The sequence below is a fragment of the Pleuronectes platessa genome, chromosome 9 (assembly GCF_947347685.1).
Source record: "Pleuronectes platessa chromosome 9, fPlePla1.1, whole genome shotgun sequence".
Taxonomy (NCBI): Eukaryota; Metazoa; Chordata; class Actinopteri; order Pleuronectiformes; family Pleuronectidae; genus Pleuronectes; species Pleuronectes platessa.
In genome coordinates, this window is record NC_070634.1 from 18507371 (window position 1) to 18651549 (window position 144179).

At 45.0% G+C, this 144179-nt stretch overlaps 1 protein-coding gene across 6 annotated transcripts; it reads left to right on the forward strand.

Moving 5' to 3' along the window:
• Positions 1-31163: 31163 nt before the first annotated feature.
• On the forward strand, positions 31164-92865 carry LOC128447942 (ephrin type-B receptor 3). Of its 6 annotated transcripts, none has more exons than XM_053430399.1 (16): positions 31164-31952; positions 61376-61440; positions 66017-66689; positions 70603-70758; positions 71802-72137; positions 74387-74511; positions 75127-75289; positions 75740-75848; positions 77408-77460; positions 77869-78087; positions 79955-80202; positions 80719-80934; positions 82109-82258; positions 82917-83116; positions 86174-86329; positions 88338-92865. In XM_053430399.1, the coding sequence occupies exons 1-16, from the start codon at positions 31889-31891 to the stop codon at positions 88444-88446; spliced, it is 3042 nt and encodes a 1013-aa protein (XP_053286374.1). In that variant the 5' UTR covers positions 31164-31888; the 3' UTR covers positions 88447-92865. The 6 variants fall into 6 exon arrangements, with proteins under 6 accessions (XP_053286374.1, XP_053286376.1, XP_053286375.1 ...); XM_053430401.1 differs by having other exon boundaries at positions 77869-78003; XM_053430400.1 differs by having other exon boundaries at positions 77881-78087.
• Positions 92866-144179: the final 51314 nt, after the last annotated feature.

Here is a 144179-nt window from a genome sequence, read left to right on the forward strand (position 1 = left end):
ATCCATGAAATTATAGCTCGTTCCACACACACACACACACACATTAGAGGCCCCTGTTATGAAAACCATTTACCAAATCTACGATTCAGGGAAACAACAAATGATCCTGTTATGAAAGAGGAAACACATGCTCATAGGAAGTGAACAATTTGGTGTTGCAGTGCATGAACATAGAACTCATAGAAAAAATATTTTACAATCAATACGAGTCAGTGATGAAACACATAACAGTGGGATATCAAGTTTCAGAATGATTTTGATTGGTGTGTGTATTTCGGCTGCGGAGCTTTGACTTGGCCGTCTCTCAGAGTGGAAATGGAACGATCCCAGAAAGAAGTGCATCCGTCCGGGAAGAAACAGAAACAGATCTTTAGTTTTTTTCTGTTTTCGAGGCTAACAGAGGAGAAGGCACGTCAGATCCTGGATCTGATTTTAGAGGTGGAAGTATTCTGCTTTTGAAAGGTGCTTTAAAGTGACTGTTACACGTGAAAGCTTGGTTCAAAGATTTTGGAAAGATTCCTCCTGGCGTCTCTTCTCCAGCTCAGCTCCTTTTGTGGGAAGGAATAAGTGGCGTTGCCGTGGCAACCATGGGAAAATGAAGATTCTGATTCATGCCTCTCTGAAATCTTACAAAATCGGACTGTGATGTTTATCCTGGAACTATTTATCCTCAAAATGATTGCATTTACTTATTTCCTATTGTTCGGAGAGTGGCTTCGGTCGTTAGCAGTGAAGTACTGAAACCTCCTGATTTCCAAAACAAGCAACAGTCTCAATACTTCTCTTTCCCCCGTGTGACAGATTTCTGCTGATCCACTAACTGATCCTTTATATTCTGCTCCTGAGGTCCCACAAACCTCTCCACTCGTTCCCTACGCTTCTGTCCATCCGGTCCCCCCCCCCCCCTCCCCCCAGACACTCAGCATAGGGGTTGTGCTTGACTGAAGCATTATAATAGCTCAAGGAAATGGCCCTTCTTGAGAAACTTTCAGGGAGCTGTCAAAGGGAGAAGATTAATGCCTGGCCGGGCTCTCCAGGGGAATGGGGACCCCCCCAACCCCCCCCCCCCATTTCTCTCTTCCTCACCCATTTTATTCACCCACACCCCACCCCCCCCCCCCCCCCCTCCCCGCTCATCATCCTAACACGGGCCAACAATGGCGTGTCCCACGCAAACGACAGCCTCGGTAACAGAATCACGCAAAGTGCCAGACACACATTCATTTAACTTAGTCTCACTTTACTGAGACATTGTTGATATTTGCCCCCCCCCCCATGGGACGGCAAAGTGCTTCGAGGACAATGCAGAGCCGATGTTCTCATTATCCCCTCCGAGGTGCCGTCTCAGGTCGGCATGATGAAACACGCAAACATTCAAATTACTGTCATTTTATAATCACCTCCACTTTAATCGTTTTAAAAGGAAGGGAATTTATCTTGAGGCCATGTGCCCGGCTCTTTCAGCAGGGGAACATAAATCTGCTGCTCACACCCACTCCCCCCCCCACCCCTACTCTGAGTTTTAGAAATAACAAAGTCAAAAGCACAGAAACGTGCAATGACAAAGTAGCATTAATCAACGCTCACATTTGCCCACCATTGGCTCCTTCTCTGCCTTTTATCAAGACTTCGCTTCCTGGTGTTGACACTCCTGACACGGAGGCCTGTTCTGTCTCCAGGACCTTCTTCCTCTCTCTCCCTCTCACTGTCTCTTCCTCCCTCTCCTCTGCCTCTTTCTCCCTCCATCCCTCACACTGGCTGTCTCCCATCATTTTCTCTACATCCCACAGTCGATGCACTTGACACCGAGGTCTGCTCTGCCTCTCTTTCCGTCTGTCTCCAGTCCCCCTCTCTGTCTCTCGTCATCTTTTCCGACCTTATGAAAGTGAAGAGCTTGACATGTGGGTCCAGTCTGTTTGTCATGTGTCCTGTTTAGATATTGGTCGGCTCCACACGAGGGGATAATCAGGACGATTCAGCCCCTTCCTGACAATCTTCAATAATCAAGGAGAGCACTCTTACCGGGAAGCGTCGCTAACTGGATGTTGTAAACTTGTGTTTCGAACTGAAACTGCCAAAAGCATAAATACAAGTTTTGCCAGGTGGACAAACTTGACAAACCTTCATTAGTGTCTGTGTGTTCCCAAGTCTCTGGAACCGGCTCTTAGGAATCGTTTGTCCTTTGTCTCAACTGGATTGTTTAATGTATGTGCATACTCATGATTCAAATATTACAAATCTGTTGCATCTGTCATCATGTTTGTGGTCTCCCAGAATTCTAAAATCAAGATTAAGATGAAAACCCTCATAATCAAGATTAAGACCGAGTTGGACCTTTTGCAAGACCTATGTCCTTTCCCCCCCCCCCCCCCCCCCCCCCCCCGACTGTGACTTCCTTCCCAGTCCCCTGTGTACTTCTTCACCACAAAATGAATCAGTGGCATATTTGCTAGTATACGCACAACTGCGTGTCATATTGAAAGAAAATATACAAGACGCGGCTCCGCTTTCAAACTGTGCCCTGAGAGATCAATCCTGATTCTCCCTCAGGTCCATGCGGTTGACACGAGACGAGCGACACAGATATACATTTCATGCTTGTAAACCCGGGCCCTGTGTCCTGCTGGACAGCTGCTGAGAAGATGGGAGGACGATGAACTGCTTGAACATTCCTCACACTCTGTCTCTGTTTGCCCCCCCTCCGCCCTCCCTCCCCTTCACCCTCGTATTCCTCAGTTTGCAGAGAAGCAGGGGAAGTCTCAGTGGGGCGCCCCTCGCTCTCTCAGTTCTGCTGTAGAATCAGCCGTCCTCCTCGGGGACTGCTTATTTGAACTTTCCGAAACAGAATTTGTAACGATACAGAGCAAAGAAGAGAAGATGCGGAGGCCCACAACAGAGCGGCGCACATCAGACCAAAGCGAGGAGGGGCCCGATCAAACACGCCCCTTATGGAGGAATGATGAACCCCCTCGGTGTGTGAAGCCTCCAATCTCATCCACAGACGCGGCTGCCGCATGCGAGACGCCTTGTGTCTCACACGCTTTCCAAGTTTGTGACCTCAGTCTATCATTTGCATCCACGCGGCGTAAACAAGCATGTTATTTATGAGGTGTTCCCCGGGCCACCCACCCATCCCCTCCACTGACGACGCGGAGAGAGAATTAAACCCCCGGGGCGATCCGTGATTTTCTGCAGCGTACACTTTGAACAAAGAAAGCAGCCTGAAACCCCTCCCAGCAGAACTCTATGAGCCAAGATATTTCTTTTTTTAACCCAATTCCAATTCACTGTTGTACATTTGTGTTGGCTGGGCTGCAGTGGCCGTGCGATAGAGATGACAGGGCTAATTACATAGCTCAGAAAACGTACACAGAGAAACGAAAACACTCTTGTTTTTTCTGAACGTACAGGGCCCGGCGTAGACAGCTGGTGGCACTGACCCCAAAGTCACACCGTATTTATTCTGCTGAAACAAACCAGCAGCGCGGTGCTGGTTCTGTGCCACTCGGGGCTCATCTGCGTTTGCGGAATCCTGCTGTTTTTTAAGTTGTGCCAAGTCAAACCAATAAGTCGAAACTAACCGTAATTCGAAAGAATGCACCGTCCTTTTCGATTGGACACAGGTGAAACCAGGCCAGTTCAGCTCTTAGGAGAAAAACCTCCATGTGTAGTGGTCTTAAGTTCTGCCCTGAACCTAATCTGGGTGTAAACTGAACTCGCCCCGAGGGAAAATACTATGAAGACCCTTTAACATCAGCTCTATCATGGATTATGGGGAATAAGAAAGGATTTACTATAAGTGCTCTGTGAAATCCGTTTATGCTGTATCTAGTAACGGCACTGATATGCAACCGTTTGTACAGAGAGCACGTAGAGACGTATCAGTGTAAGTCCGTGTGTGTGGGAGTGGGGAGCTGTCAATGGAAAAACGAACAACCCTCATAATTCACTTTCATTTCAATTTCATTCAATAAATGTCAGGTTCAGTTGTTGAAACATTACATGCTCTGGAGTTTTCAGGGGGTTCACTCCTCAAGGCAGAGAAATTGGCAGAGCTCGAGTTTGTGTCTATAGATTTAAAGCAATTCACAAAACAATTACTGTAGGCTCAATGCGTGTGCATAAACAGTAATATGGACATCTTGTTCACAGTTATAACTGTGTGCTCCATCACTGCAGCCAAAATCGAATTATGTCAGACACCAACTGTAATGTCTATCTTTATTTTGGCCACAGACACATATTGGCATGTTTGACCGCTCATGCTACAAAACCACCAAAAAAAACAACAACAGAGGAACAAGTTCATGTATAATTGTGTGACTGGGGAGTTAAGCTCATGATTTCATGATTAAATGAAGGTGTTTTTTTCAAGTATTTCACAACAGGGTGAGCGACAAGGCTCCGATAATCTTGTCCTTGTTTTCCTTTTTAAATGGTTCATATAAACCAGCGCGACCAGCCAACTGGTTGTCAAAGCAAACAAATCTGTGCTCAAAACAATATTGTAGAACAAGTGAGAACGCTACAATATCGAAAACTCATACTTGTTAGTCAAGAGCATCTGGCAAAGTAGAAAAGGGAAAGAAACACAATAGGAACTGGAGTCAACATCAGGACCACACATGTACGAGAGACGAAATGAGATGTTATGTGAAAGCACATTAGTTGTTTGGAAAACATTGAAAAAGATGTGAGTTAAAGTTCTGACCCTGTTCTTCATCTTGCATGGAGTCCAATTAAACCTAAATAAACCAAACAGAAATGCATTTAAAAAGTCAAATCAGACTTTGCTCTAGAGACAGATTTGAAGGTTTTATATTTGCTCAACGGCTCAGTGGCCATGGCTGCCTTTTCAGACATGCCTATGACTGACAGCCATAAAGACTCTGACATGCTCTTAAACCCTTTTCTGGTGGGTCTTTCCGTATCAGGAGTGATTAAGTATGCTTTCCTTTACCCATCAGCTCAGAGCGTTGAAGGTGTGTAAAGTGTTATTGGCAGTAGCCCTGCCTGACCTTCCCGGCACAGCTGCCTCCCCTTTAACTAACAAGGTCGCGAGGGGTCACGGCTTAGCCCACCATGTGACCAGGAGGGGGTCACAGGGGAGAGGTCGTGAGATCAAGTCCACTTCCAGAAAGGCCAGGGTTTAGGGGCACCGCAGTGAATTCAGTCACAAGGGTACGGTGCTAATGGTCAACCTGTTGTTTGGCTCCACAGACAATGGGGGCCAGTTTGTGCTTTACTGTTTCCTTTAAAAATAGTAAAATAATGCTTTGTATTTGAAATAAAATCGAATAAAATAAAATCGAATAAAATAAAACCTCTCTCTAACTCTCTCTCTCTCTGCCAAAAAGAGTGCCGTCACAGTTCATTATGGAAACGTTCAGACGTCGTGGATGTGTGTGTCCTGCTGAATAAAGCATAAGTACGGAAATGCAAGTCTCCCTTTTTTTCCTCACATCAAAGACAATCACATGCGCGCACGCACGAATCACACGAGGACACGCGATTGTGTCAACCTGCATACATGAATTTCCTTTCCATTTTCTCCTTTGATCAACTTCTCAATCTCCTGTTTTTGTATATCATCCTTCCCCCATTTCATATCGTCACACACAAAGACACGCACGTGCAAAAATCTGCATGCACACTCTCGCCGGCGCACACCTCTGCAGTCGCACACACACACACACACACAGCTTCACCGCCTCTCCCTTCGGTCCTTGCCTTCCTCTCTTCCCTCACAGGGTTTGATTTCCTGATGTCTCCTATTAAAATAATCATATCTCTTCCTGCTCCGTGCTCCAGCCCTCGCAGACACTCTAGCCGACGTTCAGGAGCACATGAGATGAGCTGATGAATTTGAAAAGTGCAGGTCTGATGAATTCTGATGAGATTCATGCGTTACTTTGATTGAACCTGCTCACTTCTCTCTACGCGCTGAAAGAACTCCACAGACTTTCCCGTGGCTCTTTGGCAGCGGCATATATTTGGTCTTACCTATATTTCACCCGCTTTTTCGAAATGAATTATCCTTCCACTTTGCACAAAGCGTCATCCCGGAATACATTGTGCAGTCCCCTCAGAGGATCACTGCTCATGTTGCTGTGTCTGCGTAGCAAAGTCTAACTGCTCATCACTATCTGCAGACAAAACGTCAATATATGCCAAATTAAGACTGCATTTAAATTGATTAATATAAGAATCAACTGTAAACTGTGTATAAACTGTCTCTTTCTCCACTGGATCCATACTTGCTCTGTCCCATCACTTCTGGGGTCAACTGGACATTTCAAGATATTAGCTTGTTACAGACGGATAAGGTAAATTGTTTGATGGAGACAGAAGGAACACTCGTTAATGGGAATGTTATGCAACTCAAGACTTTGTGAGCCTCTTAGTTCTACAGTTTATCCTTGCATATGAGATGAGTATGGTATGGAATGAGACAGTTTAAGATCAAACTGAATTATTGAGAACTTAATCTACTTGGTATGGAGTTGGAAGAAGCTGTTTTTTCTTTTTGTTGATATAAGCTCCAAAACATATCTTAATGTGACCCAGACTTATTGAGCCGTCCGGCAGCAGGGCAGAGATACACAAGTTATTGAGCAGGTCTAACTAATGAGAGAATCCTGAAGTCGGGCGGGAGTTTATCAATATGTGTACATGATTCTACTCTACCTCTTGCCCCAAGGCTTCAAGCTGCTGGAAGATGTCACTATATGATACACAAGCCAATGAGCTATTGATTCCTGCATTAGCTGAAACAATGTACAATAAGAGGATGTAAAGTTTTCAGACATGAACTCCAGAAAACGCCGGGAAAAATGCCTTTCACATATTAGCAATGCAGCAGGACACACATTCACTTCAACATTCGTATTAAGGATGGTGTCTTGGTAGAGCATTTAGGAGGCAGGACATGAAATCACCCAAAGCATCTCCAATCTTATCGTTTTTTCCGAGAAAAAATAGACATTTGTCATCTTTCTGCCTTTTTAAAAATGTTGCATCCGTTGCTGTGAATTTCCCTTTTAATTTTCTGGCTGTAGTCTTAAATGGGTTTACTCATTTTCTCGACATTTTAAGGGAGGGACGACAGGAAAAGTTCAAGAAGAATCAGAGCAGAAACTGACACGTACGTTCTCACAGAGCCCTTCTGGAAAAAAATTGGGAAAAGTCTGTAGATGAGTGCATGTCTGAAAGCAGCTTAAGTGAAAGGGTAGCGTATCAGAGCATTTAAAGAGAGAGGGGTAGGTAGGAGTGTGGTGGATTCTGTCTCAAAATGATAGCTTGATGTTCATGTTGTAGCTTCAAGACCAGTTTGACCTCTGTTGACCCCATGGATGTGATAATCACCGATTGTCCTTTAACCACCACTAGGGTGTACACATTCAAAAAAACCTGATAAATGTCCTGTATCGTTCGGGGGGGGGAGGGGGGGGGGGGTGAGAGTAGCATCACTGCATTAAGATAAAATGATGATATCCACTTGCTTCCCCTCAGGTGCAGCTCAGGCTCTATCTTACAAGTCGGACTTCTTATTGAAGCTGCAAAACTTTAGCAGAGGTTAACATTTATCCTGCTTTAGATAAAAAGGAGAACTCTCACTTATGGAATCCCGGGGGGTAGGAGGTGATGGACTGATAATAATGAGGTTAGTTTATGAAAAATGCATTGAGGTTAAGTACAGTGGGATCAGATACAAGGGCTGCAACTGCCACCTTTTACTGAACACACACACAGACACACACACGCACACACACACACACACATGCACACTCTTCTGTCACCTCCTGGCTTCCAGCAGTCTATAATGCTTTACTTTGTTCCCCCTGTCCACCCACCCAGACATCCACTCACTAATCTCCTTGCCTCATTGACGGCAACCAGTCGGTGTGACTTCTCACAGATAACAGTAGCCCTCAGATCACTCACCCCTCCCCGCTGTCCTTCCCCTTCCCGTCCTGCTGATTTCATCACTTCCCTACTGTCCAGCCATTGGACACTCAGGAGTGGAGTCACAAAGGAGGGCTGTGTGCTCCATCTGTGTCGGGATTAAACTGTTAACTAGGGTGTGACAAGCTGGGGAGGCCAATGCCTTTGAAATGCAAAGTGAACATAAATGGGAGGTAATAACTATGATGTGTTTTCTCCCTCTCCTCCATGTGCATGTTGGTATGAATTTTGTCAAGGATTAAATTAATTGTTTGCCATGTATCGACTCAATTCTGCAGAGTGTTTGTTCTTGGTCTCGATCGCCCGGAGGTCTGCTGCGACTTTGAAGTGGTTTGGTTCCCCAAAAAATGTTCAGCAGTATTTCTTTAAACCCTGAGAAATAATAAAATGTCCATGGCCAGAGAACGAAATTACTGGGCTGTTGCAATCCCATTCATCATATTAAAGGAATGTATTCATCCCCCCCAAAAAAAGAGAATGAATAAAAGAACACATGGGGATGGAGTTGAATAGTCCTCCACTTGTCCTTGGGCCGATCTTTCTCTTTAATAACATGTGAACCAGGTCACTTTTGACAGCGTGGTTGAAGGAAGGATGGCAGCGGCTGCGTGAGGAAAAGTCTCACCTCTTGTCACTTGCAAAGACTTTAACCATGTACAGATCACATATGGTGCGTCTGGTCTCGTGGAGACAAATAGGGACAAATGGTCAGGGGTTAGTGGTTGTATAATACCAGACAGCTTTGTGCTGTGAACCAGACTGCTGTAATAGAGAGTTGGCCCTAAAGCCTGAGGTGACAGATGAGGCAGGAAGTGTGGGCCACTTGGCCACCAGAGCATCCTGTGCGACTTACTTTCAAAGGGACGCTGGCCAAGCTGTTTTTGGATAGCCGGGGCTCCACAGCCGACTGCGTGCAGGTGTCCATTAGACGGCCATTACATCCAAAGCGGCCAAATTTCAGGGAGTTAATCTGTAAGCCATCACAAGGCCCCGTGCTGAAACAAGACCTGACTCTGAAAAACGCAATTATGAGGTGCACACACATAAACATGAATAATGAATGACTGCATGCTGAATAAATGCATTTCCAACCCTGGCATGTTGGCTAAAATCGGCCAGTTTTATTTGCTGAAATTCCAAATTTATGTTAATGTCCATCCCTTAGTATACAGCACTGCGAGCAAAGTGGTTTGCATTTCAATGATAAATCCATACTGAGCCTCCACTCAGACATTTAAATCCAAAGTTGGAATTTCAATTGGAGAATTCTCATTTCAGGTTCCATTCATCTCCCCCACCCTGCCAGCATCTGACTCTCCATCTGATTGACACCCAGTCTTATTGTCTGTGGTCTATTTATCGGGATGGATGTGCATTTTACTGACAACCACATAATGGGAGCGAAAGCTGTATATTTTCAACATGTCGTGGCGTGGCATTAAAAAAGACTTCAATGCCAGTGGAAAGCCGGGATCATATGGGTTACTGGGACGTGGACCAAGCCCACATGACAGGACAAAGAAGCTGCTGCAGATGAGAGGGAGTGAGTGGAGTCGGGAGCGAGGCCAAAAGATGGTTACAATAAAAGCACATGAGTGGGAGATCAAACCCAGAGATAACATATTTCTTGTGATGTCTTCAACTTGTGTTTAAAGGGAATATGGAAGAGAACCCATCGTGTATGTCATGAGGCTTTTTTCTAAAATGGCTCCATCAACATGTTGTGAGTTTTGGCTCTGTGATACACACAGTGTAATGAGCCAGGTCCAGCCCTCCACTAACAGGTCATTGCCAACTTCTCTTTCCTTGACTCCTGAGAGCACTTCTTTACATAATGAAATGAAGCCTCCTTTTAATCCTCTGCCAGCAAGTCACTTTTCACATTTACATCAGCGCATCCACAATGGAAATTGTAATTTAATCATGCAGTACATTATTTATTTGCATTTTTCTGGGGCAACATGTTGTGGAGTCGCTGAGGAGACGAGGAGGGAGGGAGAACGAGAGACCGAAAGACGGAGTGAGGCAAATATAAACGAGTTCACGTGGAGGAATGAGGATCAAGATGGAATTGCTCGCTTGCATGTCTGGCGCACGGTTCTGGCACGGGATGGCTCTCCGCTTGTTGGTGCGGGGAGCCACTGGAAACTCCACATAGTGGCTTCGTCAAAAGATAGATGACGTTTTAATCCAATTACGCATTAAACCACATTCTCGTCAGACCTCTCTCTGACCTGGAATATCTTTCAAACATGTAACATCCATTTAATTGTTTGAAAGAGTGTAACAGTTTAGCATGAGCTCTTCCCCCCCCCCCCTTCCTTGCTGTGACTCACTTTATGGAAAGCCGTTTTCAGGTGAACTTTTCCCTCTCACAGTTGAAGAAAGGCAGGAGGAGATTTCCTGGCACGGATGCGTTCAGGAACATTTCTGGAACATTCAGCCATGGTACTGTCTTGTGTAGAGAAAACAGGAAGCAGGGCATTTTGTAATCCACTTCAGAAAGTACCTGTTTTTGTTTACAGTACAACAAGATACAAAATACATTTATTAATCCCACACACATGCACAGACACACAATTTGTCCTCTGCTTTGGACCCATCTGGTGAACACAGCAGGACACTCAGAGCAGTGGGCGGCCATGCACGGCGCCCGGGGAGCAGATGTCGGGGGAGTAAGGTGCCTTGCTCAGGGGCACTTAGACAGTGGGGTAGGGAGAGTCCTCTTGGACTTTTGAACAGATCCAAGTGTTGTCCATCCAGGTATGTTTTTTTTTACACTCCGTGGAGTCGAACCTGAGACCTTCCAGTCTGATGTCTGTCATTATCTGCCACTAGTCCACCGCCTGTCCAATCGTCCAGTGTCATCTTCTCTGTGTATGGCACCACTTTTTCATCCTGAGATATTTGCGCTCTCCCAGTTTTTTCGTCCATCAGGTGTAAGAAACGTCTTCAACATATCCACTAACCCTAACCAGGTGGCTGGCAAGAAAATAAATCTAGAAGAAGTCCAGAGCGACTGACTCGGACATTTGTGTTCACACACACAGCGCCTCTGGAAAACCTCAGGAAAGTGTCCAGACTTCATGTCTGTAAGCAGCTTTACTGTGAGTTACCTACTACTTATATGACTATGTAGGAGCGCTGCATTCAACACAACCTCCAGGATCTTGGCTCCCAATGTGAAAACTGTAACTACTAAGGTATCTGTAAGGTTACACGTGTCATCTAATGTATACTTACTCTCTATCAAAGACAGGGAAAATGTGCACCTCCCTTACATTACACATCAACAGTCTGCAGGGTTGCCCAATCTCCTGCAATATATTTTCAGGTTTCGGGGGGGGGGGGGGGGGGGGGGATTATGACATGACTGACACATTGTATCCTGCCATGAATCTTGCTGAAACAATGCTGCATATGAGATAAATCACAGCTGGCGAGGAGCAAGAATATCCTGACTGAACTCGTCTGCAGCAAACCACACTGTAAAACTCTGTGACATCTTTATGTTCTCAGAGGCTTGGTCCTGCTGTTCTAGCCGCTCTGGATGAGTTTCAGATCAGTTATGTTCTGATGTCAGGTCAACAACGGTTCATGTTTTACACCAACCTTAAAAAATAACGCAAAAAGACCAACAGAAACATCCAACCTCCGCTCTTCTTACAGTCAAACTAATTCCACCAGTCAAAGCTTTCTTCAGGGCAGGGAGGGGAACCCCTCCTGGTGATTCACAAACACAGCCCTCTCCTTTCTCATTCATTATCTGCCCATTTGGAAGGACCCTCATCCATCAAAGGACCCCGTAATTAGGCCTGTGGATTCAATTTGTCATCCACCCCCTTCATTTTTCGTGCCACTGAGGTGGAGAACAAAATATGTTTAATTCTGACAACTATCGAATAATTGTAGCTAATTTGTCGCTGGCCACAAGAAGAGATGAGGTCGCGTAGCTCCGTTTTCAGCTGTCAGATTTGGTAGAGCAGATATCTCTCTGGAGGAGGGGGGGGGGGTGTAGTGGTTTTATCAAACAGGTGCTTCACGGAAGAGTTGACCTGGCCTTTAAACAAGAAGTGACATGCCACTTTAACACATGAGAGTTGGCAGCAGCTTGATGAATATTGATTCTTGCTAAAAAGCAGAGTGAGGATGATCAAAGTGGCCGTTTGCAGTTAAAAGGCTGTTTTGAGTTTTTCTCACGGCTGTGGTGAATGTTCGTCATGGTTGATAATTCCTTATTTATGAATGATTTCAGGATAAAAGGTGCTGCTGCTCCTCTATTCTGAGATGCATTCACCAATTGAACTGAATATGTTTTGCATTTGTGCCTATTAGCTGTATATTATATATGTGTGAAGGGAAAATAGTAGTGTTTACAGTTGCACCAAAAAAGTGCTGCATTGAAAAGTGTAATAATACTGTGGTTTAACAGCAAATTCAAATATTTTGACATATTTTTTCAGTATCAACGTATTACGACTACAATCCTTGATAAAATATGCTCACTACGTTTAAAGAGTGATCCGATCGAAATGTGTTTTTCTGCAGCAGTTCAGTTGTTTAGAAACAGAAGACAAGGGAGACAGAGGTGCTGTTGTCTGGAATCTCTCCTCAGTCCAACGACCTCCACCTCAGGTGAACCTGCACCATTACATTCCCCTCACGTCAGAATGCTAACACAAGTGCTAATAACAAGTAGCAGATGTCCAGCTTTATGTAAGAACAGATATTTCACACCTTGTGAACAGTAAACAAAGGAAAAACAACAGCAGTATAAACAAGACTGAGTTTCAAGGAGTTAAACGTCTCATGGGTGCACCATGTGTTATTTTTGCATGTCAGAGGCACAGTGTTTTTTTAGATAACCATTAAAAGGTAGATATGGATCATATAGACAAACTGTTGGACATTATTTTACCTCCGTAGCCGTCAATCCCTTACAAACTGTCACCGGCTTTTGCACCAGGCACAAATTCAGTCAAGGCAAGGACAGTTGGGTGGAGTTGGGGGGCGGGGGGGTGCAAACAGAAAATGTAATTTGTTTTTCTCACTTGAGGGATGGCAGCTCAACTGCCACTCCCACACCCTGCACACTCCTCCCTGCGAGCACCTTTCAATTTGCCAGATTAGCACCCCCATTGTACCTCTGGCATGTTCCAGGGACGCTCACTGGCACAGCACAGCACAGCACGGCACAGCAACCCCCTCCAGAGCAGCCGGCGCTACCCCCGCTCTCCAAACATCCTTTGGTCCAACCACTCCCTTACTCTCCAATCGTATTAAGCTAATTAACCCCCCCCCCCCCTCCTCACCAGTTTTGTTCAATCTCATTTAGTTGTTTCTGCCCCCCCACCGACCCCGTCTCTAATCACGTTTCAGGTGAGCCTAATGCGGCTCTATACCAGAGCCCTTGCTCTCGGGCATCATGAAAGAAGTGTGTCTTCATGTGTGTTCGTTCAAACAGTTTCTACTGAAAAGGCAAAAATAAATTAATAAAGTAAAAGCCTCAATCAGACCAAAAAAACAAAAAATAAAACTGTTTCCATGGCAATATGGTATTAGTCAAGCTTCAAGTAGAATACCATAGGACTGTTTCAGGTTCGACTCTTCTCTCAAGCTAGGGAGCCAGCAGAAGATACTACTGACAGAATGCCCTCTGATCTATTTTTCCTTTTTCATATTTTGAACCTTTAACCTACTTCCTGCTGGCTGAGGTTTGAAGGCTTTTTTGAGAAAAGTCCTGCTCTGTGTGAAAGATTGTATTCGTGTCCCAAACAAGGCACTGGCCTGTGGAATGAAGCAACAAAGGCTATTTTAAAACCTGAAGAAGAAGCAAGCAAACAGTATTATGTTACTCTCTCTTTATTAAATTATAGAATGTTTACATTGCAAATTGTCTGAGTTCATATATTGTTGTTTTAAATATGAAACTTTAGTTTAAGAGCTTATTTTATACCGTTTTAGAATTGTGCTTGAATGGCACTCAGTAGAAAACACAACACTGCCAAGCCCCAGCAATCTTAAATTCAACCAAGCTGCACCAAACTGCACACACTCATAGAAATCAGTTTCCTACATCTGTGTTATTTGTTTTTTATCAAGATCTAGGAAATTATTTCCTGGAAAACTGGTGAAAATTACACATAACACCATATCTTGCAGTGTTCTAGAAAATGAAAGAAGCTTCCTGGATTTGCTCCTTTGTCCAGATCAGTGCCAAACTGTATTTTGTCCAGTGTCACATCCTTCCACCAAGTTCAGTGGAAAGCTGTTTAGTAGTTTCTGCATAATCCTGCCGAAAAACAAGCACAACAATCAAACAAAGAAGGGCGGAAACATAAACTTCTCGGAGGAGGTCAGAATTCAGTACACAGCAGTGTTTGTGCCTCAGAACCCGAGTGTGTTAACATGGAAAACATGGTGGAATGTGGTGTCTGTTTATACAAACCAGATTATTTCTATACTTTGTATATTGGTATTGGAAACTTTGCAGTAATTCCATCACACACTGCAAATACGCTCACCTTGACTCGTCTATCGATCCGACCCCATACCGTGGACTGCCGGATGAAATATATAAAATATAAAGGTGAAGTCTACCTTCAATAAGCTGACACTTACACACACAGGGAGGAGAGAGCAACACTCCTCTTCCCCGCAGCACACGTCTCACTGCAGAAGAGGATGTGACCTTTCCCCCTCAGGAAGGAACACTTATGTGCGATGAGAGACATTTTGTCACAGTCTCAGTCAAACGTGTCCAGGTCGCCCTCGTTTAGAACAACAACCTTGAAGGCAGGATTATTTAGGTGCGGCGTGTTTTGCGTTACACTGTCAAGCAGCTTCCAGTTAATGTCGAGGAGGCTGTTTGCGGTTTGTAGGTGTATAGTTTATATTTCCTCCAGACTTGGTGGAGAGATGGTGAAAAGAAAAACCTTGAATTCCCATTTGTGATGTTAAGGTGATGATCTTTTGTACAAGCAAAAAATATCCCTGCTCTAAATGTTTGCCCTTCTTTCTCATATCTTAGCGGTTATCATTACACTTCATGTTGTCCTTGGATTTCACTCTCACCATTTTGTTTTGCCTTTCTTCACCAAGATCAGTCACCACTTCACCTACACCCTCTTATCCAGCATCGGAAACATGTGTGTGTGTGTGTGTGTGTGTGTGTGTTTGTGTGTGCATGTGTGTGCATTGTCATACGGCTGGGGTCTTGTATGTACCCTAACCAGCCCCTTCCCCTATTGCACACCTTGCTGCCCACAGGGAGGGGTTTCTCTCTTTGCTATTCATTTTCGGTGAGTTCTACTTATTCCTTGAATACAGATGGCTGAACATTGTGAATCTCTGGTGTAAAAGTATCCACAAAAACTTTCTCAACCGAATGAACAAAATGAATGTTTAACATCCCCACCTCTCCTTTTGGAGATGACAACTCTGTTGTTACATTTGAGATATTTTTAGAATCCCTCACACCCTGGTGAAGAGGGAAGGCAAAACAAAGTGGTTAACATCTTCGTGTTAGTGGTTTGCTGTGAAAACCCAGAGTAGATAAATTGCAGCTTCAGCGTGGATTGGAAAGTCAGTGTCAAAAATGAAGCCTGTTTCACGAGTGGTCGATAATCGAGCTCTCCAAATGTTCTCCAGGACATTAGTGACTTGCCCGCCGTCGTAATGCTCACAGCTGAGGACTGTGACAGTCAATTTCCTCTCCTTCACCGTCCCACAGCTTCTAAGTTTGTTGGTTTTTGACACCTTGACTCTCAACAAATTCCTCCCCCAGCTAAACCAATAGAGCACCTTAAAAGCAAGAGCCACACCTTAGCTAAAAAATCCCTGATCAACCACTGATCCTTGATTTTAAAGTTTGGATCCTGCCTTTTCTTTTGACAGCACACATACCAGAACCCCCCCGAAGGATTAACGTAATGCTCGGAGAGACAGAGGGAGAGACGAGGAGGGGACGGAAGGAAGGATGAGCCCCCGTTAATGGGCGCTCCGGTGGCAGCTGACAGAAGCCACATTTTCAATAGGGTGTGAAATTCCTGCTCGGATGGGACCTCCGTCTGGGAAATGGCTGTAGGGACAAAGGGTGAGGGGAAATACGTCAGCCTGTCTGCCCGCACTGGTCCCATGAGCCTTCCCATCATGCCCAGGGAGAAAGGAGAGTTTATCCGTGGTTGCCGATGCTCAACCGATCTCCCCATTGACCTCAGCAGGGAAGCGGCCGCAAAGGCAAACAAAAAACAAGGTGAAGAGGTCCTGGGGTAGTGCTGTGGGGCCTGAGCTGTTGCAGAAATAGCTATCGTGAGGCAACACCACCAGTTGGGAGCAAAGGGCAACAAATGAAGATAATGTTTCCCATAAACGGAGCGAGAGAGCGCCAAGAATTCCAGCAGGCTATCACTGTGATTTCCACATTGATGTAATGTGAGGAAAGACCCACTTTGATGAAAAGAGGACGCGTATAAAAGATTCAGCTGTCAACCGAAATGCACAGCTGTCACCACAGTACGGCTTTAAAGCAGCCTGAATACTTAGACACAAAGAAATGACAACGTACGCCTTTTCACGAGAGCGCCCCAACAAGCCTGCTGGAAGCCATCGGTTTGTGAAACGGGAAAGAATTCGATTTGAACAAAAGGTAACAACCGTCACTCTGAGAAGTTCCGTGTGCCAAATTGAGTTTGGAAACTTCCGTTAGGTGGAGAAGTGGCCCAGTTCTATCCCATTAGCAAGGACCTCGACCTTTATTGGACTCGGGTCACGCCCCCGCTCTACATCGCCTCACCTCGAACTCTGCGACACATTTTCTCCAATAACAGCCCATTAATTAGTTGAGTGCGTCACACTGTTCAGAGGTGGGACACTTCTTTGCCTGGAGCTGGCCACCCCGTCTCAGGCGGATAGACACATGCAAATCTGTTTGTTTCATCAAGTGTGAATTCAATTTGCGAGGGCTTCTTTTTCAATCTAGAGCACCTTTGCCCCCAGCGCAGAGGAGGAGACCACCGAGCTCCCCGCGTCGCCCAAGTTTTGATGAAAACAGAGAAAGGGAAGGGCAAAGAGAGAAGGAGAGGAAGACAAATGAAAGGTAGGTGATGAAAGGCAAAGGTGGGATGCTGTGAGGGAGGGAGAGGGGAAGGTGCCACCCCCCCCACATCAGCACCCAGTCTGAACATCCGAGCAGACGAGCAGAAAATGCCGAAGACAAAATGACAAACAATGACAGATGTAAATAAACCCTACAAGGTACTACCGGATGGAGAAGCGATAAAGAAAGAAATTGAAAAATAAAGAGACGTTATCAGCACTCCTGTGCCAGTGCTCGCTGTTTGTAGTCTGTTTTGTCGGAGTGTTTCTCCTGCTTGTCTGTAGAATGGGTTCTGTTTCCCCTGCGGATGCAGCCAGTCGAGAAAACAGGGATGTGCTACAAAGGCAGAACTGTTGTGCAGGAGTGGGTAAAGGAGGGTATCACAGTCCCTGGTGCAAACCTTCCTGAAAGCATGAGAGGAGAAGTGTGCCTGATTTGTTCACATACATCCAGAGCCACATAAAAGAATGCAAACACACAGAGACTTTAAAACACACTTTGATGTCTCCTCACACGACAAACACTTGTCCCACAAAAAGAAAAGGACTCTCAAACACACCCACACAGGCCCAAATTCTGTTCCCATTTATCCAGTTGAGGAAACAAACAAATATTGTCACCGCATCTGCACGCACACACAAATAAAACACACAACTACGATTCTTACTCGTCTTCCAAACTGCAGATTCGGGTGATTAAGCAGCATGGAATGTGTTTAGGTGCTCAAGAAGAGACACTGTACTCGCTACACACGATCCGTCACTCAGGTCTGAGTGGGTGTCCGCCCATGTTGTGTCAGTGGATGCCGATGACAGACAAGCAGTCTTGGGCCCGACAGTGTCAGAGTCGAGGCATGCACTGGCATGACATCGTCTGTTATCACACGAATATGAATCAGCCCCAAAAGCAACAGACCACAAATCACACAAACAGTTTCCATTTTAGGAAGAAGCTATGGGGGATGAGCAAAAGGCTCCCCGGGCCAAACGGAGAGGTTGTCTGTTTATCTGTTTTATGTGGCGGGCTGCAGCTTGGTCACAAGTATGGTAATGTTTTGTGAGTCACTGTGGGAGTACAAAGTGATCTCTGTTTACTTGATCTCTTCAGCCGCGCTACAGCCATTAGCGTTCTTATTCGGTTAGTTTTGCCAAGAACAACACATTATCAGACACGTTATTTATTTCAAAGTCAACACTTGCAAGGAGCAGTCGTCATAAACAACTGAACGTGCAACGTGGAGGATCACATACCTCGTGACGATGACAGCAGATGCAAAGGTCACCCAAAAATAAAAAAGCAACTGCACACATTATATCTACTTCTATCTGCTGCCTTTGCTTTCTCATACATAGAAAGAAGATAAAAGATGAGGGAGACAAAAGGCTTGTTAGCCGTATATGAACCGCAGGGGTTTAAACAGGAAATATGCAGTGTCATCAAAAATGACAAAGGAAGCTGTCAACTGTCAGAAAAACCGACATAAAATCAGATTAAGGCTTAAAAATAAGAACTTTTTGTGTTGTCACAAGATCACAGCTGAAGCGCTGGGGAGATCGAGCCTTCACAGTTGAATCCCCCAAAGTCTGGAACAAGTTGCCTCTGCATGTTGACTGGCCCGTATGAAAACACATGTTTGTTCCCTGGCTCTTGGTCTGGGAGTTGTTTATTTTCTGTTGTTCAAAATGTAAATGTAATTTTTTCAAATATTTGATTGTCTTTTAAATCGATCCTTGTGTTTTGAATCGACTTGTTCTCTGCTCTGTCGATTTTATAGCACTTTGGTCATCTGTTTTCCTTTTTGTTGTGCGTCAGAAAGAAAGAAAGAAATTAGCATTAGTTTAACAAGAACTGAGAACAAAATACTGTTGGCAAACAAATGATTTGTCCTTCTGCATTTTTTTATTATTCTACTCGGTTTTCTGTGTTGCATTATATCATAAATTTTACATATAAATTCATTTATGTTTGCCAATTCCTCTTTCCATTTTAGTCGACTGCAGCTCTGGTTTTTCTTGTTACACCCCTAAGTTCAAAAATATGTTTTAAGGCTCTGTGTGGTCTCACCCACTTTAGCCTTGTGAGTGTTCCGATGCCTCATCCTCCAGTGAGCAGGTATCTGCTTTGTAGTTCAGGCTACTTTTGTTCCATTTAGCCAAAGAAACATTTCCTTAATTGGATGAAAAATGTCTCTTATTCATTCTCCGTGCTACAGGAAACTTATTTTTTTTTAAACTGCGGAGATGAAACAGAGTGGAACCGTACAGGGTTTTCTATTTTTATTCTTTTCACAGAGGATATTCTGTGTGATGACCCCAATTTTTCCCTGGGATTAACAGTGCGAAGGTCTGGGGTCTGGCTTTGCTCCGCGGAGCTAACTGTTCTGATGACAGGTCGCAGCAGCCCACAGGGACGAGGACAGACAGTCTTGACAAACACCACACCGCTGTGCTGCAGCACCTCAGAGGGTCACAGTAATCCTACCGTATACCATTACACTGCATATAGACTAAACACAAGGCCAGGTGAGAGAATGACGGAGTGCGGTGTGTGTGTGTGTGTGTGTGTGTGTGTGTGTGTGTGTGTGTGTGTTTCAGTTCACCGTGTGTGTTCACCTAAACATGCATTTCTTTTTTTAAGCAGTTGTGTCAGCGTGTGTACGTGTGCGTGTGTGGGCCTGCAGGCCTGTCTCACCCCGTGTCTCCCCTCCCACTCTACATCCACGGTGAACAACACCGAGTGTGTGCATGCAACCAGGCTCGTGTGCATGTCCACATAATGCAGAACAGCCTTTACCTCCCGCACCCCGACTTGAGAGGAGAAAAAAAAAAAGTCACAGCCAGGAGGCCACTTTGAAATACCAGGTGCTCATTTGGCAAATCCAGGCAACTGGGGTGTTTACATTTCAGCAACTGAGAGGGGAAAAAGACCAGATGCCCCCTTGAGCGGCTCAGCAGCGTCCATACAGGGATCACTCACATCGCCATGGGTGACAGACCTGTGTGTGTGTCTGTGTGTGTGTGTGTGTGGTGTGAGGGGTAGAGGCATATATAGAGCGAGCACTGGGCAAAGTCACTAAACACCAAGTGATGACTTGCAGCAGGGAGACGACAAATAATGCGACAATGCTGAAAATTAGCCAGAAGTTTGTTTGTTTGAGCACAAACGATGCTCTGTCCCCTCACACCACACACACACACACACACAAACACCACACCCCCCACACACACACACCACACACTTGCTCTCTTATTTGTCTGTCCCTCTTATTAACCCGCTCTCCTTCTCCCTCAGGCTTGTGAATGGCTCTATTGTCCTCCCCCCATTGTTGATGCACAATGGTTTACAAACAGAACTTCCTTATCAGTTAAGAAATTAATAGGCCATGATTGAGAGTGCGGTTTGGTGAATGGGAAGCAATGCATCTCTTCAAACATGCATGTGTGCACACGTATATACATGCGACCGCAGTGCACCTCGTCCCAGCCGGGCGCTGCAGGCTCTGTTGTGTTGTTTCATGTTGTCTCGTATCAATTTACCGGCAGTAAACTCCGTCTGCCTTGATAAAAACGCTGCCTGTCCGTTTTCCCGGCAGCACCTGCTCATAACAAATCACTGAGAAACTCTTTCCGACCGGTTCGCTCCTTGGCAAAGTGTTTTCGTGTTGTCTGTTTGTATCAGCGGCCTGCCGGAGACTGGTGGTTATGGGTTGGTGTGTGGGTAGGAGCTGGCAGTGTGACTGTTTCCTTGTGTGTGGGTATCTGTGTCATAAAGATGGGTGGGGCGGCTCGAGAGGGAAAAAGCACATGCACATTCATAACTCGTCTCAGTGTATGTGTGCATGTGTGTGTGCAAGTTCGGTCAAAAAAAATGTCATGAGGAACCGCTCCCATTTAATTACAACACCAACATTATTATCTCTTTCTTTTGTGCTTTTGTTGCGTTGCCTTGTAAAAGTCCCTGAATGTTTGTGATATCAGCTCGAAACATTCTCTAAAGCTCCTTAAATGCTTTCTCAGAGAGTCACACGATCACAGTGTGTGCTTGTTTGAGGTCAGCGTCAACCCGTGTGTCATGTAAATGTCACTGGGGAATGAAAAGTGGTTGAACTGGCGTGTCGCTGTCTGTCAAACGCTCGCCGGGTACAGCCGTGTGTTTGTGTGCGCGCGGCTACACAACTGCATGCATTCATCCCGCCTGCCACGAGCATACTGTGCAGGCTTGTTTTTTTTGCACGGGCTGGCGTTCTTGAATTACATATCCGCTTTACCAAATTTCCTCCTCTGCCAGGGATCTTGCCTTTCCCCCTCGGTCTGCCAGTCGGTTGTCACGGCACGCATGAGTAGAGAAAGTGATATTCTCCAAACGTTGTATTTACACGCACACGACCAGCTGCAGCCTCCATTCAGCTTTGAGTTTTGAGTTTGTGTTGCATTCAGACGCTATAGGATAGGGAGTCATATTTTCAGAAACAAAAAAAACTCTAAAAACTAAAAACTCTGCTGTCAGTGTCTGATTATTGGTTGTAACGATTGCTTCCTGCAAACCAGCCAAACAACCCACCTGTATCTATAGCAGCAGAACTTGTTATGACTCAGTAGGTAGGTGTGATATTATGAGTTGCAGCCAAGCATCACTTGTTTCACTTGTTGCCCATAATATCGATGATGTAATCGTGCGTAAGTGCGTAGACAAGTCAGAGCCCCGAGGCCAAAGAACTATAAAAAAAAGGTTGCCCTGCTCTCTGCGCCTCAAGACTAATGGAGGACGAGACGAGTGTGAAACTGCAGGGTGACTGCGTGTGTGTGTGTGTGTGTGGGGGGGGGGGGGGGGGGTGGTGTGTGTGTCATCCGTGGCTAGACTTTAGCTGGTTCGCAAACTCATCTCAGCAATATTTTACTCAAGAGCAGAAAAGGGTTGTTAATGAGTAAAGGCCGTCACATGAACCGGAAACTTCTGCATTTTTATGAGAGAAAGGATCTTAACTGCTGTTTCCTGCTGCTTGAAGATAGTTTTTGTGTTGCAGTCAAAGTTAGATGTCTTGTAAGATAGATCCCCACAACCTATATGAATTAGTTTAGCAGTGGTTCCTGGTCATATGTGAGTTCCTCCTCTTTGGTAGCTACTGGTTTGAGATTTCTTCCTTGACCTCAGCACAGTGGGGATTAATGGAAGCTTATTTGTGTGGCTAAGAGAATAAAAAGATTACACTTTAATCGTTTTAAAACAACATCTCTTTTCCCACAAACAGCATCGCGGTCACTCTGGAGGATTCACAAAATACGTCTCTGGTGTTCCCAGGGACTAATTCTCTGACAGAAACTAGACCTCGTGAAAATCTGTGGATTATATTCAGTACATAAAAGGACAGAGAAGCTGCTGAATGTAAATTTTCACTGCTGTAAAACAACAAAGGGGAATCTCACCCATCTGCAATGGAAATCTAACAATGTGGACACATAGAGATGCAATATCACTGCTCAGGTAAAGATTTCATTTTCTTCCAACCCATACGTTGATGGATTAAACCCCATGTATCTCTGTGTGAGTATCGTGACCGTTACCAATGAGAGTTGCTAATGACACGACAGTTGTATCTGGGTAAATAATGCGAGTACTTAATGTTTGTGGCAGGCCTGGCAGGATCCTGCTGTGTGTTGTTGCGTAGCGTGCTTACCAGTGCTCAGGGAGTATCATCTGGTACCGAGGAAGAAGCTAATGGGGATAAACACACGCACGCACACACAAATACTCACACATGATGCCATGCCGGGGTAATAACTACTTTGGTTACATTACGCATAGACAGAGGTAATAAGGATTTAGCACGCACACACAAACACACACACACACACACACACACACACACACAGACCACCTCACTCCCACCCATACTGAGGTAATAAGGTCTTGGCTCACGTATAAACTCACACACACACACACACACGCTGAATGAGCTGCACCATCCTGCCAGGTGCCTGTGCTCTCTCACATGCCCAGCACCCAGCGAGCCAAGCCAACGACCAGTTAACCAATCGACCAGCTGACTCCCTTCACCTCCACCAGCACCTCGGCAGAACAATTTGCCCCCATTCAGATGCTTTGATTCCGCTTTCCCATTTTTTTTTTCTTCTTCAGCACAGCCCCTTTAACCCATACAAGATGAGTCATTAGAAATATTAGCGCCATTAGCCCCGGGGTTTGGCTGACACTTCTTTCTTGGGTGCCCAGATCTTGAGGTGGAGGTGGTGGTGGTGGTGGTGAAGCGCGCTCTGCTTCCTGTTACCCAACGTTTTTGGGTCACGGTGTGTCATGCACCAGCGGCGTGAACGTAGGGAGAGAGTGAGCGAGCGAGCGGATGAAAGCCATGTTGATGGTAGCATGGGCCAAACTGAAACCATGTGCTCCTGTGGCTAGGAACTTTGTCACGACTAACTACATCTGGGAGAGCTGCAGTACAGCCGGACACTGAGGGGGGGGGAAGAAAATCCCCTTTTCACCTGGCTGACAGTAACTAGACCGAGCTGATTTGTCGTGAGTCGATGCTTCAAAACAGGAGGAACCAAAGTTATTAACCTTCGCTTTGCTCAATGGCCCCAAGTAGGTCGCCTGAATGAGATATGAGCGGAGCAGTAACAAGACCATTACAGATTTTGATGTGCTTTCAAATAGCAGAACGTTCCCCCCGGGCCTGTTTAGTAAGTTAATTTCCTGTCTTGTTTTCGTGGCATGTTGATCGGGAGCTACAGTAGAAAACATCTGCCACCATTTGCCACTGTTGCGAGCCCTCGGGGTCACAGGCTGCACGGAAGATTGCATTCTGCAGCTGGACATGCTGAAAGGTCAGGGGTCAGCGCAGAGGTTCTGGGTATGGAGGAAGAACGGGGCCCATGAGGGAGACACAGTGTTGACATTGTGTTTGGCCACTTTGAACAATGTTATCTCAGACAGTGTGAGGCTCTGGGCCAATCAATCATTCTGTTATTGGGCCAGCTCCGGTGATTATTCATCCTGGACCTTTGATAGCGGCTGGCGTCAAACGGATCCTGCGTGAGCCTCCTCACTCCCTCACTGTCTGGACTTTGTCCTTGGGAATTTGTCACGGCTTTATTTTCTTCAAAACAGTTAGGTATAGTCGATTGAGCGTTCGTCTGCCAGTCCGACGTGAAGGTAATCCGTGGGCCTCGATGGAAGCATTCGGAATATTTATAATTGCAAAGGAATCCTGTTGGCACGACAGATATTTCAGCCACAGATATTTCCGGCTCAGCCATGGAGGTAAATAGACAGCATATAAATGTGTAACATACCTTAAGAGCAGAAGGGGGAGCAGGTCACACATTTGGAAGGCCATGCATTTGCAAAGACAATAGTAGTAACAACCTCGAGCATTTATCCATTGTGCTAATGGAAAAGGTCTGATACTCTGAACTCTGCCACTGAGGCCAAGTCTGATACTAGAAAGAACAGAAAGAAGCAAGTTGTTTGTGTGGAGATTTAATAATGACTTTTAGGACAATAGACATTTTAGAATAGTTGTATATTTTACAGCATTTTCTACTTGTTTTACTATAAAGAACTTTGACTTTGGCCTTTATAGAGACAAGTTTTCAAAAACACAACAAACAAGATACCTAAAACCAACAACATAGAATGACACTCGTCGGAGCACATTCCTCTACCAAGGCTCAACAGTCCACTTAGATTTAATGAAGTTGCATCGAATTGCAGTTCTCTAGATATTTCTGATCTTTTTTCATCAAGATCTGTGATCTATTCTCTGGAAAATCAGCAGAACTGTCCAAAACCACACTTCACAATGTTAGAGCAAGTCAAAAATAAAATCCTGGATCTGCCCCCTGATACACTGGGTTCTTCTCTGATCCATCATGCATCCTTCCACCAAGTGGATTCACTTCAGTACAAACAAATGGATAGAGGGGGGGGGGTTACTTAATTTCTTTGTCGGAGGTAAAAAGGTTTTGTGTAGCAACGTCCGTTTAAAAGTTTTTGAATTCATCACAATTCAAAACACATCAAGAGACACCAATGGGTAACTGGACCCTCCAATTTAACGTCGCATAGAAATATTAATAAGCAGGAAAAGCAATTACAGTTAAGGTTAGGCCGCTGAAGCCCTGCTTGGGTTTATAATGAGGCTTTAGATGTGGCTGAAAAGCTCCATTTGCCACTGAGAGCCTCGTGTCAAGTCAGGAGCTGAACCTCAGTCGCCAGATTCGTGATCACTGATCCACCACCTCCGTCTTGATACTTTTATTTCCCACCACATGTCACATTCCTGCGTGTTTCTATCCCCTGCTCTCTCCACGTAATCCTGTCACAGCGGTGACACGTTTCTCTCCCTCTCTCTTTTTTTTCTTCTTGTCCTCTCAGCATGTAATTTGCATGCTCAGGCTGTTTGTCAGCGATGCGTGTGTGTGCCTGTATATGACGCCACGGTCCTCATACGTGTGTATGACTGCATCTAAGTATGACTGCCTGTCTGCTTCAATACCTGCCTGTCTGTCCGTCAGGCGGCACAAAGACAGTGGGGTCGAGGTGAGGGGGGGAGGGGGAGCTGAGTCATCAATCTGCAGTGAGCTGAGACAGTGAAGTATCTCTTTTCTCAGTTAGGTAGAGAATGTGCTGAGAGGTGAGAGAGAGTCACCAGAGACAGACAGTAGCTGGTTGTGGGGAGACATCGGTGTCGCTGGTGGTAAGGGAAGTGCAGAGTGGGGGGGTGTTGGCAAGGAGGTGATGATTTACAGCAGCAGGACTGGGGCTGGAGGCGACACAGTGGATGTGGTGTTGTGTGTGTGTGTGTGTGTGTGTGTGTGTGTGTGTGTGTGTGTGTGTGTGTGTGCGCGTGGGTGCAGAGGAGTGTGGATGATGGTGGTCTTGGGGGGGTTCAGTCGGGGCCGCATGTGTGATCCTGTGTTAAGTGCTCGGCCAGTGGTGAAGGCCTGGAGGATTAGACCCCCACGCACTCCCCACCCCCGAAACCCCCGTGAACAGCTCCCCACTCTCCAACTCACACAGTCGCACAAACACACACAGACACACACCTCCTTTCTGCCTGGATTCCAGCTTTGAGCCCCTGTGAGATTCTCCAGAGCCACCCACCAGCAGCTCCTCCTCCTCCACCAGTACTACCAGTGCTCTTTGCCTGTTCACTCACACGTACACACATGTCAAAAGACACTCGAACATTACCAATGGCTCGCCGTTCCCTTAATATTGCCAGAGTAAAGCGATCCTCTCACACTCACATCACATTAGACCAGACCAGACACAAGAGCTACAGTGTGTGTGTGTGTGTGTGTGTGTGTGTATGTGTGTGTAAACTCGAACAGATATCTTTGTGAGGTCCATTTTTAAGGCCTCGATCTTATGGAGGAAGGACATTTTAACCAGTCCTCACTTTTGGACCCCCTTCATCTAAGGGGTTAAGACTTGCTTTTAGAGTTTAGGGTTAGTGTGTTTGTGTTTTAAGCATGCATAAATGAAATGTGTGTGTCTGGGTCTGGCCAGGGAGAAATGGTCAGAGCAGAGAAGTCTGCTGTGTGTCAGTAAAGGTCTTGAGTCCATATATGTATGTGTGTGTTTTTGTGTGTGTGTCTGTGTGCATGCTCTGTATTAAGAGAGAAAGTAGAGACACTGATATCCTGGCACGGGATGAGTGGCAGGAAGGATGGATGAGGTTAGCTTGGGTCTAGCGAGGGCGCAGTAGGTGTAAGCTTGAGAAATTTCCATATGGCAGTAAAATGTCTGCCACTTTACTTATTGAGTTTCTTAATTCGAGCCAGGTGCTTCTCCAGAGCACTTACTGGACCGGTGCTCTGTGTCTGTGTACAGTGTGTGTTTATATGTATTTGTTTCATTTGGATCTAATTGCGGACTTCAAAGTGGATCGGACGCCGCTCCGGGACAAAATCTGTGCCCTGAATCTGGTTTTCGGAGAAGTTGAAATGTCCTCTTGTCCTCATTGAGATTATATTATAGGGTAATGGTTAGGGACAAGCATTTTTTGGTTGTGGGTAATGGCTCAGCCTGCAGGAAGAAGTAAAAGAAAAATCTATCTAGCGTCTCCAGGAATAGACTATCTGTGTGTGTTTTCAGCAGTAATCTCGACCCGTTAAAGTCATTATATAACAACGGAGCTGTATGTACAGTTTTACTGCTGCCATTCATAGACGGGGGAAACTCTCAACCTTCTCGTATGACACACACTATAAAATGTAGAAAAATAAACCTGCTCCATGAGTTTTGTAAAAACTTAACCGTGGCTATAAAGTACAGTACCGGTGATTTATTGATGTGGATGTTCCAGCCATTGGAAAAAAGTACCCCCACCTAGTGTGTTGGTTTATATCAAGCCCATATTTATGGTTTGACACACTTTTATTTTTTTACATTGGCATACAGCGAGAGGTTGAGGAATTCTCCGAGAAGCACTCCTGGTAATCCTCTTTTCTCTTTGATCCTGTGGGGGGGGGGGGGGGGGGAAACTTCAAAAGTTGTAACCTACTCCCAACCAAAATCGGTAAAAAGAAACAAATGGAAAACTCAAATCTTAAATATTATCATTATGTTTTCTTTTCTTAGCAAAGTTTTTCTTTGGTCTTTCTACCCCATTTCCTTTTAAAAGCAGTCGGGGGGATGTGGAGGTAATAGAGGTGTTAGATGTAGACCCAGTGGTCGCCCTGTAATGGCGGCACAACCTGGGGCTTTGGTGGTTTTGGCAACAAATGAGGCCGCCTCAGATCTTTTAACCCACGTCACTTATTAACTCATTTTCCTTTAAATAAACTGTGTGGACGTGACATAAACAGAAATTCATATGTGAGACTTTGTGTAATTCAGATCCAAAAATATACAATATATATAACTTGAGTAAATCTGAGGCAACCTTTACCACATCAGAATTATTTGATTAGAACAAAATCCTTTTTCTTTTCCATTGTTGAAAGCAAAAAGTTTTTGTATAAAACTAGCCTTTATTTTCTCCATTCAATTCAGTTTCATTTGTATAGCACCAAATCATAATATAGATTATCTCAAGCACTTTACAGAGAAGGTCAAGACCCTACAAATTATAGAGAAACCCAACAATTTCCACAATGAGCAAACACTTTGGCAACTGTGGAGAGTCACCATCAAAAAGAAAAGAAAAGCTGTTAAGTATACGTAATGAATGACTCTGTGGACATGATATTTTTAGGCTTTCTAAAAGCCGTTGTCCCGCGTGCTGAGCTGCTTTTTATATGACTGAAAAAACAGCACTAATGAAAGGAGCAAATTCTTCCACCGCTGTTTTTCACAAGGCTACCTCACATCTATTGAACCAACTTCTAATAGTTTGTAGAGGGTATAGGCATCCATTACATTTGGGAGTGGATCTGGATAAATGGATGGATGCAGGATTTTCTTTTCATTTTCTGTAACATGATTCAAAAAGTTCAATGCTAATAACATATTCACGTTAACCTGTAGCACAAAGCTTGCAAACGTTGAGTTGAAAGTTTCCGTTAAAGACACTTAGAGACGTTTTACAGGTGTTGGGTCATTTCATGCACTGAGGTCAAAACATTAAAAGCAGAATTAGACATCAATCACATTTCCAAGCATACAGTTTGTATTTTACTTAAATTACAATGTTTTAAACATTATGAATTAAATATATATATGAGGTTTGGATCCCGTTAGGGTCATCTTGGAGCTTCAATGCAAAAAGATGTTATTGTAATGCCGATATTGCCAATAATTATCAAACACCAACATTTCAGCATGATGAGAGTAAACATTTCAGCCCTTTCCCAAACTTAAATAACTTTATTTTAAATTGACAAATGTAATTCAGGACAGATGGAAAAGTTTCAGAAAAATTGTGCAACTTCTTTGATCGGCAGTGCTGACTGTGGAAAGTGACATACATTTGCCAAAGGCACAATATAAACTAAATTAGTTTTTATTACCTGTCAAATCTGTGACAGTGGCAACACAGCCTGACTCACAACACACACACAGACACACACCCGACAGAACACATGGTTGCATGTGTCTGCTTGCACCTCGAAGGAAATGGCCTCCAATCCCCTTTCAACTTTACACACTATAGCAGAGCAGTCATTTGGCTTCACTTTGACATTTCACAGGTCGGATTCCTCCAGATACCTACAACATGTCTACCTGCACAACAGGCGACAGATTCCATTGTTGCAACGTCAGTGCTGAGCTTTACTTGCACAATGAAGTTGGAGACATGGTTTGGCAATGCACATCCTGCAGATTCCTTACATTAGCTGTATGTGAAGAGGAGTGCTCAGCTCTCCACTGCTCTCTTATCGCCACACACAGCAGCACATCAATATTCAACATGATTAATAATACACACTTCTGCTATTGAGATGCATAGTATTAATGCTGACTGGGCTTAGTTCCCCCTTATATATATTGGAGAACTGCATTTGTCATCTCTGGCTGTTATTTCTGACTTCATTAAATTCATCAACTAAATATTTCTCGGCAATAGAGCAAATCTCTTGCAGATATTCTCTATACGTAAGCTTTTGCCAATAACCTGCGAGTTGAGTCACTGCTCGCTGGTGTCCGCGGTCCTTTTAAATCCTCCACAAACAACAGGGGTTTTATTTGAGAGAGCATATGGCCACTTCCCTTCATTTATACACCTATCATGACCCCTAAAACTGAGATATGTGCTCCAAGCGGTTGTATTTGTTTCCTGTAAATAAAAAGAAATAACATATTAAAGGTTTCCCCTTTGGACTGAAACACATTATTCTTGGCACATCCTTTAACTTTGTTTACTGCTGTTTTGAGTATCGGCTGAAGCATTTACACTGATACAATAAAACGACTTTAAAGCCAAAGAGACGAGTGGGGGACGAGAGCTGTAAAAGCCAGGTCAGATGCAACTTCAGCGAAGAAGAAGAAGAAGAAGAAGAGGAAGAAGAGGAGGAAGAAAAAGAAGTACTGCTGGTTAAACAAAAACACACACACGTCTGCATTTGCTCAACCAGTTAAATTTAATGTCTGACTGCATTATTATTATTATTATTATTATTATTATTATTATTGTTGTTGTTATTGTCATTGTTACTGTTGTTGATATTATTATTATTATTATTATTATTATTGTTATTATTATTTAATTATATGCTCCAGCAAACTTAAAGAAAGTTTCTTGACTCTCTATTTTTTTATTGGACAATCTTAACTCGGAATTGGTTGAAAACTTTAGTATTTCTTCAAACTAATTATTCAAAGCGTAACGCACTATCTTGGTTAATATATTTTGTTCTACAGCGACGTTTAGAATATAGAATGTGATGTGGTCGTTTTCATACTCTCAGAGAATCTCAAAATGGACGAGGTGACTCTTTTAGATTCGGGGGGAGGGGGTGGGGGGAGATATTCACGAGTGTTCACCTAAGCCTCTCTGAGATGTTTTAGAGCTTTGCAGTCATGTAAGTATCGAAACAATTATTTTAATCAAAGGAAGAAGAAGAAAAAAAACTCAGCAGAAACTTCACTTCTCCTTCCCATCAAAAACCTAGCGACCCGCAGGGGGCGCTGTGTGTCCATGCCTGTGCAGAGGCTGGGCGTCCCAGGAAAGACAAGGCAGACAGACACGCTGCACAACCCACTGAAATAGAATAAATATACATTTTTAATAAATGAACAATTTTATGCGGGTGGCAGATTTTGGAAATTGTGCTCCTTATCAAAGGCGTATGAAAGTATTTAAATTATATATATATTATTTTGTTCTATTTTTGTCACAGGCAAGTTTCTACAGGAGAAGTCTGGTGCTGCTGTCACTGTGCGTAACTGTGCGTAAAACAAAGACCGCTCGTGGCAGAAGTAAACGTGTTGTTCTAAACAAACTGTGATTTGGTGATTTGGATTTTTTGATAATGAATGTGAGACTGAATGATTGTCAAGGTAGACCATTTTTTGTATTTATTTCTGTGCAGCTGCTTCAAACGTAACCCCTCCCCCTGGTGTCCCATGCTCCAGCCCCCCCCCCCCCCCTCTCTCTCCCTGTCTCTCTCTCGCCTTATTCCTCCACAGCCGTGTGCGCTTCATTCCAGTGCACAAGCCGAGCGAAGCAGACGGTCCCTCGCGCAGCAGCCACGGCTTCTCAACACATTTCGCTCAGGGAATAAAATATCCACTCCGACCGACGCGGCTGTGTCTCCCTCCAGGAACTATTCACCTCGGACCGTGGACGCATGTGAGAGCGCACAGCTTGCCGGAGCTGGGACGGTACACCATGGTTCTGACACAAGTGCGGCTGCTCCTCTGACCGCAGAAAGAAACGAAAAAAAAACAAAAAACTCTTTGGATCTCATCGAGAAGGCTGTAATTTCTTTTTTTCCCATTCCTCGTTGACTCCCATCGCAAAATATTGCAGGGAATATTCTCCTGGATGGTGAGCACCCCGCACTGGACTACCTGCTTTCAGCCGATTCGCTCCATGCGAGGGGAAGGGACTGGAGGACTTGCGCCCGCCGCCTTCCCTCTGGTTTACTAACGCACGTTTGGAGACCAGTGACAGGGGCGGAGAGCCTGTTGGATCCACGCGTTTCCCACCGAGGCGGTCATCTTTCCTCTCTGAACTCTCCCCTCAACGTGTGTGTTGGTGCATGGGGGTAACTCTGGTGCTGGAGGCTTGACGCAGCTGGGACAGGGACTGGACTGGGTTGCGTGGAACGTCGGATCCCCCAGGATTGTATTCCCCCTGCTGCCCCCTCACTCACTCTCTCTCTGCCGAGGGTCTATTTACATGTCCGACCTGACTGCTTTATGACAATGGATTACTTTCTGCTTTTATGCAGCCTCTTGCTGCCCATGGTGTCCGCCGTAGAAGGTAAGATTGTTTCCTATTCGCATGGTGTGTTGTTGCTTCGCAGGATGAGCGTGTTATTCCTCCATAGTCGAGCCCGTGCCCGTGCCGCTCAGAGGCTGGGCACCGCAGCGGGGTGAGGCTCCCTTACACCCGAATTATCTGTTGTCTGTCATCCCCGAATTTAAACAAAACATTTCGTTTTCAAAGTGGCCATCTGGCTGGATTTTTAGGGCTCGTTAGTGGCTTTACGCAGCCAGGCGCATTGGCCGGCGCAGGTTTCAATACAGTATTGTTGTGCGCGTCAACGAGAGCTCATCCATTTCAATTGGGGTTGTGTATTCCCTTTTCTCTAGCGTCAGCTTTTGTCGGCTGCTGGTGCTTTCTCCGTCACTTTAAGGAAATTAGCTTTACACTGTATCCCATCGGGGAGTCGTGCACCCCTGTCCTCCCCTCTCCCTCCCTCAGACACTTCCCCCCCCAGGTCGGCAGCTTGCATTTTTGTGCTGTGTGAGTGTGTGGCCTTTTGACATGTGCACTGTCAGTTCGAATCCAAAGCAAACTCTTGAAAAAAAAATTCTATAACAGTCTATTTGATCTTTGTTTCATTCTGACAAACCACCCAATTATTTTTACACAATGTGCACAACACTCGCTTTGGAAATGCAGAATAAGATTTAGTGATTTTAATCAAATTGAACTCTCATTCATTTATCTCTGCGGGAATTTCGATTGGACTTTCGTTCGTGTTTATTTTACCTCGAAGTGGCATCGACTGTTTATTTGCAGTTAGATATCATGGCAGTCGCTTTCAATAACTGAGCCATCTGTTTTGGCTGAGTGTTGACGTTGGCCGTGCGTAAAATCGATGGGAAATTCTAGCCCTCTTCTCCCCAGCGGAAGAGAGGCTAGTGTCCCATGTGATATTTTCTTCCCTGTACATTAACCAGAGACTCCCTCTGTTCGAGTCTTTTTTGGGGGGGGGGGGGGGTGGGAATCGGAATAAGGAGCAGTGGGAAACAGGCTGAAACGGGGGCGAAAGCTTTAACTATGAATGCTGGAGCCCAGGCGAGGCTCCCGTTTGGCTTGTGGTGCCAGTCGGAAAGTAGGACAGTGGGCCACTGGCTCAGTGGACGCTTTTCTCTCCCAGCGTTTCTTCTCGACCCGTGCGTAAAGACTTTATTTTTTAGAATTTTTTTAAGAACTGCAACAGAAAAATAGGACCAGCTATTTTTTTTTAGAACTCAGCTTTTTCTTTCACGGTTCTCTACTTGATTTGAAGCGAAGCAGAAACACAGTGGTGTATAGTCTGCGTGCAGGTACAGGCTGGAGCGACTAAAGTAAAAAGTTTGCACTGCATGGAAATGTTACGTCGCTCTTTTGAATTATTAAACGTCCATTATGAAACAAGTGAAGGATTTAAAGCGAAGTTTTCAGTGGGTCGACCCTGAGTTGAGAAAACATCCGTGGGCCTGTTACAGTCGCTGCTGAGAAAACAACGTGCTGCTTCGTTATTGTATCTTCCTGAAATCACCATTCAGAGCAATTTACTTTCCACACCACCGCTTTCTCGTTCGGGACCAGCGGCAGAGAACACACTGGGAACTGAGGGGCACTGGGAATCTAGTGCGAAGCTTATCTGATAACGGCCGTTGTTTTATTTGTACTGCTTGATAACAGAGAGGAGAAGCGGCTCAGGGTTTTATCCAGAAGTCACTTTACTCGCTCAAACATCTCAGAACTAACGAACTACTGTTGGTGATGAATTACGCACGGACTTGATGATATGCAGATCTCTGCACACAATCGTTTGGAAATGGTAGTTTCGGGATATATTGCCCCCCCCCCCCCCTTGGACCCCTCTCCGTGACCCCCGCAGGTCGCCCGGCTTGAAAACACATGGTTTGAGTGTGTTTGGGATTCTTGTGTTAAAGTCAGGGGCTCCACAGGTAAAATAAAGAGAGAGAGGAGGAGGAGGAGAGAGGAATAACTTTTCTTGACAATAGCAGTGGCTCTGCCGCGCACCGGCTCGAAGTTGATGTATTTCGTTAGAACAATCTAGTCCCTGCATAAGTGATTCCATAAATTGTACCCGACTGACCTGGCAGGGGGTTTACCTAAGCTTTTAATACAGCCCGGTGATTTATGGCCGCCGCTGCGCAGACTTCTTTTCTGGGATCTCCGGGTTTTTATGGCGGCCTGGTTCTGGGGAGGTTTCCCCCGGCCTGAGCGCGCTTCTCTCCGGGTCCCAGGGTCACACAGCCCGGGGAGAAGACTTCTGTCCGTGATCCATGTTTGCTTAACTTTTTTCTCTTTCTTCTTTTTGTCGTTTTTCCACATCATTCGAGAAGTAGAATAGAAGTTAAATCACACGTCTTCGAACTTTTGAAATTTGTTTTTAATTATTTAATTATGAACTTAGCACACCGTGGGGGTCACCCGTGTTTAAGTGCTGCAGTGGTTATAAACATAAATGCATCATGTCGATCTATTCACTTACTTTAACTTATTTAAATAATTAATTAATTAATTCGTGTTATTTTCATCTTGGGTGTTCCAATGTGTTTTTATGTGGGCACTGAATTCGGATCGTGAAGTTTAAAGTTATTCTCCTCTGTTTAATTCGATCATGAAATTCATTTAGCTGTTTTTGAATTGGTTGCGCTGGTGTCGGGGTCAGGGGGGGCGGGGGGGGGGGGGTGTCTGTGGCCTCGGTGGGCTCAGGAGAGGCCTTGGCTCTTGAACTTCCAGCCGAGGAGACAGATTGCGTCGATGACAGTCTTGTGTAGCGCGCAGGCGGGTTGGTTACTCTCCGGTGTAAATTACTTGTGATGGAGAAAGGAAGCACAGGAGAGAGAAAAGAAAAGAAAAGAAAAAACTCTGAGCACCATAATGCTATTCAGGCCAGGGCACCGAGCTGTGGACCCACGTCGATGCCGTTTGTCTGGGTGTATCGTCTTAATGCATCCCTGTTGTGCAGTAAAGGATTTAAACTTAAAGAATTTACAATGCCTATTGTTTCTTGTGTATAAGCCTCGGAGCCTGTTTAAGCAGCAGGGAAAACTTTGTCCGTGTCGGTGCCACGTTTTGTTTAGTGGGAAAGTTTTGTGCGTAATAACGACCCCGTTCTAAAAAACTCCCCTGGTCTCTTCCGCATGAATACATCTCACCTGGAATACATTTTAAACTAAACCAAGAGGAAAACATGTCATACTTGCAGCTCGGGATTCCGCTCCCACTCTCCGTGTTTTCTCTTTTTGTTTATGTCGTTGTACTCGGTGCTAAGATGACGCACCATCAGGCCCTTTGAAGCGCACACAGTGGGTTAGTGGGTTTTTCTGTTGGTGAGATCACACCTCCACGGGAGCTTTCCTGTGCCTGTTTGCAGTTGGCACAGTCCTCATCAGACTCACTCCATTTATTCTGGCCCCTGCTCCTCTTCTGCGAGCAGTGGAGGTACCCTCGCCGTCGTCATCATTATTTTATTATTAACAGTGTATAGGGCATTGCGAGGCAGCAGCAGCGCATTCGAATGTGGCGGAGGAAGGAGGTCGGTATATTATTATTTCCAGGCTGTGTTATCGCAAAGACAAACCTCCCTTTGCCAACAAAAATAAATAATGTTATGATGATGAGTAAAATTCATAAAAATCTTTCCCATCTTTCCCTGCTGGTGAAGAGGGGGCTTTCCACCAGACGGCAAATATGCGTAAAGATAATTCCCACTAATATAAAACAGGCCCGAGTTAAAATGTAGGTGAGGTTATTTGCCGAGGTTTTAAGAGGAATCCTTCTGAAAGCTCAACTCTTACAACTAAATCCAAAGAACTGTCCCGCATGTAGCGTCTTGACTTCCCCTTAAATTACAAGCACAAACCCAAATGTGGACCCGCATCCAAGCATTTCAAGGCCGTATCTCGCTAAATCAGAATAATCATTCATAATAAACGGGGGCCATTTTGTCCGGCGCATGCACTGGCTGCACTCAGGCCTTTACGCACCAGGCTTTATTTAATAGGAGCGCAGCAGCAGCAGCAGCGTGTGTGTCTGTGTGTGTGTGTGTGGCCCGCGATGTTAAACTTTACTTTACAGGATCATTTCTGTGTCACATTCAAACGCAAATCACCGAACAAATGTGTTTAGGATCCCATTGAAGTGACAAAGGAAAAACTATTAGTGTCTCTACGGTGGAGATGGCACGGGGGCATTTAAGCTGCTGAAGAGGCGTGGGAGTGAATTTGCAAAATAAAAGAAGCTATTCTACTAAAGACCTCATACCGATTAAATCTATCTATCTATCTATCTATCTATCTATCTATCTATCTATCTATCTATCTATCTATCTATCTATCTATCTATCTATCTATGATAATTATACAGTTGTTATTATTTTACTCCTACGTTATTATTCATTATAGGACATCCGATGATGCCGGGCTTGATGTGATAAGACTCAGTCGCATAAGCAGTGTTCAAAGTGTTAATTGATGCGGTCTTCCCATCGATCGGGTGAATCAGCGCTGCTCAGCCTTCTGAAACCGCAGAATCAGGTCTGATGCGGGAGACGAGCCGAGCTGTCTCCTTGCTCGCAGCAATTACCAATTCATAAGGATGTTCATCAATGCGTCCTGAATCAATTTGCTGGCTGAGGGATGACTTTGCTGACGCGCACGTGGGTTACAAAGGGTTTTCTCTCCTGCCAACACGAAGATGATAATATTAATAATAATAATACCAATACGAATAATCATAATATCTCTAAAATTTAGAATTTAGACTTTCTGATAACAAGACCCAGTTAAAGTAATTTATCGTATGTGCAGGGAATGAACAGATTAATAAATACATTAAGAAATAAATAAATAGATACATTTTTGATAAGCTAAACATCAAGGCGTAAGTGTATATTATTAACATTCATCTACCTATCTATTTATCTATCAAATGTAATGTTCAACACAAAATTGTATATTTAGAAAAAAATATATAGAATTATATATAAAAATATGATTAATATTATAATTATTCAACATATTTTGAGTCTCACAAGGGCTTTTACAGTTTGTACAGTAAGTTATTTCTGCCTTCACAACACGCCTCTTTGAAACTGCACTTTTTCATTTTTAGTGTCGTTAAATTTGTTATTTCTGACTTGAGAGGAACAAACTGGCACAGACGCACAGTTTGATCTCAACTTTCATTCTGCCGTACTTAAAAAAAAAAGCATAAACCAACAAAAGACACCACAGCAGCACGAGGGACAGCCGCGGCTCCAGTCCCTCACCAGTATCCTGGTATCTTGACCTCGACGGGGATCCCAGCCAATCGGTAGGTCATAAGCTAGGCAGCAGCCATGTTGAACAGATGTACAGTGACTTAGGTTTGGATTGGCGTAAGGCGCTCAGGAGGAAGGGGGGAGTGGATGACGACATGTTGGGAGTTGGGGTTGGACGGTATGGGGGGGGGGAGTGGTGCGCTGGTGGTGGTGGTGGTTGGGATCTGAGGGGCCGATTTGGAGCAGAGACCCAGAGAGCAGCAGAGCAGACAGACTCTGCAGATGCCGTGGGCCTGCGGGAGTGCTCATGTGCACCAGCCGATGGGTCATAGCTTAAATGGCGGCGTGGAAAGATTCACCGAGCTGGAATTCACGTGCAGGCAGGCAACAGCCGTGTCAGGCCGGCCGAGGTCTCCTCGCACCAGGAAGCTGGGGCGACCAATGAAAATAAGGCTGCGGGAAAGGAAACATGGACGTCGTCCCTTCAGCTTTGAATCCTCTGAACTCTACTGTGGAGTTTCTTTCGAACGTGAGAAAGTATGACACCAGGGAGGATGTCACGTCAAGTCTGTTTCACTGTATTTGTTTAGGGCTTTGCAACATAATGGCGCCGCAGCTTGACTTTCAGTGCTTGCAAAACAGGATCGACGGGAGCAGAATAAAAAACCGGCGGCAAAGGTACACTACTCGGAAAAATGAGAGTGAGCGTATTGTTGTTGCAGTGCTTCAGGTGGCTTGGTGGGTTGTTGGTGTAGGTTTACAGTGACCTCCACACGGAGTGAAATCATCTCAAAACTCCTGTTTTTCAGCTCCTATGACAAGTTGCTGCAGATATTGATGACAATTTGTTCACAACAGGAACGACAATAAGCAGCGAGGGCTATTACTCGGTAAAAGAAAGTCTGTCTGTGTATATAACATAACCACAATTTGAGTAAAGTGATCCTCTGGGTAAAGAAATGTGTTTAAAGTGAATTTATGCAATGATTGATTTAATCCAAATGATATCTGAGCACATCTTGGGCTGTACTTTACCCTTGCTTTTACGAACTTAATCTATAATTTATCTTCGTGTTGATTTATAATAAGCACCCACTTTCTCTCTGTATTGTTGCAATTGCTATAAATCCATATATTCACGGTCATTAAACAAGCCGTATGGTGGGTGGGGGGGGGGGTGGGGGGGGGGTGCTTCACAGTGCGACCCTTTTAGGGATTTTCTCTGGACGGGTTCCAGACGTGTATACGTGAGTATGCGGCCCGCTCGTACGGCTGTCTCGTGTGTGCAGTCCATCCCGGTGTCCAACAGAGGGGCCTTGTGGGGATGGCAGGTCTTTGACACCCACTGTCGAGAGCGAGCAGGAGAGGGCGAGTGTGTCTGGGGCCTGCCCACCGCACAGACACACTGCTGCTGTCTGCAGTCAGCCGAGCAGAACAAGGGAGGGGGCAAGAGAGAGGCGCAGACAGACATAGGGAGAGATGGAGATAGAGAGCGAGAGTGAAGGAGAGATTTTTTGAGCGAGATGGAAGGGACATCAAAGGGGTAAGATTGACGTATGTGTGCGTTTGTGGTTTAAGGGGCCGGGGTGTGTGTGAGTGTATGTTGCTGCCGGTACGTCATGTCAAAGTATGCGCCCTCCTCTAACTACGGTAGATAGATTTATAATAGTTATATGTACTGGCAGCAGTGAGAGGTGGCGAATCCTATCTACTTTTTAAGTCCTATCATTAATAAAATATATAATCTTAAACTATAACAGTATTTTTGAATCGTGAATCACCTCAGATTTCTCTCACAGTTCCATCCCCTGCTTCCTGTCAAGTCCCATTCCCATTTTTGTCAAGGGGAAGCCCAACATATGAAAGTTTTATAGCATTTGTGTGTATGAAGGGATGATGGCTGTTCCATGCTGCTGGAGAAGTCTTCCCCCCCTCCGGTCCCTCCCAAATTATATTAATGGCTTTCAAAATACCGATGAAATGTTCAACATGATAGGAGCGGCCCATCGGAGCTGGCGGTTTTATAGCCCCTGTCTGCAGCAGGATTTCCATAAAGCTCAGCTCAAAACGTCCATGTGTCCAAATGGCCCAGATTATAAGTGAGTTAGGACCTGGTGTTCTCTCTCCCCACACTCTTCTGACCCTCATCCAGAGGTCACAGGGGGATCTGGATGATTTTGAGGGGGGTGGTGGTGGGGGGGCGGCGCCCACGCTCAAAGTACACTCATGCCTCTCAACAATAGCTGTCGTAACACAATCAAGCTCCAGGGGGTTAGGCTTTTCCAGTGGCGAATAAAAATACTCGGAGAGAGGATGTGTATATTTAGAGAGACCGACTGTGCAGCTTCTTGCGGCTCGTTGACAAACATTAAACCCTCGCACCAACACACCAGGTTAAAAGCACAGTTGGAGACTGGGTCAGCGGTGTGCGCTTGACTTCTTTTTGCCGGCCGCGGCCAGTCTGCATATCAGGGCAGTTGCATGATTTGCATGCAGGACCCGGAGCACCATATGAGATATGACTGGGAGCCTGCGCGGTCATGTGACGGCCGTTATGCTGCTCGTCTCTTGGCAAGCTCAGAACTGGCAGGCGCGGGGAGGTTTGGGGGGCGGAGTCTGAGGAGAGGAGGAGGGTCGACTTCCTCGTAGCAGCAGCCTGATCCACCTCAGGGCCTCCTCCACCATTTTCTTTTACGAGCCACAGACTCTTGTAACAAATTTTGCCGATGGAGCAGAAGGAGATCTTTGATATCTGACTTTTAAAATAGGGGCAGTTACATCTGTCTGGAGAGCGAGTGCCGCTGTAAAACGGTGTGCCTGGAGGGGGGGGAGGCCACATCACCTGGTTTCAGCCGCTGCCAGTCTTGTTAAATGGAAGAAGGAAAGAGACATGGGGGGAACGGGGAGGGTAATTTCTTCATATTAAGACGGGGTGGTGGAAGGTGGGACTTTTCCGCGGCAGAGGACCTTGCTCCGGGCCTCGTTCCCGTCAACAGCAGGAAAACAAGCTTGCAAATTTTCAAACAGCCGTCCTGAGCCGTGTGTGTGATGATGGGAACGGCTTCAAGGGAAATGCTGAAGTCGGGGAACGATGTGATGGGCTCAGATGTCCACTGTAATTAACCGTAACGCATGTGTGAGGACAAGAGTGTTTGAAAGGTGTATATTCTACTTGGTGAGGGGGTCTGTGTGCGAGTGTTCCTTTTTACACGGCTATGCAGCAAGCCGCTGTTACACCTTCTTCTGCCCCACTTCCCCTCCGTGGTGTCAAAACCTCTCGCCACCTGCACTTCATCTCCACTTCAAAAGGCCCCGCAGGCAGGAAGAGCGCTCCCCGCTTCCATTAAAGATTTCTTTCCCTTTTTCTCTTTTTGTCTTTTTGAACAGCGGGCAGGCTCAACCAGACCTCCGCTCTCTTATCAACTGTGCGCCAAATTCACTCTTAAACACATTCTCGTCTCCCCGCAGCTCACACAGGCGGAGTCTAGCACACTTCAGTGGCAGCGGCGCCGATCACACGTGACCTTTTGGCAAGTTATTTACATAATCCCCATGGTTCCGCGCGGCAGTCTCCCGGAGGCGCTGCCAGCTGTGAGGAGCATTTATTTAACCCCGGCTCAAGTTAAAAATCTAGTCTCGGTGACACAGTGACTTTAATGCGTAAGTGGGTGCAATATTTAGAGGACAATGAAAGCAAGGTCAAAAAGCTTATAGTGGGTATTATTAAGGGAAGTATTTCACGGGGGCATTTTTAGCAGATGTGGAGGTGTTGGTTTTGGTCTTTTGGTGCTCAGATGGTCCTAACACCTGTCCATTTGCTAGGGCTGTAAACGGCATAGCCATAAAGTGTGTGTCTGTGAGTGTGAGTGTGAGTGTGTGTTTGTGTGTTCTCAGCAGCAGTCCAACCAAACACATGGAGGCCACACTGTGAGTTTACTATCAGCTGCAGTCACTTCACAGAGCTGTTGTTTCACCAGTGGAAAATAGACTTTTTTCTTTCTTCCTTTTTAACAGAACGATGCAACCAGCTGCAAGTTTACTTCATTGCAAACTGAACCGAAGATACAAAGAAAAATTCATATTTGTCATATGATTCCGTGTCCATATTTCCGTATGTGTGGGCCCGTGTGACATTCTGGCTGTTAGCCGTGATTCTAATAGGGATTTGACAATGGGTGCTGTGAAAGACTAATTGCAGCGAGTCCGATGAAAGCACCGGACAATATAAGCTGACCCCCCCACCCCCCCCACCCCCCTCTGTGCCAAGTCAGGCCATAAACAGCTTCCCTTTCCCCTCTCACACCCTATGGAAATCCCTTCTGACCCCTCAACTCTCTCACACACACATACACGCACACACTTAACACACATGAAGGGTGACAGTTTCTTAATCGCACAGACGTACGCGCACACACACACGCACACATTACCTACGCCCAATGCACTTGCACAGGATCCCCCCACACACACCCCTTGAAATCCTCAACCACGCACCCTCCAGCTTTTTAGCGTCGGAGCCCACACCCACCTCCCCCAGCTCCTCTGCTAATGAATCAATCAGCTGGTTCCATTCATTTGGTTGCTGTCAGAGCCCATCGATCAGCCCCTTTCTCCCCCGTCCCAGCAGAGCAGCGGGGGGGCTCAGAGATCGAGAGGAGGAGAAGGGGCTTGAAACATCCCGACAGTTCAAAGACTCCAAATTTCTCATCCGCTTCACTTCCCTGGAAATGTGGCATTTGGATTGGTGTGTAGCGGTGTGAATGTATTCATGCGAAAAGAACAAGAGAGAAGGAATTTAGAAAAAAATCTGAAAGCCAAGATGTCTTCTAGGGTTTATATATATACGTGGTGTCTGACCTTCCTTTTACCTCTGGGAGAGTGTTAGCTCTGTGGATTCCGACATCACAGGAAGTCTAGAGAAGACAGGTGCCGGGTTTCAGGCAGGTGTGAGCTCATTCAATTCAAGGGGATGCCCCGTCTTTACTTACAGGCATAAACTGCCCAATGTACTCCTGTATTTGAGTCTCTGGCTTGACTTGGTGAGCGGAACGTATCGAGGATCCAACGCTCTCCATGCTCCGCTCCCCCGCCTATCGAGTCAAAGTCAGGAAGGTTATCAGGATTCCAAAGTTGGAGCTCTCTCACTAACTCTGTGTGTGTGTTTGTGTGTGTGTCTGTGTGTCTGTGTGTGTGCGTAGAGGCAATTTATTTCCAAAGGTGTTGAGAGAGGCAAATATGCAGGCCAGAGGTTGCAGGGAGCCAAGGTCAATTGTTGAGGTTAGGGGTGGAGGAGGACAGGAAGGAGGCCCGGGGAAGATTGTGAGATCCATCTGAGCAGAGAAAGTCTAATCTCCTGACTTGGACGTTTGCCACGGATCTCAGTCCAAGTCTCCACTTTCACACCAGGCAGCATCCTTCCTGACACAGGGTTTTTTTGCCTGGGAAGGGAGCTTCACCTTTCCACCAGTACCTCTCACTATCTCTCACCTACAGTCTCTACAGTATCTTGCTCACACACAGCCTCTTGCTAGACCAAGACCAAGAGTCTAGGCTTTGATGCAGTCTGATAGGAAGCTGCAGGAGTTATTTTAATGAACCTGACAAGCCAGCCAGTGCCAATCAATGGAAACGTTGAGCAAATGATTTCGAGATCTAATCTCGGATAGTGTCAGAACAGGTGAATCAGTGGCAGATGGAATGGGATAATTATGGTTGAACAAAAGGCAGAGGGAGTGAGCCAGAAAACACAAATCCCAAATAAGCTGGAGTGAGAGCTTTCCAACAGGGGAGAGTCGTGCATTCATCTGCTCAAGGCTAAATATGTGAGAAATTCAAAACCCGGTTAAGCTAAGTTAAAGCATGGTGTCATTTTTCTAAACAAATCTTCCACTGATTTATGAGACCTTTTATATTCGGTTACCATTTTATCAGAGCAAGTCTGAGGCTGTGTATCTGCGGTGGTGCTTTCACAAGGGTTGATCAGGTAGCACCAACTTCAAGGTCCCCCGCTTGCATTGTGCCAGCCAGACAGTTTGGCGCTGTGGCCTGCCAGAGAGGAAGAACCAGAGCGTTCAAGGTTTTGCAACCCAAAAAAAAGAAGGTGGGCATTAAGCAAGATCCTGTGCAGACAAAGCTTTCTTTTATATTCTGTTTACCTTCCCTCTTTCTTCACCTCCCTGCCACTCTCTTCAGCCTTGTCCTTTTCCCAGCGTTGCTCTTACCCATGATCTCTCCGCCTCCTCTCTGTTAACTGTCACTCTCGCCCTTTGTTCTTTCATCTCAGTCTTTTTTGTCCGTCGTTCTGCCCCCTGCCCATGCCCAGTCCCCTCTTCTCTGTTTGCAGCTTATCACAGATACAGTAGGTCCTAATTGAAGTATTATTTTCCTTTCGTTCTTATCTCGCGTCCTTGTGATATCAGAATCCCAACAGCGTGAATAAGCAGCAGGGAGACAGATGCTATTTACTGCTCGGAGAGACCCTTTGTTGTCACCTACTAATTGATAAGGTCTTGACTGTCAAGATGGCTTCCCCTGTTGTGCGGGAAGAGAGGAAAGTCTTCGGTTAAAAGGCGAATGCATGTCATCTCCGCTCGTTCCTCTGACCCAGATTGATTTCTGTGCCTTGCAACACCAAATGGTATTTTCTGTTCCTGTATGTACAGAAGAGAGAAGAGAAAATATACAGGATGATACATAGACAGCTCAGTGACAGGTCTGACATACTTTCATCATGTCATTGTCACCCTCTGCTTTTTTTTCACCAAACATGTTCCTTGGCTGTCAGCTTGTACAATAAGAAAAGATTAGAGCAAAGGGAACGGCTACATAAAAGACAAACTTGCTAGGTTGTAATGCAATATGTTGGTTTAGCTGCGAGGCCGAGGGTGTCTAACACTGAGTCGTGTGAGGTGTCTGGGTTTTTAAATACCTCTGCCGAATGGCTTAGTGTGAAAACAATCGGCCCAGACATGAAAGTGTGAGCGGAGAGCACCCAGAGGGGTCAGATAACCCATGGCCAGATGGGGACGGTCCGAGTAGGGGAGAGAGATTGTTAAGGGGGGGGTGGGGTTGTGATGTTTATGCCACTAGTGTCAGGAAAGGGATACAAAGGCATTACTCCCTGTGCCACTCTTGGCCTCTGTAAATCCCCAGGGGTGCAGGAACTAAAAGCGTGGTGATGATTAGAGATTCAATTTGGCTTGCCATCAATCAATGCCACCAAGACAGACAGGATTGCTGCCGATAGCCCGTCCTCACAACCAGATTGGGTCGGTGCCTCTTGGGATTCACACCCTTTTTTCACGCTTTGTTAATTAAGCGACCAAGCTGCCCATGCACTTACTTATTTATGAATCTTGGCTTCGACCGGTGCCGAGGACCACTTCTTAGTCCCCTAATTAGTGCCCCACTAATGGCGCTGCCTCCAGACAATCCATACAATCTCGGTCCACGCCGCTGACCCCCCCCTATTCTCTCTGTGCGCACACAGAAGCATAACAGCCATATGACCTTGACATTACACAGTCCAGGTTGTCTGGTGTTGTGTTTCTGTGGTACTGCATAAAGTGCCCCCCACATGGGATAATAAGGCAACACTTTACAAAATCAATTTCCATCTCCGTCTGTCTAAGTAATTCTTCACCTGTTCATTAACCTGGTAGGAATAGAGCTGACTGGATGTGTTGAGCCTCTGCAGCCATTAGACAAGTAAGAGGGGGGGGGGGTTCAAGTAAGTGGAATATTAACAGTTACCCAGAGCAACGCACGTGTTATATGAAAAATGGGTTTTGTTGTGAGCATGGAAATAAAGCAAATACATTCTGCTGACATTATAACACCTTTTTGAATAACATTCGCCAGGAGCATGACATAATTCCTATAACCCCAATCTTATAATTACTGTAACTACCAATAAGTCCTGCCCAAAAGCCTCTTTCCCTTCATTTCAATGAAGTCACTGTTCAGGGTCAGTAAGCCCATCCGCGGTGGCCTTGTGTGGCGCGGTTTGAATCCCATAAACACTGGTCCCGAGTCAGATTTACTGGCCAGCATCTCTGGGGATTCATTTGTATTCTACCTACTTTGGCAGTTTCAGGGTCAGGGCCGATGACTAATCAGGTCAGAGCTGATCCACACCCTGCGGTTGGAGCATAACCCACCCCACCTAGCTCCCTGCATGGACCACCGAGAGGACGGGCTTGTGCATTAGATTGTGTGTGTGTGTGTGAGAGTGTGTGTGTGAGTGTGTGTCAAAGCTAGATGGAACATATATACGAGCTGGATGGAAACATACTCATATTTTTTGGTGCATCCCATTTCCCCATGTTCCAGCATGGAGAGAAAAACAACCTTGCACCTAGTTGTTGTTTATTCCTCTCAGATTGTCTCCCCATAGGCCACAGCTGAACTGGGCCCAGCTCAACAATTCTGCTAATGTGTGAGCTTAGGCAAAAACACATGGTTATTTTTTAACTAGGTGAGTTTGCAGGTAGGTAGGCAGGGAGAACTTCTGGGTGAGCCTCTCCGGGCCAAACCTGGTGCAAGACAATTTTCCTATAATTTGTGTTTACTTGAATTCACTCATTTCCATACGTATTTGCACAGTTTGAAAAGGAAGAGACCGTTATTAAAAATAACTAATATGCTCTCCTCCTCCTGGGTCAGAATAGCTTCACCTCCACACACACACACACACACACACACACAAAATAGCACCTTGTCTAATTGAGGACAAAAGTTTTGTCCCCAGATTAACAGGTTTTTAGTCTTTTAAGAAACACACAGGAGGGCACAGGGAGACACAAAAGTGCATAAACACAGATGCACATTAATTTAAATACAGGGTATAACGTATGTGCATGTGTGCAAACAAGCACTGTGTGTCAGCACATAAATCAATGAGTGCCTGGCAGCCTTGTGGCTACAGCTACTGTATGTGTGTGTGTGTGTGTGTGTGTGTGTGTGTGTGTGTGTGTGTGTGTGTGAGTGTGAGTGTGTGTATGTGTAGGTAGAGGTGGTATGGAGTAATTGGTGACACAGTGCTCCCTCTGAACTGCCAGCTTTAGTTACACATCAATGTAGGGTGAATAATACATTAGCCAGGATAGCCCATATTCTTCTTACGTAGCCCGGGAGAAAGACAGAGGAATGAAGAAGTTGATTGAAAATTAAACCTATCGACACCAAAATGTAATCTAATAGAGAAAAAAAACTAGAAGAGAAAAGAGATGAGACAAGATGTAAAGATCATAAAGATACAACCCACTGCTCCGTGTTCCCTTTCCTCCCAAACCTCATCCTCCCTCACCTCCTGGTTCCCTCCTCCCTTGTCCTGATGTACGGCCAGCGTCTCTCCTTCAGATTTATGCTGCTGTTTAGAAGCTTTAAGGACAACAGGACACCTTCAGATGAAAAGAGGAATTGAGGCATAAACTCTGGGCCAGTCATCTGGCTCGTGTTTAGCGGACTTGCCAGAGTGTGCGAGGGTCCTTGAGCATGGATCGGTGATGCATTTGGTTCTGTAATCATGTGGAAATTATTTAGACATCCATCTTACTAGGACAACGTCAGGACGAGTTTCTGTTTAGGTTTGTGTGTCGGAGAGATAGAGAGTGAATTTTGCTTGTGTCTATGTTAGCCTGTGTGTGTGTGTATCTTGCATTTTGGCACTCGCGTCCTTGCAGGTCTTTCTGTTTTCTGTGCGTGCATATGTGCGAGTGTGTCCATGTGTTACTAACCACTGTAAGATTTATTCCGTCTGTCTCTGGTGCTGCTGTCAGAGCCCTCTGTGTGTCATGCCAATGCGCAGAGGTCTTTATGTAATTGACGTGGGCCTCTGAAAGCCCCCCGCCATATGGACACCAGCAGCACATGGATGCCTGTCTGTCCATCCATCATTTTCTTTTAATTGCCCAGAGCCAGGATCCTGAGCTGCGACTATCTATCGAGTGGCTTCTCCATAGGTTAAATACATTAATATGTAATCAGGTTTGGGACCTTGCCAATCCCTGACCAAGAGATTGACCGGATATTACCGGGCTGGGTTGAAAACAGGTGGAGTGTGGATACTGCACGCTTTCCCTGTTCTGTCCTTTTCATCTCTATTTGATTTCCATCCTCTTTTTTTTATATTCTATATGGGAGATAGCCCATCTGTATGTATCACCACATACTGTATACAGGAGGTATATAGAAATACCAAATTTCTCATAAAAAAAGAGATGCTGCTGCGTCCTTCTTCCAACAATGTTAATAAAAACCAAAGCACAACCCTTCATTGTACCAATATGTTATGTTGAAGTCATTACACCAGTTTTGTTTTGTTATTGAGTTTTTTATTGTTTGCAATATAAACGTAGTTATTATTTTGCATCATAAAGTTTATCGCCGGGTTTCGTGTACAGTTCCACAGCCAGGAACCTGTGTGGCAAAGTGTATTTCTGGGATTAGACTAATCTGCGCTGCATTGATTTAGTTTATTCTGCTAATAATACTAATAAAACCTTAAGGGAAACATTGTAATAAGAAAGTGATGTAGTCTTCTCGCGCAGATCCTCCAACCCGGGCGATCCAGAATCTGAAGCTTGTTCCTCTGCACTGCTACACTTACAAGAGTCCACCGTGTCCGAAATGTAATTTGCAGTTCATGGCGAATATGTAAATGTAACATACGTGTAAGGTCAAGCAGATATTAGCATCGACATGGCCACTGTGTTAAGCTTTTTATGGATGTGCCCGACATTCTCTCTCTCTCTCTCTCTGTGCCCGTCTCCTGGCTGCTGCATTACCGGTGCTTTTAGCTGCTAAAGAGGTGAAGTCCATTTGCACGGGGGGGAGGTCTAACAAGTCAAGTTATTACACCAGCCAAGTGCGAGATTAATTAACTCGCTGGCGATTAAGAATGCAGCTCCGACAAAAAATCGCGATGCATGCAAAGTGAAAGGAGGCAGAGAGGCACTGACAGTGTGGGAGAGAGAGCTACCACTCCAAAACAGATCAATGCTATTAATCTCACACAGCTAATGGTGAGTGTGTGACTCCGAAAAACGAAATATCTGTAGAGAAAAATAACGATCTCTCCCCTGCACCTCTTATTCCAAATTAATGATTCCAAATAACAAATCATGCATCTATCTGCCACCACCAGCTTCAGAAATTGAATGAAAAGCCGGGTCCCCCAAAACTAAATGCATAAAGCATTTTCCTTAATCAATCCGCAACTGTTTGTCATTAGGGGGTGTTCACGGTGCAAAGAATGGAGGGGGAAAAAAAGGCAGACAGAAATCTGGTCCATCTGTCAAGGTTTTGCAAGGTGGGAATTTGAACCACTTCAAAGCGTCAAAGCTGGTTAGGTAGTTAACGTCTGCAAACACACCTAGAGAGACGGATGGGAGTGGCGGCCATATGTGCGAAGGAGAGTCTCCGTCACAAAGGTGGAGACAAAGAGGATCAAAAAAAAAAAAAGGAAAGGAAGGAAGGATTTGTGAGGGAACAGAGAGACAGAACCAGATCACCTGCCCGGCTGGTAGTGTTTTATATGAACAGCATCTGGTATGAGAGCCATTGTTCCTGTTCCTGTTTGTCTCATGCAGCATTAGGATTTTTGATTGTTTTACACAAAGCACCACTCCCCAACATCTCTGTGTGTGAGGGGACAGAGAAAGAGATATCGGTGCTTTTATGTGATCTTTGTGTGTATGGATTTGTGTTAGCCTGAGAAAGGGTGTGTGTGTGTGTGTGTGAGAGATCCTCTGAGTCTCAGACCTGCTGAGCCCTGACCTGGCGGGCTGCATTCCTAACTTAAACTGCTGTAACCTTCCCTTTGTTCTCAGTGTCTTTGACCTGAATGGGTAATGACTGGGCCGAGCAGGTAAACTGTAACGAGCCCTCTGTCTGCTTAACGAGCGGCTGTGAGGAGAACCAGTCGGCCCACAGGGTCCACCAGTCACCTGGTTCTCCTTAACCTTCCTCTGGAAAACACAGGGCAGACGGGTGCAGGTGCAATGATGTGCATGTGTGGCAGGGATGGGGGGGGGGGGGGGTTATAGTATAATTACTCATCTTCTAAAATTCCCCATATGCCTTTTTTTTCCCATTCTCACAGGTAAGCAAGGGCATACCTGAGAAATTAATATGACTGGCGGTGATAATTGACTTGCTAATTACCCTGCAACATCTTCATAAATCAGCGGTTTGCTCAATGAGCCAAAAGACGTCTTTTGGTAGCTGCCGCCCACACTAATGGCAGATTCTCCTATTCTGGCTCGGTTATTTTGTTTACTCTGTCTGTGAGAGTTTCCAAGGAGATGCAGAAAAAAAACAAGCAAACCTCAAAGCCTTTTTGCTCTCTACCAATGCGGTGTTCTTTAAACTGTTTTAAAGTAATTGGAAGCCACTGGCATGCAGAAAATGTGGACCGCATCGGGGCTTTGCCCCTCACTGCAGACACGCAGGCAGCTGTTCCGGGTGTAACAGGAAGTAAACGTCTTTAATTAGATTCAACACGATCATTACATGCTGCGCTGGAAGTGCATTGTAAGGTGATCTGATATGTTGGCAGATGACTGTATTAGGAGAGACTGTATAAAGAGAAACATAGGTAGAGGGGGCTGTAGAGCGAGAGAGCGAGGGAGCATGTGTTCCTGTGAGAGACTCTGTGGCTATTGAATGGCAAAGCTGGGTGCTAAGCACTTTTCTTGTGGTGTGCAGCCATTCAAAAAGCCACGGCTTTTATTCAGTGCCCAGTTCCAGCTCTTTCTAGGCTACACCCACAGTGAACAAACAGGACTGTGTGTGCGTACGAGTGTGTCTGTGTGTGTCAGTCTTAATAATAGCTCTCATTCTGTGTTTGTATGTGTGTGTTGATGTTATTATTGTTTAAATAGTCTATTATGCACAATGTGTGTGCATTAGCATTATGTAAGTGTACAGTAGGGGTCTGTGTTCCCATGTGATTGAGCCCTGTTTGTTGAGTCAGCCATTGCTGACACAAGAAATTGTCTGAAACCTGCTATTAGAGCTGTGAAGTAACTGCACACACAGAATGTGGCTGCACAGGCTGCACAATAGCCCACCTCCTTTTGTGTGTGCGTGTGTGTGTGTGTGTGTGTATGTTTGTGTGTGTGTGTGTGTGTATGTTAGTGTGTGTGTGTGTGTGTGTGTGTGTGTGTGTGTGTGTGTGTGTGTGTGTGTGTGTGTGTGTGTGTGTGTATTTATGCATGTTTATGTTATTGTGCTTCTGAGACACTCGGGTAATCTCAAGCTTCCCCCATCACAAATACACCCTCATTCTCACAGGTGAGTGTGTCCCTGCACACACAAGCATAACTCAACCACCAGCAATGACATGTTTCCATTGAAATGCACATGTGCAGCAGCTCCTCAAGGATAGTTGCTGGCTGCTATCACATTTTCATATACATTATCTGGGCTGGGAAACTGTGCTGCTATCTTCTCCACGGTCTGATGCAAGAGCTATTGAGCTGGTATGAATGGGAGTACTGGTTGGCACAGGGGTTACGGAGGGGAGGAGAGGGGAGGAGGAAAAGAACGGAGACAGTAGAGGAACAGAGAAAAGGATAGCAGTGAAGAAGACGATGGCTCCCTGGCCTGCAGTAAGGCGATGAGCAGAAACAGTTCCCATCAGGCTGCATTTCAAACACAGACACTTCAGGCAAACACACACACACACGGGACGTCCACACACAGACACACACTCGGTCTCTGAAGGCCGCTGCGTGTCAGCATGCCAAAAACACAGCGGCAGTGAAAGAAGTGAGGAGGCAGTGGGGAATACAAGAGAGCGTGTACCAGCTCTCCATCCTCTCCCTCCTTTTCTCTCCTCTGTGTTCTCTCCTCCCTCTTGCTCCCCCCCTTTTTGTTACCTTGCTGGCCCCCTCTGCCTTTCATTCCCGTCTCTTTCTCTGCTTTGTCCGCTCCCTCTCTCTTTGTCTCTACATTGAATATCTCTTCTTTTATTTTTGCACTCCCATCTCTTTCCACCCCTCTCCCGGCTCTCCGCTGTTTTTCCTTGACTCTTTCTCCTCCCCCCGTTTTCTCTCTCTTTCTCTTTCCACTCCTGCCGAAATCTGTGGAGACTCATAAGCGATGTTGGTATAAACGACTGAGCGCTGAACGACTGCCACACCCAAAGCTGGGAATCCTGCTCCCTCACTCTTTCTCTCCTCCGCTCTCCCTTGCTTATCTCGACAAATAAAACCCATATTCAATAGCTGTTTCCTTTGTGCCGTGGCTGTATCAGGCAGTTGGCACATATCATGTTATTGTCTGGACGCCGCTTGTCACTCATTCATTGCGTTTTCGCATCTCGCGCGCATGTTCCATTTTAAGAGGTTTAGAGGTTCATCTTTCCTCTCAAGGACAGTTTAACAGTCTGTTAATTGACACACGCTGACCTTGGAGATCAATCCCGTGACGTTCTGAATTTGTGTGGACTCCGAGGCCGCTCTCCTGAGAAGTCTTTTTCTTCCACAGAAGGACACACAGAATGTGACGGGGGAGTGGGTTGAAGTAGGTAAAATAAAAGGAGCTGCCAAAAACCCATTGGCAGACTTGATGGGCTGAATGTGATGTGGATGGAGTTAGTTAGGCCTGACTTGTCACAATGTTAGCCTGCACCATTAATACCCAGATAGATAGATAGATACCTCTGTGTGTATTTGCATGGATTTCTACCCCTCCCGATCATTTAAGTGGTGCTGTTGAATAAGAATGAGGATTATTACCAGATTAATTGAATCACAATCCATCTCTCCATCTTCTCATTTGACCTTTGAGGTACTTCATATTCATTGGCGTCAGCGGCCACCTCACACGATTCCTTTCGGGCGTGTGAGCGACGGAGCGCCGCTTGTTCATTAGCCACATCCACCGAGGAGTCGGCCGAGGAGTCTCCAGGTTTGACCGGACAAAGCAACAAATCAAAGAATATCGACACGGCTTTATCTCATTAGGCAAATTACTCCGCTGCCCCCCTTTCATGTCCCTCACTTTGTAGATGAACATATAATGAGGCAATTGTTGAACATCAGTCGCGAGCTTTAAATAAATGCCAAAGTACATGTGATAGGAGATGGAAAGAGGGTGAGAGAGAGAGAGAGAGAGAGAGAGAGAGAGAGAGAGAGACGTCTATCTGTTTTAGAAAGATGTGAGGATTGATTCATCGTGTTGGCAGAACTTCCACCGGACTCTGGTTGCATTGAAATGGAGCTAAAACGAAAAACCGCCTGCTAAATAGTCTGTCAGGAGAAATATCCTTATATAGGCTAGTGGACTCCGCTGTCTGCAGAACAGTGCACCCTGCATTTCTTCACTTCTTTCTACTGACGTGCCCTTGGGCAAGACTTTGAAACCCTGCATGCAAAAGAAATGCTGTGGTGAAAATGTGCCGGTATAAAAGACAGGGAGCGCAGTTTTGACAGTATATGTTATAAACCAGTGTCGTTGAAAGCTAGCTAATGGCGGAGCTGTGTGTTGCCTGCTTGTTATTTTGATACGTGTCAAAGAAATCTCTTTATGGAAATTTGAAATGTGCAGCAGCGTGTGCTCATGTGTGTTTGGTGTCTCAGGTGCCTATTTGTTTGCCATTATCTGCGTGCCAGCCCAGTAAATCAATCACGGCCTGCCGAGGTTGCAGTTACACTGTATCGTGCTTTAAATATGAATCATACTCCAGGTACTGCTGTCCCCCAGGGAGCGTGAGGTGAACAGGAAGGAAATAAACAGCTGCAGTCACACACACGCACGCTCACAAGCAGACAGCCAAATTACGGTGTCTCGCTTCCTTTCTCCCTCTGACTAATACAAAAGTACACACACGCACAAATACCTGCAAAACACGACTAGGAGATCTGTATTTCCATATGCAGATCCTCGGGGGGGGCAAGGCAAACCTGCTCCTTCCTCGCTTGTTTGCATTTTTCAGTCGCAGTTGGCTGAGTCATTCGCCTGGAAATCAGACGATGGCACCTCGGCGTCTCCCGCACCAGGCGCACGCCGCACAAGTCAGCCCCACGCTTGGATTCAGCTATCTAATTCATGACTGCAGCGGTATACTCAAACAGTGTTTACTGTCAGTGTTTGATGTTGAATTTCACCAGAGGAGAAAAAGAAATAATCCAAACCCAGACTGAATTATGAAATGTTGTACAACATAGAGAGAGAAAGAGAGAGAAAGAGAGAGAGGGGTGTGGAACATTTCCAAGAAGGCCCTGCGAGTGAAAAGGTGCTTCATTTATGGTAAAGTTTGAGGCAAGAGTTTCCATGTTAGGTGATGTAAACACTCTGTGTCCCTGCAGAAACCTGGTCCCGTGCCCACTTCCTGGAGGTGGTTAAACACAGACAGACCTGATGGCCTTAACATAATCATTTGCAAATGAGGAACATGACCTATCCGAAGTCATGTGCACGCGATGAACGTGACACCGATCCTTCTAGAATAATTCCCACAGTAAAAACAATCCTTGTTAGATTATTACTCAGATCTTATTTATTCGAGGCCCATTTTCACCTCATTAAAAAAAATCTCAAATTTGAGGTGGAGGCTTTCGTTGACAATCCACTCATTCATTGTAAAAGTTATATTTCCCTTGCAGATGATGTCAGCGTAAAATTTGCTGTCCCACACGTAGTTTCCAGCGAGAGGTGAGCTAAAGAACCGGCAACCATAATTAGATCTGTGTGCCGTAAATCAGCATGGGCTGGGATGACTCCTGGAGAGGAATGGTTCAGTCATCACGTCATCACTGGGAGGCAGGAGTGAAAAACAAGAAGATGGTCAGGTTTTCTTAGACAAAAGCCCAGAACTCTGTTATTAAGTCACGGAACTCGGCATCAGCAGTCTTGTGGGAGCTGCACACACACACAGGAAGATAAGTACATATGAAAGGGGCAGGGAGCGACATAATGATAAATGTGGAATGACATGCACAGTGAACAAAAGCTTGAGCATTCTCTTCTAAGAGCAAAATGTCACGTCTAGCTTGAACAAGTCGGGAGATCAGGTGGTAAGTTACAAGATTGCAGGTTCAAAGCCACCGCATCAGCTGGCGGCGAGCTAAAAACCGAATGTCTCTGCCAATCTGCTGTGTTTTTCTTGCGTCGCTATTTCCATTGACATGTGAATAATGGCAAAAGATTTGCTGATTGGACGGAGGTACAATTACAGGGGGGCGAGGAGAGCACTCCTGATGAAATGCACACAGCCACACTATCGAGGATTCCCATTGAAGCTTTCCAGAATTGGATTTTAGAGACGACCTAAAGTGCTTGTGTCAGAGCGCAAGTAGCCGATAAAACAAGCGCTAATGGCTCACCCCAGCTGTGAATGTGTGTGTGTGTGTGTGTGTGTTTGTGCGTTATAGTGTTACTACTGTTGATGAAGGGGCTGCGACTTATTCAGTAGCGACCGAGCACAGAGCCATTAATGGGACAATGCACACGGCTGTGAATGCCCTGTCTGTGGGCAGTGTGAGGGGTTGGGGGGTTAACAATGAAGTTGAGGCAAAAGAAGGAAGAGATTGTGCACATTCACACACACACACACACACACACACACAGATACTCATACACAGACATACTACACACAAACAAGGAGTGAAGGATTTGTGTATATAAAGAAGGACAACATGTCTTTACTTCCTCACGCTGTGCAAAAATTAAGCTAAAAGATCCTGCATAAGGATCCGTAGTTGTAGTGTCCATCTTTTCACATTTCCTTCGAAAGGGCTCACATTAGGTTTTCATCTGCAGTCAAGTGCATGGAAAACAATAATCAAACCTCAATTTGTAAGAGGCCAATGTTCGAACAACTAATCCTGTGAGACAATGTGTTCAAAGCCACAGGGACAATGCAATGAGGCAAACAGTAGCTTCAGTTTCATCCACTTACAATCACTCATACATCAGATGACTCAAACACATGTACCATCACTCAAACTTATCAACCGACACACGCACCAGCTTCTAAAGAGCACACACACACACACGCACACTAGCATGCACGCACACACACGCACACACACACACACACATTCTGACGCACAAGTATTCACACACACAATCATAGAGGCACACCTGGTTTAGTAGACGGCTGCCCTTAGGGCTACCTGTTCGTCAGATCCTCTGTTCTTTGTAATTATGAGAGTTAGTGAGAGAAGGGGAGAGGGAGGGGGGCAGAGAGAGAGAGAGAGAGAGAGACAGAGACAGAGACAGAGAGAGATGAGAGAAAAGAGGGAGGGGGGGGGGTAAAAGACAAAGAGGTCCTTTCCCTCGGCAGAACAGGAACTAGACTAGACTTCACGAGCCCTTGAAAAAAGCCACTATCCTCTTTGGCTTGGTTGCCGCAGACACGCACGTTCACACGGACACACACACACATACACACACACACACACATAAGTCAGCCACAACATTAAAACTGATTGCTGGTTTTAAAGTGGTGGTGGGTCTTTGTTTCAGTCAAGTCATGAAGTCATGGAAAACAATTGAATCTACAAAAATAAACAAATAAATATATCACATTCTTTCTCACAGAAAACAATTCTTTAAATTGAAGCCACAGATATACGTTCAAACCAGTAACTTCCTTCCCGGCTGGGATCAAAGCTCTTCTTTCCCCACATTTCGGCGGCTTTGCTTCGACGCTCGGCTCCGCAACCTCAAAAGCCTCCGACAGAAAAGAAACCGTGCTGTGTTTGCTTTTGTTTATTTATCTCAAAGACCCGGCATCGTCGAGGTAAGAGCTGCTCGTCAGAAGTTGCCTCGACAGACACGACGGGCCACGCAGACAGGAAGAGAGGAAAAGGAGAAGAAGAAGAAAAAAAAGTGGCACGCTCTTACAACCCAAATAGTACTCGGCCCCAAGGTATCTTCTGACGAGGGAAAAATAATTGAGGCCAGGGGCCCAGTGACACATGCAGAGGGCAAAGTCGAGCGTTCATTAGACTCCCCCCTCAGGGAGAGATGAAACGAGAGTTAGGCTGAGAGTGAGAGGGTGGGGGGGGGGAGACAAGGTGGAGAGATGGAGGAAGGTGGCGTGTTTTGCGAGGCATCCAAGTCGTAACCCTGTTAGCAAACACACACACACGGGACCAACAGCGTGTGTGACAGCCATTGTGGGATGACTGACAGTGAGTGTTTGCAGTGTGTGTGTGTTGATTGGGTGGAGGTGTGGGTGGTGGGGCGGTTGTCATGGGAGGAGAGTCCGTTTCTGAAATTCCTGGGAGGAATCACCTCCTTGGCCCGTCCGTGTCGCACAAACCAATTACCGTGACTGCGAGTGTTTGTGTGTGGGTGCCGGGGGGGGAGGTCTCGTCGCAAAATGGAGGCGGACTTCTCCTAATCATCGCACTCTGGCCCCGCACAAAGGCAAAAAGGCTGCCCGGACTATTTGAATTTGAATGGCATCTCTCCTCCTGCTCTCTTTTTGCCGTGTCTCTCTTCCCCTCTCTCTCTCTCTGTGGCCCTGCTTCACACCGGATGACAAAAGCGGAGCCAACAAAGATAGCGCACAAAGCAATCAGGCTAATAGCGCTAATAACTCGAGCGTGGGGGTCCTCACTCTCAGTGTTGACACATTTCACCGTTTCTGTGGCTAAACACAGGCTCAAGTGTTTGGCAACCAGGCGGCATAGTGTTTTAATGGAGTGGCTGCCCCCATGCCAGGTTGCCATGTGCTCGTTGTGTTTGACTGTAGAGGGAACACAACAAAAGGGCAACTCGGAGAAGATAATTAACTGGTGGAGAAGCCCGAAGAGAAGGATTTTCAAGGGAAGAATCATTAGGGGATTTGATTTTTTAAGCTGTTTTTCCATTACTTTCTCTGACTGAAAACAAAATCCTGCTGTCATCATGTTTCATTAATGCAGCAGCCATTTTGTTATGATCAGGAAATACTGCTAAACGGGATTATGTCAACAAAAACAGTTAACATGTCTGGAACAACCTTTTTTCTCCCGGGGTTGTCGAGACAGAAATTCGCTTTCAGCCCCCCCCCCCCAGGGTTTGGTCAGGTTATCTCTCAGTTGTCATTGGGCAGCGTCACGCCAACAAAAGACGGAGCTAAAAAAGCTCAGAGAAGTTGCGGCATAGCGCCGAAGCTAAATCCCTCACCTGTCTGCTCCGTGTGACCCCGGGGACTTGGCCCCTGTGAAACAACTACACATTCCTCTCTCTCAATAATAGCCTTTCTTCTCCTTTTCCTCTCCGGCCCCTCTCTCGTTTTTTCTTTCTTTAAAGAAGTCTACTTGTTTGAACAAAGAAATATTTTAAGAGGCTTGTAACTCTGTGTGTGTGTGTGTGTGTGTGTGTGTGTGTGTGTGTCTGTGTGTGTGTGTGTGTGTGTCTGCGAATGGGATGCGGCCGTAGGGACGAATGCTTCTGTGCCCTCCCCTGTTATTAGGCCTGCCCTGTCATTATGGGATTAGAATGTCGGGGTTGGCTTTTGCGCACGCACATGCATATGTGTGTGTGTGCATGTACTTTTCCCTTGCTTGTCATCTAACCCCCCCTAAAGCCCTGTTTGTATTTCTGCAATTTTTTCTCACACAATCAGCGCACAGAGGAAAATAATGTCGCTGCCATTTCTTTTCCTCGTATTTGTTACATTTATCCCAGGGGCATTTGACCTCCATCATAAATAACACTTTACCAAAGCAGTCCTCAGGTTGCTCCAACAGTGACTCGCTAATTGAATAGTGGTCGTGAGTGGCAGGAGGTTGAAAAACATTCCCCTGCTCGCTCCGCACGCCACATCCATCACAGAGTGACATGAAAACACCAGTACAGATATAGAGATTGTCAGGAAAAGGAAGAGTGGAGAGAAAGAGGAAGGGGTCAGACCCAACACTTCCTGTAGTGACAAGAAATGGAAAGTAGTCAGAGAGGGGGATAAATAGAAAAACAGGAGATTTGATCCATCACTTCACAGGATTGATGAGATTGAAAGAGAAGATGAAAAAAGGGAGAGGAGGATGGATTAAAGAGCCTTGTGCTTCTACCTCCCACGTCTGCAGGCCTCGCTCTCCCTCTGTGTGTGTTCCTCATCAGTAGATTCGCCTCTTAACCCCGTTTGCCCCTTTTCTCGCCAAACTACAACCTCCATTCTTCATTTTACACAGCCTGGATTAAAAAGAAATAAAAGTTCAGTAAAACTTAAAGAGCTAAAAGGCAAACAGCAGCCCTTTTTATTAGCACAGGTCTTAGAGCCGCACTTTGGCTGTTTGTCCCTCAACTCGTCCTTCTGGTTTCCTTTCCGACAGTTTCTCTTCTCACATTCTCTCAGCCAGGTCCATTAGCAAAAAATTGCCAGCAGCGTTGTCTTGGAAGATTTCTAAGGTGTTGGTCTCAGAAGGAGGCATTTTCTTTACCACACTTCTTATCTTAACACAGAACAGTGAACGCTGCTTTCTGGTTTGTTTTGTTTGGCCTTTTCGAGAGGGTGTGTGTTTTCTGTGACTGTGCAGTTGTCTGAATTTGTTGTACAGTCATGAATATTCCAGTGTGCTTCCACTTCCTGATATGTTATTCACTTTCACACACACACACACACACACACACACACACACACACACATAATGTGCAGAAAACAAATCACAACAGCCACCCACATGCACACACACACTGACAGAGAGGGAGTGTCCGGGTTAGGCCGGGGTCACTCAGTGCTTTTGCTTTGGCCCATTGACTCAGGATTGGTGCTCCACTTTGGGCACAATACAGGGCTTAGCACCAAACACACACACACACACACACACACACACACACACACACACACACACATACACACACAGAGAGAGAGAGAGAGAGTGCAGACCTGGTCAGGTTAGACAATGCAGAAGCATCCAGATGGGAGGGTTACTGCCGCTCATGCACTCCTGAATGACCCACCTAACAAACCCCATTGACTCAGATCGAACAGGTGTGTGTTTGTGTGAGCGATTGTGTTTTGCATATGTCTCGTTCATTCTCTCTCTCTCTCTCTTTCTCTCTCTCTCCCAGCCACCACTCTTTTTGACTCCCCCTGTTTGTCTTTGTGTTTCACCATGTTGCCATATTCAACAAGGTCAGCTGTAATGACAAGCCTTTGTGCCACACACAAGGCGCAGTCATAATAATAAACACCCTGCACAGCGGAGGTGTGTCATTTCCACCACACTGGCTTACCTACCTGCGTGGCTGACAGTAACAGGTCCCAAATCACACACTGTCATGGTGCGAGTCAGGGGAAATCCTGCTGGTAATGTGCACTGACACAGTTTCTGAGATGAAAAACACCCGCCGACCTTTATTTGCTCAAGTTGACGAACGTGGCTCGATCATTGCGTCTGGTTGCAAAGACAGCGCTCAGCGAAAAGCATTCAGGATTTGTTTGAAAGCATACCCGCCATCCAGAGAGAGGATTGGAGGCCAGCTGGATAGAGAGAGAGAGAGAGGGAAAATTGTTTGTGACAAAGGTTGTGAGCCAGATTTGACCTTGTGCTGCCAGTGCGTGGTATTCACTACAGTTCCCACAGCCACTCCCAGAGAGACGGCCCTCACTGCATGAACTGGCTCGTACTGAAGCTTCCAGACCATTATGCCTGAGGGGAACAAGCCAAAGCTACATTTGAAATCTGATTGCGTGTTTTTTTTGGTGTATGGGAAGATATCTCCCTTTGGCTGGAAGCCTCTTGGAAGTCATATTTTCTTTTGCCAGCGTAATAGGCACATAGGCATGTCAGCGACACTGTCACTCAAATCATGCGGGGGCAGAATTCAGTGGGAAATCCCAGTTGTAAGAACCTCCCGTCTCTACAGAGCTACACAGAACTCCAGACACAGTTCCAGGGTGTTTGGGTTTGTCAGGGCTGGGGCTCTTGAAGGCAGCAGGCATATGGAGAGGGTATGGTGAAATCCTGGGGTTGTGCTTTTTATTTGCTCCCAGGTGCCATTTCCTGTCAGCTTATCCAGCACAAAAAGAAAAAATATATTTATAAACAAAGATGAAATAAACAGTGAGATGTAGAGAAAAAGAGATAGATGGTGGTGGGATAGAGAGTCGGAAGTTGAAGGACGTCTTCAGCCTCATTCCCTGCAACCGAGGCAGGAAAAACTGAAACATCTCGCACGTCCCTTCTTGACAAGGGACAGCAGAAGCGGCCTTCCTTCCATTTCCATTTCATCATCTTTTACTATCTTGTAGAACAGCACAGCGGTCGAGATAATAAGGTGGCTGTACACTGCGCCTTGAGCGCCAGGTAGTAAAAGACTCGACATTTACAGTCTTCCTTCTCTGCTCTCACAAACCCGGCATCTTTTACCAGAAGAAACGAGAGAGTGGAAAGCGGGAGAGATCCCTGTCCACCATTTTGTGTGTCTGTGAGTGTGTGAATTCCTCAGTGTGTCTCCCGAGATACTGTAAGTGTACAAATACACTTAGAGGGTGTACTTGTGTGCATTCATGTATTGATTGAAAGTGAAATCAGCTCAAGCGTAATGACCTTTGTCCCGCTCAAGAGCACCTCTCTTGTGATTCCTAACTTTATTACCCCCCTCTCCATTAAAGCCTTCTGTTGGGTTGTATATCTTTTGGAGTTTTACAATCTGTTGCTCGCTGCGTGTGTGTGTGTGTGTGTGTGTGTGTGTGTGTGTGTGTGTGTGTGTGTGTGTGTGTGTGTGTGTGTGTGTGTGTGTGTGTGTGTGTGTGTGTGTGTGTGTGTGTGTGTGTCAGAGCGCCCTGTGGGAAGCGGAACTGCTTCTCAGCAAGACTCTGCGTTACTTCCTCTCCACTGTATAAAAGCAAATGTCTAATAGCCATCTAATTAGCCAGATGAGGAGCCACAATAAAATGTCACACAATACCTCACAGATCGCCCACCTAGATCCCAGTCCCGCTCCCCCACTGTCTCTGGGTTCTTCCGGTCGTGCACACACACACTCACACATATAGTACTTCTTTGTCTAATTGAATGGAATATCGCTCTAAGCCCTTCGCTTTCCGAGTTATTCACCCAGTTATCCGGGAACAACTTCAGTTGGAGCCTCTTATCTGTCCCTTGAACCATTTTACAAGTTTTATGACTTTGTTGTAAAACTATCCTGTTCGATTGATCTCCTCTGTTACCCTGTTGCTCTTTGTCTAACCTGGTCCTCTTCTCTCTGCTTCCGTTCACAGAGACGCTGATGGACACGAAGTGGGCCACGACGGAATTAGCCTGGACTGCACACCCTGAGACTGGGGTAAGTTTACGAGCCCAACGTTTGTGTATTTGTGACTTTATGAAGATTGGGTCCAATTCATTAGTCAATAGAGAAAAAGAAATAGGATTTGTGAATTTAATTTTGTGTTGCACACGTGCCTGTAGTTGTGACTCTACATGTGCACATTTGTGCCTCTCTATGCAGTGCGCCTGCTTGCCTCTTTGAGATCGCGTAGTCGTGTACACCTTCATCAGCAAGTCACTCTACAGGATGTGCTTTAACATTCAACAGGATGCGCCTTTTAGCGAGGAGAATAAGATACGCGGCAATCCAATTTCACCGACCCACACAGTCGCAGATGTTCCTTTTCCTCTCGCCCCATTGCACTCGAAACATGTGAGAAGCGTCAGTTTCCTCGTGAAGCACCCTTTTAAGGACAGAAATATTTCCTGCCGTTGACCTATTGCACACGGAGGCATCCAAATCTACCACACACAAAGTGCCAGTGACAGCCTCCCCTTGCTTTCCCATGTGGTCTCCACAATGGGCTAAAGAGGAGCAGAGAGTCTTGACCCCTCCTCAGCTACACTTCAAAGACCGCCAGCACTCCTCCCCTCGCCTTTGTGCGGCCCTCTGACTTGGCCCTTGTGTTTTGAAAGGTGGGCCCCCATTTTTCTTACATTTTGTTTTTACCCCGATGCACTTGCCGAGAAGATTCCGCCCCAGCTGTTGGAAGTCACCCGCCCTCCTTATTCTCCTCTTCCTTTGCTTCCAAGTAACTAAGCACTAATGAAGCCAGACACACTAACCACATCAGCTGCAACAATCAGCAGGACGAACCCCCTCGCAGCCCGTCATGCCCCCTCTCTCCTCTCTTCCCTCCTCCTATCTGTCCATCTTCTTGTGCCTCCCTCTGTCCCCCTCCCCCTCGTTAAGCTACAATGCTGCAGCAATGCTCCCATTGCTCCCACTGCTCCCATGCAGAAGGGCATAGAAACGGGGAAAAAAACGCCTTCCTATTTCTTTTCCAATCAAACCCGCAACAGATGCTTCTTTTTAAAAGATGATACAGTGAAGAGCCTATTGCACTTCAGATTTCCCACATCACCAACCGAAGGGGGATGAATTCCTCACAAGCTTCTTTTTTTTTTTTTGTCTAGCAAACAGAATGTACCACAGACGGTGTGTGTGTGTCCCTGGGTTATCTTCCCCCCTTCTCTGATTTGGTGAACACCGTATTGTACGCCTGTTTATTTGTATGCTTTTGCAGTCTCGCTTACGGAAACAGCACAGCCTGTTTTCGTTACGGGTGACAAGTGTTCAAGAAGAGCGGGTACAGTGGCTGAGAGGACAAACACTGTGACAGACCAAGCAAGGGGGAGGGGGAGAGCAGATTAAGTAAAATCCCGACACATTTTCATGAAGCGAGAGAGGGAGAGACAGCGAACAAGAGAACAAGACAAGATCAAAATGCCAATGAGGTCAGACGGTGAAATGGAGGACATCGATTGCGTCAGATCTGCATCTGTCTAGTGTCGACAGTAAAATGGATTCGGTTGTTTTTAAAAGAGGTAAAAAGCTGTAAAAACATGAAGTCAGTTATCACTGGCGTTCTTCATACTCTCGCAGAACTAGATGCGGAGCCCCAGCTTTAAAAGACAGTAAAAATTTGATCCAAAACTCAGCTGAGTTGCCTGTGGGAGGGTAAGAGAGTGTTAACACACTTGTGTAGGTTGAGTACAAAAAGTGTTGTTAGCAGGTGTGTTGAAGAGCAAAGACTTGGACACTCTTTGACAGTTTTAGGTACCACTAGTGTTTCAGTCAGAGTCTAAGCTAATGGCTAAGTGTAAAACCATGGAGTGGGCTAGAGGGGGCGAAAAGGGATGAACAGAGGTCAGTGATTGGTGCAGAGCTGGACGAGCAGCATAAACTGTGAATTGTATAATATGATCCACATTTTGAGTCTCACAGATCGAGCAGCCACGTTGACTGCAGCTTTCCAAGTCTGATCCTTTTTAAGTTGATCCTGTGCTTAGCCAATCAGAGTTTGCTGATGAATAGCAGGTACTTCTGCTTTGCAGCAAAAATAAGTCTGTGTGTGGCTGGGACAGAAAGAGGCCCGAGGAAAGGCAGGAGAAAATCAATATTTTTTTCCCCCACCATGTAATAGTTTGCAGACACACATAAATGATACAGTTATAACTGGTAAAATATGGTCCCGTAAGTATTGAACCTTCCAAGACAGTGTCTTCACATACCTCATTACATCGTTTCTCTGTGTTTACATGTGTTCACATGTATTCTATCATATCCCCCCCCCTATGTGTCTGCACTCAGGTATGTGCATTTCTCCGTCTCACTGTCTGCATTTATCTGGATAGCCTGTAGCGTTTGTGCGTCAGTCATGTCGGTGTTTAAGTGTGTGCATGAGTGCAAGTCCCCACGTATCTCGATCAGGGATGGTGTTGTTGCTTATTTTGAGTTTTCGCTTCATGTCTCTGTATTGTGTGTTTGTTCATACACGGTATCATTTGTGTTACAAAACAGATGGGATATCAGGGGGGAATTCCACTTTATAACAGGGCCCACACTCAGGGTTTTCCACAAACCAAACCCTAATAACAATATACACATTTTTCAGCTCTTGGAGGTAATGACTATTGTTAGTGTGTCTCCATCTCCTTCACAGACCCCTAGCATGCTAAAACATGTGATGAATAAGCTTGAAATGCCCTTACATTTAGCCCCAGAGAGCACATTCACATCTGGAACAAACACAAGTATTTCAGCTAATGCTTAAAGCTAATTGTTCTAGTTTAGGTGCTTAATGTCCACCTTGAATAAAAAGAGATATCAAAACATCTAGAGTAGGTCTGAGAGAGCCTGTTCCTAGGCTATTCCAAACACAGAGAGGCGTCAGTCGTCTGAAAGTAAAATCTATAGCTGTGATTGGAAAGAACGAGGATAAACTGACGTGAATCTCCCATGTTGAATGTCTTTCCATCTTGTTGGAAGTCAACACCAAGAAACCTTTTTCACATGAACTGCTTAATACATTCAGCCTTGGTGAGCAGGCACTCAGGGGTTTGGTCACTGGTGTTTGTCTCACTAAGAGGTCGTCTCCCCGAACACACTTATACACAAACATGCGTAGAAAATGCGCGCTGATGCAGACATAGTGCTTAAACAAACACACACAACCTCAAACATAAACCCACAAACACTTGGCTGCATGCTCTTTCGCAGTAGGTGATTTATTACACTGAACTAAATACCCATCGACACCTCATGCTTTTAGCCATCCCATTGACCTGCCTGGTGATTATCGATTCCCTGAGGCCGCTTCCTCCCTTGCTCTCGCTCTCGTCGGGACATCGCTTTAATGCCACGACTGAGCTACGCCCATTCTCGCTCTCCCCCTCATGGCCTCCAGGGTCTTGGATTAATAGCCTTGTCTCCACCACATCCATATCACAGCCTTAATTAAGATGTTCTGAGCTCAGATGGAAACAACTGGCTCTGGAGAACAAATTGGTGCCTTTATGCCAGAGTTTCGAGACAGTCAAATGTTCAGAGGCAAACTTTGGTCACAAGGGTGCAACCATGGACATTTTGTTATAGATGTGTCTTGGAGCAAAGGGAATTACCATCCACAGGTTCACTCTCATGCATTTATGTAGCAAGTACAATGGGTTAAAGTATCATGCCAAAATGTTGTATTCCTCTACCTTGTTTTATTTTGTTCTATTGGAGTTTCCCCCCTCATTGTCTTCTAAATGCTTAATGCCTTGCCATGCCATATGGAAATCACCTTGATTTGCTTCTGCATGTGTAATGTGCAATGCAAATAAACTTACCAGCCCTTGGCTTAGCTAAGAAAACATAAATGCACTTTGCGTAATAAGAGAGGGGAGCAGTTCCCCCAGCACACATACACAAATGCACAAACGATTTAATCGTGGCGTTTTCATTTGCAATAGAAAAATTCATTCGATTACAGCAAGTCTTTCCAGTCTCGTTTGCTTTCGCTCATTTAATGAGGCTGGTAATCAAAGTTTAGAAGATTTAATCCCATTTCATCCTGAGTAATTCACCCTCTAGGTAACAGTGAAAGGCGTAGAGGGGTGTAAAAACAGAAAAGCATGAAGGTTAACCGGCGCCTTTTCCCTGTCTTTATTAGAGGACGTGGCGATCATTGCTCTGTAATTGAAGCGTAATTGGTTGTGAAGCAGTGTGGCTGCTACTTCCAAACAGATATGAGGTAAACATGCTGTGGTGGCTCTGTGGTGAGGGGGTGACAGGCTGCTGTAATTGTGATGAATTTGCAGTCCTTGTCCCTGCTTCTCGCTACACTCACCAGAGATAAAATGCCTAGCATGGCAAATGCAAGAGAAACTAATTGGAAATACACAATAATCCAAGAAACAGAGTCCAGTTGCTTCTTTGTTTCTTGGTCCAAACATACGCACCTACTTTAATCGATGTAGTTTGATTGAGTGTACTGTATCTCTTCAACCTTTAAGGCAAGGTGCACAGAGATGGGAGAAAGTACAATGCCAGAAACTGTCAGAGATAAACAGCTTCTAACCATTTTCCTCTTATTCTCTCTTCGCAGTGGGAAGAAGTAAGTGGCTATGATGATGCCATGAACCCCATCAGGACGTATCAAGTCTGCAATGTACGTGAGGCCAACCAGAATAACTGGCTACGCAGTGACTTCATCCCCCGAAAGGATGTGCTGCGTGTATATGTCGAGATGAAGTTCACCGTGCGTGATTGCAACAGCATTCCCAACATCCCCGGCTCCTGCAAAGAGACCTTCAACCTCTTCTACTATGAGTCCGACTCAGACTCGGCCACAGCAACCAGCCCTTTCTGGATGGAGAACCCTTATGTGAAGGTGGACACTATTGCCCCAGACGAGAGCTTCTCCATGCTCGAGTCAGGACGAGTAAACACAAAAGTCCGAAGTTTCGGGCCTCTCTCCAAAGCCGGGTTCTACTTGGCCTTCCAGGACCTTGGCGCTTGCATGTCACTCATCTCAGTGAGGGTGTTTTATAAGAAGTGCTCCACCACAATTGCCAACTTTGCCGTGTTCCCAGAGACGGCAACTGGGGCTGAGGCGACGTCCTTGGTCATCGCGCCAGGAACTTGTGTCCCCAACGCCCTTGAGGTGTCCGTGCCACTGAAGCTCTACTGCAACGGTGACGGGGAGTGGATGGTTCCTGTCGGAGCCTGCACCTGCTCATCTGGTTTTGAACCATCATTAAAGGAAACCCAATGTCAAGGTGAGTGTTTTCACAACAGACTTTTGAGGTCAATCCAGCATTTCGTTATTCATTGTTGGCAATGGCAGATTAATCTAGGGTTTAGAGTGTCATACTACACCGTACACAAGGCTTAAGTCTTACGTCAGCTGCTGGACTGGCCCAGATTCAACGTACCTATGTAAATTCTACTTAACAGGTTATGCTGCAGTCTTACCCTCTTGAAAAGATGATGGTGAGGTTGGGGGGGTGGGTCCTTATGGCGATCAATAATGTATGACATTATAACTGCAGCGAATTTTTTTTGCATTTGCATTTGAGTCACACCGTTCCTGATGCCTCTATGCTGAGCGAATCCCAACGAGTGAGAAGCAGGAGGTCAAGGTCTCACTGAAGGACGCTTCATCTGGACACATGACTGCTGTGGACACATCGTTTGCTGGAGAGATTTAATCTGTATTGTTTTGGCTACAGATTACAATCTCTCTAAAGAGATTGCCCTGCTGCCACTTTATTATGAGCCATTTATTTGCCTTGTATTCTCCAACGCATTAATCCAACGACTACAAGGTAGAATAATGCCCAGTAGATGATTCTGTCATCAGGCAGCCATTCACGCGCCTGACCTCAGCATTGCCTGGCAGCTGGTTACTAAATAAATGGAAATGCATGGGAGGTTGTCTGTTTATTAGAGCCGGGAGGCCCTACGATGCTTTCAGGTCTGATGGGAAACATAACGGGTTCACAGAGGTTGAGAGCAAGGTGAATATGAACACCGGGTCGCGCCTGAAATGGAGTGCAGGTGACAGCGGGAGGAGAGGGTAGGATAAATGGAAAATGTGCGTGTGTTGAGGGATATGGGGGCGTAAAAATTAAGCTCGGGGTGCGTAGGTCAAATGGAGGCAGCAGAATGAGAGAGAGAGAGAGAGAGAGAGAGAGAGAGAGAGAGAGAGAGAGAGAGAGAGAGAGAGAGAGAGAGAGAGAGAGAGAGAGAGAGAGAGAGAGAGAGAGAGGAGCTGACAGGGTTATTGATCAGCGGGGTTCACAGCGAGGTGTCTGCGCATATGCATCCCGGGTACAGTTCACACATCATCCTCGGTTCAGAGGGCTCATTCCACTTTTTATAGCAGAGAGGGATGAGCCCCGAGAAGACCTTTTGTTCAGTACTCGTACCGGCGATCAGGCAGAGAGTGGGCGGATACTCGACTCAGGCAGCTTTTTGTCCATCCCTGGATATCGACTGCGTGTTCACCTTTTCGAGGGAGAACATGTTTGAGTGTGAGAAAAGGAGCACGGTAAATATAGAGCGCGGCGTACAGCGTGAGGTTCAGAACTCATTTGTTTGCTCTCGGGCAGCTCAAGGTTAAAGCCCTGGCCACTGGGCCCTGATAAAGTGTTCTCTAATCAAAGTTGAAACCACACGGGACAAATTCTCCCTCTTTTTCTTCTTCTCACGCCACCTCTTCTCTGGTCTCCTCTCCAACTATTTTACTCCACCCTCCTTTCTCATCATCCCTTTGGCCGTCTCTCCTTCCTTCCTCTGCCCTCCTGTCCTCGTTCCAACGTGCGGTGCGTCCTCCAGCTCCACCGCGGCTGTTCCCCCTTTCTCGCTGCTGTAGTCTTTACCTCTCCCTCCTAATCTGAACGCTGTGCCTCTCTTTCATACGCCTGCAGAGTTACAGTGAGGATGTCTGCATTAATATTAATCAATAAGCCTCTCTTTTTTTAGCCCCTCCACTCGTTTTTCTGCACATTTTTTACTCCCAATATTCTTTACTTCTTTTTCGCCATGCTCCACACTTTCCAATTTCAGCATTCATTCTAATCACTTCCTTAAGCTCTATGTTCTGCATGAGAGGATAAGACACAGGGGAGTGGGGAAGGGTGGTGGTGGTGGTAGTGGGGGGGGGGCAGGCAGGCAGGATTAGCATTTTCTATGCCTCCACCTCTTCCACCTCTCCCTCCCTTTCTCTCTACACCCTTGTCTCTCTCTCTCTTCCTCATTCCTTTGTCGTTCCTTTAAGGAGAAAATGGATGAAAGGAGGAGGAGGATGACCCCTTTACTCGCTGGAAGTGATTGATCAGCACGTTCATCCCTGCTAAAAAAAAATTGACTGTTTTAATGGGAGTGCTCCCTCGACAACTTCCTTCGGGGCCAGCATGTTGAAAACCAACACTCTCGTCCCCTGTGAGATGAGAAAGTGCTGGTAGTTTACTTTGCGCCGGGCGAACTTCAATGAACCCGGCGCTGGTCACGATTCCAAATCAAAGAGAATGATCTCTCACCTGGCAAAAGACTCGAGGTCGTTTCGTATCTGCTCATCGGGCGGCACTTCCTGTTAGTCAGTGGTGTGATGACTCTGATTAATGGTGGAAGAACAAATACACTAATGTACACCACGCAGTCAACTGGTGGGCCTGTGCTAATATTGAACTTTAAAAAAAATGCGAGAGGCCCTCTGTGGTGTTCAGAAAGGGAGCGAAAAGAATAAATAACTCAGCCGCTGTGTTTCGTGATTATCATTCAGCGGGACAAACATAGCGCTGTGTCCTTGACATTGAAAAGCTAACACATAGTAGGTCAGCTAATCAACTGGCCCCTGTAAACTCTGCCTGTCTTACCTGCTCCCGCCTTTTTATTATTTTTTTTTTTTATTAGGCACCGCGGCAAACTCATTCATCTTTTAACGAGATAGTTTATCAAAGATATGGAGCCTGCCAAAGTGTTCTGGATCACAGTGCCGCTGTCAGTGTCTCGTGGTGGCGTCTGCAACTTATCACCTGAGTTATAAACTTCCAAACGGCTGCTATAAACGGAGCTGGGGCATTTACAAAGACCGGCAGTGTTTCCCTCTGATTAACAAGGCTTTACCCTAATCAAGAACCAGGTTTTGGGTTTATGGTACAACCCTAAACTATGTCCGAGGCGTGGGTCTGTGAAGGAAGTGATTTCAAAGGCAGAAGGAAGCATATGCTGCGAGTGTCAGAGTCAGTTGCTCTGGGACGATTTCTGGAGTTCTTTCTGCCGGCCTCCCGATAAAGAGACAGCTGCAGTGACAATGATGTCCAGCTGTACAGATGAGAGTCGAGAGCTTTTGCTGATAAGGGCTGATGCCAGGGTCGATGTGCTGTAAACAAAAATACATCATATCTGGAATGTAAATGTTATTTCCTGATGTCTTCATCTGCCGATCAACACCTTAACACTCCAGAGATTTTCACACTGTTGTGAATGAGTAAAACCCGGAGAATCTGCTGTGGCTTTGATCATAGTCTGAACCCATGATCAAACATCTTAAAATGTCTTTATTATTTTTATTTGTCAGGGACCTTGCAGAATTAAATACATTTCTGAAAATATGCCAGAGTTAAGAATATAAGCATTGAAAATAAATACCTATATAGTAGAATGTCTGAATTCGGCTAAAGTGTCTTACTTTTTGAGAGAAGCCTCTTAAAATGGAGTGCACTGAGTGACTTGGGATGTGTTTGTGTTTGCAGACATGTTACTTAGCCCAGTAGTGAGCAGAGCCCTGTTTGTGTAAATATCAGCATATGGTGTGTGGGCCTCTTTCATTCCACATGTATGTTTGCATTCATTTCATAGCAGACTGAATTCACAAGGGTGTTTTGGCTCTGAAGGCTGTGTGTGTAATTTGGGTTGACGCTCTCCTCGAGTGAGCAGGGGTTAATGCAAACAGACACATCCTGCTCCTTTTCCACCGGAGTAGGCCAAAGATGGAGTCTCCATAATTAAGCATAACGGCAACGTGGGGGTTTCGGACAGTTTTCATTTGCCTGTACTGACGATTTGAAAAGAAGTATTACTCACGCAAATACAAAGTGACAAAAATGTACTTGCTTAATGACTGATGGTACTGTAAATGTCTTGAGTTGTTATTCACATACGTTTCTTTCTCTGTTTCGCCACCAGCTTGCAACCCTGGCACCTTCAAGTCCAAACAGGGAGACGGCTTCTGCTTGCCGTGCCCCGACCACAGCGTCGCCGGCTCGGGAGCAGCCAACATCTGCTCCTGTCGAAACGGTTACTACCGATCGGACACCGACTCTCCCGACTCCCCCTGCACCAGTAAGTGAAAACTGCTTTCTGTTGACCCTGGAGCACGGGCATGTTTGAAAGTCATAATTAATGTTAACTGTACAACTTTCTCTATCTTCTTGTTCCCTTTCTAAAAATAGCAGAAGGTCCACAAATTCAGATTGTAATAAAACGTGTTGGTGGCCATAAAAATGTTATGGACTGTGTGGGAAAGGCCCTCCCAGACTTTCCACTTTGAGTTGTGCCCTCGACTGGCTGATAAACGCTCTCAGGAGCATGTTCCCACCGCGCCACACGGACGACAAACAAGTCTGCTTGCTTTCCCAACGTTATCCAAAAGCTTATCATGCAGGCCCTCCCCTGCCCGCTTCTTCTGTGAAGTCAATCTGTTCTCACTGCTGACGCCACCTGAACAGACAGAAAGTAAAGAATCATTCTGGTTGCAGCGCCTTCGTTAAGAGCAATTACACACACGGAGGAACTAATTCATTCACTGCTGAAGAGAGCGGACCATCCTTTTTTTTTGTTGCTGGGGTGGGAGGCTGATTCTTTCACAGTGCAGATAAGGCTCTGGTAATTGGACAAGAATTGCCAAGGCTCTGCCAATAGTTTGTCTCCCTCGTCCCTTCCAGCACTTCACACACACAGGCACACACACACACACACACACACACACAGGCACACATACACAAGCACACAGACACATTAACATACACACAGTTGGAATGAGCATGGAATTCAAATTTGAACTCCTGTCCCCCTTTTTTTTCCTGCAACGCTGCTGTAACGGTCTCTTGTTATGTGGAAGAAAAAAATGACTTACTACTTAATGCATGAAAAATGAACCAATACCACAGCACGAGGAACAATTTTTGGGTCATGAATTGTGTCCATAGCAGTGATGGCATTATTAATGCATAAGAATATAATGATATGTAAACTGTGTCTTTCAATATCGGTCTTTGTCCATTGTCAGTGTTTTCTCTGCAACTATTGTGCAGGGACATTAAACTCAGCTTAAATTCCAAACCCATTTTCCTCATCTCATCCACGCTTTGCCTTCCCGCTTGCAGCTGTTCCCTCGGCACCGCGCAGCGTCATCTCCATCGTGAACGAGACCTCGCTGGTGCTGGAGTGGAGCGAGCCCCGCGACATGGGCGACCGCGACGACATCTTCTACAATGTGATCTGCAAGAAATGTCTGCCCGAGCGGGGGATGTGCTCGCGGTGCGACGACAACGTGGACATCTCGCCGCGCCACCTGGGCCTGACCCAGCGCCGCGTGGCCGTGCGGAACCTGCAGGCGCACACGCAGTACAGCTTCGAGATCCAGGCGGTCAATGGGGTCTCCAACAAGAGCCCTTACTCGCCTCATTTCTCCGCAGTGAATATCACCACCAATCAGGCCGGTACGTTAAGCCTTCGGCCTCGTGGCTACTTGTCAAAGATCAATATTGAATTTGTAGACATTGCCAACTTTCGAATGGCTAGAAAGATGTAGAAAAGAAATGTCGGAGAATATGTTATGTGCTTAAGAGGTAGAGATCAATTTCTTCTGTCCATGTAGGAGTGTGTTACATATTTTCTCTTTGAACAGGGATTGAGAAGGAAGCCATTCTTCTGAATGAGCTTAGAAAGGGACCTTTTTTTCACACCCACAGCGTGCTCTGTGCTAACACTGCTGCAAATAGCAATAGCGAGGCAGCGTGTAGTGTGTTGAACCTTCAGTATCGGAGCTGCCTACAGCTTCCAGCCCACAGCAACGGCAGTAACTAGGCCAATGTAGCAATCATAGCTGAGATGAAACCAAGATTGAACCTCAGCTCATGTAGTTACAGAATAAGTTTGGGTTGTAGCGATAATCTTGTGCATAATTTACAACAACTGGGATTTACATTGTAAATTGGGTGAATGATTTTGATTAAGGTAAATAGGTGAGTTGGGAGGTACATGTGGATAGTTGGGTAGCCATGTTGAACATTCAACAACCTCAGTAAATGTCGGTGCTGCTGAGCTCACTCTGGATTCTTGTTCCTGCGAGTTGGTCTCTTTGTCGAGGTTCTCCCAGGGATCTTAAGTAGCGCCTTAGATGTGTTTAGTCGCTATGTTAAATTTGCTCTTTCTGCAGTCTTAGACAACACCAGGGATTATCTCTTGCTCCATCCCCTGTCTTCCCTCCATGGCCTTGTGCTCATCACCTCTAACCTTGCACTCCTAAAAAATGCTTTACGAATACCGTCTGTCAGTGGGTTTAGGACCGAAAGGCCCCACATGCACATGAGGGCCTCATTGTTTTATGAGGGGACCCGCACAGGGCTGACAAGAACCGCTGTCCGTCTTTGGGTGCTGGGGGTCAGTTGAGTGGCGAGACAGAGGTGAAGGGAAAGGAGGGAGGCATGTAGAGCATCTACTGGGATCAGATTATCCCCCGGTGTAGTCCCAAGACCATCCCTGCATGTGCATTCACCTTTTAAGAACCAAAATAAATACTAGGCTGGTGATAAGCCGCAGGGGCCACCTCCATGGTTACTGCAACATCTTCTCCTGCAGGAGGGCCCCTAATCCCTCGGCTAGAGTAACCAGGGGATCTGCCGAGGAAGTATTGTCATCTGGGGAGAAAGAGAGATGTGGAGGGTCTGGGTGGCTGGGGATGGCAGGGGAGGGAACGGGGGATTGAAGGGAAGGTTTAAGCAGCAAAGGGAGAGAGAGAAACAGAAAGATGTCTGGTCACGGAAACACATAGCAGCAGACAGAGAAAGGAAATGCAAGGGGGGAGGATCAAAGGAGCAAAAACTGGGGATTAAAAAGCTTTTAACAAAAATAGGGAGCGAGAGTGTGAAAAGAAAATGAAAAAGTTAAGACGCAGTGAAAACAGACAGGAATTTAAGAAGGTAATTGTGAGTGTGAGACAAAAGTGGGGGACTTTAATTTTTAAGGGAGAAGGTACCACTGGAGGTAGACGGTTTAACATTTGAAACAAAAGAGCGATGGAGCAGACCGAGAGGAGAGAGTGAGTCAGAGCTGCAGAACAAGCCCGAACTTAGACAAGAGGAAAGAGACACAGGAAGGCAGACAGCACTCGTCCATTAATAGGCACATGTGAACAAAGAGCTCAGGTGGGTGGAGTGCAGTGTGGTCTTCTCAGAGTGTGTGTTAGTGTCTACAAACCATTTTATATAAATTAAAGTCTATGTGGTGTATGCGCATGGCATTGCTTTTTTACATGGTTTCTACGACCACAAAAAAAGTCAAATCAGACACAGAAGGTGCACAATAGTTCAGCAAGTAGTCAGTAAAATGTGTCAGCTTGTGGAAGTGTGTGCTTGTTCCTGTGCCTGCCGACAGTCTGCGTGTGGCACAGAGAATGGCAAGTACCAGAAACGTATCCATCAGTTTTGCAGTTTGATTCTCACGTCACAGGAGAATTAGACGTCCCCCTCTCCCTCTCCAAGGATTCGGGGAGAGAGAATTTCAGCATTGATGGGGAATGGTTCTGCATACTAACCATTGGCCAAAGCTTTCCACAAAGCCCAGTGCCTAAGGCTTTGTGTTTGGGCTTATGTGAACACACAAAAGGGCAAAGGAGTAGAAAGGATATAACACGGAAAACGATAAATGAAACTAATTTCGCCTCTTCCTTGTTCTCTGCCCCGTGTAGCTCCGTCCGCAGTGCCCACAGTCCACCTGATGGCGGCCACAGCGAGCACCATGAGCCTGTCCTGGCTGCCTCCAGACAAGCCCAATGGAATCATTCTGGATTATGAGATTAAGTACCATGAGAAGGTAAGCGGCAATGTAAGTCAACGCCTCTAATTCAATCCAATTTCAATGACTCGCATTGGCCTCTGTTTTGTCTGCGTTTCTGAAAATGTGGGAAACAATGCCTCTGCTGATAAACACATGGTTGCGACGAGGACTCGCCACTTCCAGTCGAAGCTTGCATGATCATCCTCGCCTTAGACTTCCCCCTTTTTTTGCTTTCTATCTCTTTCTCTCCTCCCAACCCATTCCGATAGTTCCATTATGCTCTGCCCTTTTCTGCACCCCTAATTCCATCTCTTCCTCTCGGCCTCCTTCCTACCCCCCGGTTGTCCTCCCTCCATCCATGCATCAGAAAGTTTCTGCATATTGCAGGGGCCCAGAGAGTTATGACGGGACTTGCCTTGGAGGGAGAACAAAGGCACTCAGTGTGTATCCGCTCTGTTTGTTGTCTTGTCCTTCTCCCGTCAGATTAACACGCCGGCTACGATCTGTCTAACTCCATCTCTCTTTTCGTCCTGCATGGTTCTATCGGTCAGCCTTGTCAGGGAGGGTATAGCATCCGAGAGGGGATGGAGATGAATGAGACGACACAAGGGGCTGCTGTTTTAGTATCACTGACTGTCTTTGTCTCTACAGGATCAGGGTGAGGCCATCGCCCATACTATGACCGCCCAGCGGAGCAACGCGCGCATTGAAGGTCTCAAGGCTGGTACGCCTTACGTGGTGCAGGTCCGTGCCCGAACTGTAGCTGGTTACGGTCGCTACAGCAGCCCGGCCGACTTCAGCACCAACCTGCAAAGTATGTCCCATTTTATTACCCAGAGATGTGTCAGAATATCCATAATAGTGCTGTGCATAAGCTTATGATCATAATTGAGGCTCAAAAGCTCATATGAGTTGTAAAGGCACCTTTACTATTTTTAATGAAAAAGGAACTGAGATCCTAGAGAAACTGGTGCGAAGCAAATTATGACCAATTCATATGCCAAACTCATCATGAGTAGAAAAGTAGAGGGTTTATTGCAGTCCCCTTAAATGCATTTGTTGGTCCGAGGTTGCTTTCCAGTCTGTTTATTACAACCTAAAGAACACGGAGGAATGGTTTTACTTATGCAAGCATACAGATGTTTAGTAAAAATATACAGTACATTTAGACTTAAGGCATGCAGAGAAAAAAAATTGTAGCCTGAAAATATGTATGTCTGTCGGTTCTCTTAGTAAATAACTTTCTTTCTTTCACCCCCAAAAGCCGACCCTCCCAAGTCATGGCAAGAGCAAGTTCCACTCATCGTGGGATCGGCCACCACTACCTTTGTCTTCATCATTGCAGTTGTGGTCATCGCAATCGTCTGCCTCAGGTGAGAATATGGCTCCTTCATTAGCTTTTCCAAAAGTCACAACATGTGAGAGATGAGCATAAGCATCTGGGCTGGCAATGGCAGATAACAGAACCCTTTTATACAGTCTCCTTTACTTTATCTAGACCACGAAATCTGGTAAAAAAAAATCCCTTTCAGTTTGAAAAAAATTAGATAGCTCCAAATGTCAACTTTGTTTGCATGTCCTCCAAACCACCCCCAGATCAGTCTTGCTGTATTTCTGGGCCACCTGTGAGGCCATTGAATGCCAGATTAGCCGACTGAATGTGTGAATAGTAAACAGCTTTGGTTAAAATGCTACTTTGCTCACTGGACACAGCATGTCGGAGCAGCTGTTGGGGCCTGATAGGCTTGCCCTCATGGCCCAACACTCTGAGTCAACTGTCAACAAAGAATCCAGATGCGCCCCTGTCTGCTGGGCCCAATTGAATGGGAAGACGCGAGTGGCTGCTCACACCTTTCAAAAAGTCCAACGCTGCATCAGCTTGGTTTAACCACACTCGTTTATCCTTATACCACTCATTTGTCAGGCAGCAAATTAAGTGTGTGTGTGTGTGTATGTGTGTGAAAGGTTGGCACTGGTGCTCACTGGGTTCCCTCCGAAAGCCAGTTCAGGCAGCGTCTGACAAGCGTGGGCATCGGTCACGCTAGACTGAATAATAATCTCCCTGGCTCCCCCTCCTCTCGTTCTCCCTCCTGCCTCTTCACTCGTCTATTTTAACACCGCTACATTGTGTCTCTCTCCGGGTCTTGGCTTAGCTCCGGCACCGACCGCCACAGAAGAAGAAGAAAAAACAGTAATAATACAAAACACGGAGCTTCGGCATATTCCGGAACCAAATTAGAATTTGAAATAAGATGCAAATCACCATTGGGTATTATTGCCCTGGTTACTGGTTTGACAACAAAGGAGGCACATTAACATGTAATTTCTACAACCCAGCCCCCTCACTCTGTCATCATCTCTGTGCACACCCCCCCCCCCCAACCAGTGTAGAAGAGACACATGTGAGGAGATGCGGATACAGGAAGACACAATAGAGACACAAGTAAAAGAGAAAAAGAGAGGAGACAAATGCTTAAAGAGGAAAAGAGAGAATGACAGCCAGAGAGCAAGAGTCCGTGAGGAGAAAACAAGAGGCAGACTGAATCGAAGCGAACAGTGTGATGTCTGTAGGGCTGGAAATGCAAGACAGCTGAGCTTGCTGTTTAACTCTGCTTCTGGGGGTACGAGAAAGAATGGCTTCCACTCGCTGCTCAAGACAATGGTGCGATGTCTTTTGTCTAGACTCCAGTTACAGTTCCAAGAATGAATCATTTCACCACCGGGCATTGATACAATCTTTATCTACAGCGGATCCCTGGCTTCCGATGCAGGAAGACTAAACATTGTAGAAAGGGCACCACTGTAGCTGTGGATACATCTCTGCAGACATTATTAGGGATCTGTGTTCTCTCCTCGTGCCTTTGTTCCTTTCCAGTATTTGCACCCTGCTGTGAGTCCATGTGACTCAGTTTGTTTTCATCTTTCTCCACAGAAAGCAGAGGAACGGCTCAGAGTCGGAGTACACAGAGAAACTGCAGCAATACAGTAAGTCTCTTCGCTGAGATGCCCCCTCCTAGCTGCTGACACATTTCAGCAGCAATATTCCTGTACCTCAAATTTACTGAGCATCCCCACCCACCAAGGACTAGCTCCTATAACTTCATCTCTATAAACAGATTCTGCATGGGAAGATGCAGAATCTGTCGACCTAAAACACCTACAAAACTGTGTTTTGTGTGGGGAAATGCTCAACTTGTTGTAATATAAGAAACTAGGGTTATTAAGGGTCTGAGAATTTGCCCGGTTATCCACTGTCTACACTTGGAAGCCCCCAAATAGGATATTGTATTGATCTAAAGTTAAATAAAACATTTTCATAACATTACACAGTTGTAATGATTGTTGAAATACTTCCTTTGGCTGCATAGATTCACTTTCCTGTTCTTGCCACTGAATCCCCTATAGTAACGCCGGGAATGAAGGTCTACATTGATCCCTTCACCTACGAGGACCCCAATGAAGCAGTGCGCGAGTTTGCCAAGGAGATCGACGTGTCCTGCGTGAAGATCGAGGAGGTCATCGGCGCAGGTAACCCACCAAAGCTCCTGAGCTACAGGGGGAAGACTGCTAGTCACCTCCAGGCCATACCGTTAGAGGACTTCACACCAAGCGGTACTTTCACTCAATTCATCGCTAGCCCTCTTCTTTGCCCCCCTATCCCTACCACACTCGTCACCTCTTTGGAACCCCCCTCTCCCCAGTCTTACAGATGGGCCCAGCACTCTCCTGTCAGCTGGAGATATACTGAAACTAGCTAAACTAGCTTCAGTATATTGTTGTTTAGTTAGAGAGACTCACAGTCCTAGCACTCCCTTGTTTGTTAAATGTTATGTACATTTAGAGTAAATGTAGTGCCATTTTGTTTGGTGAATTATAATTTCACCTGTGCCATAAAAGTGGAGCCCAATCCTGGACTAAGAGAAAGAAAATAGATTTTTTAATCAAACACAAAACCCCAAATTTTATGAAATCTGGAAGCAGATACATCTTCTATCTCTAAAGTAAACAGAAGATGAAAGCATAATTTGTCCTAAAAGTTTCCTGTTTTCAAATTCTCAACTTCTGCCGTGTAATGAAATGATTTTACACAAACAAAATAAATACATACGACTATACATAATTATCAAGTGGGTTAATGGCTATCTTACATTAGACCCTTTTTATCTGTAGCAGCCTGAGGAATTGGAGAATCTTGGGTATATATATATATATATATTGTTATATTCATCTCGCACATCCCTCTGAATGTCTCATCTGTTCAAATAGGAGGAAAAATATTGACATTTTCTTGTCCAGGATTGGTTGTCTCTGACACTTCCCACTTTTGCCTGTCCTGAGAACCTCTTTATTAAAGAGGGCTTCTGCTGGACCACTATTCGACCCCTTTTCCCGGCACCTACACCTCTTCCGACATGTGGTTGTGCCCCCTCCTTTAGAGTCTCTCCCGTACATTTGATGTCGTAGATAGTTAAATATTTTATGCATTTGATTTATTTGATAGTAATATCTCTGCTCAAAAGCTGCAGGACTGTGCCAAGTGATGTTGAGTTGTCTTAGCATTTTATCTGAGCCAAAATGGAGGACGTTGTGACGGCAGAGATGGGAGTCCCCTACCACTGCTTCTGCTACTACCTTTACTACTGCTACTACTACTGCTACTACGACAACTCTTCTACTGCTGAGGCTACTTGAAACCCGTCGCTTCCCAGCATTCGCCTTTTAAGTGACGAACCCTCAACCCCCTGTCTTCCCTGTTCCCTTCCTCTCCTCCCCCCCCTCCACAATCCATTCCTCCATTTCTCCATGCCCCGACCCTCTATCCCCCGACTTCCCCCACTGTGTTATCTCTGCACCCTTGTCGACACACGTTGCTCCTCATTGTCTGATCGCTTCTTGCATTCTTTGCACACGCTTGGTGTAGACTCTAAACGTAAAGCGTCCACAGCCCCGAGAACCCCTAAGCTTCTGTCTCCACCGACTTCTTCCTCCTGCGCCCGGTTTTCCAGCACCTCTCAAGCTTAGCACCGCCCCCTTACCCCCCCCCCCCTTCCTCCTCTGTCCTCTTTAGCTCCTTTCACCCTCTCACCCAACTTTACCCATTTGTTTTTTTTATTTCATCATGCATTATTTTTCAACTCTATATCTTCATACACTCCATTATCATGCCTCACACTCACCATGCTGTTTGTTTAGATCATAGTTTAACTGCATAAAGTCATTGTATGCTCCCCCATCAACACCATCCCCTGACGCTGGCCTAGAGTCCTGGCTTCTCTTGCAGTCCCCTGTTGTCTCACCCCCTCCCGCTACCCGTCCCTGGCTCCTTGGTTCTAACCAGTTAACTGTCCCCTCTCCCCTCTTTCCCCCACTCTCCTCCACTCTTCCGTCATGCCTCTCTCCCCGTTCCTCTTCTCTCGGTCTCTCCTTCCATCTCTTCTCTTTTGCTGTTCCTCTGGATGTCTCACCCGGGCTATCGCAGGAGAGTTTGGGGAAGTGTGCCGTGGTCGCCTCAAGTTGCCTGGGCGCCGGGAGATCATCGTAGCCATCAAGACCCTGAAGGTGGGCTACACCGACCGCCAGAGGCGAGACTTCCTGTCCGAAGCTTCCATCATGGGCCAGTTCGACCACCCCAACATCATCCGTTTGGAAGGCGTAGTCACCAAGAGCAGGCCGGTGATGATCGTGACCGAGTTCATGGAGAATGGGGCACTGGACTCATTCCTTAGGGTGAGAAAATCAGGCACACGCCAACACGTCACACACAAGAGGAGCTCGAGCTACTCCGCATAAAACATGGATCTGTGATTTTATCATGAATGTTACACTGCCCAGCAAATAAGCCAAATCCAGATCTGCCTGATCTTGCTCTTAGTTATCCTACTTTCTTTGAAGCCATAAGAGCTCTTCTTAAGCTCTAGTGCAGTGCCCTCAATGGATATATCACAAATGCTGCATTCAGGCAATTGGTGACATTTACAAAGAGCTTAGTCTCCGATGAATCTCTGCCTCACAGTCACATCACACATTCTCTGCCAGAGAAAAGGGAAATAGTACAAGGGAAAGAGAGAGGAGAGGTATGGAGGACAGGGAGGTACAATAGAAAGATATCACAGCGAAAGATCCGTGTAAGAAACACAAAGAGACAAAGGGACAAATAAAAACAGAAATGCAGTATATTCATCTGAACACGCAGCCTTGATATACAACTCAGTTCATCTCTGTCGTTCTCTTTTCCTTTGCCAGCTCAATGACGGGCAGTTTACGGTGATCCAGCTGGTTGGGATGCTGCGCGGCATCGCAGCGGGCATGAAGTACCTGTCGGACATGAACTACGTGCACAGAGACTTGGCCGCCCGCAACATCTTGGTCAACAGTAATCTGGTGTGTAAGGTGTCCGACTTCGGCCTGTCCCGTTTCCTGGAGGACGACCCCACAGACCCCACCTACACCAGCTCACTGGTGAGTGTCAATATCTGTGTGTCTGTGTGTGTCTTTGTTTGTGTGTGTGTGTGTGTGTACTCTCATTTTACAAAACAATGTTTACAGGTGCTGCATGTATGGTTTTAACATCATTGCATCACCATTGCTTGATTTTGGCCCGATTCGCAAATTCATCATTGGCAAGTATTAGGGCATTCAAAAAGTAGATCTGTGTCAGTTTGCTCCCACATGACATGACCAGTAAGAGAGTGTTTTTTTCTTCTTGCTGTGGATGGCAGGAGAGAGAAATCTGAACAGCTTTAAATGATGGATCAAAGAAAATATAAATAACATACAGATACTATTACAGAATAATGACTTGTGGCATGTTAGAGCCACAAAAGTATTCACAAAGGACACAATTATGGACACTTTAATGACCATGTGGTTTTTTGCCACTGAAACTGAAGATTTCAAGATATTTACAAGCAAATATACAAGTAATGTAAAATGAATGGAATGTCTGATAAAAAATCTTGATTACAGTTTTATTCTCTCACTATACAACATGTACAACATGTAAAACTGGCAAAGCGTGTCAAGGCACATAGGAAAGGGTCTTTAGAGATTCAGTCTTCATGTTATAAATGAACACGAGTTCTGGTTCAAAGACGAGCCGCCCGCTCCAGCCCACATACAGAAGTTTCAGAAGTTTAACTTGTCTACTTCTGGATTTGTCGTCATCTCCAAACAGTAACACACAAACGGTTCTTCCTGGTTATCTCAGGTAAAGCCTTCTGTTACAATATTGCAGAGGCAGACGTCCAAACAAGTGATTATTTTGGTTTGCAAAGTCTCTTCATTCTCAGAGATTATGTGGCCAAACACTGCTGCACCTGAAATTCACTTGGTCCAAGAGATGACTGTAAAATGATGGTGGTACATTGATGTTGAAAAAATACAGTTTGTAGCACCTTAAATATTTTGCAGCGTCATATGTCCGTACACATTTCCTCTAACTGTGTTACTAACCCTCTGTGTGTCTGGCGTCTGGGTTCTGCAGCATGCGCCCACGTGTTGTTGTGTATCAATGTTTCCCTCAGACCGTGTGTTTTTTCTCATCCTCTCTTTCCCTCTTGTATGTGTGCGACTCTGTGTTTGTGCTCCATCCCTCCAGTATTTCATGCTCACCTACTCATTCGCATATCCACAGGGCGGCAAGATCCCCATTCGCTGGACGGCTCCCGAGGCCATCGCGTACAGGAAGTTCACCTCGGCCAGTGACGTCTGGAGCTACGGCATCGTCATGTGGGAGGTGATGTCGTACGGCGAGCGGCCGTACTGGGACATGAGCAATCAAGATGTAAGCTGATGAAAGGATTTGATTTTTTCTCAATGTGACATCGGTTTCTGGGATTGAATCCTTGTTTTGCAGGTGCCTCTCTGTGCGTTTTCTCTTCCTCCAACAGTCTCAAGTCATGCATGTTAAGTGGAGACTCGCACCCTGTCCTCCTGTTCTTTTTGACGCCATTTGGTTTCAACTTTCAAAACTAAACTGCAGATTCCAGGATTTAGGTTGCAGCACCAACTACAAGACGTTCACCTGCACCATCAGATTAAGGGGAATGATTGAAAGGGGATGGCAGAACTGGGAGGTTATAAAGGGGGATGGGTTTTTGGTAATTTGGGTTTAAAGAGAATTGTATCCTTCCTCACCCTCCCTACAAAATTTCATCTACTATCACGGCACTAAACACATTCACTCTCTACATATCCGCCCACAACTACCTCTCGAAGCTTATTTTCTTCTCAGGCCCTTATTTCTTTGTATTACCTTTAGTGTTGTTTTTTTTCTCTCTCTATCTCTGACTCTTCTATAATGTCCCTCATTCATCCTCTCCTGTCCTCCTTCACTTGTTCTCTCCGATCGACCCGGCTCTCTCCCCGCACTGTTGGCCCTCCCTCTACATCGATGCGCGATGACACGAAGTGATTGGGATTTCTCTCTTGTCCTTCCCCAGGTGATAAATGCCGTTGAGCAGGACTACCGACTGCCCCCGCCCATGGACTGCCCCACGGCTCTGCACCAGCTCATGCTGGACTGCTGGGTGAAGGAGAGGAACCTGCGACCCAAATTCACCCAGATTGTGGCCACGCTGGATAAGCTTATCCGTAATGCTGCCAGCCTCAAGGTGGTCACGAACAGCACACAGTCCACAGGGTAAGTCAGAGTACGTTGGTCATATTAATGTTAGGAATCTGTATAAAAGCCACGTCAGGCAAAGCCTCGCAGGAAAGGCCACGCTGTTCAGTTCAATGGAGCCGGATATCACAGAAATAGACCCAACTCTTGATTCAGAGTTTCCCTCGAGGTCCTTGTTGAGTTTTAATTGGTGGATTCGTGATTTTATTGTCTAATTAGGGTCATCGCATAATGGATAATACAGCCGATTACTTTCTAAAGATCTTCCCTGGTTATCTGAAGTCATATTTTGGAGAAGAGCAGCTGGACTCGTGTGATGGATTACAGTAAAAGGTCATTACGTTATTGAATGAGAATGAGTCACTTGTCTCTCCAGCCGTGAGAGAACTGGCCGAGCCGTTTCATTTGCACCTGAGCCAGAGCGTATCAGAGTGCCATAATGATTTCCACTGGACAAATATTATTTTATCCCAGTTGATACAGCGTGCGTGAGTCACTGTGACTCAACTGTAGCAATCTCTTAACTCAAAATAAAGTGCAGATTTCTTACTGTACCACTTGCGGGTTCTCACAAGTGCAGCTGCCGCTATAATGCAAATCCAAATTACCGTGGTTCAATACAACCCTTGAAACGACCAATCAATGATGTCACATCTACATTAACCTGCACCAGCCTTCTCCCTGCGATCTGTTTCTTGGAAAGAATTTGGAGGAGGGAAGGTGGTAGAGCGCAGAGGAGGGGGGAGGGAGGGTGGTGGTGACCTACCTATCTGTCCCTGCATCAGGGTCTCTCCGTCTTGAGGGAGGGCCACAGACAGTCCTTGGCTGGGCTCGTGGGGGAAAGCCGGGGTCTCGGTTGGCCACCGGAGCGACGTTCTTAGAAGATTAAGCTTGCGGTTAATTAGCTCGATTAAGGCGATGCAAAAAAGAGATGGGAGCGCCTTTTAATTAGCCACTAACGAGATTTTAAACGGGCCAGCGGAGAGGTGGCCTCTTGCCGACAGACCTAACAAGGGAGGAGTGAGAGATGATACCGTCGTCCTGGTCGGCGTTGAAGGGTGCCTGGAGGTTGGCTCGCTCCGTCTGACTCGAAAGTTCTCTGGCTGTGTGCGTAGCGTGTGTACTTGACATGACTGCGTGATGTACCGCAGGGTGTGTAGCCAAATGTGTTCATCCGTCTACCGTTCCGTCTGCAGCAATGAACAATATCCATCCTTCGAATTTTTGAATTACGGCCTAAACCCTCGGAGACACCGTGTCCCAGCAAAGGAACATTACAGTTTTGACTTTGCCTGTATCTGACTCGCCAGGTAGCGGAAAGTAAGATGGAGCATTGCTGCTGTGTTTCTGCTCGGGACTTGTCGACCCCTTTGAAGCCAACTTTAGAGAGGGACCACGAACAATACTCCATTAAGAGAAGAGCCAGAGTCTGGCGTTAACGACGGCCCGAGGCCTTGGGCTCCGAAGCACAGGCCTTATTAAAAATCACTCCATCTGCACCACTCAATGGAGCCTCTGTATCACTGTTATTAACTCCCCCCCCCCCCCCCCCACTCCACGCTTTTCCTCTTTTTTCTCCCTCTTTCTCTCTCCATTCCTCTTTTAATTGTTAATGAATCTAATGCCATCAAAAAGGATGACAGGGATCAACGGAGCAGAGAGGAGGGGAGACAGTGGGTCTCATTCTCCTCGCTCCGCTCCCTCGTCTGTTTCTCCTCCTTCAACTCCTCCTCCACCACCACCACCACCCCCCTCTCTCTGGTTCATCCGCACCACTTCGCTCCGAGTAGTAGCAGAGTTTTATTAAAACTCCCAAGGTGGCCTCTCTATCAGCGGGATTGATCGGCCCGGCGAGTTAGGTTCGTCTTTAGAAAGGCTTGTTACAGGCTGTCAACAAGTGTGTTACAACATGCGAAAATACACAAGAACACAACGAAAAATTCTTTCACATGCCCAAAGATGCACAGTCAACACACTGGTTTGTGACTCACTCCTTCCATGCACCGCTGGCATCTGCAGGTTCCTGAGCGAGTCCCAGTATGCAACCACACACACATGTGGGCGACATCTGTGTTTACATTCCGCGGATATTTCTTTCCCCCTTCACGAAGCGTTTTCCCCAAAGTGTCTTCTACACCTCCGTGGGATTTTGTTGCACGCAACCGAACCCGAGTGTGAGAAAGGGCTGGTTCAGAAACAACCCGCAGTGTCTGTTTCATACACACCCTGAGAATGTTTTTTAAATGCAGTAATTATGCACTATAAAACATATGGCCTATAGCCTAAGAGTTCAGATAATGTTACTGGCAGCGCGGAATCTGGCTCCGACTGTCAGGCGAAACCGCACGGAATCCAGACGTCCCAGATCAGATTCAAACCACATTTGTAGGTAGTTTGAAAGTGCAGCTCAGTACAACCGCTCAGATTAGATTTCAAGTCCTTTTTGTCTTTCTTCCCCCGTCGGTCCCCCCGCGCAGCACAGCGACATTTCACTGCAGCGAAGAAGAACCGCAACCAACCGGCAGGAAGAGAGTCAATCAATCCAGATATCTCTAGGGTTTCATGAGACATATTCTGCCTTCTTCTCCATCACTGATACGGCCACATAAATGCATTCTTGACTTCGAAAAAGAAACAAACACACTTGCTTGTGACACCTGTTGTTGTAGCGAAAGCCAAGGATTAAAGATTTTTTACGTAAATCTGATCGGGTTGCTTGTAAATGGCAAAGTGGGAGCCATCATTCATTCCCAAATTTGACGTCTGCTCTGTGTACGCTCCCCTTCTCGCCTCGCCAGCTGCAGCGCCAGCTTCCACCACCCGAGCCTCCAGCCAGTCTCTCATAAAACCTGTGCCCATGCCCCCGCTCCCCGCTCCCCACTCAACTCCCTACATGTGGAGGAGAGGAGGGAGGAGGGAGAGAGGAGGAGAGGTGGAGAAATGGAGAGGTGGCGCTCAGCAGGGGGGCGTTCAGGGGTGAGGTTGGCCGGTAGAGGCAGCAGAGTGACGACCTTAACCCTCTCTCTCTCTGTTTCTCTTTCTCCCTCCTCCTCCCCCCTCTCCTCCCACGTATAGGGTGTCCCAGCCCTTGCTTGACCGCTGTGTCCCAGACTATACCACTTTCACCACTGTGGGGGACTGGCTGGACGCCATCAAGATGAGCCGCTACCGTGACAACTTCGTCAATGCCGGATTCGCTTCCTTTGACCTGGTGGCCCAGATGACGGCAGAGTGAGTGGAGCGAGAGAGAGAGAGAGAGTGAGAGAGAGAGAGATGGTGGTTCCAGCTAATCAGGCCTAAAGTGATTGACTGGGCTGAGTTTGAGAGTCAAATTAGTGTTACATAGATTGACCTTGAGGGAATAAAAATAATCTCATGGCTAAATTAAACACGAGGAGATGGAAGGAGTGGGCACAGAGGAGACTCAGACATCAAATGAATAACAGACGTAAAACTTTAAAAATATATTTTGATATGTTTGGACTTGTATCAGACATTTCAGTAAAACATTATTTGGGTCACCATGAACACAAAAAGCATCAGGCCTTTTATTTTATCATATTATTATATTATATATATATATTTACAGAGAAAACGAGAACCATCAAATCTTCTATACTTTGATCAGGTATGTAATTGATCAATCAGGATATGTTCCCTGTTTTTATAATGGCTGCTATTATTGTCCATTGTTATTATTACTATTTATTTTTATATATACAATCCGGGGTACTGCTAAATACGATCCAAAACTTTTCAGTGAGCACTCAAAGCCCCCCCCCCCCCCCACCGCGTTCTCCAGTTGACCTTGACGACTCACCCACCTTCTGTCGTGTTTACAAACAGGAAATGATGTAATGGAAGCCATGGAAATTGGAGGCCAGTGATGATCAAATAAATGAATTAAGATTATAATGATAAATAAATCATCCTCATTAGCGGCATAATAGGCAATGGAGGTGGAGGTAATTTGTTTCAATTTGGCCCGGCTGACAGGTGTGGTGTACTGTGGCTCTCTGTGGCCCTTAATGGCCAGTGATTCCTCTAATGGCGCCCATTTATTATCATTTCATCCACCGTCGCTGTGCTGATGGAGATGGCAAAATATGAAAAAAAAAACAAGAAAAAAATACTTATTTGCACAAAAATTGCAGTAATGAACCCTTATCTGGCTTTGGAGAGGACGTGTGCATTTGTGTGTGTGTGTCTGTGAGTGTGTGTTTAGGTGCACGGTTTCGTAGAGAAATAAATAGGGCTACAAAGTCAATGAGACAAGCAGAGTGTGTGGCGGCTGCGTGTAATATTAGATTATCCAGCATGTGTGTGTGTGTGTGTGTGTGTGTGTGTGTGTGTGTGTGTTTGTGTGTGACTGAATGGAGAGGACGCAGACGGCCACAACACTCAGCTAATCGCCGCCGCAGACGCCGTCCGCTCTGCCCTCAGCTATCGAGTCGGGAAATCAAACAAGCGAGCGGAAGGCAGAGATTCTCGTGATATTATTGTACAGCGTTAAACCAACATGACTGATGATTAGATTATGTAGTTTGGTTAATGACGGCCAAAGCAGGTGCTCCCTCCCTGGACTTTTTTTATTTTAACTTTAAAGTGTAGTAGACTAATAATGATAATTTTATTTTTTCCACTTGAGGTTTAGACCTTTTACTTCCTCTGAAGCTCACCCTGCTGGGAGCTTGTGTCGGGTTTCTCCAGACTCGTTTTTCTTGGACACTTTAAGCCAAGTTGTGCAACAGCGGCCAACGTAAAGCTGCTTTACTGGCACCCCCCCCCCCTTCTGAGTCTAAATGACAGGATACTGAGTAATCTCTCTGATATCTCTGAAAACAAGTCCTCTGCTCCTCAGCTCCTGTGTGGCAGCTGGCTGACTTCACACCAGCCTGCCACTTAGTTACAGAAGCAAAGTTTGCTCTTTAATCATTAACTATCACAATATGGCTCTTCGGCTCCGCTCGCCCACCTGCCCGGCAACGGCAGCATGTCGCATTAACGCCGACATTTGCTGTAGCAGCGCGAGTGTCCCCATTTTGTTGACATACCCTTAGCAAGTCCATTATATGGGCGATTGCCAAGGTTGCCTGTTCCCACCCGGTAGCGTGTGTGTTTACCTGCGGGTGAAAAGTGAAATTTGCTTCATGTGATGTTTGTCCACTTCTACGTTTGACTGAGCTACCTGGCCTGACTCTTGTGTCCTTCTCCCCCCCCCCCCCCCTCCGCTCCACAGGGACCTGCTGCGGATAGGAGTGACGCTGGCCGGCCATCAAAAGAAGATTCTCGGGAGCATTCAGGACATGAGACTACAGATGAACCAAACACTTCCTGTCCAGGTGTGAGCGACGGGACGCACGGACCGATGCAGTCGGAAGGACAGCCAGACAGACAGGACAAAAAGGGGGAAGGACACTGTGGCAGAGAGAGCCAATGGAAAACCCTAGCTGCCTGACCCACCTCTGCCAATTAGACGCAATGAAACTGGCTTGCGGTGCCTCTGAATCTTTTTTTTCTTAATCTCATCACCACTTCCATTCCCTCTTCCTGCTTTTTTTGTTATTCCTCATTGTTCCTTTTCTTCCCGCCAACCAATCATAGTTTTCGTGTTTTTTTGAAGGAGGAGCTAAGCCCGTTATATCCCATGTGTGCCTCACCGGCTCTGGTGTGGGGTGACGTTTGCATGCATGTGTGTTTTAGTGAAGTTGGCCTTAGCCCCGTTACTGAAACTTCACACTCTAAACCTCCTGCAAGAGCTCCCCCCCCCCCCCCCCCCCCACGCCCTCTGACCCCCCTCAACCCAACTCTGATGGACGTATTATATATTAAAGAATGAGCACCCTGCTTTAAAAAAAAAAAGGGGGGGGGGGGGCAACGTTCACACATGATAAAAACAAACACAGGACGTGTTTTGGACCCACAGGAGACAGCGGACAATTCTTTCCCTGGCAGAAGTCGTTTTTACTGTGCACGTGTGCGTGTCGTTCTCCATCTTCATATTGAAGGTGTGTTATCTCGAAGGGCACTGGCTGAAGAAGGGTGAGGTGGCGGAGGAGGAGACGTGACGGGGCTGAGGTCAAAGCTCAAGAGGACGACAGAGGTCAAGAGGGTGCGGCCACGTTTTTCGGGGACACTTGTGTTGGCTCCTCAGTTTGACCTGAAGTGGCTCAGGATCCCCCCCCCGCAGCAGCTTGGGATCACTCGCTCATCCAGAGTGTTTGTACACATAACAATGTTTTTACTTTCCTTTGTCCACACTTCATTGTTTTTCTCGCCTTCTCCCTTTTTTGCTTTGACTCTCTGACAAATTTTTCGGGCGGAGATTTGTGGTTTTAAAATGGCCGGCCAATCCTAAGCCCCCCCCTCCCCACCACTGGACTATGTGATAAAAGGGGGGACATTGACTGTGGCGCTATAGAAAGACCACTTGGCCTTCTGTGTGCATTTTTGTACGTGTGCGTGTGCATGTGTGCGTGGATGCGTGATCAAGTGTGCATGGATGTGCGGATGTGTCGAGTTGCACACGAATATACTGTACAGTATGGCTTCCGCTATTCCCCACCGTGGAGATTCAAAGCATGAACTGAACCATGACAAGGAGCAAATATATCTGAAACAATTACGCTATAGTCTGTGGACAACTGTTAAACATTCTTTTTTATTGAATCCAAAACAATGAACTTTGGACAAACACACACACACAAGCATATATATATAAAACATGATATATATATGCATCATGCCGAACCAGAGGAACCATGACAGACACCTTACTTTCTACTTACTATTATCTGGATTTAGAGATAATCAAACTTCTTGTTTTCATTTCTTGACATCCTGCCCTATGTATTTATTTGTACCTCGCCCGCCAACCCCCCCGACCCCCTGCACCCTCCCTCCAATCAGATGGTCCCTTGGCCATCTGGGACTGTGGACTGAACAATCAGAAGGAAGAGAAACTCCAAGAGGATTCACCTGATGAACAGATGATTATTAAACATAAAAAGATATTGCATATAAATTGGATATTGTATTTTTGTTGTTGTTCTAAACAGCCTGTACATGTTTTGTAACAAAAATACGATAAATAACAAAAAGAAAAAAATGGTGTTTTGACAAAATGGAAGTCGTCGTTGTGAAATGATTCAGGAGTTCGAGAAAAAAAACTGAAAGAAGATAAGTAGGTGAAAGTCTGGACTTTGACGATCCCATGGTAACAACGTGTCGTCCTGCTCTCTGTCCGTCACAGTGTGAGTGTGTATGCACATGCAGAGTTTGTGTGTTTGTGTGTGTGCCACCCCAACTGGATACTGAGCTTCCCCTGTTCATTCTCATACTCGACATAAAGAGCAATTTGTGAATCCCGGAGCTACCAATTGTCTTCCAGGCACATTTTTTTATTCAAATTCAAACCTCCTATGGATCACTCAGACGTGGTTTACCTGTGCTTTAATTTGACTTATTTACCATACCCTCAGAGGGATTCTCTCTACCCAGCATATGTAGGACTGTTATTAAAGAGTCGTTCGGGTGGGGGGTGAGGGGGTGGGGGAGGCTAGGAGATGTTGCAGCTTACCTGTCAATCATTTCAATGGTCCCAGACACGGAGCTTCCATCACAGGACCGCGCAAGTTTCGCCTCGCTGCAACACAATCCTCATCGGAGGACCCGGAGCTGTCAGAAGAGAGACCTATTGGTCCTTGTCTGTCAGGTCGATTAACGCGGCAGCCAATCTGGCACTGCGAGAGCCACCGCGGAGCGCACCAACATACGGCGGGGCTGACCTATCATTATCTCTCTTCATTTCCTGTCTGGCCTGCAATCATCCTGTCTCAAGCTGCTGCATGATTAGTACAGTGCAGGATCGACAGCCCTGGCATGCAGACAGCCCGAAAATCTGCAGGCCCTCATCCTAAATGATAGCAGCTGCATCGCGGAGTGCTGTGTGCGCCGCCGACAGAGGAGCGGTTGATGGTAGCGGATTAAGGGACGGGGCTGCGTCACCGCTGCGATCTTCCAGGCTCCATGTTGTTTGGGTTGGAGCTGATCAATGCAATATGTGACTCTTATTAGTTAGGTGTGTAATGATAGCGTGATGTGAGTGGCCGTGCAGCGCGTCTCGCCATGTTGCTTTAGTCAGCCACTCCTTAGACCCTTCAAAAAGCCATTGAGAATATTATGCAAAGCAGCAAATGTGTTCCCCATTTTTCTATTGTTTCATCTCACCCCACGTGCAGATGTGCTCACCACTCTTTTACAAAGCCTCTCTAAACTGCAACAGTTGTAAAAACTTAAATCAAGTCATTTTAACAGACACACTATGCGGGGAATAAGTCTCAGATTTATTTCTTATTGTTTTCATCAAAGTGTCATTTTTATTTTCTTTCTGAAGCCCGGAATCGGACGTGCACGTTATCAACATGATGAGAATGTGTTGAAAGTGCCTGTTAGACGGGCACACGTGTTTTTCTTATCATCATTTCGGAAGAATTTTGTTTTTTTGCGAAGAATTTAGATTGCAAAGAGCGATAGAACACACACACACACACACACACACGCACACACACGCACAGGGGCCAACGAATTACTGCAATCAGAGGCTCACATTAACTCTCAGGAACAAACAATATGGATCCCCTCTTCCTCCACTCAGCTCAATCATTTAATCAGTTTAGTCCCACTGTGGCAACACACAAGACCCAGCCGCTGACCATAAAGTAAAGGTGTGTGTGTGTGGGTGTGTGTGTGGCGGCATATCAGAGCTAAACACAATCAGATGGCAGACGTGCCCACTCATGAAAAATGGCAGCGCCTTGGATTCCACGTGAACTATTGATGAGGTGCACGTGGTGCGCTGGGATCCGGAGTCCTGTTCACCCAAGTCAACCAGCCGTGAGTGATGAGCTCAACTGGCACTGGTGCACATCTGAAAATGATAAAACTGCCGCCCACGTCAACTGCAAACACTTAATCATTAAGAGGATTCACACTTTGGAGGGAGGGTTTAATATTTAACATTCTCACCAAGGAGAAGAACTCACTCTCATGTGTTTTTCTTTTTTCCTTTTTGTTTTTTTTTGTTCATCTTCCAGACTGGTGAAATTAAGATTGACTGTTATGTTTGTGTGCGTGTGTGTGTGTGTGTGTGTGTGTGTGTGTGTGTGTGTGTGCGTGTGTGTGTGTAATAAAAGGATTGTTTTTTTTATACAGGAACATTTTGATCAGCAGAGTCTCGGCCTTGTCAGATGTGGTTATCTCTTTGTGTGCCAATAGGATTCAGCGTATCCCAACATTCCTTCCATCTTTTTCTTTCCCTATTTTACATCATCCGCAGATCATCCAATAATTCCCCCCCCACACACACACACACACACATCCTCCCCGGAATAAAAACCCTTTTATTAGCAGCTTTTCTTTCTTCCGTTGTCTGTTTTAAATAAATATACACACACTTCTGTCCTTTCTTTTTGTCTTATAACAAACTCGCTGCAGTCTTGGTCACTTTTGAAAAGTCCCTCTTCATACGTGGAGGCGAGATGTTTCAGAGAGTACTGTACATGTGTAGTGAAGTGGGGGATGGGTGGGGGGGGGGGGGGCGGAATACAGCGCCAACAAATGCAATTGTTAGTTCCTCTTTGAAAAAGCATTGAGATGTATTTAATGGTGCAGACATACACAAACTAATTACTAAAAATGATGATGCATTCTTGTAGAAATATTTTTAAAAAGACCCTTTTTGCAATTAAATTATTTAAGAAATGTGACCTGGTCTCCTCCTGCTGAGTCTGTGTGGTTTTTTTTTGCATTGTGTTTTGAATTGATCATTCATCTGTGTGGAATCAAAGTGACCCAGTCGTGCACACACATGTTCTGCAGTCGAGTCATTTCCGAAGACAAACAGGTTTTCTTTTCTCCTGCTTATCATTTATGGCCGTCTCTCTCTTTTTTTCCTCTAATCATTAACTGAACATAGCGTGTGTTTTTTTCGGCGGCAGCATTTCTCGCGTGTGAAGTGGCACCTCTCCCTCAGCTCAGATAATCTGCTGGAGATAAACACACCTCACTCCCGGGTGCAGCGCTGCACATCTCTATTAATGTGCTCAGTGTACCTGCGAGTAGGAATTGTTCATTTCTCATCCAAATCTGCCACTTGATGTTTTTTTGTCTCAGACAGGTTGAGGCTGCATTGTTCCCCCTGCCTTGGAACAGCCTGAGGACATTTAGTTTAACACTGTCTGTAAAAAATAAACTTTTTTTTCTACATTCCCGTCTTTCATCTGTATAGCTACAGGCACCTGATGAGTGGATATTGATCCTTAGGAGATGTTACCCAGAGTTCATTTATTTCTAATGCTCCCTTGAAGTGGTTGCTGTGAGATAAAGGCGACTGTTCTAAAAGCAGTTTGCCAAATTTAGCTGTGACAGGCTCGACATCAAATCACACATCTGTCTGGAGGAATACCACAAATGCAATGGTGTCGTTCTAAATCAGACATTTTTGGAAAAAGTGGCCGTCGCAGCAGGGCCGCTTTCCTCGCAGGCAAGTTTGCAAGACATGTTGTCACAATCAAATCAAAAAGTTTGCGAGTAGTTGAATCAATAACGTGCAGTTCCGAAGCTCCCCGCATTGTCTTTTTTCCCACTAATTAATACGAGCTCCACTCATCTCCGCAGGCACCGAGCCAACAGTCTGCTTCTTTTCAGGCAAAAAGGGAGAAGATGCTCAGATCATAGATTCTACCTCATCTGCCCTGCACCTTGTCCCCTGGCTCCCCTCTTCTCCCTTTCCCTGTCCAATTAAATTCAGAGCCGAGGATCGCACCGGTCTCGGTGTCTGGATAGAGCGGATATTTTCCAAGCTTCCCCCCCCCCCCCCTCCTCTAGATGGGCTCGGTGAAGTTTCCACAGAGGATTATGTGGGTTCTTTTTGTTTTGCAGCAGGCAGAATAAATTTCCTCTTGGATCTCTCAGACTTTCACAGCCTCCTGTTGTCTTTAGAAGACGGACTCAGGCGACACACGTATTACAGGTCCAGCAGCATTTCATGGACACTAAATATAAACACTGATCAAAACAAAAGGAACACGTAACACACTATGACACCTAGTCAGTAAAACTTCAGGGACGTCAATCTGTCCATTTAGGAAGCACGGGTGATTGTGACTCAATTTCACTTGATTGGTGCAAACGGAGGCGATGACAGGTGCGATGGAGGAAAGAGAACCCCCAAACAAATGGTTTAACATCTGGTAGCCACAGATAATTGCTCTCTAATTGTCCTTCCAGACTGATTCTTCTCCAGTGTTTTGTTCTGCTAGTGTCCTTGTAGCTTCTGGTAGCATGAGGCGGTGCCTGCAGCCCGATCCGGTTGCACAGGTAGTCCAGATCCCCCAGGACACCGACCCCCGACTCATCAGGAGCATGCAGACGGGAGTGCATGGAGAACTGAGGACCGGAGTACACTACTGAGTCACATTATGAGTTACTGTGAGGAAATTGACGCACGTTGAATAAGCGTGGGATTTCATTTTTTTTAAATTTGACTCTGTGTGGTTTTGAATCCAGCCTTTGATGGGATGAGGATTTTCCATTGACCGTTCTCACGTCATTTTACTCTCAACAAATCAAACAATGTACATCAGTAAAGATTTTCAACGTGAATAATTCAGTGTGTCTGATGTGTCATGTAAGTAAGTCATTGTGAGCAGCGTCGATTGTCCTCTATCTTGTCATTTGTCGTCAGCCCAGTTTCTCTTTATCCATTGTGTTACCTCTTTGTCAGAGGAAACTTTAAAACGTCCTCATGTACCCCGAGACAGAATGAGGACCGTGTTATAGGGTCTGAGCTGTTTTGACTGGCCCAGATAGCGGCTGCTTGTTCGGTGCTCGATACAAAGTATAATCTGTCAGTTTGAAGACAAATGTGGACCAGTGCCAGGATCCACTGGAGCTCTGTTTTCTTTCCTACGGGTATTGACGTAGTGTCACGTTACTCCAGACGGCGGAATTATTGATTGCATGTTGGCTCGTTTCATCCGAATGTGTCACATGATGCAAGAGAGAATTATTGAGACGTCAATAAAGATTAATTTCTGTATCCCCGCTCGCTCAGCGAGACGGCATTAGCATAAATATCGCTATGCATTAGTGTGTCTTAGCCACATGTCGGTCAGGACGGGGATCAATGCAAAACATGATCACACAGGCAGGAGAAAAAAGGAAACAAATCCGCTGCCTTGCACCCGCCTCACCCGCTCCTGCCCCTCATTTCCAAAGCCCGACTCTGTCTCCTTTTATTCCCTCTTATTCCCTGCAGACTATCCCTAGCCCCCCCCTCCCCCTGTCTTTCGCGCTCGCAAAACACCCCCACACCCAGTGCCTGTCTCCTTTTTTCATCCTGCCCCATCTCCTCTGCCATAATCCCTCTCTTTCACTTTAGCCTGGCACCGCTAATTGGTCACGTCTGTGCTGTGACACGGGGACCTGACATAATTGCTGGACAAACAGCGAGGCGTTTAGCTTCGGACCTGTCTCGGCTAAGCTGTGCACAGACACCAGCTGACTGGAAACCCTAATTACCACCACGGCTCCACCACTTGCTAATTGGCAAATGTTTCCAACAAAGAAGTATCTGTGCGTCCCTGCGAATGTGTGAGTGTGTGTGTGTGTGTGAGTGTACTTGTCAGCAAATAAATAAAATAAAATCAATACTATAAAAACAAGGGATATGAATAATATGAATCAACATTGTATCTGCCAAATGTCCTCCCATCTCCTCTGTGTGATCAGTGTAAACCTGCAGGAGCCTCTGTGACCCAGCTCTTCAGGATAGGCTAAAACCTGCCCCATATTTGGTCCGACATGTTCAAGAGGTCCTCTGGAAGGAAGGTTATTTATCTGAACCTGATTTAGATATTACATTATTTAAGTATTTTCTTTCTCTACTAAACCGACGTGTCTCCGTGCGAAGAACTAGCGGTGTATGCGTGGAGTGGTAATTGCGAATCGAATAATATTACAGATCTGGAAGTGACAAACTGTGCTGGAGGTGCAGGGCCTGGGAGTTAACTGGGTTCTCTGCTGTACGGCACATGGAGGAAATTAAATACGGCATGATGGGTAATCGTAATAAATGATCTGATATGTGGCAGTCACAGCCGATTGCCTTTCCCAGTGTGATGCTGAAACTCACCGGCAACAGCATCCATATGCAGCACCGCAGTTAACACATTCTCTTTAAATATGCTGTGTGTGTGGGGGGGGGGGGGGGTCATTTTCACAGCCGTCTGTCAGCTGGATTCAAGATCTATGATAAATTTCTGTAAAGTAAAGGGGCATGACCCAAGAAATAACGTGGACTGGATCCCAATAAATACATCCTAGATTACAAAAATATGTAATTCTTAAACATAGGGAAGAATATAAAGATAGGGCATTGACCATCTTTGTAGCATGTATCTTTATTTTGAATAAAGAAAATATTATTTAAGAAAAGGAATTTTTCAAAATGTGTCATTAATTTCCCAAATTGGCCTTTCCATGTCTAGTTATAAGCCATGCTGCTGTTAAGTCAATGCTGCGTTCTTGTCTTTTGGCATCCGTTACTTTAACAAGAAATAAATTGTGTACCAGCAATTTTGGTGAAGAAAGAGAGAATGAAAGGAAACAGTTTAATAGTTATAAGTCAACGTGTTTTGTCAAACTGTTAAATATTTCTGCAGCGGATGAGTTTTTCCTTTTGTCAAGCGCTCCTGAAATGTGCAGCCCATCGCCTCGTTTCACAGGAACATCACAAAGGATTATCCCATTGCAAAACCCCTGAAGATATTTCACCCCCGTCCCCAAAAAGGGGACCCGGCCTGTTCTGCCCCAGAACAAGCCACCTATTGTTGGGTGTTTGGGTGCAGCTGCATGGTCTCTGATGAGCTGAGCATGTCTGCCAGGGAAACAATGTTCATGAGGACCGCTGCTCAGGGACCGCGGGGGTGACCCGGAGTTCACGGTCAAAGCTGGACAGTCGGTGGGAATCTGTGGTGCGGCAGCCTTCGGATACGGCGAGGCGATTGATCAAGCACATCAAAATGCCCGCTGTGGAAAGATAAGATGTCCCCGTTCCTGCAGTTATCAAGATGGAGCCTTAATTTACAGTAAACACAGCGTAATACCAGTTCCATGATGCATAAATCACATGGCCCCGGTGTGGGAGTGCCCTGACGTGGGCTGGCAGCTCGGGAACAGAACAGAGCGCACATCCACAGCAGTGCCTACACGATGCTTGGTGAGATAATGTATTTACTTTCTTCCAGCCCCCTGCTGAGCTCGTGTCCTCAGCGCGGTTCAGCAGATGTCTAGCGGGCTCGTGTTCGTGTCTTCGTGGGAGTCGTGTGCATGTTTACATCACAGAGGAAAAGGGCTGAATCATTATTTCAGGCAAAAACATCCTTATGGAAACGTTCATCTGTATCTATTTACACTGTATTGATGGGTTTTTAATGTTTGGCCATTAGGCACATATAAGATAATCTTTTAATCGGCCAATTAAGCCCTCCTGCAGGAGCCTTTTGTTGTCTGTCTGAATCGGTTATTGAGACAAAGCATCGCAGCCAATGAAAAATAATAATGATCATTCTCAGTTTAGCCGACGTGATTATGAGGAATAAAATCCCAACAACAAACATCTGCCGGCCACCATTCCTTCGATGGGAATAATACAGCTGCACCTTCGATAATTTTTTCCACAGCTAAGGATAATTAATGGCCGGTGCTTTGTGCTCATGAGAGGCGGTTGTGACGTTTCCCCCTGTCAAGGTCATTTCCCCTCTCCACTGGTGTCATCTCTAGGCGAAGAGGGAAGGGCCTCGTTCCCGCCTGACATCTCATTAACTGCTCGTCGATATTTATCAGTCTTAATCAGAGCGGTGGCAGGTCCAGTGTGATTACTTCCTGGGTGTGAACGCAATCACACCTCGTCCTCCCCACCGTCCTTGATTTACTGGGAGAGACAACACTCCGACATGGCTGACGAAGTTTGAGAGAGGACGGCTTTGGAAATAAGAAGGAACTGAAAAGAGCACAATCGGCCATATCCCTCCTTACAACAAACAAAATGCACATGAGGAAAATACTTCAGCATCCGCACTCAGCCACAGGGACAAACTACCAGTTTTCTTTAGTGTTTGTAATTTTGTCCCAAAAAAAAACTGTCAAAATTTTACATTTCAGATATGCAACACATCACCCGATCACAGGAAATATTTGATTACATATGAAGAGGAATGAATATCCACAATAATATTCACACATGTAAAAACATTTGTCTGTTAAATCAATAATTTGTTTGCCTCTAAAATGTGTTTTCCGACACATTTCTTTGGCTCAAACGGACACAAGTAATATTAGATAAAATATCACTCAAATGTGAAAAAAAAACTATGTATAATTATTATTTTATTTTCCAGAAATGCTGCATTAGTCAAAAGGGAACCAGGGAACATTCTTACAAATGTAAACATTTAAATAAGGGAAATTAGAATATGAAATATAATAAAACATTCAATCAGCCTGTCACTTGAAAACATAAGATGATGTACATTTATAATTACTGAATAATGACTTTATTTCCCTGTAGTTTATTTCAAGTCATTTATTATTTAGGTGCATCTTCTTATTGGACACCCACTGGGATATTTTGAAGCCGCTGACGGACCAGAGTTCGCCCAAATACAAGAAGATATTTTCATGACCCAGTCCAGCGGAAAGAGAGAATGATCACACCACATGAACCATAGCATCTGCAAAAGTCAACACAATATTGTTAAAAAGTAAAAATAGAGGTTGAATATACGCAGAAAAAATTTAATGAAACTAAGCAGAAGATTAATATATACGATTAAAGCAGCATTTGGGTGAAAATTAATTCCATTTCGGGACAAAATGACCCTGATCAACAGGGGGAAATTAATTTCTTGTTCACACAAAAAACAACAGTCACTTACTTGTGCAGTCAGGTGTCCAGTCTTACCCTCTGACCTCCCTAAGGACTCTAACAAGGCCAAAGTGAAGCGCTCTAATGTCAGGTGGCAGCCACACAAAGGTGAGGCAGTGGGGGGTGTCTGATAATGTGTTACCATTCTTGTGGGACTCGCAGCTGTGGGGGTTCAAGGGCCAGCGAGGTGTTTTTCTGTGGGACCATGTGTCGACTCATTACGACCTCAGCTTCCCCTCTTTGCACCGCCACTGACCTGTAAACAGCTCGAGTCGCCCGGAGTTGTCATGAAACAAAGGCGAGGGGCGAAAAAAGTGCTGCTTGAGTGTGAGGCGCGCCCAGCGGGAGAGCCGCACCAGAAAGGGATGAATCATGAAAAGTGGGACATTGTCCAATTCCTCAGATTACGAGGCGATATTACGTCTGGATATTTCGGGGCTTTTTTGTTTTTTTGCTCTCGCCTGTTGTCTGTTGTTTCTTGCGTTCGCTCTGAGGCGCTTGTCCAATCGAATCGCCGGGCACAGACTCAGCACCAGCTCCGGCCTGTCAGGCGCCGCAGCGGATTCTGATTGGACCAAAAACGACCGATATGTGACCCCGCCCGCGGCCAGACACTCGCAACATGGCGGACGGGGTCACGCGAAGGCCAGATCGTGATGCATCCTGGGTAAAATCTGCACTGTTGTCCCCCCCGAGAGGGAGGAGGGCAGTTGTGAAAGCAGAAAATGTAGGGCAGCTGGTAAACAGAGAAGCAATCACTCCGTTGAACTAGACGGAGATTTAAATAAATATCCAGGCGTACAGGATGGTTGTTGCCCTAATGCTACACCAGTGAGCATTGTGTTTAATAGCTGTATTGAGACAAGCTAAACACACAGTGCTCACATATGGCTCATTAGCAAAGATTTGCATCAAGCCTAATTTAGCAGAGTGCGCTATCAGGGTGTAAATGGTGTCCAATGAAGAACAATAAAGGCTTTCGATGGAGGCGTAGTTAGCGCCGGCAATTACCTCTCATTACCTTCCTCATCGTTAAGGCCGTCATATTAAACACGTGGAAAATGTGAAATACAAGCAACGCTGCACACATCAAAGACTGCCCATAAACTCAGCTTCCATTATAAGATGAGAATGGGCTAATTCGTGGAGCAGCTTTATTCAGTGCAACGTGGTGAGTGGTGAGGGGAAGCTGCCGAATTTAAGGGGAAATGAGTGGAACTGCAGCGATGTCCTGTTTGGTGAGTTTCTCTATTCTGCCCTTAATCCTTTTCCACTTAATCCCACAGTTGACGGTTACACTGCAGTATTGTGCAATTACAGAGGGAGTTTAAATTACAAAGCCATGTGATTTTTAGCTATTGAAGCTTTTACTACAATCTGGGTGGAGTAATAGCTGAGAGGTACGGTGGCCCCCGAGGACAAAGCATGAAGATACAAGTGCGATCGTTCATGAAATACAGGAAATTATGAAAAAACAACCGTGAAGAGAAATATAAACAGGAGTAATAACATCAACATCATACAGATACGTTTGCCTATTTACCTGAACTAACTTTACCTTTAATTTTTTTTATATTTTAGGGCCTAAAACCTGCTCCTAGGATTTTGGAGCATGGCCGCTCATCCCAGCATCTTGCAGCCTGGCTCCTGTCCTGAGTAAAACAATCTGATCCCAGCGAGCCCAGAATTAATTCACTGCTGGCTCTGTTGTCCGTAGCCTTTTTGAAATAGGTTATGATTCATTTTGGAGGATAGAAATAAAAATCGGTCTCAGAGTTGAAATGTAATACCTCCAGCTTTTCACAAGATAAAGCTGAGAGGATAATAAAAACATGTTTTTCTGGGCAGTTTAACAACAGCGCGGCCTCTGTGAACTTTAAGATTCTAGGTACAGATGACAACTTTTACTTTTGCTAATATTAATGTGACTTATCCAAACAGAGCTCGTCAGTTCGCCTCACATTCCTGATGAAGGTCTTCTCGCATGTCTTAAACTGTCTGCATGTGTTGCATTGCACTGGATTTGGAGCATATTCCCACTCTCTTGCAGGTTTTGTACTCAGTGGGCACCATTGAAAGGAGTTCGGTAACTTGAGTTCACATTTTTGTAACTATAATAAAATGTAGTTACTGAATTTTGACGTGATCTGCTGTAGAAACTCAAGAATCTCTGTGCAAAGACACAGATTGTGATTCGAGATGGTTGCACCTGGGCGACCAGCGTGTGTGTCTGCCTGCGACTGAGTCTGTGTGTGGTTGTGCGTCTGCCTGTGCATGTTTACTCTCATGTCTTCACACTCCGCTGCAGATGGATGCATGTCTTCACGGAGGCGGTCTTGCCACGTTGACATGTGAGCACCATCCCTGCCTGACGGGAGCAGGAAAAAGGATTAGTGGAGGGTTTGAAAAAATAAATAAATTATAATCTAGACATGCTTGACAACAGCAGTACAAGCACAGCTCCTACCCCACATGGTTCAGTGGTCCCGTGTGATGTGATAAGAACCCTCACATGGGTCGAGAGGCAGGGCTGACAGTTGAGACACGAGCACAGGCAGAGCCCGATCCAGCAGATATCTCTTCTCCTGACACCTGAGGACTGCTGAGCTGAAAAGAAGCTGCACGCTCAACAAAACGGGTTCAATAACACAAATGTGAATTTAATATGCACATGATTTCATTAGGTAGGTAACTAACATACTAAGATTTACTATTCCTTGATTTTCTAACATGCTGTAACCCTATGAATAGCTCATATTTATGGAACTGACATAAAGAAGCTGCCTGGGAAGTTAATGTAACATCCTCCACTGGACACTCACAGTTTATAATAAAGCAACTGATCTGGTCCATTCTTGTTATTTCCTAAATTGTATTTTACTTGTGCAGCGCCAGCTCTAAACCTGCCTGTTTGGAATGGACAGTTTGCTTCCCCTGTGGTAATTAAGTGAAACAGAAAAAGTGACCTGCAGGAATTGATCTGCGGAAAATAAAGATCTGCTGCCGGACACAGTCCACAGAACTCTGAAGCTGCTCCACCCCTTCTGCACAGAGAGCTGTTTATTAATAGTTCATAAGGCATTTTGAGTATTTTCCGCCTCCACTGGGGTGAAGGTGGTGTCTTTTGGTTATGAAATGTAAATACAAAAAGGTGCTTGACAATAACATGCACTTAAACTCTTATTGGCTACTACAAAAAGCTTTTTTAAATCATAAAAGGAATTACATACATGGAGTTCTGCTTCTGTAGGGTGACAAGAAATACCTCAGCATGTCATCTACAATTCATTGATAGAACTTATCTGCAAGAAGACCTTCAAATATTAACAAGGCAGCCAGATACCATGTTTTAAAAGGTGTCAAAGAGGGATCGTATAGTTTCTGTTTGTTTTCCTGATGCACAGAGAGTTTCTTCAGAGAGCTGAGCCTGGTGCAGTAGTTTTGACCCTGGCTGCTAAATTGCCCTCCCTTAAAGCACTTAAGGGTCCCATCTCCTTGCTCAAGGGCAGAATAACAGTAATGACAGGTTGAGAGGCGCGCAGATATCTCCTACACCTTCCTGTTTAGTCTTCTCAAATTGGTTTGAACTGTCGCCCCTCTGGTCAAAAGCTCAATTCTCTCCCTGTTCACTTGCCACTGTGTGTAGTATAGATAATGTGGCGGTGGATACTGACGGAGCGGATTTTTCCCCAGGACTCCCTCTCCCTGGCTTTGTGATTATTGCCAGACTTTACTGCCTCTACAAGGGAACATTACCTACAAACTCACACACACAAACGATGTTCACAGAGACGCACATTCACACACACACACACACACACACACACACACATTATATGAATGCACAAACATGCACTCCTCCCTGCACACAGGAGCTCACACGGTTCACCTTGAACAAAGAGACACTGATGCTCCTCCCGAAGGACTTTGAGAACAGTGGAGGGGAATTGAATCGATTTGATGATAGTGGAGAAGTGGTGATTATGGTAATATGTCTTTGTTATGGCCAAGAAGAAGAAAAAGAGAGAAAAACACAGTTATACTCTGAAAAGGACGACGCTGCCTCCTTCTTTGACTGTTGCCTCCATTCTAATTCTCATCACTGCTGCCCTTTGCTCTGAGGGTCAAGAGCAATTGTGTTTGCTCGACTCGGGGCTCGGCTCTGTGGAGAAATGATGACGTATTGAAAGATGAACACGGCGCCGGAGCTGTTTCTCCCCTCTCTCCTCCTGCGTCCTGCCTGCGGACACAAACTAACGACTGAGGAAATTAAGTGTGCGTGCAATAAATGTTGCCCAAAGGAGACAAACTGTCCATGTGCTCCTTCAATGCTGTACAGCCATTCCACCCACCATCTCTCCAGTGACCGCCTGCTCCCAAGAAGGCTTCCAACAATCACTTTCATATCGTTTCTTATTTTACGGGAAATGTACGAGCATATATTTGCAATTTTTCCATTCTAATTACTTATTTACAGCAAAGCTAATAACTGGGTAACAACAACCGCATGCAAAATAAAGGCTGTCATTAGATCGGCAGTGCACACGACCAAAGGGAGCGATTATATTAACATATTTCCACTGCTACCAAAAACTGATTCAAAAACTTAATGTAGTTTGAATTTATCCCGTGAGTATTGAGTGTTTACCGCGTGAAAGCTAAGGCCTTTGAATACAAGTATAGAACAGTGTGTCCCGGTATAAACTGTAAGAAAACACTTTTCTTTTGCGGAGGTCTGAGAAGTGGAAAACGCACGGTGCACAAGTGAGGAAACTGCCAAGTGTGATGAATAGCTTTCAATCAGGCCACAGAATTGCTTCACGCACCTCTCGGAAGGGGGCTTAGTCAGATAATTGCTCCTCTGAAGAAAAGCTATTCACGTTACGTTGTGGGAAATTCATTACAATCTGATTTCATCAGTGGTAAGCATGGAAAAAATAATCTAACCTTGTGAAAGATGGGGGGGGCATTTAAACCCATTTTTGTGATTAGTCTGAGTTAAAGGTTTAAAAGTTGTTGAGATGAATAAGGACTTTGCTGAATGAGAATTTGCCAACAACAGTCTCTCAAATTTGAAGAGGTACTTTTGCCTTCTTACCTTGAAATGACAACATCCTGCATCTTTTATTTTGTCGCTCTTAAAGATGATTTTGTGTTTTGTTTCTAATATCTGAGAAACAACAACTCAAAACTCCAGAATAAAACTCAAAAGAGCACATGATTGTACCACAAATTAAACAGTGCACAGTGGCCTTCTGGGTATCTGGAAAAGTGCAATTCAACAAGACCAGAATGATTATATACCAGAGTCAGGAGAGTTGCCTTGTAGGGCTCAGCCTGTACCATGGCTCATGTTGTCGATGCGTCTACATGTATCTTCACTTTGTAGTCATACCGCTACCCTGGCTGTGGGAGTTAATATAAACTAGTTGCTTCATGTCTTCCTGGTCTCGGTCGCCATTGTCACTAATGCAAACATAGCATACATACAGTATACTGAAAAACAACAAACAATTAGGCCAGTGGGATTATCATAATTTCCCTCAGACATATAAGATTAAAAACTCTATATGACAAAATGTACATTAGATTAACTAATGATCCAATGATGAATGAACCACAATAAGATCAACCATCTCAGAAAACCCACATTTTGAGATTGAGAATACTACAAGAGTGGTTGTTCATATATTCATCTGGTGAACACAGTGAACACAAACAAATAAGAAGCCAACAAGGGAAACTGGACTCCAGAAACAACAACCGGCGTTCTTTCACCTTTGTTGTTAGTGAGCAAAATCTATCCTGTCCAGAGCCAGTTAGCCTGACAGGTACACCAGCTGGCATGATGGGAGGGATGAAATCCCACTACATATCCAGTTAGTGTTCGCCTGTCCAGCCGTGCCAGCCACAGTGTGTCAGTGTGCAGGCATGCTTTGTCTTGTCCTGAGGCAATCAACCTGCTTTGGAACAGGAGGAGTGAGTCACATCCCCTCACACTTCCACCCAGGAAACACAACACAACCAACCACGCTATTAAATCAAGGTTTTACGAGCATATAAATATGTCTGCAAATAAATTATGGAGATCAAAAATGATGTAATGCAACTTATATATATATTTAAAAAAAACTTCCAGTAGGCTTCATGTATCTAACATATCTCGTCAGTTGATCTGGATCCGGATTTGGTGTGAATTTCAATCAGTAACTTTGTAGTTTAGTTTGGCATCTAGAAAGTAAAGCACTTGTTTAAAAAAGCAGTCAACCTTAGCACCATTTCAAATTGACTTTAATTTGGACCAGGATATAAAGTTAAGGGTGTTAAGCCAATTACTGGGGAAAGCACACAAAGCAAGTGGAAAAGTTCCTCCAGCTCAGGAGACGTTTAGCTAAAGGCTAAACAATCATTTGCTAAGTGCAGGGTTGGATAAACAACAGAAAGAGCTGGACACACCTTTACCTTAATCTAAAAAACAGAGGCCGAGCTTACTGAGTTCTCATAAGGACACAATGAGCAGACACAACATCACTAATAAGAAAGAACAGAAACTGTTGAGTGCCTGCCACTTCTGAGAGTCCCAGAAACACCAATTTAATAAACTACCACCACCTACCCAGTGGGAGGTTGGGGGACAACAGTGGGAGAGAATTGTAGACTCCCCAAAGTAGAAGGCCTGTCTGCAACAAAGGATGTTGATGAAAACCTCCAAGCTGGTTGTCATCAGATGAGCAGTAGAGAGGAAAACAAACCAAAACTGAAAATGGAACGAGGCGAGCTGGACGGACAGCTCTGGACATTTTACAGCTCCCAGTTGCTAATGGGGCTCCGATCACACAAACAGTTTGGAACACAAAAAGAAAGAATTGTTGGATGGAGGATCATTGGCTCTTCTTAACAATAGACACGGGACAACAGGGGCAGGGATAACGGTACAGTATCATGCTCGTCATAATTTGGTATCTTTTTAATGGTATGTCAAGAATGTCTTACGAAAGTGTGTGCACAAAAAGAGAATGCATTTACTAGATGGGGTTTGGTGAGGTTGAAGTCTAGGATAGATCATATGGAGTCGTCCAATTTGGTAGAACCAGACGGAAGAATAGAAGAAAGCACAATCCAAGCTGCTGAACATAAAGTGTTGCAACCAAAGAGAACAGCATAACTTGGGGGGGAGCGGTACCTTGGTGAAATAAAGAATGGAACAGAGCTGTAGAACAAACATGTCACAAGGGAATCGTATATATATATATGTATAAATATAAAGGGGAGATGAGTGGAAACCTGTTCCACTCATGGCAGTTAAGGAAAGCCTTGGGCCATGTTTAGGCAAATGTGTGGGACAAGGAAGTCAGATAAAACACCTGCATTGTTTAACGGGGAGAGACCTGCAGAGTCAGACAGTGTAGGTGTTTGTGTTAGGGAGGGCATTCGCTGCAGTGCATAGTGGGAAACACCTTGATGATATCTATAGATAGACTGAGAAGGTGAGGGAGAAGAAGGGTCGTATGACAACTCGACAACTCGATGTGGACTTTGAGATGTTTGAAATCAAAATATCTTTACAAGGTACTGGATATACAGCCTGTCTGGATCAGCTCCGACAGACACCTGGGGAAACCTTGAAGCTAGAGCAGAAAGTACCATCCACGGTCAGCCTTTGCAGAGAGTGTCTGGATTTAAGTAACTGGGATGAATGAAGAATAGTCCATATCTACACAGATGGTTCTTAGAACAAACAGGATCAAAGTACCCAAAACAATTTACCCTGTTGATATTCTGTTATTAGGAGAATTAGAACAAATGTGTAGTTTTGGTGAGGGCCTGCTTGAAGCACCAGGTGCAAACAAAACAGTTTTTTTTGGCATGAATAGATTCATTTATCATATTTCTAGAGTTAGACTCCACTTTTACAATTTAAATGACGGTGTCCAGACAAACAGATGATGACAATGAACTTGTGCTGAGGTCAGAGACAGAGTAAACCCGTTTGTGCATGCTGATCAGCCTGATTGAACGATATTTAGGAGTCCTCATCCAGCGTGTCTATCGATGCTGAAACTGGAGCAGGGTGAGGTGGAGAGAGGTCAGACACAAGCTGACATTGTTGGTCTCTTTGAACCAGTGGGTGAACAACATGAGGTCATAGCCAAACTGGGAACATGGCGCCAGAGAGGTCATCATGCTGTTCTGCTATCATTAGGGCGGAGGACATGTTGTGCCCTTGCACCCCAAAGTGCTCAGGACATGGAACGTGCAATCAACCAGACAGTCACCTTTGAACCGGAGCCGCGTTGGGTCCAACAACACATGACAGTGGTTACTGCTGTGGCCTCTGGGAAGGTTAAGTGTGAGTTGATCATGGTAATGTTTTGAGGAGACAGTGATTATGGTTTATCCCATAAACTTCAAGGTGCAGCTAATACAACACTAGTACAGTGAGAGTCTGAGGTGGACTGTTGAGTACTGGTCTCTCTGCACAACAATGTCAGGTTGCAGCACAAATTTATTCCACCTATGTGAAGAAAAAAAAAATCTATGAAGTGCAATAAAAAATTCAGATTTTGATATTACCGCCAAAGCACTATTCAGGTTTACAAAAATGAAAACAGTGAAAGGGGTCGTCTGAGTTTTATTTTTCTCTTTTTATGTCTTTGTGACTTCAATTTAACGTGATAAATCAATACAGAGATTATAAACAAGATTAATTCCAGAGGATAAATCAATTATTTTATCATGACAGCATAATAATACATGATCTACAACTATTCCACCTCGGAAACTCAATAGTCTATGCAGCTCAATATTGTTTCATTCGCTTCCCTCAAAGACTGGTACATTATCCGAAGCCATTACCTACCTCTTTCCAATTCAAGCTTACTTTGCCCCAAAGTGGAATAAAACACGATTAATGATTTCAATTACTCTGACCCTGCTCGCCGTTTACAGTGCCTGGAGTCTGGGCGAGGGAGCTGTGCTGCATAAAAGCCGATGGTGAAGGACATTTACTAGAGGAATGATTCAGTGAGGGGGCTGGCAGTTTGTGCTGGCTCATCAGTGGGGGAACAGAGCTTCTCTTTGTGCCGGAGCCCTCCTATAGCTCAGCGTGGAAACCCCTCTGTAGACTCCTGCTGCTGCCGGGCTGCCATTCTCTTCTACACCGTCACCGGATGGGACACCTGTGTAACGGCAGATCGTCGCTTTAACTTTAACAATAAGCAGAATGTAATTGAAATGTAATGTACCCTCTGGAGATGAGGTGAAATGAGCATATTTTTATTTTCAGACTACATTAATTAAAGCTCATGAAAAGCATATGCACTATATCAGAGTGTACCCACCTTGCAAACAACGTAATGAAAATCCAACTCAACACTAAACCAGATATGTAAGGCCGGATAATTGCAAAATAATAATTTGTTTAATATCAATTGGCACATCCTGCCTTGCTGCACATATAGAACAGTGCTCCATTTCTATTCCTGACATTTTTCATGAAACATATTCTAATAATTGTATATCAGATCTATAAATGAATGGTATTAAAAACACGTGCAGAGTCAGCATTGAATCATAATGAAAACACACAAGCTGACACTGCTTATTTCTTGTTTTGCAACATCGGGGTGTTATCTGATCCGAGGCCAGCAATGGAAAAATAAAAGTAAAATCCTCTTGCGCGGACACGCGTTTTAAATTGCTCGGGCTGATGAACGGAACTATGGATTTAATTTATGACGTCATAAAACACTTAAGCACCAATAAGAATGATAACAGGTCAACAAGTCGTCCCACTCAAACAGGTGCTGCACAACTGACAGGAGGGTGGAGCTGTCTGTCGAGCCCTGACTGGTTCACACCAACATGGGCCTGAGGGGAGGTCCTAAAAATACCTGTGTGGGTGCATGATGTTTTAAGTTACTTTGGAGTCCAGTGTGTGAACAATTATAGGAAACTGGCTCTAATCAATATATGTCATGTAGAAGTATATGTATACCTCTGAAAACATTATCTAAACTAAGATAGGTGTTGTCAGTTGTTTTTAAGCTCATATTTTCTCCCATAAGTGGGTGTGTCCAGCTCAGATGATTTGATGTGTCAAGTGACCGTGACTGGGTTCTGATGGAGGCAGAGATATTTTTTTATTTAATGCTGACTCACTAGACTGAATAATTAAGAGTGTGTTGGAAAAGGTCTCACATTTAGGGCTGTGTGGTTCAGGAAAGATTCAGTTTTATTCTTGACGGGTTTCAATTGGAACATGTACCACAAATACTAAAATCGCACGTGCTCCCAGTGCTCCACGAGGTGGTCCGGATAAAAGCACATGCATGAAAAGAAGACGGGACAAGGTGGTCGAGGAAGGAATGTGAGAAATGCTTTGAGCGTTATCAATCGAGAGAGATTGGGCGAGGCGGGTGGGTCGGGGAGAGCACAGGCTCGGCTCGGGGTCAGAAACATAACGCCTTTTTATTTTTCATCTTCCCGGGTGAGGTTGAGAAGTCGCAGGTATGGCTGCAGATTAACAGAGCTCTCCTGGGTCGCCCACATATAGTCAAGACCTTCCCCATCGCATTCACATAGAAAAAAGGCTTCAAGAAGATGGTTGTCATCTTGAATATATAAGAGTTAAGAAAAAGGACAGAGTTCTTTAATTACCTGGACTGCTTCTCACGTTTAAAGGGAAAATGATAGCTCATGTTATCAGAAGGTGGCTGATGACACTGCATTGGTGCATTAAACAACCTAAGGTAGGACGTTAGAATATTGAAGATTAGATAACAGTGTTTAGTTTTGCACATATTTCTTGATATCTAAACTGACCAGTGTGAGTGGAGCTGTTTTTAAAAATAGATATTATGCACATGTTGCATAATTGAACTTGTTTCAACTAATTTTATTTCCTGTCCCTTTAAGGCTCTGGATAAGGCCCAATCTGCTCTGATTGGTGAGCTGGCCTACTCTGTTTCGATTGGTCAACCACTTCAAGCCTCAGCTCTCATTTTTACCTGGCTTTGTTTTTCGTGCCGAATTAGCCGCTAGGTGTGCGTTATGTAAGGCTGGTCGGGAGCACTCTTTCCTGTGGGGTGGGGGGGAGCTCTCTTTATCACAGACTTTGGGCATTTCAATTTGCAGACCTTTTACATTTGAACACTCAAGGGGAAAGAAACTGAAAAAAAGCATTACGTGTCTCCTTTAGAAATCGCTTCACAGGGGTATTATTTGGTGATGCTGCTGTTCCTTCCTCCAACACAACAGTGGATATTAGGATTTGGTGACCGGGACCGATTGTGATGTTCACAGAATCCCAGCCTGTCATTCGGCGGTGCGTTAAGTATCAGTGTGCCAAACAATTATTACAACAAGACGACAAAAAAAAAACAGGTGTCTCTCTTCAAGCTACACTTCAAAGCTCTCTGCTGGCCTTTGAAGTCACAGCATGCCAATACCTGGGTGCAACAGATAGACGGCAATCCCATTTGTGTATAATTCCTCCTTTTCATACGTCCACGACTGAGCAAATAGGAGGAGAAGAAAAGATAGAAACACAAAACAAAACGTGCTAAGTGGATTCTTTCGTTGCCTGTAATCTCCCTGCACTGTTGAAACGCCTCTGGAACCGGGCGGCGGGGTCGGACAGTAACAATATCCTTTTCAGCCGCCGATGAAAGCGTTTCAAGTCATTCCCCATTCTGCGCGGGGCCTTTGTGCCCCTTATCCACTTATTCAAATCAGTATGAACGGCAATGTGTCATATTAGCAGGCTGAGCAAAAGAGCCGGAGAAAAAAAAGAAAGCTTTGATATGTGTGGAGACAAAAGTGAAAAGACGAGCAGAGAGGGCAGCGTGAACACACAGGCCCGATCCACTGATCCTCTCTAGGCTGCTCGGTGACATTCTCGCTTTGGTGGAGGTTGCAGACCGGCGGCGTGGGTGTGTGTGCGAATAGTTGTCTCGGCGTATGTGCAGCTCGGAGCACTGGATTTAGACGTGAGGGCTTTTCTGTGCCCCACACACAATACCCCTCTCACACCTCCCTTCAGATAGAGGGAGAGGAATTCTGGGAGTATCAGTCAGCCAGACTGGGGCCCCGGATTGACACAGCGGACTTGGAGTGACAGACGATGCAAGGAGAGGGGGGTGGGGGGCGCTCTGGGAGTAGCTGAAGATGTCAGCACCATATCCATCATCCCTGCGTATTAGAGAATGCAACAACTATGAAGCGTAATCGTTAATTAGCCGGGGCATGAACTCGACTTGAAAGAGAACCCTGAACATTCCAAGGTCTTCCCACAGTCCCTTGTGCTTTCAACCCCTCAGCCCGATCTCCGCTTTTACACAAGAGAGAGGATAATCGTGGCCCTTCTTCATCCAGCAGTCCTGTTTTATCGTTTGACAAAACAAAACAATCGGGGGAGAGAGAAAGGGGAGGTTCGGGTGGGGGGGGGGGGAGGCCATTCAGAGTTCTGAGAATGTTGCTAAACAGGATTAGAATTAGTGAGAATAGAGGTAAACAGTAGCGTGCTGCATGGGGGGGCCGGTGGGATGAGAGTTTGCTCAGAGGGGCTGGGTGGAGAGAAGACAATAGTTAGATTAGCCATCTGTGGGGCTTCTGGTGCCCGGCGTCATTAACCGGCTTAGGGCCCCACGGTAACACCAGACACCCGTCCTTCCCCCCCCCCCCCCCCCCCCCTGCATTAAGTATCCAGCCTTGTGAGACTCGGGAGTGTGTTTGCGGGGACGGTTGGGCGACAGGGGGCGAGATAACTGTGACAAGGTAATGTCTGATGCAGCTGATAATTACATATACAAACAGACACAGACAAACATAAGTACACTAATGTGTGCTCATGCACATCTGCTTGCACACTTTTGTCCTCGCCAGCACACACACACACTCACACACACACACACACACACACACACACACACACAGAAATTTAGCATAACCTCGCCGCGACAGCAGTAAGCCCCCACCACCGCACCCCCAAATCCCAGTTCAGGGGAACACAGTTTGACATTTGCTTTGTCTCCTTTTTTGTCTCCTGAGTAGATCAGTGGCATTTTGCATATCACTGAGCATCGGTTGGTGGGGACACATGAGCAACACTGGGCCATTATCCAAGTGTTTACCACAGAGCTGAGAGGAGCGATGCTGAGGTGGGAATCTATTCTGCTCGGTTTGGGCATTGATGTTGTTTTCATTTACAAATGGGGAGATTTGACAAGTATCCATTATGCTAACATTGGACTGTGTGGCCCTTTTCTCTGTGTGGCCCTTTTCTCTCTGGCTTCATAGTCATTTTGTATTGGTTGACACAACTTTCAATATTTTTCAGCCTTAGTTTTGAATTTTTTTACTGTTATTTTACATTATTAGGGCCCGAGCACCGAATGGTGAGAGGCCCTATTGAAATTCTAAGAATTATTATTATTTTTGAATGTGTTTACTTGTTTGCTTCAGAGGCGAATTTTCGCTTTTCACTTTTTACTTTTTCGCCTTAATATTGTGTGACCTTCAAAGTTTCCTTTTTTTCATCCCAAACTATTAACTCTTATAAATGTTTGCTTTATTATTTTATTTTTTTAGATAGCTGCATTCAATTCCTCACCAATAAAATTAATATGAAAAAATGTTTAAAAAAAAAATTCTCAAATTGTTGAAAGTAAATTTCTGAATATCAAATCTCATCCTGTTAATTGTCATAATATCAAGCTCTGTCAGCCTAGGCCAGCCTGGGGGACCAAGTCAGATTTTTGTATGTGCCATTAAATGCCACAGAGACAGGGCAGCTTCTGAGGAGATGCTTTGGACAACAGGGGACGTGTAATAATGCACTGAACTTACAGAATATGGAATCAGCATGGACAAATGTTTAATAGCAGAGCAAACAAGAAACGACAGAAAACCCCAACAGATTGATGAGCTGTTGCATGTCTTCGGCAATATTTCAACTTAACTGCCCATAACCTTCACTGCGACCATAAATCATTCATGGCACAATTACAGCTCTCCATGTTGACTCATTAGGGCTTACCCCTGTCAAGTGCTTGTATTATGGCCCTGACATTAATGTATAGCTCACAGCAAGACATGGAAATGCATGTGGTGACTTCAGTGCAATCACAATAATAACCTGGAATCTCCAGCCTTATGCATGAAGCTCAGCTGCTGTAGTGTTATGATCTCTTTGTCCTCACAGCTTTTATTTGGTTGACACTGTTCATTTTGGTTTCAACTATCTAGTTGTTTAGTCCACTAACACATGACAATAGTTGGATTTAGTTAGTTAATAAAATAGATATTTCCAACCTTCAACGGCTGAAGAGTGCAGCCACATGATCATGATGAGATAGCTGATGGTAAAATCCTCCTTCTACTGAACCTACTGTAGCGGCAAATTCTGAAATAATTGTGTAAAATCATATCAATGTGCACGGTTTATTCAGATGATATGGTCGAGATGCACTGCAGGACGTTACTGCTCCAATCAAGATGTCCTCCATGTTCCAGCAAAGAACACTTTCTTCCGTTACACATGACTAGTCCCCCTCTTTTTCACCTCTTGCCATCTGGCTCTGGACTAGAGGTTACCTAATAAGGTCATGGCTGGGCCGGCACGTCTCCCTTCATGTTAAGCAACAAGACACCTAGGTGTGTGTCTCCTGCTTTGTATGTGCCATTGTAAGCTCACCTTGTAATCCTCCCTGACATCTCAATCCTCAATACTGGTTAAAAAAGGTGTCCTACATGCAGAGGCAGAGAATAGACATTGTTCGGTCTAATTGTCAACGTGCCGTCCCAGGAGCCGGGGGGGCACTGGCACCGGGGAACTGCTGGATTAAGTGAAATAGAAGGAATGCAATGTGTTGCATTGGGTTACATATGATGGATGGGGATGAGGAGAGGTGATATGCGCTTAGCACTGAAGTTTGTCAATGAAGTACATGGTAACACGGTTGTTTTCAGTTTGGTAGGTTGGTTACCTTTATGACTCGGGAGAAATATTCTCTTTAGGGTATAAAAAGGAGGGAAGCACAGTGCAACTTCATTCAGTGTTGGATTCATTGCAGGGTCATCAACCCTCCTAACACTCCTGCCCCAACCACGAGTCATCCCTCATTTTGCATCAGCAATTGGCATTTTCCCTTTGCACCAGATCATGATACACATTTAGTCCTCTTGAGCATGTTAAGGGTTGAGCATGAGGCCGTTTTCATGAAATTGATGCACAATGGTACATTCAAACTGGGCGAGTTTTAACTGGTGGAGAGCTGTTTGCTTTGGACTGATTAGTACCACTGTCTCTGTGAGTCCTTTTGATGGAGCCGCGCGAACTCGAGTGCCATTCTGAAATGACGGCCATGTGCAAATGACATCCCGATTAATGGATCCCACAATTGTTCATAAGCACTCCACCTGCCAGAGCGGCCCTTGAAAAAATGCTAATTGGTTGTTGTCCCGTTTCCCCGTCACCTACAAGTGCTATTTGGAGTGCCGTAACATTTGGGTATGAGTAATTGGATTAGGGTGGAGGTTCAGCTTAGACCCACTTCCCCTGAAAAGTGCCGGATCTATAAAAAAAGCAAAGCTCTTCACCCCTTGTTTCTGGCCAGTAATTACCAAAAGCGCTTAAATCAGACAACTGTGTTATGATGTCCTAAGAAGCAGCCAATTGAATTATTAAACATCCGCCCTTGCTCACCAGATATGATTCAAAGTGATGGAGGCAACGAATGTGCAAAGATCAGAATCACAGGATTTATTATTTATTGTCTGCAAAACTAAGTCTGACTTCTTCTCCCGCCTCGACCCGTACTGAATATATGGATGTGAGTCAAGGATATAATCTTCATTTGTAGGGTAGAGCCTTACTGGAATCTCATTACATTTACACCTGGAATTAATGTGGGTCTCTAGTGTCCACATTAAAATCCAATTGAGATCTGAAGGGGGTTAAGGTTACGTTCCCCCCCCTCTTCTTGTTTTGTAAGTAAAAAATAAACAAACAATTAAAAATGATTGTAGAATAGAATACAAGAAGATGGTAGCCATCTGTGGTGCTGCGTTTTGGGGTTTCCTTGCTTTTGCGACTGGTCGTACCTCCATGCCCAGATGTCTTGAATAATGTGAGGATGAGGGGAGGAATGCTCTTTGTTTACTGGCTAATGGTTGCTGTAGCTGCTACTCTGGAACAGATGTGTGTGATTATTATGTATTTGTTCAATGTGGACTGACGCAACTGCATTTACACTTGTGTTAAATGTGGTCACAATTACGTCCCTGAACACCGCAGAGGTGGTTTGGCCATTCGAATCCCATTACTGTTTCATTTCTATTGTTAAAGAAAGTAATACATAAAATCACTGACATGTAGGTGACTCTGTATTAAATATTCTCTTCTCTTTCTTCATCACTTTCCACTTAATAGTGAATACAGCAGAACATAAGCAGAGGTTTGTGTGTTTGATGAGCAGAGTTAACTGCAGACCAGCGGCTGCGGGGGTGGGGGGTTGGTGGGGGGGGGGGGGAGAGACATAGTGATGGGACTAATTTGCATATTCATACATCGCAAACACTGAATGAGGTGAAGGTGTAGAATTACTCCCAAGCCATTTTAAGGCCATAAAGATTTTTTTTTTCAATTCTCAATCTGAAATTATGTGGAACGCAGATGAGTTTTTATGGGTTTAATCAAAGCCCAGAGAGGACCTTCAAGTACTGCATTTGCATTCTGATGCACAGGTTTGAATGGATTACCGTGACTCTATTTACCATATTAAATATATAAAATGTTTACGTTGAATGTAAAATATAGCATGAGATACTAAGAGATACTTGATTAACTCACGGCAGCAGATACATTATGAAATAAACTATGAAACAAATCGCAATGTCATGGCTCTTTAATCTCTTTTCAAATTCAGCTGAAGCATCACTTGTCCCATAAGGACCAGAATTGAAAAGCATTAATAAGCAATGGAATACACTGTAAACATATACAATTCAAATGAATAGAGTTCACTGATATGTCCATAATTCAAATAGATTATTTTCTTTCACTTCTGTCCATTCAATGAGAAATGGGTTAAAATGTATGAAAGATAATAGCGTCATGAAGGCCAATCTGGTTAAACAGCGGGATTATTCATACTGACAGACCTTTCATGAAATTTAAAAAAGATTGTATAAACCTTTAACACTGATTAATGTTATTATTCAGAAAGCAAAAATGGTTCATAACAGTAAAATCTTAAACATAAAGCTGTAGTTCTTAATGAATTCACAGATCTTGCCTCTTTGCCCTGTTGGGGCCCAGACTATTTTCTGGAAGTCTCTGCATCGTTCCCGTTGTGGTGTTCCTTCAGGTACTATACCTTACCATCTGGGAGTGATGGAGAAGGCTCCTTGGGGGATTGTGGAGATTAGGTGTCTTCCTAGATTAGGCCTGACAGGGCGCCACGGCTCATCCCCTCTCTCCCCTGGGGTATTTACACAGCACTTGGCTTACCCACAGGTGGCTAATATGCAGTTAGCAGGGCCTCCTTCCCCCTATATGGCATGTGACGTGTATATGTGTGTGTCTCCCTCTGTGTGTGTGTGTCTGTGTGTCTTTGTGTGTGTAGAGAAATGAGAGTGATAGAGAGCAGTACGAAGGTGCCAAGAGGATGCCAGATAATCAATCAAACAGATATAGAAGAGCTCACATGCAGAAGTGTTCACGCTACAGTATCACACCATGTACATGCACAAGTACACAAACCAGCTACAACTTTAGAAGTGTTGATGTCAGTGTACACACACAGTCTCACAAAGGCAGCTTGTGCTTCTACACCGCTTGTAGACAGTGTGACTAAATGCTTCATGTGGTTCTCTCTTCTCTGAAAGGTTGCAGATGGTGGGAAGAGTCCGACAGCTGCTATGTAAAAGTTTGCATGTTTTGGTCAGTGCGTGTTTAGCCTGTAAAATTAACACCTTTTTAATGATAGCTTTACTAACATGGAGTTAATATGTCAAAGATAACACGCTGTAAAGAAGATGTAAATTCCCCAATAACGAAACAAGGGTTTATTCTTCCTCCCTTTGGTGTATCTATTGGTGAATGGTGGGTTTACTGTGAAAGCTTTGTGTGATCTGTTTGCAGATATAATGAACAGACACCGAAGTGTGCGGTGACATGTGGTTGTCAAGAAGGTTGTGTTTGTCCCCTTGAGCATCCAGGCTTGTCACTCTTGTGTTTTCCTCATAGAATATATATCAAATAATACAATTTGAATGTATATATATATATATATACATATTTAACAAAAGTAGAAAACATGTTAACAGGGAAAATACAAAACATAGAAACCTCACAGAGCAACATGTGAGGGATTCCTCTCCCCGGACAGACAGAAGTGCAATAGATGTGTAACTGAACACATCAGCAAAATAACAGTATTTACAACACTGATTAGATGGTTGAAGACGTGCATCATTATTAGGGACATGACTGGCATACTTGGTACCCTCCCTGGATTAAACCTATTCAATTTTGCCATATAATTTATAAGGTCTGAATCACAAAATAGTTTTCTGAAACTGCAGAGACAGAGTTTATGCGTCTGAGTTTTACAACCTGAGCTGAACATGTTCTTTGAGTTGACCTCTCTAACTTAGAATCCAGAGAGAGGGAGAGAGTGCCGGCTAATCTTACAGATGGTTCTTATCATGGCTTTCTGAGTTTTTTAAGAATATAGAAAACAAATGGAGCATTGTACGAGTTAAGGGAGACGACTGGAGCTGAGTTTGCATCAGCCGATCAACCACCCGCTGTTTGGTTTGCACGTCATCATACAGCTGGAGATCATATGGACGATCCTACGACCAGCTGTGTGACATTCAGTCATGGCATCGGATGGATTTTGCAAAATTGAATGCAGCTCGTTTAGTATACATCATCATTTACAAGTAAATCCGCTAGAAAATGTATATATTGCTTTATTTATACAGCAAAAAACATGTTTATTACTTTATCAATGGAGAATAAATGTATTCATAACTTTATTTATACAGAAAAAAAATATTTATGTTTTTGTTGTATAAATAAAGCAATAAGTACAGTGAACATATGTATTTATTTATTTATACAGCAAAACCTGTATTTATAACAGTATGTATTCGGCAAAAAGTTTATTTATTAAATTCAAACTGTAAAGAACCTTTAGCACACCATGTATTTGTTTATTCCGTTGCAGAACTCTGAAAAGAAACAAACCAACAACTTGCTCCGTGTTGCCACTGTGGTCCAGTAATAGGTTTTCTTGTGTTTCTCTGTCTCCAGGGGTCGTGTTCATATATCCAATTAATTTTATCTTGTGTATTTACGTCAGGTGGAAAGTATTGTTATTCATCATCCTGAGTAAGTGTGGCTTCTGGTTCACTTGGCGTTTTAATCCATTACAAAGTGAGCCTGCTGACGGTAGATGTGGAGAGGATGAAAGCTCCGACACTCGTCTCGCTGTGGCACAAAAGGGAGAAAGTGCCGATGGAAATTTCACCGGGTGTTTCGGGCTCAGATAACACAAACCTGTGTCTCTTCCAAAGTGGAGACTGGTGGGAGCAAAGTGAGCAACACAAACAACTTCCTGGTACTTTGTCACTCGCTGAATGTGTTTTTATCATAATGAGAATGGCAGAATAAGCCCTGCAACATTATTGTGTGTCGTTGTTGTAGCTCTTGACTGAAACAGATGCAGTGGGAAGAAATCTGTGCATTATCACATAATGTTGAGGCTCTTTGGGGAAGATGGTATTCAGCTTTAACCTGCAGCGCAAAGCAAAACCTTTCTGTCAGTAAACATCCATTATTCAACACGCAGCATCCATCTAACAAAAAGATAGACTGAAACACTTTGACATTTTGGTAACATTCACAAATGTCACACAACAGTCACTGACTTTGGCAACATGCTTTACATGAGAAAAGGCAAACGTGTAGAAATGCCAGAGACAAATAATTTTATTTTGCTGCAGCACTGGAAGCAATGATTATTGAATGTTAAATATGTTCACTCTGTGGAAGGAAAAAGAAAAATAATTCTGAAGCATAATCAACTGTGTGCAGCCCTTTGTCCACTGTTTCTCAAAAGGACCGAGGACATGAGAGACATCCAGGACTATACAGAAAACCTGTATTAACAATGAAGCAGAGCAAAGCAGAGTGGTTCAGTGAGAAGGAGTTAATAGTGTGTGTTTACATTTGTGTCAGATCCAGTCCAGCTTTTGGCTTTTGCTGTGCTTCCATGATCTCTAGCATATTTTTTTTTTCTGTTGTTTTCCACCAACGTCTGTGGAAGAAGCTGAACCAGAAGAACCTCATTAAAGTTCCCCAGACGCCGGCGTTGCTCAAGTGCCCATGAGCAAGAATTCCACCCGGCACCCAGCGACCAGCTGACCCTGACATCCCAGCAGAAGCAAAACAGACTCTGCTTTGCTTCGAAGGTTTGTTTGTCTCATTTGAAAGCATTATATATATATATCTCACACTAATCTATACAGCATTAGCATACTATATAAGCTCCATTATGTATGCATGCCTCAATTTGCATAATTCCCTCTAACTGTCTACTGTTATGTTTGTTAATTAATTTACAGTGAATGAGCTTATTATCTGAGCCTGCATGGCCAAAGGGGCGTTCGTTTCTTGATTAAAGCAAAACATGGTCCCAAGCTGCAAGAAAGAAGATGTTTCAGCAACGCTTGAAAAGAGGCGAGTCATGGTTTCACTCGTCATCGGACAAACCACGAAGACAGCCTGAACTAAAAGTGCTGAATGTATAGAGACTCTCTCGCTGCTCGCCCCCCCCCCCCCCCCCCCCCCTTCAACAGCCAGTATCAAAGTGTGTGCATGTAAGAGGCTTTCCACTGGTTCCCCTGCACACGTCCACAGTGTGGGCTCCGTGTGATCCTCCTGAAATTTAAGTCAGATTTACTGTCAGACTTTCTCTTCTTGAGCATGTATATCCACCCGGGGAGGGCTTGATGTGTACCACTGCCTTTACTGCACAGACACACAAACAGTGGAAGATTGGAAGAAACAAGCTTATACTCACACACACACACACACACACACACACACACACACACACACACATCTTCAGCATTCCCAGCAAAGAGATTGTTATGACTTTTTGTTATGACTTTGATGAGCATTTAAAAAAAGCATTTGTAAATCTTCAAAATGAATTAATATTTTACTCAGGACTCACACACATTTATTTGTGTAGTGATCATACAGAGATATCATTCAATTTGATTTACAAAAATAAATATGTGCAGGTAAGAAGCGTTACAAAAAAGAAACATTTTATATGCGTTAGGGGCTGATTCCAGAAGTGAGCAGCATATCGGCTAAATACCATTATTGAACTGTCAAATGTGTCAAAAATTCCATTGGGCTCAAAACAGAATAAATCAATAAATGTTCCTATTGACTTATTGACAATTTTTTGTTAGCACCCTTTCTAACTAATCCACAATGTAACAGTAGTTATCAGATGAATAGCATTTAGAAATAAACACACAAAACAAAACCATTGCAGAATATTTCCTGTACATCACAACCTTCTCGGCTTGTGATGCATGATGCACGAGAAATGTTTAATATTGTAATGCATGTGATCAGAAACCTGATCACTCACCATTTTGCTCTTACCTATGCTGTGGATGAGGAGGTAGGGGTCGTCCACTACCCAGAAGGCCAGTGGTTGGATCCCCAGCTCCTCCATTCCACGTGTTCAAGTGTCCTTGGCAGCAAACTGAAGATGTGATGAAAGATGGAGAGAGTGCGGCACACTGAGGGTTTGATGGTACAACTGTTCTGTGAAGCGCTTTGATAAAGACCATTCAAACACCTTCCACACAGTGCGTCATGAAATAGCAAAGTAGTGATAAGGCCGGGTTGAACTGTGTCCGTCATCCACTGGAAAGATACTGAAAAGAAGCACTGATGAAAAACCTCTGATTGCCGTGTTGACATATTCAGTAAAAGACTTGTCAGGAGAAAAAGTTGTTTGGTGTTTTCCTCTTCTCTTTGACCCGCAGCTTTCAGAGGTTTGAGTGAAAAGCGAAAAAAGCCACTGACACATTCTTTGAAGCCGGTTTTTTTCCATAGGCGGATAAAGACATGTAGCTCTCGGAAGAAGCTCTAATCCCACATGTGCACCCAGACCCAAATGGAGTCTACACAAACACCCACCGAACAAGGTCCCTCTGCGTCCTCATCACAGACAGACTCCAGCGCTTTTCCAGACTCAAAATCAGATCCACCGGGGCGATAACGCATTCTTTTCGGTAGTGTACACACTTCTCGGGGATTTACTACCCACAAGCCCTTTTGCGTCCCATGTGAGTATTGTACACCCAGCTTGCACAGTTTGCCTCCACTGTGTTCTACAACACATCAACAGACGGCTGCATTCCAGTCCGGTTGAGTAAGTCTCAGCTTGCTACAGATACTTTAAACCGAGCGTTCGTTTCTTTCCTGTTGTCTTTGACAGAGGATCAGCTTGAAACCTCGAATGCGGCTCGTACGGCGGCCGACACCTTGTGAGCAGATGTGCCCGGGATGTGAAGAACCAGGAGGGGATCTCCTGGGTTTCCGGGACGTCAGTGTTACATTTGCCTGGGAACGATGTTGTAGCTAGTGATGAGCCTAGATAATCATAGGAAGAATGATGACGGTAATAACCATTACTGGGGCTGCTTGATAGGCCCCGTGGTGATACTTGTTTACAGTTATTAGTCAGTGCACAACCCTGAGCTCCACGATACACATTAATAATGTGGGTGTTAGGAGATGAGGGCTGATGTGTTATGGGTTAAACGCCTGAATGCCACATTTGGACAGTGAGTGTGTGACCGCTCATGTACCGGTGTGGTTGTTTTCACATGTGCATGCACAATATATGCCAATTGTTGACAATTCATAGTAGTACACTTGTTTAATGTGCACGTATGAACGGTTTCAGGTGTGTGTGCATATGTGTGTGTGTGCATAAGTGTGTTTTTCCGGCTCTGTTTCTGCTCAGTATCCGTCCGCAGCAACGCCATCCATCAATCTGTCGACTCCCCAGCCCACCGTATCACCTTTCCTCTTCCTTCTAGCATTCTTCCCATCCTTCGCTTTTATCTCACACCTCTCTCTCTCCCTCTCGCCCTCTCTCTCTTTATCCTAGTTCATCCCTGTGACCTACTCATGGTCCCATTTTAGGCCTTACCACAGCATGTTGCCACAGCAGGATAAATAAAACTGATGGTTCTCTACTTTTAATTAAATAAGGGGAAAGAAAAATTCCCGTAGTTGCAGTCGCAAGAATCTCATCAACCAACCCGCTCACACATCTACACCTTTTATACTGCTAAGGCCATTTCCTCCATTCCTGGGGGCCCCCCCTGTGGAAGGAGCTGAGGTCAGTGTAATAGTAGCACCCTTGATCAATGCTCATTTTCCTCCATGGCTGCTGTGGCCCGCTCCATCGCTCTCTCTCTCTCTCCCCTGCACGATAGCAAACTGCAGCCAGTCATGCATCATTCATGAGGAGCGCGAAGAGAAACTCTGCAACTCCGAGGCCTCCTAACCTCCAGGCCAAGGCTGGCCCCTCGGTGCCCTTCTGTGAGTTATGTTATCTCCTGCCTGTCTGCAAACCTGACAAGGTGTTCCGTTGCTGTGTGGAAGGGTCACGTGGGGCAGCAGGATTTGACCGTCAACAGACGAGTATATGGAGTCAACAGGAACATCGAGTGACTCAGGGCTTGAGGCAGTGGATCGTCTCTTGTGACTTAGATAATGTAAATCACTGTGTCTTTTTCACCATTTCCTCCTATTTATATCCGCAGAGAAATCAATTCTTAACTCAGTTTCTCAAGTAGCCCAGAGCGCCGTGTGCAATGTTAATGTGAGGACCTGGTTACAACCTGATAAAGTTTATGGATTAATCATTAGAAACATACAATAAAACTACAAATGGCAGGTGACTATCTTTATCCAGAAGGAAATAGGCAGCACAAGATGGATGTGGTTGTCAACAAGGCTGTTAACATGGTGTTTAGCAATGTAAATAATCCAATGATGTATTGTAGCTTTAATTGGCACGAAGCCAATGCTGCATAGCTAATTGCTCCAGCATGAACCTTTATAATATCTCTTAGAACATGGAAACATAACATTAACTTGCTTTAACTTATTTTTCCCTAACGCCATCGGGTCAAACTGTGACTAACAGCATTATGGGTTTTTTGGGATAAGGACACACACACTCACCAGCGGCGAAGAAATGCTAGCCCATTAAAATCTGAAAATATTTCCTGAAATGGAAAGCTACTGCACACTTGTTGATGTGAGGATTTCATTTTTGTTATTTAAAGAGAAGCTTTGACAGCCAAATCTTTTTATTTATTGCTCTAAAATATCTTAATCCTTTTTATACTCTGCTGGCAGGTCACTACAGATAAAAGTAGATAGGAGCAAAAGAGGTGGGTGGTATTTTTTACTGCTGTGACTCACCCCTCCCAACATCTTATCTCCATACAAATTTGCGCAATACAAAGCATTGAATCTACTAAAATGACTGGGACTCCTTTTTCTTTTTATCTGTACATCCCTAGGCCACAGGGGCCAAGGTTGCAAATTAACACTTCAATAGCCATCACGCCACTGCACAGAAAATCCCAATCTTGCCTGTGTCACTTGTTTTTCTTTTCTACTTTCACCTCATCCACAAGACTAACACAGAAAAGTGTGAGCAGAGAGACGGGTAATCAGGGAAGCATTATGTAAATCACTTCCTCTGCTGCTGCTGCGCGGGAGCCACGTGTATTTAAACCTTCCTGCTGTTCGCTCGTTTCGGTCTCCACTGGCGCCCGGTCATTAGTCAGGCGAGCCCGGCGAAAGAGCTAATGCAGAAAGGCGACGTGTTATCTGCAACATCAGTTGAGGGTTTTTTGACTGCAGCTATTCCACGGTCAGTAAAACAAGGCGAAGCTGTGAGGCGCAGTGTGACCACATCTTTCATGGCAGTGCAGCTTCCTTCACAGACCCCAAGATGCAAAGCTGGTATGAAAGGTGGTGACAGTCTGGTGTCTGTGGGGGTGTGCATCTTCCAGGCAAAACGACGGACGAGCTCATGAAAGAAAAGCATTCCTATAAACATTGTGCACAAAACAATAAAGTTGCCGTGTGCACACAGGCCTTGTGGCTGTGACTGTACCTCCCACTCTCCCCTGTGTCTCTCCCCCTTTCCTCCTCCTTCGCCTCATCTCCACTTTGATCACTGCCCTTTCTTTCCACAGGCCTCACTCCTTCTGTGGCTCCGCACACAAACACTGTCTGTGTGTGTGTGTGTGTGTGTGTGTTTCTCCACCTTTCTTTCTTTCCTTCCCTCCCTGGGTATCACCGAGTCTTTGATCTGCATCACAGACTTCCACATCCATTTCCCCCCCCATCCTGTGTCTCCTATGCTGTTCATCTGCCTATCTCCCCCATGCACCTTATGATGCTATAGCTTTGTTCCTTTGGGTCTCTTCCATAGCTTACTGCCACGCGTTCACTCAAAGTGACGCATATATATACATACTGACTCCAACCAACATCTCCCAGTGAATTATTGTTTGTTATATTCTCAATACAGAGGGTTGTAGACAAATTGACAATAATCCTCTAATTCTGGCGACAGCTGGAATAAGCCTGTGTCGACATCAACAGTGACTTCTGCTTGCTGATCTGTGGTAAATGATTAGATAAAGAGGACAGCAAGTAAATTTGGGACTCCTCAGCACTTCTGTGGTGGACTCTTAAAGAGATAACGTACCTTTCACATGGTGCAGAATGAGTTGTTGTGGCTGGTTTTCAATCAGCCTCAAAGGGCACATGTCACTCTGCTGCACATCCACCTCCCCAGGCTGCCAATGCCCGATTCAAAGTCATGTCACTAACGCCGTCCTTCAGAGCGACTTCTGCGTCCACTTGAACTCACTTTCATGGGCTATGTTCCTTCTCAGCCACTGTGCTTCTCCAAGGAGCCATCATCTAGCATTACTATCCGTGCTCACACGGCCATCACAGCAGACTGTTCCCATTCCTGGTCCGTTAGAAGTGTGTCGTGCTGCCAAATGCCATCGGTTCAATCAGTTCAGGGGCAACGCTCACTGTTCTCAAGAACGTCTTGAAAACTCATCTCTTCCTACAAAATGTCCTCTATAACATGTCGTACTGTGCACCTGATCTTCTATAGCAGGTTGTCCTCAAGGTCTCCTGATGCTTGAGTGTTGTCTCCCAGTTGTGAGTTGCTTTGGATGAGAGCATCTGCCAAATGAGTAGAAAGGTAAATGTAAAAAGAGGAGAGAAAGAAGGAGAACTATGAGGTCACAGGGGCCGCAGAATCCTCCGTCAGTCCTCGTGAATCCCAAGCTCATTCGAAGAAGGCAGTAGCCATGGTAACAGGGACAAAGAAGGGTAGAGTGAGAAGAACGTATAAAAGAGAAGAGTGAGAAGCAAATGGGAAAAGGCTGTAAAAGAGGTATTAAAGACGGAGAGGGATATGAGATAGAGAAAGAGAGACGGTATGAACGAACTGACACTGATGGGTCATCACCTCTGAGGTCTGACCCCTGACCAGCAGTAGCTCCGTCCGGCTGCGTGGAGACGTGAGCCCTGTGAGGACTGTGACATTTGCAGGCATCACGTCTCAAGGGAAGTAATTTCGCAGACACCATGGACTGCAGCAAGAACTTCCATTTAGCAAATTTGGCCCTCCGGGATGATAATGCATAGGGAATCATTTACTACCTCACTGGCCTTTGTTTTTCCTCAGAATTTCGATCTGTGTTCGTCTCCGTGACCTGTACTTCTTATGATAGGTCAGTTATTTCCCTGGGTAACAAAGCTCTTTCAAGTGCTGTGATTGCAGATCCTTTGGCATTTTCTCAGATCCCAAGAGAAGGACAGTTGTAATGTTGTGGTGTTTGTCGGCATTGGCAGTCTCAGTGGGATTGTCTTCTTCCAGTGTTTCCCCATGGGCGCAACCTCAGGAGGTGCAATCTGCTGGAAAGCCTTCAACTCACAAACACACTCAAGCTGGTTCTGGCAGTGGCAGCTCACAGCCAGACTACAATGCAGCACAGTTCAGAAGATAATGTCATCCACTTCATGAAGCAGCATGCTACAGGAGTTCTCAGAGGCTACTTGGTTCAGTTCTACACACAGTAGGTCCCAATCAACCTTGGTGCTCAACTTTTCTCCAGACCGAGGACGACATGGAGTTCATGAACAATCACTTTAATATATCGTATGTATCTTATCACAAATCCATATCTAAATGTTATGGATAAAGATAAAATGGATATATATCGTTCACAAACCACAGACAAACCCCCCCCCCCCAATGTGTCAGCAGATGTAGAGTTTGTCTTTTCCATTAATCCTCCCCAGGTGTGATGACCAGTGGAACCAGTCATTACACCTGTGGTGCTGGGGACGATCTCACATTAGCTACTTTATGGACACAAGGTACATTTTTTTTCATTCTCAGTCCGAGAGTTATTATTCATTTTATCCTATAACTGTTTGAATCCACATGAAGTGAATACAATATAATAAAATAATCAATATAAAAAATATAATATAAAAGAACACATTAAAAATGTTTTCTGTATTCAGGTTTCTCAAATGATGCTCCATGGATCAGTATTGTTTTTAAGCAAACTCCAGAAGTGTCAGGATACTGACACTTCATCATAAACTCTACATAGAAATGTAATTTTAATATTTTCATGTGTGGGGAAAAAAACAAAACAAATCAAAACGATTGTCCCACTAATTGGTCAACAAGTGTTTGCTGCGAGAGCCAATTATCCCTAACTGAAATGGAGGCAATTAACATGATCTTTCTCCTTGTGTGACTTATTGTGTGTTTGCTTCAACACGCACAGGCACAAACACACATACACAATGTGCTGACAAACTGAAAACTGGTCCGAGACACTCAAGGCCTCCTCCTCCTTATTATTTACTCATTTCTGATTTTCCTGTAAGTTATCATTGTGTCGAAAACCCACAGGGCTAGTTTCATTATAATTAGATGTTTAGGTGTGGAACCATAGAGACCGCAGATCGTCTTTGTCAGTCCATGTTTGTCAGAATGTCAATATCGGGCTAAGTGTGACCCCTCCCACTCCCCACTCACCTCCCCTTCCCACTAGAACTGTGTCCCTGGTTCAACTCAGAGCAAAAATACAGTGAATTCACATCCTGTTGCTTGATAGTTTCAAAACTTTAAGACGGGTGAAGTTGGCCTTAACAAGCTATGGTCTCTCGGATCAGAGAGGCCAAATGTAGGGTGAACTCTCATTAGGGGGAAGGAGAACTATGCCAGGCCGTCATTACCTGCCATACAGCAGGTCTAGCCTCAGGTTGGAGTATGCTGCTGGATCCCCGCCTGAGGTTTGACTCTAATCCGAGCTGTCTCTTTGACTGCCAGAACAATTTCCCATCTCAATCACGCGGACACGTTCCGCCCTGTGATGGTGCACCTTTGAGCTCCTGCCCACTTCAGTTGAGGGAAGTGCTTCACAACTACCCACACAGCATTTGAGATCAAACGTTCCTCCCTGATTAAGATAGGGAAACTGAAAGTGACGATCAAAGTGCCCTGATATGAAGAGTAAAGAGAAATAAAAACTGTGGGGAGTTATGTTTAATGACACATCTGGTTCACCACTGAGTCAACATTAAAAGCAGAAGCTGTGTTCAGTTTACTGCTGCTCATATCGCATTATCGCAGAAGTCCCGCCTCCAGCTCAGCCTCCACCTTCATAACCCTCCACTGTCTGCTATGCCAAAATGTGATCCTTTTTTAGGGGGGGAGCAACAACAGCCAAGGTAGAGACTGAGTGCAGAGCCGAGTGTCTTTTGTCCGTCCACCTTTATGTCCATCATCCCCGGCACTTTGCCTCCTCCGCCTCTCCTTTCCTTGGCCCTACGTAGGAGTTCACAAACACACCAATGAAACTAGCCATCTGTGCCAGGTGCTGCTTGTGAGATCATAAAGAAATAAACTGTATTAGTGTGTGACTGAGGAGGGGGAAAGTGATGGCCTCTGCACCTCGAGCATGCATGGGAGCATGTTTAAATGGCGGCAGGCCTAATTAGGTTTGCTAAGAAACTGGTTTGGTTCAGACAACAGGGCGTGGACCCATTTTCAATCACGATTTCTTATGTCTAGGACGTCAGACGTAATAAATCAATCCATGTAAACAAACTCTGTCAAATTAAACCCTGCCTGATGAACGCGTGTTGTGAAAATGGCAGCGCATTAACGGCAGAGCTCAATCAGTCCATTCTCACATCATTCACCCAGAGAGAGAAATGTTTGACAGCCATTCTGGTCCGGACAGCCGACACGGTGACAGGTTCATCGGAGCACAACTTTCCAGAAACCCTCGTGACCCAGACAGTCCAAGTAAATGTGGGTCTGGCAGCAGAGAGCACAGAAAGCCGATTATGACAAGTGGAGTCTGTTATGATGCACCCACACACAAACGCACACACACACACACACACACACACACTCACACAAACACACTCACAGGTTGTGCCAGTGTGTTGCCCAGGCACAAAGAACCGGCTGATGCTTGAAGGGTCTGTCAGCCACTTCCCTGCCAGTTCACCGCTGCCCTCCTCCTTCCCAGGTCTTAATCCTCTCCTCCTCATTTTGATGTAGCAGGACTTTGGGCTCTTCCTATAATTGGAGCACACTGGCTCTGGGCAAGGTGTGTGTGTCCACGTATGAACTCTGAGTTCTGTGTGTGTGTGTGTGTGTGTTAGAGCAACTCCCAATGTGGGTCCCTGTGAGCTTAAATTCGTTGAGGATCTAACAAGCTGCAAGCCGCTGCAAGAAACACTGAAATATTGTGTAAAGCAGGACTTTGTACAGGTTATAGTTTATGTTCAATATCTTTTACCAGTCACCAATATTACAACAAATGTAATAAGCACATGAAACATTTGCAATTATTGTTTATTAAGTCAAATTAATGATTGTTACATAACTCCAAGCCATTATCTATACTGCTTATCTTTCGTGGGTTACAAGGGCAAGCTGAAGCTATTCCCAGCTGTCATTGGCCATAATGTGGGACACACAATGGACAGGTCAGTCTAGGGAAACGCAGGACTGACATGTAGAGACAAATGCACCATTTATGTTCACATTCATACCTACTGACAATTAAGATTCGCCAATTAACAGAAACTTAATGTGTTTCAGGACAATGGGGGAGGAAGTGGGAATACCTGGAGAAAACCTACACAGACACGGGGAGAGCATGGCAACACAGACACACACACACACTCATATACACACACAGAAAGGCCCCGGCTGAAAGTGGGATTCAAACGAAGACCCTTTTTTCTTTGAGCTGACACTGCCCATGATTGATTCACACAAGCAATATTGCACACGTGTATTTGCTGAATACATTAATATGATGTGTTGACCAGCGTTTGCTTTGTCATCTGTATTTTGAGCAGAGTTGCCTTCAATAGACTCTTTGGAGCAGAATTCATTATGGGGTTTCGCATTCAGGTACAACTTTGATCAGTTGCTCGGCATTGCGTCATTATCCCTACATCAGCTGCCTGGTAACCAGCTGAGCAGCAACAGTCAATTTGATTAGAGATGATATTTGTATCCTCATCAGGTCCTACACATTGAGCGCATGTCCTTCCTCATAACACATGCAACACATCTTTATTTCCTAATGGTCTTCATCGTAGTGTGAAACCACTGACAGGCCTGTATCATGTCCCTCGGAGGAACACGCATGTTCATGTGGGACCTCGCAGGAGATGAACAGAGTCCAGACCCATTATACAGAACAGCAGGTCCACAGTTCAAGAACTTCAAAGTGTAACTGTAAGACAGGTGCAGAGGGGGGTTATTATAACCTGACAGGTCTTACAGTGCTGGTATATGTCTGCCAACACAGTTTGCTGATTGTTTCCACCACCACTTTAACAACATATAAGTTATTATTAAACATTTATGCACGAAGCCTTTGATATTGTTGACTTTCCTGATTTTTCATGTTCATATATATTATGTATGTTATATATATATATCATGCATGTTTGTGTAGGAGCGACCAAATGTCCCTGAAGAATCATGAATGCTTCTGGAATGTCTTTGCAGGCCTTTTCTAGGAACTCTTAACCACCTCCAATTAAAAATGAATTCTTCCACATAATTACGGACAAAACAATATCCCTGTTCCCTGGAGTGATCTTTGTGGCTGCACTCCTCATCTGCGTCACCACGTTATCTCGTGTCTGTATCTCTGTCTGCATCGTTCCAGCTCTTTTTTGTTGTTTGTTCGTGCGCGAGTGCATAGTTACCTGAGTGATCTGGTCGGGAACCGAGCCAAACTTCGTTGCTGTGGTCCTCTGCGGGGACAAACATGTCAAGGTGCTAGAATGTTTTAATCACACCCTGAACCGCATTAAAGACTTGGGTGTTTCTTTTGAAATGTGACAGATGAAGCCTTATCTGTCGAACAGCAGTGTTACATCCTGGGATGACACAGACCTTTTGCACGGCTCAACACAATGGAAATAAGATTTACATTAGAAATACATCACACTCGGCTGTAAATGCAGAAGGCAAATCGTAACTCTGCTGCCACTCTGCTGTCACAGTGTGGCGGAGGTGTGGATAGGGTCTTATGTACAGTTAGTTAATGTTGCAGGCTTTAGTAAGGCTAGTCATGCGGTTTAACAAGTTTGAGACACTTATGTGACACTTAGAAGTCGCCAATGCAAAAGCTAAAGCACCAAACAGCTTTTTTTATTTCTTATAGTTGATCTTACTTAACTACACCAGTCAGGGTTTATTGAGAAAGAAACCCAACGGCCCTGATGGAGAAGACTGTCAGTCTGACTTCTGTCACCACAGAGTGAGATCAGACAAACACAGTCACACATGACAACGCTCACCGGTCACACCCTTGGAAGACTTCCGGCGGCACATAAGTCCATCCTGGTCAATGATTATGTCACTCACTCACAAAAAAAAGAAAAATCATCTACTTCCGATATTCAGATACTGTTGCTCTGTCAATGACACTCTTAAGATATTTTGTAGAAGCTGGTTTGACAGCAGATACATTTTCAGCCACAGACTTTTACTCAACAGTTATAATTTAAGGAAAAGTCTGGTTTATTACCGCTACCACCTTTGTTTGTGTGTTTGTTCTTTTTATCACAAAACATGATGCAAGGATGGATCATTTGGCAAAAAAAAAAAATTGGGGGTGAATCCTGTTATTTTTTAAATCACTTTCTTTAACCTTCTGACATAAATAAATCAGACGTGTAAATGTGACTGAAACAATTATACAAATTTGCGCAGATACAAGCAATGATCTGGATCCAGCGGACTTAATTGTGGATTCATAGGGAGACTATTTGGGCTCTGCGGCAGAATGGGCTCTCTACAGAGTTATATTCCACTCAACCAAGATCTCACAGAGATCTGGTAACACTGCAGCAATGCTTAAAAGAAGTCTGAGGAAGATCCACAAAGGCCAACGTGTCAACATTCTAGCACCTTGAAATGTTTGTCCCCACAGAGAACCAAAGCAAGGAAGTCAGACAGTAAAATAAAAGATATTTACCACAGACAGTAAATATCTTTTATTTTACTGTCTGACTTCCTGATGCAGTCTCTTCCTGCCACATTTTCTCTGTTTTCCTTTGCGATGAGGAATTCCCCAAATTTTAGTTGTGCTCATTTATGCCTCGCTTTCAAATCAAGTGGTTCAGATAATTTGGCAGAGCTGTTGGCTTCTCACTTTGGCACCATTGTTTTTCCAGATTTGCATTATACAACCACATTTGATATTGACCTACATATAGATAACCCAGCTGGGACGCTTGAAAAGGTGACTGGCCTATGCAAAGTTAAAACATGATGTAAAGACATACTGACCTGACCTGGGGGAAAGAAACAGAACCCATGACGTTCGCTGTGTCTACAGGCATGTGATTAACATTCCCTTTGAGTTCCTGGTACGTAAACAGAGAAAAACTACAAAGTGAGTACACAACAAAACCAAATAGGTGCAAGCTCACCCAAAACTTTGTTCTCTGGAAGCAAAAATCTATGAGCAGCTGATTCCAACAGATGTGAAGGTAACATTCTCTCCACTTCAGTGTTATTGCATTCATTTTAATGATCTCCTTATGAATAACTATGAGTGACTGCCTGGTACAAGGTGTTACCCCCCCGTCCTTCTGTATGCGACTAATGTTAGTGATTTGGCACTTGTGTGAAGTTGACTGAGTGATGGGAAACGTCTGAGTATTGCGTGGTCTCATCTCAGTACCACTCACGCTTGTAGCAGGATTACCTTACACACTCTTCCCTCTCTTCTCGTCTCTTGTTCTCTCTCTCTCTCTCTCTCTATCACTCTCTCCCTCTCTTTCTCTCTATCTTTATGTCTTGTTGTCAGCGGTAACCTCCTCGGGGAGATGTATAGCTTTAGGCAGTACACGAGAATATGTATTATGCTGTCTGTCTCTTTCTTACTCCCCCTCCCCCTATTGCTGCTGCTCTGGGAACAACTGAAACCGGACTGACAGACGAACCATTAATGATGAGTCGGGTTGATTTTCATTGTTTTTGCCACAGTTCTGGTCAATGTTTGAACACCGACACTGATACGACAAAGTCTGATGAAGCAAAAGACAAAGGGTCAAGCAATCAGTGGTTTGAAGGCTAGATCCATACTAATAGGATGTTTCCTTTCTACCGGGGGATTTGTTGAATTGTATACATTTGATTTGGTTAGTTTTGGATTCACATTGCACAATAGGGAGGGCACTAAGGAATTTTGTATGACTTACATACTCCCTGTCATTGTCATGTATGTGGCCTGCGTCTTCCTATACTTGACATCCCTTGGCTTGTAGATGGCCCTGGTACCGACATCGGCATGTCCCAATCAGTGGATAGTTGTCTTTCTGTTTGAAAAGAGAAAATCTATATATTAGTTAATTAGCTGATTTTGTGACACTGCAATATCCTCATCGTATTACTAGTAGTATCTCTTTCAGGCGCAGAACACTGGTTCAACTATTCCAAATCCACGTCTTTATCATTCAAACATTGAAAAGACTGCGTAGAATCCTGTGAAGATTCCTGCGTGCTGCTTCCACTTCTTTTTTTTCTAATATTGTTTGATGCTGTCTCTACTTCCTGGAATTGGTTCGAAAGTCCAAACTTTTCAAAACGTGTTTACAATGCAAACAAAACCAAGTCATGGTTCAGTTTGATCCAGACTGAGATCACCTCTTTTGGTTGAACACAATTTTGGTCCGAGGAGCCTTTTAAACCTGTTATTTTGGTTTTGAGTTTAGAGGAAAGTCCAAAGGTCCCGGACCAAACAAGGTTAGAGTGAAAGCTCCCTAAAACATGTTAGGGAGATAACCTGCCGATTTTCAATGAAGGCATTTCACATTCATTTCCTTGAATGAAAGAAACTTCTTGTCTTGGACAGATGATGAGGAGGAACTGTGATTTGCCTTCACTGCAGGTATAGTTGAGTCATAACTGATAAGAACCAATAAGGAAGCAAACGCGGGGGACAGTGTCCAGTCAACAATGCAGCCGTGTAGTAATACTCAGCAATGGTGTGGACAGTCTGTTTGAACTGTACAACAGTGATGCATATCCGACTAAAACATAGACACTATAGTAAAACCTGGAACATAACAAATAACACACTGTCACTGTTAATACAGATAGATAAACATCTGCAGAACCAGGAAATACCTTTTTGATTGGTAAAATATTTCACACGCTCGTTTCCCATCTCTTTCTGAGCCCTCAGTTATTAATTATGATCATCATGACAGGCTCGTATTGGAATGCAACCCTTCATCACTGCTCTGAGTCCCACTCAAGCCTCTGAATGAAACGGCAAATTAACCTCCCATCAGCTGATGCAGAGCTCTCAGCCACATTTTGAACTTGTTTTAGACATTTATCTGAACCCCAAGCCGCACATAGTGACTACAGCAGCGTAATAAATCCTCACTGTATATATCATGTGTATTTACGTGTATTTGTGAGTGGATGCTTCTGTTCACAAGTACATAATGTTTCCTGCTTTTGTTGGAGACGATGTACAGATACATTTGAAATTGAATGTGATCCCTTAAGTACCAACAGAGGACAAATGAGTTGAAGGACAAATCAAAAACAAGCTGAAGGATTTAAGGTGATTCTCCGTTTCCTTGGTGATTGTTCTGCAGTTGTGTTAGAGCTCAAAACATAAACCCCAAAATCACACAGAAAATTTAACTTGAGAAAAATAAAAAAAGCTCTCCAATATCGATTATGCTCATATTTAATTTTTTACTTTTTGTCTGTCTCATTGTTTCTGCAGAGACATCACTGAAGACGTACGTGAATGTCCTGCTCAACAACAAGTTAAGTCTTCTAGTTAATTGGCCTTCAAGGTAATCTTCCAGAGTTGTTGACGAATGATGTGTTGAAAAAAGGAAGAATTTTCTCTCAGGTATTTTTCGTGCCTAACATGTTCCTTCTTGGTGCAAATATGACTTTGAGAGGAGGCAGAGGCATGAGAGCTGCTGCTGATTTTGTTTGACATTTCTTCGTTTTGTTTGTATGATCCTCACGGATGACAGATGGACAGAAATACCAGGAGGAGGCAGCCCAACAACAAATGGAAACCGCTATGAGAAATTTGGCCTTTTCAGACGGTCTACCGCAGATGTTTGAGAACCAAACATTTAAACAGCAACTGGTTTCCTGTAAACACGACGACTGTTGTCGCAGACAGGTGTGGACAGCTGTCATCACCCAGCTAGACCTTTGAGCTTTCGCTCGTTCCATCTTCCTGCCTCCTCCCGCCCCCGCCATGGCTCGTTCCTTCCCATGGCTACTGTACTGCACGTTGCTGAGAGATCGACTGACTGATGCGGGTCAAGGAAGAAACGCATCTGGGGAAGAAAAGAGAAAAGGAGGATGAGACATGATAAAGCTGTGGGCTGATAGGGATCTGAGAGCGAGGAATATGCAGGTACAGTATGTACTGTAGCATTTTTGCTGTGATAAGACTGTTTCTGTATCAAGTATAAAACAAGGCTGACTAAGGGTGGGTTGTGGAAAGGACGTGTGTCTTGGACTCAAGGCAGACATTGTGAAGGCAATCTATGTTTTCAGGAGATTTAAGAAAGCATTTGAATAATTTACATCAGTGAAGGTCATAAACATAAACATGGCTGCTCCCCGAAAGCGTATCGATTGACGCCTGGTGGCTGGCTGCAGTATAAGTCATAAAACCCGCCTATTTCATGTTAGCGGATCGAACGTGGACCACATAAAAAAGTTGAAATACTGATCAATAAAAGGAATTCTCAAAGATGCTATCTGTCTCACAAAGTAGGGGGACTGGTCCATGGGCGTCAATAAGCCGGATGGAGAGCAAAGTGTCTCCCATTAGAAGTCTGATGCGGGGGGGGGGGGGGGGGGGGTTGCTGCTTGATCCCTATCCAAAGCTTTCAGTTTATTGGGCACTGAAGGAGTGAGGAGAGGAACCGTCCACACTATCACTGAAGCAGAAGAGAAAGCCTCAAGATGGCCGTGGCTTCAAATGATTTTGTTGGCGCAAGATGGGAGCGTTCGTGTTCAGGATATTTTGGATTAATTTCTGGATAGTGGGAGGAAGTGAAGATGTGCTTAACAGAGTTACACAGTGGTAAATGCCAGCCAGAGGGGAACAACGAGGTTATTGCATTCATCCTGAGGGAGGAATGTCTGTTACGAATTCTGTCTGGTAGATGTTAAAGATATTTCACTGGATGAGCTGCTGAAGTAAGAGTACAGTTGTCTGGACCACGCACTTAAACTAATTGCTGGTATGATGCTTTTCATTAAGTTATTTCTCCGTTTATGTTGGTCTTCTAAATCCAAGGATAAATCAAATTGAACGTTGTGTTCATAAACAATTTGCGTCAGACGCCAGACCTCGTGCTAACACACACACACACACACACACACACACACACACACACAGGCCGATGAAGCTGTGCTGTAGTTTCTTTATCTTGGCCACAAGTTGAGTCACAGCGAGTTTTTGTGGTGAGGTGCCCTTTGTTGTTGTGTTTACCTCCTCTCTCGCTGTTGTTGTCTGTGCCGCTCCAGCCCCCTGGCACATACACAAAGTGCCGTGTTCTCGTTTTATCTGATACGGCTGAGGCCTAGCATCCTCCCAACTCATCTGTCCTCTCGTGGCACAAGTCCATTAACATCAGGGGCTTCGAGGTTCAACGTGAGGATATTCTATGTGAAGTCCATCACTGGACTGTGCTGCAATGCTTTGGATAATATGGATAGTTTACATATAGTTTAACACAATACAACACAGATTGTAGAGGAAGTGGACCTTTATTTGGACTTGATATATATTTAACAAGAATCGTAAAGCATTTTAAACATATTAACCATAAATAGAATAATGCCTTTTTCCTTAAAAAGGCTTTGAGGACAGACTTGACTTTACTGTACTTCCTATTTGAAGGTGCAGTCTCTCCTTATCCTGCCAGTGTGTTCCAGATTGCGGCAGCGTCACAGTGCTCAGTGCAGAACGCTAAGATAGAATCAAGCCGGTTTAGACATGCAGATGTAAATGCCCCCCTACTAGTGTATGTGCCTCAGGGCAAAAAAAGAGAACTCGACAATGCCTCACTGTTTGATGTTCTTTTTCTCTCCCTCATTGTCGTTATCTTCTAATGTCAGTTTGATCGCATCGAGCAGGATCAACCTTTGCATCTGCCCTTTAACTGTGTCTTGTGATCATTGCCCTATTCACTCCCATAGCTATTTTCAGCCTAGATTTGTTACAAGGTTATATGCTGAGGGTCTCATGTCAGAGTTGATCAGCAGCTTTGTACCGTCTGATTTTTTCTTCAGGCCCAAATCCAAACAACAGTTTAGTTGGAATATGTATGGACTTTGTTGAGTGTAGTTCGATATTGGACTTCACTGTGATTCAGCTTTTTGTTTAGAGTTCTGTTTTTCTAGAAGTTTAAACCAGAGCCATCACAACTTAAAGAGACGCAAACATAACCTTTTTGTGGCAATACTTTAATAATGCGATAACCAAATTTGAAGTTGAGGGCATTTTTGAAGCAACGTCACATGTAACAGATCCCCTGCACCTTCTTGTGCTGCGAGCTGTCACTGTTAAGAGAAGGTCTTTTCAAGCAGCGGAGGCATCAGCCAATCAAATCACATCCTGTCCTGCCTGACATCGAACAACAAAAAGAAGTTTGGAGAGAGGAGGGAGAGGCCTGGAATGTGTTTAAGTGGTTTTATTTCACTGCATTTTCTTTGAGCATTGCATGGCACACTGGCACGAAAGCCAGACCCGATGTGTGTCCCAAGTGGGAAACATGGGATTGTTTGTTTTTGTGATGAGGATTTGGCCACAACCAAGTGTCAGGCTATCTGCTGTGTATTTCATTTCCTCCCACTTGCACATGTAAAGTTCTGGCTTTCAGGTTTAAATGTGCCCCCCTTTACACTTACACAATAACACTGCAGTTACAGTATGTTGACTGTTTGATAAGCTTGTTTCTTGGTGAGTGTAGGTAAACTTCCAATGGTGCCGAACAGACTGGGAGTCTAACAGAGTGGGACTAAATGAATCATTCAGTTTCTATTTGTTGTGACTCCAACATGGCAGCCTGTTCCGCGATTCCCCCCCTCTCATAGCTACTGGCACACTAACAAAAAAATCAAATGTGAATGCTCTGCTTTACATTAGAGGTTTAGCTGTATGACCTAAATGTATTCATGTTTAACACTGCACCACCCAGCAACTAACTGGTACATGTCTCATGGCTTTGGCACACTGAGGTATTTATTTACCAAGATCATGTGTTAGTATGCATAAAAACTTTAAAAAATCTGACTAATCACTTCAACCCCATTTGTTAGATACACATGTGACTCCTGCATGCACATATCTACAAAATTGAAATGAACCGTTTATTCCAGATTATAGAGGGATTTTGAAATTATTTACGTTATTATTGTAAAATGTGTGTGTATCATGCCCCAGGATGGTTTGGGGCATATCCAAGTGCTCCTGTACCGCACCGTGGTATTATTTGGCTCTTATATAAGTAATGAATCTGCTTGGTATTTAAATTGGCCCTGTGGCACTTCTCCAAAAATGACTCTTGCCAGATTTCTGAGAGTACCGGTTAATCCAAGAAAGGCTGGGCGAGATCAGTATCTGTGCTTCTCATAAGAGGGGAGGAAGTTGCCCACACGGCTCATTGAAAGTACAGAATCAGAGGAAAAGTGTACACAGGCTGATTCACTGTTTAGTCTTGAATGTAATTCATTCTGACACACTCATATTCAATACCTGTCGTGAGGTGTTAGCTTCTCCTTGTTGAGATGCACGCATAAATTAATTTGAAGACTAAAAGGAGGACACATCTTAACCTTGGGGTCAAATTTGCATACAGGTGTAGCTCCAAAGCCTTACATATGCTCAATGCTAGATACGTACGAGGAGAGGGATGGAGCCCTCTGCCAACAGTAAAATCTGTGCACATCTTCTAAAAGCTTTTGAGTACAAACGAAACAGATGAAACAGAGCAGTACCACAGGAGAGCGTGGGGGGCAGTGTAGCCAATAGTTCAAGCGACGCTACCATACGACACGAGAAAGAAAGAAACCACACACATCCATGTGATGTGACTTCGCCCGGACACAGAGACAGCTGCTTTCACATTATCGCATTCTCTCCCTGCGGCGATTTGTTTGTTGTTTTTAAGAGACTGTTGAAACTGCGCTGCCCACTAGTGGTTGTATAGCTTAACAACCATGCCAACGTAAAGGACCCATGGAAGCATTTGGCAGTGACGGTTTCCTCGTTTGAAACGGACGTTGTCATATGTAAAAGAAGCATAAATTATCCTTATGCCTGATATATTGATTAATCTAAGTATAATATTAAATTCCGGTTTAAATGTCTCTAACAAAGATAGAAAGACAGAAAGTAGGTGAGGGGCTATCTGCTTAGCTGCACTGTATTGTGCGCTCACTGACGTGTGAGGCAATCTTTCATGCTCCAACATTTCCACGTCACAAAATCTGGTGTAAACACCAGCACAGACATACTGTATTTACTAGGCCTGTCAGCACCAGTGTGCTGATGTCAGCCAAAGCGCATGCATCATCACACACTGTGCGACTGAAGACATCTGATAATAAGACAGCTCCAACTGCGCCCCCGCATACTAATGACCGGAGTACATAGATCTCCGTCTCAGGCGTAACTCTGAGTCAGATGTTAGTATAAAACTCTGAAATTGGTCAAATTGCTGAAATTATTAAGGCCTGCAGACTGACTGTAATGCTCTGTAAAGAAACGCCTGTCTCCGGCGCAGCAGTCCACACATTAAGGGTTTATTTCCAGCGAAACAGATAAACAAAGGATGGTAGCACAGTTATTAACACACCAGCCTGCTCTTGTGGGGAAAAGATTAACATAATGACAAAATAGCTCGTAGGAAATAGTGCATATTACTGTAAGACCAGGTTGAACTCTGTTTTCCTCCCAGGAATACGGCCGGATGACCCAGTGATAAGCAGCCACGGCATGAAGGCCTTGTTTTGTAAACCCTCTGGTGTAACATTGCATGTGACAGAGACTGTCTTTATGTTACTGCACACACATAAGGAGAGTGCTTAAGCTGGAGCCATTGGGCCCCGCACTTCTGTCAGGATAAGGGACAGGTTTTTTAAACGCAAAACACTTTTCCAGCGCTCGACAGACAATGTTGCTTTTCAGCAAGAGTGAGGACACACCAGCTGGTGGTGTTGCCAATTCAAAAGGGAGCAGGGCTTAAGCTGCCAGTGGGGACGCATAAATTAGCATCATGAAAGACACCACCTAGATTTATTTTCCAACTGGGAGAGTAAAACTCGACAGGGGTCACTGTTCCCTAAAGGGGCCACCTTTAATATAAACCCCATCTTCCGCCCACTGTCTGCGGATACACACAAGGACAGCCTCCTTGGCAGGGGCTATTTGTTTGATTTGAAAAGCAGTTCCCCTCATAGCCTCTAATAGGTGGGTTTACATTTCATTCTCTATCAATAATGTCGGTTGGCCAATGACGACTTCCTCTGATTTAGCTGCATAAAAGCTTGATTTCCCTCTGATTTCCTTGGGGATCTGCGTGATAAGAGCTCAATCTGGGAACGAGGCAGCGCGGTCAAAGTTAAGAAGTGTAAAAGATCGAGTGAAACATTGCAGGAGGCGTAATGACTCCGACACTAACAGATATTTTGACATCACGAGGCTCCAGCACTAAGTAAACACCCGAGCTGTTTTCATTACATGACGCAGAGAGTGGGACAAATGGACACATTTTGCTAAAAGTTTGACTTTCTGAGATACCAGAGAAGAAAAGCTACATTTCAATATTTCAGCACATTTTCACAGCATTAAGCTTGTGATGCTAAACAGCACACGTCTGACCCCAAAAACTATCTATGTCCCACACGATGTTATGACAGCTTTGTTGTGGGGAGCAGGGGAGATAATGGCCAGAAACACGACGTTCCTCTGGTTTCTTGATGATGACGATGATCTTGTCACCGGGCCAAGTCAAACAGAAAGCATGGGGAACTTAGACCTTGGCAAGACACCACCAGCTCCCCTCCCGGCAATCTCCCTTCTAAGTTCCTCCCTTCCCTCCCTGTCTGATATATGGTCCTGTTAGTTGGACTCTGAGAGCCTGGGGAGGGTCTCGCTGCTCCAGATAACTCCAGACAACGCAGACATCCTCGCCTCCCCTTGTGTCAGGGAGTCAAAGCCATATCTCTGTCTAACACAGTGGGCCAAATTTGTGTTTTAACTTCAGCAAGGGTGTGATAGCGTCCTGGGAAACTCTCTTTTTAAGGCAAGGATCAATTAATCCAGATCCAAAGGAAACTACCCAAATACAGGTGGGTGTTTTAGGATCTGAGCAAAGAAAGAAACTTGTGGCAGCCCCACAGTAGTACATTTATGCATCATGCAGAACTTCTTTGGAAGCTAACATGTTAATCTTACTTACATCGGCAACAGTTGTCCATGCAAAGGTTATGTGGCCGATCTGTTTGCTCTGTCTTATCGACAGTACTGTTTAAAGTGCGTTATTGCACTGCAACCTGAACGTTTGAGAAATCCCAAGTGTCCATTAAAATAATAGGTCTTTCCCTAAGGGTGGCACATACTGTACCTTTTCTGTCCTCTACGGTAGACTGCCGGACAATGTTTGCTCTGTTATGGGATCTCACTCAGCTGACCGAGTGTGTGCGTATTAAGTCTGTGTATGTATGAGAGACACAAAGATAGTATGTCTGTGTACATGGGCGAGTGTATGTGTACGCATGTGTGTGTGATAAAGAGAGCTTGTGTTTATGCTGCATATCAGCAGAGATCTAGCAGAACCCATGAATATAGACCCTGAATGTGGAGCTTGTTCTGAGGCCGTAGACTTGACTCTCTTCAGACGCAGCGGGATTCAGACAACACAGCCGCGTGGCCCTGACTCTCTCTCCAGGTGGACTTTGGTCTCTTTGTGATCCTGCTGTGAAAGCCATGAAAGTCCTGGTTTATACCTCGAGCTGATAAAATCAGCCTGGAGGTTCCACTGTCCCCCTTTAGCATGTTTGGTAAGGCTTCATCCCTGTGAAAATTTACTTTTCAGATATTTCAAACGTGAATTGGGGATAGCCATGACCCGGATTCACAGTCCTTAACAAAGATACAAGATGAGAATCGTTCAAAATGAATAGAGAATGTGGCCTGCAGTGTAGGTCGCAATATATGGAGAGACAGCCCTTTGCAGCATGTTTTCCTTAGTCTCTGTCCGCATTTCACCCTTGCAATGTCCTGTCTATAAAGGGAAAAAGGCCAAAATTAAATCTTTGTGTTTAAGTTGAGGTCCTTAGTGGTTTATTCTTGATAACCAGCATCTGTAGTAGGGTATCAAATTACATGTTATTGAACAAACTTCAGTAAAGATTCAGTCATTTTTCCCTATCAAACATGATTAAGATCGGTTAGACAGAAGAAGAAGAAGAAGAAGAAGAAGAAGAAGAAGAAGAAGAAGAAGAAGAAGAAGAAGAAGAAGAAGAAGCGTATTGATACCAAAGTGCATCTTCTTCTGCAGGCATTGAGGCTCTGTGTGTAAGACCTGGACAAAGTAGGGCATGGTGTCTGGATCATGTGCTCCCAGACTGAAGCTCACAGGAGCATCCCTCCTGGCGGCGTGCCACGGGGGGATAGTGGAGGTCCTGCTTGCTGAGGGGAGTTTTTCGCTACGCACACCTTTTGTGTTATTTTAGCTAAAGCTGCAGCGAGAGCAGAAATAGCCACCTTGTTTGAGTTACAGTTGGCTTTCTGGCAAAGCTGAATATCAGTCTTGTCAAAATACAGGGATAGGGAGAGAGGATAACAACCACAATCACTGTTTTCCTTTTTGCTCCATCACTGATCCCCCTCACTGACTTGCTCTGTGGCTAGTAAGCTTAGTTGTACCCTCAGAGAGGAAATTATACTCCACCGAGTTTTTGTCAAGTGATTCAAAAGGTCTGGTGTTGCTCCTCAGTCTCGCCTCCTCTCAGAGCTACAGCTCCCAACCCACTTCCCTCTGTGTCTCTGTACAGTCAGGATTTCTTTCAGCAGTGTCGATGAAAAGAGGAAACCTGTTCCTGGGGTTTATTGTTAAGTGGTAAAGTTAATAGATCTTGTGACTTTTTTTTAGTTTTTTTCAAATTATTTCAATAGTTCACTTGGCATGTGGCTTTTCTGTCGACCTCACTTAATAAGATAATTTGGGCCTTTTGCTATTTTGTGAATTAAAGCAATCGTTTCACACTTTGGGAACTCTGTAATTTTCTTGCCAAGAGTTGGATCAGAAGATTGAAACCACTCTTATAGTTAATACACAGCTGGTCTGCAGCACAGAGACTGGGGGCAGAACGGGGGGGGGGGGGGGGGGGGGGGGAATGGTTCTGTCCAAAGGTAACAAAATCCAGCACCATCCACTGCGTATAGCTTTTTGTAAAACCACAATGTTCTGTTTATACACATTTGGTTTCTGTATGGATTAACTGAGCAAGACACGACTTCTTACTTACCGAGTTGTAGAGGTGCTTGTACGTGGAGTTTTGTTACCTTTGGACGGAGGCATGCTCGCTGCTTCACCTTGTCTCTGGGCTCCGTGCTAACCCAAACTAACCGGCTGCCGGCGATCGCTTCATATTTATTGTGCAGGGTTGAGAGCGGTTTTGCTCTCCTCATCAAACTCTCTGCAAGAGGGAAAATAAATGTATTCAGCACATGTCAAAGGATTTTGTGGGACTAAATCCGTACAATATATATCTGTGTGCTTGTTTTACTCATGGTGCATATTCATAAAGCATTCAGTTTATACAGAAGGGCAGAGGATTGCCTGTTTTGATGGTGCATTCATCTTCCCTTTAATGATATCCACCTGTAAAGGGAGTGGGCTGGGGGGGCTCAGGGGTTATCGATCACATTCAGAGGCAGGAAGGGGGGAGAGACACCAGTGAGGCTGTCACATGAGTGGGTGAGGAGACAGATAGGCCTTCTTGAGAAGTTGCAGACCATGAAAGCAATGCAGATAAATGCAGAAGAAGGGGGTCCAGGGAGAGAGAGAGAGAGAGAGAGAGAGAGGGAGAGAGAGAGAGAGTTTTGAGCCAACACTGCAAAAAAAGAAAATTCATAGAAAAACAGCTGGTTAAATTTGAGCTTCAACTCTTCTGAGGAGGGAAAAATAATGAGGGTCAGACTTGTATGTGCAAAAGAATTGATGTGCGATCCTTTGTGAAGGGCCAGATGGGTGTAATTTCTTCTGTAAAATAAATGAATTTGAGATGTTTTACTCTCTGGACTTTTTGACTCTTTTTTTATTTAGATGTGGAAACTATAAAC

Excerpts from the sequence above, each read along its gene's own strand:
- LOC128447942 (XM_053430399.1), top strand. The coding sequence starts at position 31,889 with ATGACAATGGATTACTTTCTGCTTTTATGCAGCCTCTTGCTGCCCATG. Across the intron at positions 78,088-79,954 it reads AGAGGACTTCACACCAAGCG|GAGAGTTTGGGGAAGTGTGC; the intron begins GTACTTTCACTC and ends GGGCTATCGCAG. Across the intron at positions 86,330-88,337 it reads GTGGCCCAGATGACGGCAGA|GGACCTGCTGCGGATAGGAG; the intron begins GTGAGTGGAGCG and ends TCCGCTCCACAG.